This window comes from Crinia signifera, chromosome 8, assembly GCF_055691185.1.
Source record: "Crinia signifera chromosome 8, ASM5569118v1, whole genome shotgun sequence".
Classification (NCBI taxonomy): Eukaryota; Metazoa; Chordata; class Amphibia; order Anura; family Myobatrachidae; genus Crinia; species Crinia signifera.
In genome coordinates this window covers 107,757,291-107,901,469 of record NC_139224.1, presented here as the reverse complement: position 1 = coordinate 107,901,469, position 144,179 = coordinate 107,757,291, and the positions used below count along the sequence as shown (strand labels likewise).

General features: G+C 45.7%; 1 protein-coding gene and 1 long non-coding RNA gene across 2 annotated transcripts in view; both read left to right on the top strand.

Moving 5' to 3' along the window:
* Nucleotides 1-56,004: 56,004 nt before the first annotated feature.
* LOC146027267 (ferric reductase 1-like) lies at nucleotides 56,005-114,704 on the top strand. Its single transcript, XM_083158207.1, has 8 exons — nucleotides 56,005-56,200; nucleotides 62,634-62,770; nucleotides 82,083-82,174; nucleotides 98,622-98,685; nucleotides 98,811-98,996; nucleotides 102,511-102,609; nucleotides 112,541-112,685; nucleotides 114,673-114,704. The coding sequence occupies exons 1-8, from the start codon at nucleotides 56,005-56,007 to the stop codon at nucleotides 114,702-114,704; spliced, it is 951 nt and encodes a 316-aa protein (XP_083014333.1).
* Nucleotides 114,705-141,165: 26,461 nt separating this feature from the next.
* Nucleotides 141,166-144,179, top strand: part of LOC146027066 (uncharacterized) — a 3,174-nt gene continuing 160 nt past the window's right edge. The window contains exons 1-2 of the long non-coding RNA XR_014454649.1: nucleotides 141,166-141,283; nucleotides 142,432-142,454. This is a non-coding gene — a long non-coding RNA (uncharacterized LOC146027066). The remainder of the gene's footprint in view (nucleotides 141,284-142,431; nucleotides 142,455-144,179) is intronic.

The window sequence follows — 144,179 nt, the reverse complement described above, 5'->3', positions numbered from 1 at the left end:
TCGCATGCCATTATAATGGCATGCGATACGACCAACGCGACCGACCCGATTTTACATAGGAACCTATGTTAAATTGCCCCCCCATACCCAATTTTTGATTGTATACCCACCCTAATAGGTCAATTCCCCCCCCCCCCCCCATTGTTAATGCCATCCCACGATGAACGCCAACCCGAAGCGTGGCGAGCGCAGTGAGCCCGCGAGGGGCGGCGGTACGCATCCTCCGACCTTCTCATACCCCCACTATCCACGTCGGCGTGGAGTTGATTTTATATAGTGTGGCGAGTGCAGCAAGCCCCGTGAGGGGATGTGTAATACGTCTGAAGTAATGTGCGTCCCCTCGCGGGTCTCGCTGTGCTCGCCAAGCTTCGGGCTCGGTGGCTCGCTGCGCTCGCCACACTATATAATATCAACTCCGCGCCGACGTGGATAGTGGGGGTATGAAAAGGTCGGAGGACACATACCGCCTCCCCTTGCGGGGTCGCTGCGCTCGCCACGCTTCAGGTTCACGTTGATCATGGTGTGGCGTTAACAATGGGGGGGCATACAATGAAAAATGGGGTCAGGGGACCAATTAACATTGGGGGGGTAAAAAAATCGGGTCGGGTCAATCGCATTGCATGCAATTTGGTTGCATGAGATTCGATTGACCCGATTTTTGCAACCCGATTGCAAACAATTATAATCGGTGGCGCCCTGCTAGGAAACAAGTACCATTTATTTATTAACAGTTTCTTATATAGCGCAGCATATTCCGGTGTGCTTTACAAAACTATCTATCTATCTATCTATCTATCTATTATATAAAAGGGAAAATGTGTCTGCCCTTCTGCCTATCTATACAAATCCACAGAGTACAAGGGAAGATCATAACATTTTATATACGAGCGTATTAAAACACGTACGATGCAACTAAAAAAATTCCAAATCGGAATTGATTACAGCTCATTTTTTATTAATAAAAAACACAATTTCACATATCAATTACAATTACAATCTGTGAACAAACACTGTTGGGGTAACACACCCCTAGGGTGAGTGCCGGTCTACTCTGCATATCTATCTATCTATCTATCTATCTCTCTCTCTATCTATCTATCTATCTATCTATCTATCCTGTATATATAGGCATATATTTCATATATTTCTATATTTTTTGCAGACAATGAAACCATCAACCTTCCAGCACCTCCGCCATCATACATTGACATCCCAGCAGAAGGCAGCTCCGGTGTCAGGAATGCAAGAGACGTAATTGATCCACCACCGCCGTACGAGAGTCTCTTCTGCAGAAGGTAGGACAAATGTGGAATGTCCCCATCTTATCCGGCTATGGGGTGTATGTAATAGTCTGCGTGTTGCAGGAAACTGTGAGATTCTGTCGATTTTGCTGCTGGATTTTAATGTATCAATCTTTGAAGATGCAAATGGCTAGGGGGCAAATGGCTAGGGTTCTAATGGCTAAGGGGCAAATGGCTAGGGGTCTAATGGCTAAGGGGTTAATGGCTAGGGGGCTAATGGCTAAGAGGCAAATGGCTAAGGGGCAAATGACTAAGTGGCAAATGGCTAGGGGGCTAATGGCTAGGGGGACAATGGCTAAGGGGCTAATGGCTAAGGTGTAAATGGCTAGGGGCTAATGGCTATGGGGTAAATGGCTAGGGGCTAATGGCTAAGGGGCTAATGGCTAAGGGGCAAATGTATTATCACGGCGCCCACTATGGCATTTGCTTAGTGGGCTATTCAGGGTAGTGAAATCGCATCACATGCGATGCAATGCGATTTTCCTATGTAATGTATTCACTGCTCTCTCTCAGTGAATACATAAAAAAAAAAATCGGGTGTGATAAAAAATCGCATCCCATCGCATCGCATGCCATTATTTTATGGCATGCGATGTGATCAGATATCGGTTATGATTGCACATATAATAATGGCATTTAATGTGCTATTCAATAAAATGACATATAATGTCATTTATTTAGGCTCCCCCACCCCCACTATCCACGTCATCACGAAGCATGGCGAGCGGTGGCGGAACACGTTCGCCCAACCTTTTCATACTCCCACTATCCACGTTGGTGTGGAGTTGATTCTATATATTTCGGCGATTGCAGCGAGCCACCGAGCCCGAAGAGTGGCGAGCGGACGCGTAATACATGTAACATAATATGCGTCCCCTCGCGGGGCTCACTGCGCTCGCCGCTCTTCGGGCTCGGTGGCTCGCTACGCTCGCCACACTATATAGGATCAACTCCGCGCCGACGTGGATAGTGTAGGTATGAAAAGGTCGGCCGGACGCGCCCCGCCGCCCCTCGCGGGACATGCTGAACTCACCACGCTTCGGAATGACACCGTTACTGGGGGAGCGTAAATAAATGACATAATATGTCATTTAATGGTATAGTACATTAAATGCCATTATAATAGTTAAAATCGCATTGCATGCCATACAATAATGACATGCGATTCTATGCGATATCACTAGGTTTGCGTACGTAGTCAAATCGGGCACCATGATAATACACAAGTACCGAAGGATTACATATATAGTGCAATATGGGCAGAATCTTACCCCTCAGGATCGCATTGTAATTTGCTATCCTAACGTCCTAATGCATCTGCCTGCATATACCAGATACGGGGGTCTGTGCATGCGCGGCTAGCGCTGACCCGTGCTGACTGCATTGCCCCGGCAGCGATGCGGTCTGTTGCCCATAGGCTGTAATGGGCTACCACCATCTCAGAATAGAGGTGACCCTGGGACCCGATGCAATGCTGCCCGATAATGATACATTGATATGATACATCACATGACAGAGATCTACGTGTGTGTGATCACTTACACAGCGCTCGCTCTGTGACTGCAAGTAGTGACGGGGGCGGCAACAGACTGTTGCAGGGGGGAATTGTGGGAGTGCGGTCCAGACAATGCAGGTGTATTATTCAGACTGTTTGTGGGGCTGCGTGGCTGTGTGATGTCACAACCACTGTGACCTGAAAAATGGGTGGTCTGCGCCTGGCTTCGTAAAATTTTGGAGGCGAATCTCAGGGAGGGACCCAGCGTCCCCCTTTCCCTGTGTTGGGTACCACCCGCTTCCCTGCAGCCTAGCTCTGGGAGTTGCCATTTTGCTCAGTTACAACTCATGTTGAATCAGGCCTACAGTCAGGCACAGACATTTGCAGACTGCAGATACGGCATATGGGCACGGATGGAGGCGTTCTGCATTCCCAGATCTCTGTGACATGGGTGTTTCCGGGCAGTAACTGGGCAGGTGCCGTGCGGGTGCTAGAAACAGATCTGTGTGATGGGCATGCTGTGTGGTATAGCCTGACTTCCTTGTATACAGAAATTGGACACTTGTATCTAATGCACCCTTTACGCCCAGCATTGGGGGGGATACATATAGATGGTATGTCGGCGTTCAGAACACCAACGTGGCATTTGGACTGAGGTAATCCCCCTGGCAGACTAACCCTAACCCGCAGATAAATAGAGCGAGGTGCCGGCTTCCACGTGTAGCTGACAGATACATTAGCACAGAGCTGTGACCCTGCTGCATACATCCAATCAGGCGCCAGCTGGGAGAGGAACCAAATCTCACAACTGCAGGTTATCCATTATCCGGTGACCACTGTCCTCATGCTGCTGACACTGTGAGGACATAAGCACACTAGAGATATCAGTGTGACGTGTACATGTGATAACCTATGACGCCTGTATTTGTGTCTTTTCAGTTCTGTAGACACAACACCCAGATTCCCGCCCTGGGTAAGATCTGCGTGGAACCCTGACCCGCCACCATACGAGGAAGTCTGCCCTGTGTATGAAAGACCTCCTCCTGCAGGCATGGAACATCAGCCTCCATCACAGCACCCCGGCCCTCTACCTCAGTGATCAGGTAACATCTCCAGGTTATTCCTGGCTGCAGGCTGCCCATTGAGCGCTCCATCCGGCTCTAGGAGTATCCTTTATATGACCTAATAAGGTTTTGATTTTGACATCTTGATTTATTTGTTCGAAATATGTTGATTTACATTGAGATCAAAGGGAATAGAATTGTTAAATGGGAAACTTAGCAAATTACTACTTGGGGATTTAACTTGATTTGCTATCATTTAATCATTTTATTACTATATATAGTAACTTACAGTTTACTGCTTGCCGGTATTGATCGTTTAGTAGAGTGATATTATATTGCTAATTAATTGAGGAATGTACTTACAAGCAGCGGAGCGCACAAAGGTGTCACCATTTGCCAAATGGTGAATCTTGTGCTGCATTGATGCTGCCATTGTTTTATGCTGTCTCTCCCTGTTAGTCTGTTTTGTCTTCCCCTGTCTATCCTACTCGGGGCTTCGGCCACTCGCCACTTTCAACAGTGGGGGTCTTGAGGGATTTTCTATTTTTTGCCTGACTAGATGGACATAATTCGGACATAATTCGGACATAATTCGGACATAATTTGACACAATTCGGACATAATAAGTCCCTCAGCAGGTTTTATGGTTTTACCTCTTGCCGAGTAATCTTGTGTTTCCCTGGCTTTCCCTCCCTCCCCTTCCACCTCCTTTCCCTCAGTCATTCCTTATGTGTCATTTGTTTTGTCCGTGCTCTTGCCTACACTAAAACCAAACACTTTTTTGGCATTATTATTTGATCAATAAATTTCTGACTTTTTAATGCCAGCCGTTGTCTCCGTGTCATTATTGTAGTGTTACGTTATTAGAATTTTTACATGTTTATGGAGTTGAAACTAGAAACTGGAGAAATATGTAATAACTGCATTTTTCATACACAAAAGCTGCAATTCTTTTGTTTTCATTCTAGGCTATATTAAAATGAAACACTTTTTAGAATTACTAATGGAATTATTTAATCATTTACCACCCCTTAAGATGGTATGTTTTTATTCTGTCCCAATTATGGGTAATTTATATTTTTTGGGGGGAGGTGAAGGTGGCTTCTATAACTGGTAGGACGGTTATTTTCTGGAACCGGTAGGATTAGGTGGTTGGGCCATTGTTGTCCTCATAGAAGTTTGCGGAAGGACACTTAGCTGCTGTGGAACAAGCTCGCCTGTGCTACCACACAGGGACGCCGACACGTCAGCCTGGCACCAGTAAGCAGAAGGAGTGTGGCCTCCTGTGTGGGAATGCACACTACCAGCGGAGGGAGAGAGATGGCAGTCTGCCCCTGCAGCTGCCTGTCTCCCCAGCCCAGCACAAGGAACTGAGCAGCTTTTGCTGGGGAGAGAGGCTGTGCTGCCACAACAGCTTGTGCTGTCAGGCTCATTCTGCCGAGATACCCTGCTCAATGCTGTCGGGGAAGACAGCATTAAATAGGGTCCGGCGGGCATCTCCCTGACAGAGATGCTCACCAGTGATTGAATATCCCCCTTAGCCTCAATCGTTTTGGGATAATGATGTAGATTTTGCAGCTGTGGACATTGGTAGGCAGAAGAGTAACCTTGTGGTTGTAAATGTAATCTATCCAATGGGGGGGCTGTAGTTAAACACCCATTGTTATTTTCAGAGATCAGCATTTGTACTATTCTGATGGCAACATTTATCAGGGGATGGTCTACAGATGAGAGATTAAAGCGGGTCCTGGTGATTCCATTGCCAATTCCCAGGAACAGACAGAAGGGGGCGCGCGCATGAGACGCTTGCACGCCCGTTCTGTCGGAGCCCACCACCGCCCTCTGCTGCCTACCCGCCGCTCCCCCATCAGTGCCACATCCGCCCTCTCTCCCCCTAACCCTGCCCGTCTCTCTGAAGTGGAGACAGACAGGGATTCCGCTCCCCGCCGCTGAGAAACAGGGACACAGGTGCGTGTGAGATGCTTGCACATCCCCGTCAGATGGAGCGTCTCTCTGCCAGCTCGCGCCAGCGGAGGAGATTTGGCGAGAGCTGGTGCTGAACAAGAGGCACTCCATCTGTAGGTTTATTCTTTGGGAATAATTTTAGGTGTCTTACATGAGTGTATGAGTGTATGAGTGCATGGTGGCCGTGCAACAGTTCTGTAAGCAGAACCTTGCCTTGGGGAGACACAAGATCATCAGCCCGGCTCTGTTTGTTGGGTTCGTTATTCACCATAATTTAAAATCTAAAACATTCTCAGCAGCACCACCCTACCAGACTGACTATATATGTTATAAGGTATGTTGGACACCCTGGGTTGTGTGGAAGGCACCCATGGGCTAGTCTCCATCCACACTAAATGTATTGTGGTGTTGGTTAGTGTATTGATGGGCTGTGATAATTCCTGACCATCCTTTCTTTGCCGTTATACAGTTATTCCAACTAAAAGTTTGATTCATTGTTCCAAGGAATCACATACACTGGATAAGATGAAGTTTTGGTCTTCATGATGTAGCAGGTAGCATAAGCAAGGGTGGTTACAGCATTGCAGCATACAGGTGTCACACCATAGTACAAACTCTTCAGAAAGCTCCAGTGGTCCCTACCATAGCCCGCACCCTGGTGTATCACCTGGGCAGCTATTCCACCATCCGGAGTAATGACCCTCAGTCCTGGAAACTCTTATATCAGGAGAGCACAGGTCATGCTAATCAGCCGAACCCTGATCACATCAGTTTCCCTGCTGCTGCTCTAAACCTGGACCGGATATTCCACATTACTTTCATAAGTAAAGATGCTGTCTGTGCCACACAATAAATAACATATATTTAATGCCATCCTATGTCTCCGAGTCATCATTGTACTGCTAACTTACAATAGGGAATGCATCTTCATGGAGCTGGGATCCAACTGGAAATGGACTCTGCTCTCAGGGGGGCTAAGAACTTGATTCAGATAAAGTCTGACGATGAGCGGAAGGCCGTCTTCAGCACACGAGATGGGCATTATAAGTACGTAGTAATGACCTTTGGTCTGTGTAATGCCACACGAGTTATACAAAGCTTAAATGATGAAATATTAAGAGACCTTCAACTTGTGGTCATATATCATGCTGATAGTCTGATCCTGCCCCAGTCTGTCCCTCATTGTCAGCATGGCGGCGTTAACCTGCTTGTTAGGCTCTGAATAAACCAAGCCTAGCGAGAAAGTCTGAATTACCCCCAATGCGTCAACCAAAAAGCTTCTGTTGGTCTCCAATTAATTACATTCTGCTTATGCAACAGCTAATATGGCTTCAATGCACAGGTCTCTTTCAATGCAAATGGCCCTGTAATTACAGTATGTTGTTTAAAGGGTGTCACATAGTTGCTAGAACTTTAAATGCACAGCTACAATTCAATGATTCATTGTAGACAAAGGGGAATATGTGTTTGAGCTAACAATGTTATTACATAAAATAGCAAAAAATAACCCAAATAATAATAATAGTAATAATACTTTTGTTAACAGACGAATGAATCAGTATAAAGATATTGTATAGCATAACGGTAATAAAGAGTTGCAGTAATCAGGTCGGCATTCAAAAAGTTGAGACTGTGGCAATTTAGCCATAAGACTTACAGTAAAGATGTTGCCACTTTACATTTTGTAGCCAACTTAATGAAATTGCAACAGAAATTGCAGGCTGTTACATTTGACTCTGAGACAGTGACGCCCGTCCCTACCTCTTTGGGCACCAGGTGCAGCAGTGCCTGCAGCCCGTGTGGAAAAGCTGCTTGCTGGGAAAAGGGGTGTGGCCTCATGGGTGTTGGCTCACAGGTTGGGGTGTGACCAGTGTCGGACTGGGGCACGAAGGGCCCACCAGGGAAATGCACTCACAGGGGCCCACCAAGGGGCGTGGTCTTTTTGAAGGGGTGTGGCCATCTGACCAGAGAGGAGTGGCTATACACTATAGAATTTTGGGCCAATTTCATCTGATTTCTGCACTTTGGGCCGATTATCGGTCAAAATTGCCCCAAAATCACAGGTGTGTGACATTTGATCCATAAATCCCCCACGCTGATAATAAAGCACTTAGGTCCCATAGATAATACAACAAATACCACCCCCCCAGATATTACAACACATAGGTCCTCCACACACAGATAATAGTACAGCACGTATGTCCCCCCACATATAATACAGCACATAGGTCCTCCACACAAAGGTAATAGTACAGCATGTAGGTCCCCACACATAATACAGCACATAGGTCCCCCACTCAGATAATAGTACAACACATAGGGGTGCACCCCCCCCCCCCCCCCCCCCCCAATAGGTGAATGTAGAAATATGGTAATGGCTGTTCCCAAATCCAAACCCACATGCAAGGAGGACCTTTGCGCGGCGCACCCGCGTGGCGAAAATGGGGCGTGGCCTCATGGGACGGAGGCGTGGCATCACAAAATTGTGCATGGTATTACACTTTAGACCACAACGTAATGCCCATTGGGGGAGGGAATTGCTCGTTGCCAAGGTGGGGAGGAAATTGCTAATTGCCAGGGAGGATGTCATACTACTGGATGCACCTAAAGAAATGACAGCCGGGCAGAGAGCCGGCTGTTTAGTCTAAGGAATTGCTTGTTGCCAAGGGGGATGTCTCACGCCGCTGGACTCACCTAATTGAAATAAATGACAGCCGGGCAGAGAGCGCTGTGCGCTGCCCGGCTGTCGTCTAAGCAGTAACATCGATATTTTCAGTTCTCGCACTGAGGTCCGGCAGCCAATCAGGAGTAGCTACCAATACCACCAATGCCGCTCCTGATTGGCTGCCGGCGGTCCAAAGGGAAAACTGAAAATATCGATGCCACTGCTTAGACTACAGCCGGGCAGCGCACAGCGCTCTCTGCCGGCTTTCATTTATTTCAATTAGGTGCATTCAGCGGCGTGAGACATCCTCCTTGGCAACAAGCAATTCCTTATGGTGTGTACACACGGGGGCGATATGGATTCCGATGTTCCCGATTTAGTGAACATCGGAAGCCATATCGCATGTTGATTGGTGGCTTTTTAGGGCTAACGAGCCCGATGCGCTGCCGATGCATGCTCCCAAGTTAGCACAAATCTGCAGCGATATAGTGAGGGCAGGCAGATCTGCACTATATAGTCTAAATTGTGTCCCTGCCGCATGCCGTGCGATGCGAGTCCGGATACCAGCTGATCGTATCGGGACTCGCATAGCACGGCATATCTGCCGTCTGTACACACCTTAAGACTAGGTGGTCCGGTGCACCCCTTAGATTCGCCTTAGCCCTCCCATATAATACATTACATAGGTCCCCCACTCAGATAATAGTACAGCACATAGGCCCCCAATAAAAACACATTACATAGGTCCCACCAACTCAAATAATACAGCACATAGGCCCCCCCCATATAATACATTACATAGGCCCCCAATAACATACATTACATAGGTCTCCCCACTCAAATAGTACAGCACATAGGCCCCCAATAACATACATTACATAGGTCCCCCCACTCAAATAGTGCAGCACATAGGCCCCCAATAACATACATAGGTCCCCCCACTCAAATAGTGCAGCATATAGGCCCCGATAACATACATTACATAGGTCCCCCCACTCAAATAGTACAGCACATAGGCCCCCAATAACATACATTACATAGGTCCCCCCACTCAAATAGTGCAGCACATAGGCCCCCAATAACATACATTACATAGGTCCCCCCACTCAAATAGTGCAGCACATAGGCCCCCAATACAGATAATATGGCGCACACACACATACATACACATACACACACATATACATACATACACACACACATACACAATACAGCGCATACCCCTAAAAAACAACAACACAGAATATAAAAATGTTAATACTGCAAATGGTTAGGCTAGTTACCTACCAGTTTGCAGACGGGGAACAAAAGCAGTTTTCTCTCTACCCCCGCAGCTCTTATCGTGCTGGGGGGGGGGGGGGGGAATCTGTGCTGCTGTTTGGGGCCCCAGCGGTGGCTGCTCCCATCCTGTGCAGACCCGCCTGAATCAGGTGGCCTGATGTGCTGCGCCGGCGGGAGTTGGGACAACTGTCACTGTGGCGTCTGACGTCATGACGCAGCGCGACAGGGTTCCAGCTCCTCAGCCCTGCTTGCAGCCGCCGTGCCTTTGCTATTGTGGCGGCGGGGAGGGGGGATAAAGAGTGATAGCCCCGCCCCCCTAAACAAGTGGGCGGGGTCCAAAATCACTGGGGCCACCGGGGGATTCCCCGGTTCCCCCCCAGGCCAGTCCGAGCCTGCTGGGGCCTGCCTCTGCTGAGTCTGCTCCTGTATAGTCAGTCACAGTGTGATAGTCCACTGGTGCTGCTAGTGCCACTGCCTGCCCTGCACTGCCTAGTGTCTGCTGCAGTCTGCTCTCTGCTGTTGCCACTGGCTAGTGCCTACCAGTACCTATTGCAGTATATAATTCCAGTGTGCTGTTGCCCCTGGCTATCAGTACCTATCACAGTATATAATTCCAGTTTGCTGTTGCCACTGGCAGTGGCTACCAGTATTTTATTTATTGCAGTATATAATTCTAGTCTGCTGTTGCCACTGGCTACCATTATTTATCGCAGTATATAATTCTAGTCTGCTGTTGCCGCTGGCTACCAGTATTATTTATCACAGTATATAAAAATCCAGTCTGCTGTTTCCACTGGCTACCAGTATTTATCGCAGTATATAATTCCAGTCTGTTGCCACTGGCTACCAGTATTTTATTGCAGTATATAATTCCAATCTGCTGTTTCCACTGGCTACCAGTACTATCAGTCCATTGGTGCCCACATGTGTGCTATATCCATCCAGGGGTGCCCACATGTGTGCTGTATTTGTCCAGGGGTGCCCCCATGTGTCCTGTATCAGTCCTGGGGTGCCCGCATGTGTGCCGTATAATTCCAGGGGTGCCCCATGTGTCCCATATCAGACCAGGGGAGCTGCCCTTTTTTTTTAATGAAAATAAAATTAAGGTGTTTTTTTTTTTTTTACTGCAAGGGCTGGTAAATGCACTGTAGTCCAGGGGTGAGCCAAGAGTTCTGTATAATTCATGGGGTGTTGCTAAGTAAGGTGTCCTGCTCATTTTTATAATTAAAAGAATACACATTTTTATTTTTACTGCAGGAATTTGTCTGCCGTATAATTCCATGCCTGCCGCCATGTGTGCCGTAACAGTCCAGGGGTGCCGCCATCTGTGCCGTATAATTCCATGTGTGCTGTATCAGGTCAGGGGTGCCACCATCTGTGCCGTTTAATTCCTGGGGTAAGCCAAGTCTGCCGTATAATTCATGGGGTGCTGCCAAGTGTGCTGTATTAGTCCAGGGGTGATGCTAAGCGTGCCATATCAGTCCAGGGGTGATGCTAGGTGTGCCGTATCAGTCTAGGGGGGATGCTAAGTGTGCCATATCAGTCCAGGGGTGATGCTAAATGTGCCGTATCAGTCCAGGAGTGATGCTACCTGTGCCATATCAGTCCAGGGGTGATGCTAGGTGTGCCGTATCAGACTAGGGGGGATGCTAAGTGTGCCATATCAGTCCAGGGGTGATGCTAAATGTGCCGTATCAGTCCAGGGGTGATGCTACCTGTGCCATATCAGTCCAGGGGTAATTCTAGGTGTGCAGTATCAGCCTAGAGGGTATGCTAAGTGTGCCATATCAGTCTAGTGTTTGTGCCGCACACTTGTGTGGCTTATCATAGTTATCCAGCTACCTCGGTGCAACCTTTTGCCCTAAAAACAATATTGTAAGGTGTGAGCTGTTCAGAATAGACTGTAAATGAGTGGAAATGAATGTTATTGAGGTTAATATAGCGTAGGAGCAAAAAAAAAAAATATTCTGCGATTTTAGCAGTTTTTATGCTTTTTTAACAAAAAAATCAGAACCCAAAACCCAAGAAATCCAAACACAAAACACTTAGGAGGTGTTTTGGCAAAACCCATTAGAACCCAAAACCTCAAGGTAATCAGAACCCAAAACCCAAAACCCGAAAAGTGGCCGGTGCACATCTCTAATATATATATACACACACACAAACACAGGGAGCCCAGCACTCACTACAACAAACTAACTCACCTTAACATTCAAATAATCAATTAAATAAATAATGGGGTTTTAGTTCATTAATTGATCAATGCATTTAAGCTTGCAGGTTTTAATTAACCTCTGTTACTGTGATCATAGCTTTCTCATGCACCCTAGATAAGCTCATTTACCTGAAACCTGTGACAGCTGCCCCTTTACTACTAATTCAGGTGCTGTGTTTGGGATGGTCTCACCTTTAAAAGCCATAAGGACATGGCAGTTGAGCTTTAACCCAGGAAAATAACACATGTTCTTTTTAGCTATGATGTGTAAACAGTTGCCAGGTTCCCATGAAAATCAGTTGTTAGTGTAGGACTTGCAGTGAAATGGGGTCCCTTGGCGATGGGCTGCAAGCTTAAATGCATTGATCAATTCATGAAATAAAACCCCATTATTTATTTAATTGATTATTTGAATGTTAAGGTGAGTTAGTTTGTTGTAGTGAGTGCTGGGCCCCTTGTGTTTGTATTTACTAGAGTGTGTGGTCACAGGTCAATGCACCCCATCCTGGGAAGAGGGTGCTGTTTGCACCTCATTCTTAGGAATGGCGAGTGTGTTGGTACTTCTGTATCATATATATATATATATATATATATATATATATATATATATAGAGAGAGAGAGAGAGAGAGAGAGAGAGAGAGAGAGAGAGAGAGAGTGAGAGAAGACAATTAGAAAATCCGCACACCTCCCAATGGTTTCATCATCTGGGTGCCAATGCCACATATGGGTTGCAATAAACTGGTAATTAGAGGCAAGCACACTAATTTGCAAAAAAATATTATTTATGTGAAAAAAGTGGATTTATCCATAGGCAGTACATACAGTCCATGTAACAGAAGATTCAAGATGGGTGTGGTATAGGTATCCGGATCCCGACAGTCATTATCCCGACTGGCTGGACCCAGACAGCATGGTGAGCGCAACTAAGCCCCTACGCGAGCCACCAATTCTATTCTCACCCTATGGGGGTCCATCAAAAAAGCCATATATAAAGTTGATTCAGATACACCTCCAGTGGCCAAACACAATTAAAGATTTGTATTTTCAACCAATAGATCATATTCCACCTCTGCGTAGGGGTGAAGATCGTGATAAATTATTATTGCAAAAAGAATGTTTTTGGATTAACCAACTTACTTCTATGTCACCATTAGGTCTAAATGAGGAATTTTCTCTTAACTGTTTTTTATGTATATTCTTGTCTTTTTATGAATGATTATGTATCATATTTTGTTCACATATGACTCTGTCCAATGTAAACCAGGTATATGTGGATTAATGCAATTTCTAACAATAGATTGATACCTGTGATCGCATTATATACATAGCATTATAATTGATGCAGGTTCAGATCGGCGTACCTCGAAGTGGTGCGGGATCGGTGACCTGTATCTCATGTTTAAACTGGGTGCGCAATTGGTCCGGAATGGAGAAGTAGCTGGCACTTAGTGTGTTAGCTGCTGCTCTGCATTAAGGTCCGGCGGCCAGAGACGCGTCTTTATGGTGGTGGACGCATTGATGGGGTGATAACCTATCATGCGTCTCACTCCTACGGATGAGGTCGAAAGTAAGGGCTGTGTTCGGTCTCCATGGTGACTGCTGTCTGGCCGGCGGAAGCCGCGTCATGCATCGTGTCCCATGTGAGCAGTGCACGGCTCTACACCCTATCACAGTGATTTTCAACCTTTTTACCTTGCGGCACACTAAATACGATTTTAAAATTACCAAGGCACACCATGAGATCCCCACAGGGCAAAACACATTGCCCCCCACAGGAAAAAAACAAAGCTATTGGCCCCCATATAAAAAACAAACACACTGGTAACAAAATAAAATACATTGGCCCTTTACATGAAAAGACCAGTAAATAACAGTTGAACTGGTGATTGCTGTAAACTGGTTTGGGCATCTCTAGATCTGGGGGCACACTTGAGAACAACTGATGGCACACTAGTGTGCCACGGCACAGTGGTTGAAAAACACTGCCCTATCAGATTGTAGAGGAAGTGATGCACTAGTACTGGTGGAGGTCGGACTAGACGTACGCTTCCCACTTTACACATACCAGCGATCACAGGTGAGTACACTTATTGCATTTAGTTCTTTATTGCGGCTGCTATATATACCTGGTCTTATGGGTCAGTCAGGCATGCTCCTGATGACGGATACTCATTCCGAAACAGCTGTTGAGCAGACCTGACTATGTCCTAGTGAGCAGTACCTCCATGCTATTCACCATGTTACCATCCTGTAATCCAGTTTCTCTGCTGATAAGTATTTGGATGTCTTGAATTGTCTGTTACATGGACTGTACTGTATGTACTGCCTATGGATAAATCCACTTTTTTCACATAAATAATATTTGTTTGCAAATTGGTGTGCTTGCCTCTAATTATATATATATATATATATATATATATATATATATATACAGTGGTCGAAGTGGGGCGGTATACAGGGGTATGGCATACCCCCACTTTAATCTGAAGATGATAAAAAAAAAGTTTTTTTTCCCCCTCAGGATGCTCTCTGATCACTCAGCAGCACATATTGTGCATTTGTAATACCCCTGTACAACGGGGCAGTCTGGCAGGGGACGTTGATGGACAGGGGGGTGTCCGAAGGTGCGCACTATATTCACTCTTTACTTTTCCATACCCCCACTTCAAAATTTCCATACCCCCACTTCAAAATTTCCACTTCGACCACTGTATATATATATATTATAAATGTAATAAATGTGTTATATGCAAATTTGCACATCATGAATCTAAAAGTTTCAGCAACTCAAGCGGCTCTAAAGAGTACAAATGTAAACATTTAACTAACTGTAATACAAGTTGGGTCATCTATATGTTGGAATGTACTTGCAAGAAGAAGTACATAGGAAAAACCAAACGACAATTGAAAATACGCATACAGGAGCATATTAGAGGCATAAAGAACAAGGTTGAGACACATACGATCCCTAGACACTTTAGTAAATATCATAACAACAAGGTGGAAGATCTTAAATTCAAAGTCATTGAACAAGTGAATCTAGGGCCTAGAGGTGGTGACAGAGAGAATCTCCTGTCGAAAAGGGAAATGTACTGGATTTATGCACTGGACACTTTAAACCCCAAAGGTCTCAATGATAACTATGAAATTGCTCCTTTTTTATAAATGAACATTTTTTATAAATATTTATAATATTTTTAATATTTTTAACCTGTTTTTTAATACTTGTAATAGGGACTGTTTCTATAGTTTTCTGTATACTGTTTTTTGTTTTTAGATTTATGAATTTGTGTGTAATAGTACATTATGGGAACATACCATGAATAGGGCAAATAGCCAGTTAGAAACATGGCGTCCTAGAAACAAGTGTATTAATGGGGGAGGAGTTGTCTATGATACCAGGGGAGGGGAGCGTCAGCACTGTGACTGGACGCAATTCCCTTTCAGGGTTGAATAGAAATTCCGGACCCCTACAAAATTAATTAATCCATTCAATTTCGTAAAAAGATGATGGTGCGTGTCACCGAAAGGAGCGCAGCATGGACGCTGCGTTCCATATAACAATAACATGACGGTGCGTGTCACCAGAAAGAACACAGCGTGGACGCTGCGTTCCATAGTTATTCACGTAAGAAGACTCCTCTAGAAATGGCCGTGCGTGTCACGGTATAGGAAAGTTGCGTTCCAAATAGCCGGACCCGGAAGTGACATATGCGGAAGTCTAAACGCGGCACAGGGGTCCGCGATCACCGCAATCAGTAGTAGTATAAATATGGGAAGGAGGACATGTTACAGTTACGCTCCTGAGGAAGTCTAGGATACTACCAGTGGACGCAACGCGTTGAGCAGAGTGGGGGCTATACCGCGGATACCCCAGAACTTCAGTGCTTTGGAGAGAAAGCATTCAGATAAGCTCCATTTGTTTTTATTGATGTACGGGCAATTTACTGTCCTCATTTGAATAAATACTTGTGTTTTACAATATTACGCAAGGTTCTCTTTTTCTTTTCTCTATATCTTCTATGCATAACTCTGGTTGAGAATTTGAACTGGCCGTGCTGAAGTGCCTGTGAGATTGATCTCATGCGTTTGAACAAAGTGGTTGGATACCACTTCTAATGGTACACCTATATGATTTGGGGTGCTATTGTGTTTATGGTGATGGTGTTTGAACACCCATTAATGCTACACTAGGAGGCGCTTTTTTCACCCTATATTTTTCATATATATATATATATATAGCGTGGTGACGGCGGCACTCAAATAAATGACACGAACTGCCAGGGGTATCCCAACGTTTCAAGCCCTTGCGGGCCCTTTATCAAGGTGCAGAAGACACTGAAGTGGAACGCACGCCAAGGATATTGGTGGTTTAAACTGGCTTTAAAGCATTATAAGAATGGGGACTTATGCCTCCAACCAATACGCCCCTGTGTACTGTATTCTAGGTATGTAAACAGTTGTTTTAGAGGTATATTAAGCTAAGTTTGACTGGATTTCGGTTGTGATTGGGGGATTACATGTCACAGCTGGGTGCATTGGTATATAAAGGCTGTGTTCTGTTGTAATGTTTACCTGCTGCCTCCTGTTCCTCTGGTGGCTTGTCTTGAGGAAGGGCACTGCGTTGCCCAAAACGTCGACATACAGTTTTGATGACATGATGACGTAAGATAAAGATTACTGTTTTACCCTTTTAAGAAAAGTCTGGTGAGTTCTCCTTGATTTGCAAATTCTATTGGTGGCCCAGGACTGTATTGTATGGACTTGGAGCTTGGGATGATACCCCAGCATTAACTGGCAAGTGGATTGGGAGTGCCCTTCACCTACAAATATATATATATATATATATATATATATATATATATATATATATATATATAGTGGCATACGCTCGGCACTCCGGACAAACAGATGAATGTTACCGTGGTGCCTTCATTGGCATTGGTACACACTGGTATCCCTTTTGGCTTGTGGAGGAGCCTTGGAGACAAAGAGCGGCACTCACGGATTTGTAGAAATAGATTTTATATCATATTGGTGCAGTACATCATAGTCTCAATCTAGCGACGTTTCAAGGCAGGATGCCTTTTCATCAGGAGAGACCTAAAGTGCTGGTAGTGCTGGTGGGGGATGTAGGGAAGACAAGAAAGTGCTCTGTGCTTACCTTATGTAGCCCGTGTGCGTGGCTCATGTTCCTGCTGCGGCGTCTTCGGGTCCCACTTCCGGGTTCCGGGTGGCGAGTCCCACTGACGTCAGACCGTTGCCCGGCAACCACATAGAAGTTTTGCACTGTTTTCAATTTGTTTTATACACATAAATATCCAACAGCATTAAGTTGGTCTTCTTTCTTTTTTGTTTACACAGCTCAGTACTGGTGCGCGGCGTAACAGGGATGTTTAGCGTCCGTGGTTGCCGGGCAACGGTCTGACGTCAGTGGGACTCGCCACCCGGAACCCGGAAGTGGGACCCGAAGACGCCGCAGCAGGAACTTGAGCCACGCACACGGGCTACATAAGGTAAGCACAGAGCACTTTCTTGTCTTCCCTACATCCCCCACCAGCACTACCAGCACTTTAGGTCTCTCCTGATGAAAAGGCATCCTGCCTTGAAACGTCGCTAGATTGAGACTATGATGTACTGCACCAATATGATATAAAATCTATTTCTACAAATCCGTGAGTGTCGCTCTTTGTCTCCAAGGCTCCTCCACAAGCCAAAAGGGATACCAGTGTATATATATATATATATATATATATATATATATATATATATATATATATATATATATCAGGGCTGGGCAACACCGGCCCTCCAGATGTTGATGAACTACACATCCCAGGATGCTTTGCATTAGTTTTGCTATGTGGCCATGCTGAAACTGATGCAAGGCATGCTGGGATGTGTAGTTCATCAACATCTGGCGGGCCGGTGTTGCCCAGCCCTGATATATATAGTCCAAAGAGCAGTCGCACCCGCTGACTTGAATGAATGAACCGTGCCAGGTTACAATTGAATAAAGGAATAGTCCTGCTGAAATGCCCCAGAGCAAACAGAACAACCGGCACCAGTCACTTGATGAAATTCAATGTAAATTCATTTAATAAGAAATATCCAGGCTCAGTAAAACGAGATAATCATCATAGACACCCATCAAGCAGATACAACTAGGCAATACGTTACACGTCTCCTCGACGGCCGTTTCGGCGCAAACAGCGCCTTCATCAAGAGGGGTCATCAAGACACTGAGCCAGAGACCTAGAATATAAAGGGTGTGCAGAGCCATACTCACCTGCGCATCGTCAGCTCAATCACAGGAGTCCGACATCCACAATCAATCACCTCCTCGCGCGTCACTGCAGTCAGCACCCGCCGCACGTATGGACAGGAAGTCCACACGGCGGTGTGGAACTAAAATGCAGCGTCTGCCGCGGGGGGAAGGAAATGTGGTTCCCGGTCCCAGGAAGTGAGCCGGGTCACAGGGTGTTGCCATGGGGATCCGACGCCAATACAAATATCACGTATGCGCCGCAATGTGGCCATACAGATAGCAAGAAATACTAACACACAAATATGTATACAAGAGAAAAATGCATGCAAAAAGGTGGCATAACATTCATTTTGCCCACAAATAAATGGTACCAACATGAAGCGTAGGTATGTGTAACGCTAAGTGAATCACTAACTCATTGAGGATATCGGAGACGGTATACAAAAAAAGAAAAAACATCACTATAATTACTTAATAAAAGGGGAAAAGGAAAACTCTTCATTTAAGCCAACTGGTCTCATACAGTTGAGCTCATAGATCCAATAACATTCTTTTTTCATCAAAAGGCCATGTCTGTCTCCACCTCGCCTCAACGGAGGCACATGCTCTATGGGCATAAAGGTAAAGTCCTTAATAGAATGGCCCATTTTGACAAAGTGCCTGGCTACCGGAGGGGTGCTGGCATCCACTTTTTGATAGGCCTTCTTGATTGAGGACCTGTGTACTCCAATTCTCTCCTTTAGCATTCTCATCGTTTTGCCGACGTACAATTTGTTGCACGGGCACTGGATTAGGTACACAACGTACCTTGTTTCACAGTCCATAACATGCCTCAAGTTGTATCTTTTGCCTGATATAGGGTGTATTAATGCATTAGATTTGATTATGTGTCGGCAGTTAACACATCCGGTACACTTCTGTGAGCCAACAGGCCTGGATAGCCAATTTCTCTGATCGACTTTGGGACTAATGTCCGAGTAGGTCAACTGTTGTTTAAGATTTTGGCTTCTCTTGAAGCAGAACAGTGGAGGGCTTTGGCACACCTTCCCCATAACTGGGTCTGTGCGCAAAATGTGCCAATGTTGTAAGAAGGCTTCCTTAATGGCCTTAGACGCTATCGAATAGGTGGTCACAAAATGTAGCCTCTGTTCTTTTTCTTCCTTGACCTTAGGGATCAGCAAATCAGACCTTAGTAAACTCAGGCATTTGGATCTTGCTTCGTCCACTTCTTTGTGGTCGTATTGGCGATCAGTAAACTGCTTACACATATCATTCAGGACACCGTCTAGTGCTGTTCTGTCAGACGTGATGCGTACGGCTCTCAGCAATTGAGAATACGTAAACCGCGTTTCAGCGGTTGGGGATGAAAACTGGATGCAAGTAAAAGAGTGTTTTTATCAGTTGGCTTTTTGAAGAGTGACGTAACAAAAGACCAATTTTTGATGGAAATCAAAACATCAAGGAAATGTAAGGACACAGGGCTGTAACTAGAGGTAAATCTGATTTTCCCTGGAATGGAATTCAGAAAAAGTACAAAATCATTGAGAAGCTTCTCAGTGCCAGTCCAAACAAAAAACAAATCGTCAATATAACGAACGTAACAGCTAATGAATTTGGAAAAAATAGAATGGGAAAGCAGATACCGTTTTTCGTATTGAAACATAAATAAATTGGCATACGATGGGGCCATGTTAGACCCCATCGCCGTGCCACGGCGCTGCAAAAAAAACCCATTATCAAACAAATTTTTTTTGTTAAGAACCAATTCAAGCGACTGGTGACGGTTGTTCTGTTTGCTCTGGGGCATTTCAGCAGGACTATTCCTTTATTCAATTGTGACCTGGCACGCTTCATTCATTCAAGTCAGCGGGTGCGACTGCTCTTTGGACTATACATGGTTCACCTGAACATTTCAATTGCACCGCCATTATCATTCATGTGGTTGTACACCACCTTATATGGACATCTACCATTGTCCGTATATTTTGTGTTAAGTGTTGTATGTTTTGTGGTGACTGTGTCACACTCTGTTGTCATGGATTTTGATGCCAATGATTTGACTGGTACAAAGAGGTTCCTGGATAAGGATGTCAATAAAATCCTCTTTGCAGACACTAAAGAGCTGGACTTTGATGTGGATAGTCCCCTAGAGGTGCATACTGACCTACTGAGACTTCGAAAGAGGTTGGTGGAATTAGAACTCCACGGATTAACCCTGTCACAGTACCATAGGGAAGGTTTTATACCTAGGGGCTTCCGCATCAAAAAACAGCCAACCATTGGCCGCACCAATAAGGATTTTTGTAAAAACTGGTGCGCCATCCTCAATCAATGCAGTTTTGATTTAATTGTTTTGGTTGTACAGCAGGTTAACTATGACATAGAGATTGTTAAGCGAGAGATTGTGACTTGTGAAAAGGAGGGCACTGCCATTCTAAAATCTGACACCTCAACTGACTGGTTGACCAAACTGGAAGATTCAGTAGCTACATTTAAATCCGAACTGTTAGCCTTCAAAAAGGCAAATATAAAAAGTAAAGGATGATTACAGAGAGCTACGTGTGTACCCCTGGCTGACCGGGCAAAATTCCAGACGTCCCTGGCGTGAACAATACACAGCCAGTAGAAAGCGCAGAGAAGTTAATTTTACTGATCTTGAGTCGCAGACTTCTCACAGTGACTCTGATCATTCAAATAAGAATGTTTTTTTTAGGCAGCAGAGTGAGCAACCGCAACAAAGAAAAAAGAGGCATACGAGATGCAGGAGAGGGGGCGTCAGGCACAAATACTCAAAAGGGAAGAGGAAAGAGGGGGGATCAGAAATAATGGTTTTCAACCTCTCAGCCCATAATCTCTCAGAGATGGAAATGTCTGTACTTAACAAGGGTTTAACCTTTGTGCAAACCCACAAACAAAGACCGTTTGAATGTGAGACCGAACTTTTTCGGTTTCACAGACAATTACGCCCTAAAAGACTATTTTCTTAGGCAACCGTAGGCTCCTAATATTAATCCATCTCCCTTTCGAGTTAAAAGTGATTTTGACCCCCCCTCCCCAAATGCATCCATCGATACTTTCATGCGCCTTGTCAAACGTGATGCCTTACCGGTGGTTAAAAAGCCAGTCAGGTATTATTCCAATATTACCCAAGGCGAAAAATCCCTGCGTGACAACTCTAATATCATCATCCGCCCCGCCGACAAAGGCGGGGGCGTGGTAGTTCTCGACAGGGATTACTACATCAATGAAATCAAAGGCCAGTTGAGTGATGCCAGTTGTTATCTTAAACTCACGTATGATCCCACTCAAAAATACAAGAAGGAGTTTGACTCCTTAATCCAGATGGGATTAAGTAACAACTGGATCGATGAGCCCACTAGCGAGTTTCTTTGTCAAAAATTTCCAGTTATTCCCTTGCTCTACTGCCTTCCTAAGGTACATAAATCGTTGGTCTCCCCACGTGGGAGACCAATTATTTCCTCCATGGGATCGATTAGCCAGCCGGTGTCGCAGTATATAGATTTTTTTCTGCAGCCGGTAGTACAGGCTAGCCCATTTTTCCTGCGTGATACTACCGATTTTTTAAACAAACTAGGCCAATTTGGTCAACCAACAGAAGGGTGTTTGCTGGTGACCTTAGATGTCACTTGCCTTTACACCATGGGTCCTCAAACTGCGGCCCTCCAGATGTTGTGAAACTACAATTACCAGCATGCCTTGCCACAGTTTTAACACTCCCTTATAGGAAAACTGTGGCAAGGCATGCTGGGATTTGTAGTTTCACCACATCTGGAGGGCCGCAGTTTGAGGACCCATGCTTTACACTAACATTGAACATGATGAGGGCATTGGAGCGGTTCGAGAGTGTATCAGTGCCAGTCCACTTTATACAGGTCCACCGATTGATTTTCTGTTAACTTTGCTTGAATTGGTTCTTAACAAAAATTATTTTTTGTTTGATAATGGGGTTTTTTTGCAGCGCCGTAGCACGGCGATGGGGTCTAACATGGCCCCATCGTATGCCAATTTATTTATATTTCAATACGAAAAACGGTATTTGCTTTCCCATTCTATTTTTTCCAAATTCATTAGTTGTTACGTTCGTTATATTGACGATTTGTTTTTTGTTTGGACTGGCACTGAGAAGCTTCTCAATGATTTTGTACTTTTTTTGAATTCCATTCCAGGGAAAATCAGATTTACCTCTAGTTACAGCCCTGTGTCCTTACATTTCCTTGATGTTTTGATTTCCATCAAAAATGGGTCTTTTGTTACGTCACTCTTCAAAAAGCCAACTGATAAAAACACTCTTTTACTTGCATCCAGTTTTCATCCCCAACCGCTGAAACGCGGTTTACCGTATTCTCAATTGCTGAGAGCCGTACGCATCACGTCTGACAGAACAGCACTAGACGGTGTCCTGAATGATATGTGTAAGCAGTTTACTGATCGCCAATACGACCACAAAGAAGTGGACGAAGCAAGATCCAAATGCCTGAATTTACTAAGGTCTGATTTGCTGATCCCTAAGGTCAAGGAAGAAAAAGAACAGAGGCTACATTTTGTGACCACCTATTCGATAGCGTCTAAGGCCATTATAGAAGCCTTCTTACAACATTGGCACATTTTGCGCACAGACCCAGTTATGGGGAAGGTGTGCCAAAGCCCTCCACTGTTCTGCTTCAAGAGAAGCCAAAATCTTAAACAACAGTTGACCTACTCGGACATTAGTCCCAAAGTCGATCAGAGAAATTGGCTATTCAGGCCTGTTGGCTCACAGAAGTGTACCGGATGTGTTAACTGCCGATACATAATCAAATCTAATGCATTAATACACCCTATATCAGGCAAAAGATACAACTTGAGGCATGTTATGGACTGTGAAACAAGGTACGTTGTGTACCTAATCCAGTGCCCATGCAACAAATTGTACGTCGGCAAAACGATGAGAATGCTAAAGGAGAGAATTGGAGTACACAGGTCCTCAATCAAGAAGGCCTATCAAAAAGTGGATGCCAGCACCCCTCCGGTAGCCAGGCACTTTGTCGAAATGGGCCATTCTATTAAGGACTTTGCCTTTATGCCCATAGAGCATGTGCCTCCGTTGAGGCGAGGTGGAGACAGACATGGCCTTTTGATGAAAAAAGAATGTTATTGGATCTATGAGCTCAACTGTATGAGACCAGTTGGCTTAAATGAAGAGTTTTCCTTTTGCCCTTTATTAAGTAATTATAGTGTTGTTTTTTCTTTTTTTGTATACCGTCTCCGATGTCCTCAATGAGTTAGTGATTCACTTAGCGTTACACATACCTACGCTTCATGTTGGTATCATTTATTTGTGGGCAAAATTAATGTTATGCCACCTTTTTGCATGCATTTTTCTCTTGTATACATATTTGTGTGTTAGTATTTCTTGCTATCTGTATGGCCACATTGCGGCGCATACGTGATATCTGTATTGGCGTCGGATCCCCATGGCAACACCCTGTGACCCGGCTCACTTCCTGGGACCGGGAACCACATTTCCTTCCCCCCGCGGCAGACGCTGCATTTTAGTTCCACACCGCCGTGTGGACTTCCTGTCCATACGTGCGGCGGGTGCTGACTGCAGTGACGCGCGAGGAGGTGATTGATTGTGGATGCCGGACTCCTGTGATTGAGCTGACGATGCGCAGGTGAGTATGGCTCTGCACACCCTTTATATTCTAGGTCTCTGGCTCAGTGTCTTGATGACCCCTCTTGATGAAGGCGCTGTTTGCGCCGAAACGGCCGTCGAGGAGACGTGTAACGTATTGCCTAGTTGTATCTGCTTGATGGGTGTCTATGATGATTATCTCATTTTACTGAGCCTGGATATTTCTTATTAAATGAATTTACATTGAATTTCATCAAGTGACTGGTGCCGGTTGTTCTGTTTGCTCTGGGGCATTTCAGCAGGACTATTCCTTTATATATATATATATATATATATATATATATATATATATATATATATATAGGGTCAATGAATCAGGCGGCACTCACGGATTTGCAAAACGTGAACAAACTTATTTATTCATCCAACATGTTTCGGGCACTCGGCCCGTCCTCAGGGATAAACAACAGTGACTTTACAACACACTTATATTCTGTAACAAGTGAAAAACTCCCTCCCCCTGATCAATCAACGCCGCCCCTCTTACCTGTGTTCACCAGATTGTGTCCCCGCTTCCGCTCACCTCCAGCATGTGTCTACCTGTATTCTGCCATTGAGGAGGCTGTACTTCCGTGCAGCACTTCCTCTGATGTCATCAGGCTTCATCCATGCTGTGGTTCAGCTGGATAGCCAAGCCTCTCTCTGGATTCCACAGGGAGGTCAGTTGCTAGGTGACCATACAAACATTAGAAACGTGATCTACAAGAGAAATAATTCATGTGATGAATACAAATACATTAAAAACGTGCAATAACTAAAATCAGCAAACCTAGCCACTTTTTATCTCGCCCCAAGGGATGCTACAAATGTGTGGGGTGCACGACCTGTAGCTCCATGATTACAGGAGATACGGTGAGTCGCCCACACACAGGTAGAAAATTTAAAATCCAGCACTCTGTCACTTGTTCCAGCCGGTATGTTGTGTACATTCTGTCTTGTCCATGTGGACTTTACTACGTGGGCAAGACAGAGTGTCAATTTAAAGAAAGGATGGCGAACCACCGCCTTGCCATAAGGCAATCATTAACCTCCGGCCAGAGCGAACAACCAGTGGCACGACATTGTGCAGAAAGAAAGCACAACTTGTCCAGTATAAGATCTAAAATTATAGACCACATACCTGTCCCAGCAAGAGGTGGCAATAGAAAGAAACAGCTCCTGCAGGCGGAGGCGAGGTGGATACACCAGCTCGACACTCTCGCACCCAAGGGGCTGAACGAGCAACATGGATTGTACCATTTCCTATAGGCATTTTATGTCCTGTAGGGTAACAAGTTCTTTAATCTAGGCTATATCCATGATAAATCAGTATCTAATATGATAATAATTTTTTTAAAAATATATTGCTCAAATTTACAGCCTACCATCAGTGGATGCACACATCTATAAGTAAGATATACAATGCTGTATCAGGCTACCATAGTGATAATCTTTTGGATTAATAACAACATAAATCAAAATAAAATAAAAACATAAATAAAAAACTGTTTAGTCACATGGAACCCAATAGATGCAGCATCCCTCTGCAGATTTTTAAAAATTGTCTATTGTCTATTCATTATTTTATGTATTTTAATGTATGCATTTTTTATGTATTACATTTATTTTGTTTTACACCTAGCACTGGCATTATATTGCCTCTTAAATGGTTGTTATACAGCCTCTTATTGCACGTTTTTAATGTATTTGTATTCATCACATGAATTATTTCTCTTGTAGATCACGTTTCTAATGTTTGTATGGTCACCTAGCAACTGACCTCCCTGTGGAATCCAGAGAGAGGCTTGGCTATCGAGCTGAACCACAGCATGGATGAAGCCTGATGACATCAGAGGAAGTGCTGCACGGAAGTACAGCCTCCTCAATGGCAGAATACAGGTAGACACATGCTGGAGGTGAGCGGAAGCGGGGACACAATCTGGTGAACACAGGTAAGAGGGGCGGCGTTGATTGATCAGGGGGAGGGAGTTTTTCACTTGTTACAGAATAAAAGTGTGTTGTAAAGTCACTGTTGTTTATCCCTGAGGACGGGCCGAGTGCCCGAAACATGTTGGATGAATAAATAAGTTTGTTCACGTTTTGCAAATCCGTGAGTGCCGCCTGATTCATTGACCCTATACAAGGACCAGCCAGTCCATGCTGGAAGGCACCGGGTCAGTATCGACTGCATCATCCACCTGGGAGTGCCGGCTTACGCAGCATATATATATATATATATATATATATATATATACAGTCCCAGAAAAACGGCACTCACGGGGTAAACCAGTGTCCTTCTTAGTTACCTTGCTCAGGTGCCTTCTCTTATAGCAGTACTTGGTCGAGACCCAGCAGCAAATGCATACAGTGGTAGGGAGCGGCACTCGGAGACTTGCAATATCGTGGAAAACTGTGGTTTATTAAGCGACGTTTCGGGGCTTGCAACCCTTTCTCAAGCCACACACAAGTGATACAAATGAAAACAGTGCATACATATATACTCACAAGATGCGGCAAACAACCATCAACTCCTCCCTCCTGGCGTCTCCTGCGGCCTCCGTCTCCCTCCTCGTCATCCGGGGACGCTCCCTCCGTTACCAGGAAGTGCGGCAACCGGATGTGACGTATCGGGAGTCTGCGGCCGTGGTACGCTCAGCCAGGACAGCATCCTGTTGCCTTGGGGACGCGGCTGTGAAAAAAACATCAAGCCAACAAATACAACAAATACACTTATACATACGATAAAACATTACTTATTTACTTAAAATCTATATATCATTACTATAAATATGTGCAGACTATACAAACATATATCTAAGACCTCGTCTATAACGCGGAATTAAGAGGTGGCCAGCCATTATGCATGCCATTAATTATGGTGTATTTGTGACTAACAAGTGCACATGCCTCCTGTTCATTTCTCTTAAAAGACATTATGGGGGAAATTTACTAAAGGAAATTTGTAAAAAATAGGTGTAAAAATAGGTGTATTTGTATCCAGAAATACACTTATTTTTTACATTTACTATCCCGAAAATACGGCAATTTGTATTCGTATTGATGTGCTATCAATACGAATACGAATTGCAGTATTTTCGGGATAGTAAATGTCAAAAATAAGTGTATTTCTGGATACAAATACACCTATTTTTTACAAATTTCCTTTAGTAAATTTCCCCCTATGTGTCAAAAATCTAAGTGATGTGCTCCTATAAAACCACTCAGGGTGTCATTTATTATAGAGGAAATCCTCTTAAATGGACATACTTAATATTAGCAAAATGCATGGTGATGTCTTAAATGTTCTATTATCTATGTCTAATATACTATAACTCACTATGTAGATTGTGCTGACACCCTAATCATCACAAGACTCACACTAGTGGACAAACACAGCAGAGGCTGTAAATGAGATTGTAAATAAAATATAGATCATAAAAAGCAACTCAGCCATAGGCTGTCATTTAACCGCCTGGGCGTCACCGTGTCCAGCCTGTAGATCCATTTATTTTCAAGCTGAACCAATTTCTTTCCCCTATCCCCTCCTCGCGGAGATGGGGGCACTTGATCTATTATTTTATGACGTAATGTGGCAACAGTATGTCTATGTTGGGCAAAGTGGCGAGCCCCTGGCTGGTCACTGGTACCACTACCCAGTGCTGCCCTGATGGCCGCCCTGTGCTGCGCCATGTGTTCTTTGAATTGTCGCTCTGTTTTGCCCACATAATAGAGCCCGCATGGGCAAAACAGAACGTACACACCGAACCTTGAAATTTTTTGCTTGCGTGGGGATGATCTATGAATTTTCCTATGGACATGTGGCTGCATGTCGTGCAACCAGTGCACTTGAAGCACCCATTACCGTGCTTCAGGAACTCACTGTTGCTGCCTCTTGCCTCTGGTTTACCCAGAAGCGTGACATCGGTTTTAACAACCCAATCTCTCAAACTACGACTCCTGGTATAACTGGGCATCAATTTGTGGTCTCTAAACATCTTCAAGTCAGGGTCAGATGTGATCATAGGCCATAATGACTTTGCTTGCTTATTAAGGGCCCTGCTCTGTGTGTGGAATTGTTGGACCCAGGGTACCGCTAATGCTTTGCCCTTTTTGGTGCGTTCTTCTAGTAATTGACTGCGTGACACTTTACATGCCCTCTGTCTGGCTTGTGTAAGAACCTGTATGGGATATCCCCTCTCACTAAATTTATTAGTCATTTCATCCAGTTGTTGTTCTGCAATTACAGGGTCGCTGTTGCATCGTCGCACCCTTACATACTGGGAATAAGGTAATGAATTTACAGTTGACCGGGGATGAAATGTGTTTCTATCGGTTTGTTTCGTATGCATAGACGTAACAATATTTTTGTTCTCGATAGATATGTTAATATCAAGGAAGCTGATGTGCTGTTTACTGTGGGCTACTGTTAAATTAATGGGATGGTCTAAGCCATTCTGACTTTCAATTAACTGTTCAATGTTCCCTGTCCAAAAGAACAATACGTCATCTATATAGCGGTAATATAGATGAACAAACAGGGTAAATGATGGATCTTCGAAAAATAGTTGTTTTTCAACAGCCCACATGTATGCGTTCACCAGCGATGGTGCGGCTGGCGACCCCATCGCACATCCAACTCTTTGCTTATAATACTTCCCATCATAATAAAAATAGTTATGCTGCAGTGTGAACCTTAATAAAGCCAGAAAAAAAAGTAATATCAGGGCCCGGGTAAAGTGCATTGTGCGTAATTAACTGCTCCACCGCTGTGATACCTGCTCCATGTGGAATACAAGTATATAAACTTGCCACATCGGCTGTAATAAGGGTGGTGTTATCAGGTACTTCCCCCATGGAGTCAAGTTTTCGCAGCAAGGTGGAGGAGTCCTTAAGATGAGTAAAAGTGCCTTGTATGCAGGGTTGTAAATATGTGTCCACATATGTTGCAATTTTTTCGTTCAGTGATCCTATGGCTGCCACGATGGGCCGACCTGGGGGCTTTTTTACGTCCTTATGAATTTTTGGGATGACGTAAAAGAGTGGAACCACCGGGTGGTCCACCATCAGATGACTGTATGTGTCCTTGTTGATCAGAACATCTTTGACAGCTATGCTCAAAAGTCTATATATATATATATATATATATCCAAAACAAGCGGAGAGCACTCACCAGAGTTGTAAAATTCAAAGTTTACTTCAGTTCATCAGGGTAACAGCCGACATTTCGATCCACTAGGGGACCTTTGTCAAGACTCCAGGACAGAAAACATAGTGTGTGTCCCATAGTGCACTGGTTCCCAAACCTGGTCCTCAAGTACTCCCAACAGTGCACGTTTTCCAGGTCACCCAGCAGGTGCACTCATTATTCAGACACATTTTAAAAGATCCACAGGTGGAGGATTCTGTGTGGAGACCTGGAAAATGTGCACTGTTGGGGGTACTTGAGGACCAGGGTTTGAAACCACTGCCCTAGTGGACTGAAACGTCGGCTGTTACCCTGATTTTAAAGATGAACTGAATTAAACTTTGGTTTGGTGAGTGCTCTCTGCTTGCTTTGGATGTTTATGGATCTGACTATATGGATGGCCCCTGAGAGGAAAGTACAACAGCGGGTACCTGCAATATGCAGCAGCGTCACATAGAGAAGAGAAAAATGCAGCACTCCCACTTCTAATTCAATTTTAGTGAAATAAATGTGGCAGATACAGAAACGTTTCAACAGCAGGGTGTTGTCATCAAGCTTAATAAACAAATGCAAAAGACCAACCCTTAATAACCCCAGACGCCGCTCTAGCCGCGGGAATTAATCCAGACATGGGCAGCGGCACGATCAGTGACATCATCACTAGTGTGCTGGGAAGCATGTATGCTGGATGTCTTGGAGACCTTGATAGCGGCCATCATCACGCCAACAACATCTCCAAGGCAACCAGTGCAAGTAAATAAGAGGACATGTGCAAACAATATCACATAGAATCATAGGCATGCGCACATTGAGTGTTATGGGTGCACAGGCACCCCCTAATACTGTGCCCCCACCCCAGGGCCGGCGCCACCACTAGGCAGCTCTAGGCCTAGGACGCCGGCCACTGGAGGGCGGTAGTTGGGAGCCGGGACCCCGCTGGATGGAGGTGAGCAGCTGTCACTCCTCTCCCCCCCCTGCTACCAGCGACACAGCGCCGCTTCACCCCCGCCTGCCGTTCCAAACACCCCCCCCCCCCCGTGGTGCCTTACAGTGGCGCATCGCGCTAGACGGCAGTCCTTCCCAAGCCTCCTCTACCACCCCCTATGTAGTGACCGCGGCGGCCGCATTGCATCACCCCTGGTGCGTCGGGCGCGGCATGGAGCGGGTGAGTGGCCAGCGCCGGGCGGGTGAGCGCCAGGGTGCCCCCCCCCCGCCTGGGGCGCTCCCATGCATTGCACCGGCCCTGCCCCACCCCCACATTTATTGCTGCTAGTAATACCAGCAATACCTTTTACCAAAGACTTTTTAGACCTGTATTCCATTTAAATAAGCGACCATCAATCAATTATGTGTGTTATGCATTATTAATTGTATTACACCATTTTCATATCACTACATATCTGTGTCATCCAGATATGATTTTGACTTTATTTGCATGTACTGTTACACAGAGTAATTAGAAGATTAAAACTGAAATAGGCAGGATATAATGGTGTGGCTGAGAGACGTTTTATAAGTGCACGCCTGATTGGCGATGTTAAACAGACCCAATGGCGGTGTTAGACATGCCCAATAGGTGGTGCTAGGCACACTGCTTTGACAGTGCACCACCTAATAAAATGTGCTGCGCATGCCTATGCATAGAATATACAACCTAAAAAACAAATATAAATAGCATATCGTGGATAGACACAAATTACTAAAATACATACTAGTCATGAAAGACATACAGGTAAGTACTACTACTTACCTGTAGGTATTCCATGACTAATATGTATTTGAATATCCCGTGTCTATCCGCAATTTTTTAATTATATTTGTACTATCCGCCTCCCAGTACAATGATGACAGGCACAGGGACTGGCACTTGCGCAGTACATACCTCTGTACTGCCCATGTGGCAGATTCTATGGGCTGCTTCATAGAAGGGGAATCATGGTCCTGGCACCTGTATAATACAGATGACAGGCACTGGGACCTGCGCATGAGCAATCCCCAGGTTTTAGGGGCTTACGCTTGGCAGCCTGTAGAGAGGCATCCCAGAGTGGAGGGAACACCGACCAATGGGACTACCTTGGTCACTAGCAGGTTGGAATTCCAATAAGAAATCACTGCCAGTCACAGTGAAGCCTGGCTTCACTACATTTGCATATTTTACCTGGGGAGGCTGCAGCCCATAGGTACCCATGTGGCGATTGGAAGATTGAACGATTGAAGATTGAAGATAGGATCCGAATCAGGAGGTAGAACGGGAGGATACCATGATAGTCCAGTGGCTCCCCGGGAATGGAGGTGGATCAATGGACTGGATACCAGGAAGAGGCTGAGATGAGGTCAGAGGCCAGCAGGGACTACTGACTGACAGGACACAGTGAGCAGAGGCACTAGCAGGAGTCAGGATCTTTCCAGAGCTGTGTACTGCCCAACAGACTCTTTGCACTGACACAGGATAGCCTAGGCAGATCCCCTTTATGACAAGAAAATGTGCCAGCGCTGGCTGTTCCAAGGATATAGACAAGACGGTTCTCAATAAAAAACATTTATTAATAAATACATACTGATATACATCAATCACAATTATAAAACTTCAACAAAGAAATATAAAATAAAAGATAAAAAATAAAAATTGAGCAATAAGGGTGTGATACCACAGGGATATATATTAAGTGGTTGAGATCACCATATTAAATGGCTTTAGTTGAGGTGATGTTAATTGGTATATTACCATCCGTTGGGGTCTTCTGGTGGAGTTTGTATGTCCAGAAAGAGTGACTAACGATTGTCCTTGGTTGCCCTATGTTTTCAAGAGCTCAAGTCTCCCTATTTGGCGTATTTTTCCTCCTTTGTATAATACGCCAAATAGGGAGACTTGAGCTCTTGAAAACATAGGACAACCAAGGACAATTGTTAGTCACAGAGCAAAATACACAAATACTACACTATTTAGATTCTCTCATCCAGCCAGTAATACAGGCTCAACCAACTTACTTGAAAGACACTACAAGCCTGCTTATCGAATTGTCCAACTTGCCACAACCATTCAATAACTGTCACCTTTGCACATTGGACGTTGTTTCATTGTATACCAATATTCCGCATGACGCTGGACTGCAATCTGTACGCAACTTGCTGACTAACAGCCCCCTATATCAAGGGCCAGATCTTGATCCTTTTCATGTCATTGCTGGAACTAACATTAAAGAGGAATTACTTCCTTTTTTATAACAAATGGTACCTCCAACAGCAGGGGTGTGCTATGGGATCATGCGTGGCAACGGCATTCGCGAATGCCTACATGTTCGCAGTAGAGCATGAGGCTTTCCTTCAGGATCCTAACGTGGCTAAGAACATTATATTCTTTAAACGACCTGGTTCTGATTTGGACGGGAGAGGTGTCTATGTTCCATGACCTGATGCTGAAGGTGAACAGTCAATAATGCACCATTAAATTCACATATAACATTTTGAATACGAAAGTGAACTATTTGGATGTGGAAATCTCGTTAAATGAAAATGGAATCAGTACGGGTCTCTTCAAAAAACCCACAGACCGGAACGCTACCTTACATGCCAGTAGTCAACACGCAGTGTCGACCATTAAAGGCCTTCCCTTCTCTCAATTTTCGCGAGTGCATCACATCACTAATGATCCAGCCCGAGCCAATGTGGACATTGATATTATGATCACCAATTATACAGTATACAGTATTTATACGGGATACAGTATTTTATAGTGGACTGAATACCACAATAACTACACAGCGCAGCGTATAGAAGGGAAAGAGGAGGACACAGTTAACTCTGCACTTTTGGGATTTGGAGGTACTATAAAGTGATCTCAAGCTTTTTAAACCCCAGGGGCGAAATGTAATAGGGTGTGATTTTTTAGACTAAAAAAAATCGCACCAAATCGCACCTTTAAAAATCGCATTTTGCCGCGATTTCGGGCGATTTTTAGTCATGAAAATGTGCGCATTTTCAGTCATGAAAATGTGCGCATTTTCAGTCATGAAAATGTGCGCATTTTCATAAATGCGATTTTGTGCAAAAAAAAAAAAAAGTTTAAAAAAAAACGGCATGGGGTTCCCCCTCCTAAGCATAACCAGCCCCGGGCTCATTGAGCCGGACCTGGTTCCAAAAATACGGGGGACAAAAAGCATAGGGGTCCCCCGTATTTCTGAAACCAGCCCCGGACTCTTGGACCGGTCCTGGTTCCAAAAATACGGGGAACAAAAAATCTGGGGGTCCCCCGAATTTTGAAACCAGCACCGGGCTCCAACAGCCCGCGGTGTCATGCCACAGCCGGGGGACACTTTTTATACAAGGTCCCCCGGCCAAAACATGAGCACCGTGGCTGGTCAGCCTTGGACGGGGTACCTGGAGGAGTGGGGACCCCCCCCCCAATAAAGGGGTCGTCCCCCCCCAGGCTTCACCCGTCCAGGGCTGAAGCCCGGGGCTGTCACCGGCGTCCGTGGCCAGTGGACGCCGGCCTGATAGGGTTAAATCCATCATACGTTACATTGCTTTATACCGGAGAACTACAAGTGCCAGCAGACCTCCCCCGCATGCTGGGACTTGGAGAACCACAAGTCCCAGCATGCGGGGCATTAATGGGCCCGCTGGGACTTGTAGTCCACCTGTAAAAAGAATGTTTATAAAAAACACACACACAGAGAAGTAAAAGTTTATTACACACACACACTGAGGCTGAGAGCGCGATTGGCTGAGCTATCCGTCTCCATGGAGACGGATAGCTCAGCCAATCAGGACTGAGCTATGCGTCTCCATGGAGACGTATCGGCCAATCGCGCTCTCAGCCTCTGGATCCAGGAATGGTAAGTAACGCTGGTGTAAAAGTGAGGTGTGTGTGTGTAATAAACTTTTACTTCTCTGTGTGTGTGTTTTTTATAAACATTCTTTTTACAGGTGGACTACAAGTCCCAGCGGGCCCATTAATGCTCCGCATGCTGGGACTTGTGGTTCTCCAAGTCCCAGCATGCGGGGGAGGTCTGCTGGCACTTGTAGTTCTCCGGTATAAAGCAACGTAACGTATGATCGATTTAACCCTATCAGGCCGGCGTCCACTGGCCACGGACGCCGGTGACAGCCCCGGGCTTCAGCCCTGGACGGGTGAAGCCTGGGGGGGGGGGGACCCCTTTATTGGGGGGGTCCCCACTCCTCCAGGTACCCCGTCCAAGGCTGACCAGCCACGGTGCTCATGTTTCGGCCAGGGGACCTTATATAAAAAGTGTCCCCCGGCTGTGGCATGACACCGCGGGCTGTTGGAGCCCGGTGCTGGTTTCAAAATACGGGGGACCCCCAGATTTTTTGTCCCCCGTATTTTTGGAACCAGGACCGGTCCAAGAGTCCGGGGCTGGTTTCAGAAATACGGGGGACCCCTATGCTTTTTGTCCCCCGTTAATTTTTGGAACCAGGTCCGGCTCAATGAGCCCGGGGCTGGTTATGCTTAGGAGGGGGGACCCCACGCCGTTTTTTTTTTTTTATAAAAACACTTTTACACATTTTTATTAACAGGACCATGCACAGATCTCAATGATCTGTGCATGGTTCTGTCAAATTCGACTGTCAGAACCTGGTCTATTTTTTTTGCGATTTTTGGTAACGTTTACCAAAAATCGCACCCTCTTACATTTGCGAGTTGTATACTTTATAATGGGAAAACATCTGGATGCGATTTGAAATGTGACTAAAAATCGCCACTTCCAAAAGTGCGATTTCGCGGTAAAAAGTGCGTTTTTTACAGCGATTTTCAACCTATTAAATGTGCGATTTTCGGAAAATGTGCGATTTCAGCCGTTTTTGACCAAAAATCGCACATGTCTAAAAATCGCACCCTATTACATTTCGCCCCTGCTCTCTCTCTGCCTCTGTCTTCTCTCGCTTCCCCCTCCCCACTTTCACTACTGCTCACCTTTCGCTCTCCTCTCTTTTTCACTCTCTTTGTGCAATGGGGAGCAGCCTGTGGTGTTCTGTTATTGTGAAGGGGGAGCAGCCTGTGGTGTTCTGTTATTGTGCAGGGGAGCAGCCTGTGATTGTTTTATATTCAGTAATGGGCATTACGGTGTGTTCCATAATGTGTAACGCCTCCTTTTTCTGATGCCACCTCCCATTTCCACGAGAACACGCCCCCTTTTTTGACTCCTTAGGGTGGGCCTGTGTGCTCAGAATGCCAGGGCCGATTTCTGGTCCCAGTCCAGCCCTGAATCCAGTAGTACTTCCGCTAAGTCGTGTACTGCCGTTAGGTACTCCTGCTAAGTCCACTACTGCTGTTAAGTCCAGTGGTACTGCTGTTAATTCCAGTGGTACAGTCGACAAATGCATAAGTATAGTGACAGTCCAGTGGTACTGCTGTTAAGTCCAGTGATTTTGCTGTTAAGTCCAGTGATACTGCCGTTCTGTCCAGTGGTACTGTCATTAAGTCCAGTGGTACAGCCAACAGCCGTATAAGTCCAGTGGCAGTCCAGTGATACTGCTGTTAAGTCCAGTGGTTCTGCCATTAAGTCCAGTGGTACTGACATTAAGTCCAATGGTTCTGCCATTAAGTCCAGTGGTACTGCCATTAAGTCCAGTGGTACTGCCATTAAGTCCAGTGGTACTGCCATTAAGTTAAGTGGTACTGTCATACATCGAGTATGTATTAGTGATGAATGCGTCTGGATTTCTGCAATATGGACACTACAGAACATCCGGATCCAAGCTCCGATCCGAGCACTGTTCGGTGTTTCCCGCCAGGCTCGGATCACAGAACTAGGGAAAATGTCATCATCCCGGCTTTGTATTCTCACGAGATCCGAACACATATTATTCCCTGCAACGCGCCACCATCTTCACTCCGGCATTGGAAAGGGGTTGAGGGAGGTTGTGTCTCTGTGGGAAGCTGGCGTGGGGTGGTGACCTTGTAGCAGTGGTGGTGTCCTATGCAGTCCTGACCTGTGGTACTGTACTGTCTGCTGCTGGGGCTGGTGTCCTGTCTGCTGTCCAATGCAGTGGTGTTGTGCTGTCTAGTGTTGCTGTTAAGTCCAGTACTGCCATTAAGTCCAGTGGTACTGCTGACAGCCATATAGGTCCAGTGGTATTGCTGTTAAGTCCAGTGATTCTGTTAAGTCCAGTGGTACTGCCTTTAAATCCAGTAGTACTCCCACTAAGTCCAGTACTGCTGTTAAGTCCAGTGGTACTGCAGACAGCCATATAAGTCCAGTGACAGTCCAGTGGTACTGCTGTTAAGTCCAGTGGTACTGCTGCTAAGTTGATTGGTACTGCTGACAGCCGTATAAGTCCAGTGACAGTACAGTGGTACTGCTGTTAAGTCCAGTGGTACTGCCGCTAAGTCCAGTACTCCCAATAAGTTCAGTACTGCTGTTAAGTCCAGTGGTACTGCCATTAAGTCCAGTTGTACAGTCGAGAGCTATTTAAGATTAGTGTTACTGCCATTATGTCCAGTGCTACTGCCCTTAAGTCCAGTGTTACAGTGGACAGCCATATAAGTCCGGTGGTGCTGCCGTTAAGTCCAGTACCGCCATAAATTCCAGTCGTACTGCCACTTAGTCAAATACTGCTGTTAAGTCCAGTGGTACTGCTGTTAAGTCCAGTAGTACTGCCGTTAAGTCCAGTAGTACAGCCGACAGCCGTATAAGTTCAGTGACAGTACAGTGGTACTGCCATTAAGTCCAGCGGTACTGCCATTAAGTCCAGTGGTACAGCCGATAGCCATATAAGTCCAGTGGTACTACTATTAAGTGCAGTGGTACTGTTGTTAAGTCCCATTGTTACTGTCGTTAAGTCCAGTACTGCCGTTAAGTCCAGTGGTACTCCCGCTAAGTCCAGTACGGCATTAAGTCCAGTGGTAATGCTGTTATGTCCAGTACTGCCATTAAGTCCAGTGGTACTGCCGCTAAGTCCGGTACTGCCGTTAAGTCCAGTGGTACTGCTTTTAAGTCCAGTAGTTCTGCCAAGTCCAGTGATACAGCTGACAGCCATATAAGTCCAGTGGTACTGCTGTTGAGTCCAGTGGTTCTGCCGTTACATCCAGTAGTACTGCCCCTAAGTCGTGTACTGCCGTTAAGTCCAGTGGTACTCCTGCTAAGTCCAGTACTGCTGTTAAGTCCAGTGGTACAGCTGTTAATTCCAGTGGTACAGCCAACAGCTGCATAAGTCCAGTGACAGTCCAGAGTTATAGCTGTTAAGTCCAGTGGTTTTGCTGTGAAGTCCAGTGGTTTTGCTGTGAAGTCCAGTGGTACTGTCGTTGTGTCCAGTGGTACCGCCATTAAGTCCAGTGGTACAGCCAACAGCCGTATAAGTCCAGTGGCAGTCCAGTGGTTCTGCCATTAAGTCCAGAGGTACTGCTGTTAAGAAAAGTGGTACTGCCAACAGCAGTATAAGTCCAGTAACAGTCCAGTGGTACTGCTTTTAAGCCCAGTTGTTATTCTGTTAAGTCCAGTGGTACTGCCATTAAGTCCAGTGGTACAACCGACAGCTGTATAAGTCCAGTGGTACTCTCGTTAAGTACAGTGGTACTGCTGTTAAGTCCAGCACTGCCGTTATGTCCAGTGGAGCTGCCAACAGCCGTATAAGTCCAATGATACTTCCATTAAGTCCAGTACTGCCATAAAGTCCAGTGGTACTGCCGCTAAGTCTGCAAAGGCCAATTTCCAATGTCATTGTAGAGGGCATGTAAAATCCAAAATACCAAAGTTCAGTAGTTCTGCCATATAAGTCCAATGGTACTCCTGCTAAGTCCAGTACTGCTGTTAAGTCCAGTGGTACAGCTGTTAATTCCAGTGGTACAGCCAACAGCTGCATAAGTCCAGTGACAGTCCAGAGTTATAGCTGTTAAGTCCAGTGGTTTTGCTGTGAAGTCCAGTGGTTTTGCTGTGAAGTCCAGTGGTACTGTCGTTGTGTCCAGTGGTACCGCCATTAAGTCCAGTGGTACAGCCAACAGCCGTATAAGTCCAGTGGCAGTCCAGTGGTTCTGCCATTAAGTCCAGAGGTACTGCTGTTAAGAAAAGTGGTACTGCCAACAGCAGTATAAGTCCAGTAACAGTCCAGTGGTACTGCTTTTAAGCCCAGTTGTTATTCTGTTAAGTCCAGTGGTACTGCCATTAAGTCCAGTGGTACAACCGACAGCTGTATAAGTCCAGTGGTACTCTCGTTAAGTACAGTGGTACTGCTGTTAAGTCCAGCACTGCCGTTATGTCCAGTGGAACTGCCAACAGCCGTATAAGTCCAATGATACTTCCATTAAGTCCAGTACTGCCATAAAGTCCAGTGGTACTGCCGCTAAGTCTGCAAAGGCCAATTTCCAATGTCATTGTAGAGGGCATGTAAAATCCAAAATACCAAAGTTCAGTAGTTCTGCCATATAAGTCCAGTGGTAATGCCATTAAATCAAGTAGTACTTTCGCTAAGTCATTGTCATGAACCGGCATACAGCACTGTTACCTCTCTCACGCTGGAGCACTCCAGTTCACCTGCTTCCTAGTGTCCCTGTTGCTTAGGTGCTGAGCATGGCCACGCCCCCCTTGATACGCTCCACCAATGACTGCAAACCCTCTGGTACAAAGATCAGCTATTCCCAGCTAGCCTTGCCTTGGACTACAAGTCGCTACCAGCAACAAGTATCCTGGCTCTGTCTCAGTTCAGTTCCCTTGTTCTGACACAGTTACCTGTTCCTGCTCGTCTCCCTGTGTGATTCCTCCAGTCAATAATCTCCTGCTGGTTTTTCCAAGTTCCTGATTCTCTGCTCCAGTTACCCTCCGTGGAACTACTGCTCCCAGCAACCAGACTCCAGGTTCCAAGCTGCAGTACAAGCTGCCATTTCCAAATGCAGCAGAGACTTCCAGCAGGTGTAATCACCAGCAAGCACCTGAGCAACAACCTGAGCTATCCAGCCTGTTAACCCATCTGGTGCTGAAGATTATCAGTGTAAGTCTCCTGCCAAGCAAACCTGGTTTATACTGCTGCAGCATTACTGGCATTTCCTGTGTTGTTTACTGGACTTATACTGCTTGCCTTACTGTTTGGACTCTCAGCTTCCACGCTGATTATTTCCATTGCTCCTACCATTTGTTTCAATTGCCATATTGCCTGTCTGCATCTTCTATAATAAATACCAGCGCACATGCGCAGAAACTTCATCTCGCCTCCACGACTAATCCTTCCTTCCACCACTGACCCACAAGCACCAACACCGGGAACATCACTAACCCCAGATCTGACAGTTAGTCCAAGGCACATGGACCCGGACGGAGGTCAGAATGTGGGTACAGGGGCCTTCCAGAGCTTGTCTTCTCGGTTAGACAGTCAGGAGGCCGCCCAACGACAAGTTATCGAGTTTCTGCAAGGAATGTCGTCGCGTCTGGATCGTCTGCAACAATCATTTCCTACTGCTTCTGTGCCTCCAGTGTCTACTCCAGTGCCAGCTTTCAGTTCTTCCGAGTCCGTTCCTCCAGTAGTTCTGACTCCAGTCTCTCACCTGCATCTTCCTGCACCCGCCAAGTATGATGGCAATCCCAAGCTGTGTCGAGGGTTTATTAACCAGTGTGAAATACAATTTGAACTGCTACCCCACAACTTCCCAACGCAACGGACTAAGATCGCCTATATAATATCCCTGCTGACTGGTCCTGCCCTGGCTTGGGTTTCTCCTTTGTGGGAGCGTGCAGACACTTTGCTTAGTAATTACCCAGAGTTCCTCTCAACTTTCAAGCGCATCTTTGATGAACCTGGGCGCTCAACTTCGGCCTCTTCAGATTTGATTCAACTCAGACAAGGCAACCGGAGTATGTGTCAATACATTATCCAATTCCAGACGTTGGCATCAGAGGTTGAGTGGAATAACGAGGCATTGGTGACTGTCTTCCGGCATGGTCTTTCAGATCGCATTAAGGATGCACTTGCCACTCGAGATATTCCTCCGCAGCTGAACGATTTGATTTCCTTGTGTACTAAAATTGATTCCCGTATACGTGAACGGAACAGTGAGAAGAATCGCAGTGATCTCCGCACACCGTTGCGGCCTATGCCTCCGGCACAGTCCCAGTCTTTAACTTCGGATGAGCCTATGCAGATAAATAGGTCTCGACTCACTCCTGAGGAGCGATCAAGAAGACTACAGGGAAGACTGTGTCTATATTGTGCGGCTGCTGGTCATCAGTTGAATTCCTGCCCTGTACGTTCGGGAAACGACCGGGCCTAACTTGTAATGGGGGACTCAAGTTAGGTTCACTCCACCAATCTCCTCCTTCTTCAGATCTTGTTCTACCAGCTATTATTGAGACCAATTCTGGACTTTACTCTGTGTCGGCCTTAGTCGACTGTGGTGCTGCCGGCAACTTCATCACGCAGTCTACAGTAGACCGTCTCCGTCTTCCAGTTTCAAAACTGTCCCAACCAATTTACATAACTGCGGTAGATGGAAGTCGCATCCAAGAGGGCCCAATTACTCAGCAAACACAATCTGTCGTACTGGGTATAGGAATCCTTCACTCTGAGCTCATTGAGTTCCTCATCATCTCTAAAGCTTCACATGAGGTCATTCTGGGGATGCCGTGGCTCCAGCGACATAATCCACGATTTGATTGGTCAACTCTTCAGCTGGTATCCTGGTCTCCATCCTGTTACCATACCTGTCTAGCTCAAGTTATTCCAGTGAGATCTTCCGGTACGTCCTTGTCATCAGGTCTCCCAGAAGCCTACCAAGACTTCGCTGACGTCTTCAGTGAAAAGGCAGCTGATAACCTGCCTCCTCACCGGGAGTGGGATTGCCCTATAAATCTCATCCCTGGTAAAAATCCTCCTCGTGGACGAACTTATCCTTTGTCAGTACCAGAGACTGAGGCTATGAGTACCTATATTAAAGAGAATCTCCAGAAAGGGTTTATCCGTCCGTCTTCTTCTCCTGCCGGAGCGGGATTCTTCTTCGTTAAAAAGAAGGATGGAGGATTACGCCCTTGCATTGACTATCGGGGTCTAAATGATGTGACTATTAAGAACAGCTATCCACTGCCGCTCATTACCGAACTCTTTGACAGGGTAAAAGGGGCTCGTATATTCACCAAGTTAGATCTTCGGGGAGCCTATAATTTGATCCGTATCCGTAGTGGTGATGAATGGAAGACCGCGTTCAACACCCGTGACGGTCACTACGAGTACCTGGTCATGCCCTTCGGGTTGAGTAATGCACCCGCAGTGTTTCAACACTTCGTAAATGAAATATTTCGAGATGTGCTGTATAAGTATGTAGTCGTTTACCTTGATGACATCCTCATCTTCTCTCAAGATCTCCAGTCCCACCGACAGCATGTCCGAGAAGTTCTGCGACGTCTTCGCCAGAACCAATTGTATGGAAAACTTTCGAAATGTGTCTTTGAAGTTCCATCCATACCCTTCCTAGGGTACATAATTTCCGGTACAAATCTTCGTATGGATCCTGAGAAACTCAAAGCCATTGAGTCCTGGTCAGTTCCAAATACCCTGAAAGCCATCCAGCGATTCCTTGGATTCGCCAATTATTACCGAAAATTCATTAAAGGTTTTTCCACCTTGATCGCTCCCATCTCCAATCTCACTCGCAAGGGGGCAGACCCTACCAACTGGTCGGAGAAGGCCCTGACTGCTTTCCAAAAGATCAAATACGCCTTCATTACGGCTCCGGTCCTTGCTCAGCCTAACGTCAACCAGCCTTTCGAGCTAGAGGTGGATGCTTCCACAGTTGGAGTTGGTGCCGTTTTGTCACAAGTGGGTACCGATGGCAAGATACATCCATGTGGGTTCTATTCACGCAAGTTCCTTCCTGCAGAAAAGAACTACGCCATAGGAGACCAAGAACTCCTGGCTATCAAACTAGCTCTAGAGGAATGGAGGTATCTCTTGGAAGGAGCTAAATTCCCCGTGACCATTTACACCGATCACAAGAACCTACTTTATTTGAAAACCGCACAGTGTCTCAACCCTCGTCAGTCTCGTTGGTCATTATTCTTCTCTCGTTTCAATTTCAAGCTTCAGTTCCGACCAGGCTCACAAAACGTTAAAGCAGATGCTCTATCTCGTTCAATGGCTCCAGATGAAGAATCTTCCGATTCAGTCCTACACCCCATCCTGAATCCAATTGTCTTCGCCTCTACTCAAGTATCTCTAGTTCCAACTCCGGGGAAAACGTTTGTCTCTCCTGATCTCCGTTCCAGTCTCCTCTCTTGGGCGCATACATCCAAGTTCAATGGGCATCCCGGGGTCCAGAACACCTATAAGTTCCTGTCTCAAAACTACTGGTGGCCGAAAATGAAGGCAGATGTACAAGACTTTATTGCTGCCTGTCCTAAGTGTGCTCAGCATAAAACTTCACGTCAGGCTCCTGCTGGGCAATTAAGACCTTTGTCCATTCCAACTCGCCCGTGGTCTCATTTATCTATGGACTTTATCTCTGAGCTTCCACCATCCGATGGCTACAACACCATTTGGGTAGTCGTAGATAGATTCACGAAAATGGCCCACTTCGTCCCTCTCCGAGGTCTACCTTCAGCTCCTCAGTTGGCTCAAGTCTTCCTTAAAGAGATCTTCCGTCTCCACGGTCTACCCAGAGAAATCATATCTGACCGCGGAGTCCAATTTGTGGCAAGATTCTGGAGAGCTCTCTGTTCTGCGCTGCAAGTTAAGTTGAAATTCTTGTCTGCGTATCACCCTCAGACGAATGGGCAGACAGAGAGAGTGAATCAAGATCTTGAGACTTTTCTAAGACTATATCTCCTCTTCACAGGATGACTGGGTGAGCCTCCTTCCATGGGCTGAGTTCGCACATAATTTCCGCTATCATTCTGCTACTGAGACCACTCCCTTTTTTGCTGTTTATGGTCAACATCCCCGAGTTCCTGATTTTCAAGACCTTCCAGCCATCGATATTCCAGCTGCTTCTTCTGCTCTCCAGCACTTCTCTCAGATTTGGAAGAAGATTCATACTTCCCTCAAAAAGGCTTCCCAGCGTTACAAGTTATTCGCTGATCGCAAGAGACGTGCAGTCCCCAGTCTAAAAGTCGGTGATAGAGTCTGGTTGTCCACCCGTAACCTTCGTCTCCGAGTGCCTTCAATGAAGTACGCTCCTAGATACATTGGGCCTTTTTCAGTGGTTAGAGTAATCAGCCCGGTGGCATACAAGCTTCAGTTACCACAATACTTAAAGATACCCAATGCCTTCCACATTTCTCTCCTCAGACCTCTAGTACTCAACCGCTTCCAAAGAACTCTTCCTGTTGGTCCCAAAGTTCAAACTCAACGGGGCATCGAGTTCGAGATCGAGAAGGTGGTAGACTCTCGGATCCGGTATGGTCGCCTTCAGTATCTTATTGATTGGTCCGGGTATGGTCCTGAGGAGAGGAGTTGGGTTGATGCTACAGATGTCCACGCCCCCAGGTTGGTGAAAGAATTCCACAGGTCTAATCCTTCCAAGCCGCGTGGGTGTTCGGTGTCCACCCCTAAAGGGAGGGGTACTGTCATGAACCGGCATACAGCACTGTTACCTCTCTCACGCTGGAGCACTCCAGTTCACCTGCTTCCTAGTGTCCCTGTTGCTTAGGTGCTGAGCATGGCCACGCCCCCCTTGATACGCTCCACCAATGACTGCAAACCCTCTGGTACAAAGATCAGCTATTCCCAGCTAGCCTTGCCTTGGACTACAAGTCGCTACCGGCAACAAGTATCCTGGCTCTGTCTCAGTTCAGTTCCCTTGTTCTGACACAGTTACCTGTTCCTGCTCGTCTCCCTGTGTGATTCCTCCAGTCAATAATCTCCTGCTGGTTTTTCCAAGTTCCTGATTCTCTGCTCCAGTTACCCTCCGTGGAACTACTGCTCCCAGCAACCAGACTCCAGGTTCCAAGCTGCAGTACAAGCTGCCATTTCCAAATGCAGCAGAGACTTCCAGCAGGTGTAATCACCAGCAAGCACCTGAGCAACAACCTGAGCTATCCAGCCTGTTAACCCATCTGGTGCTGAAGATTATCAGTGTAAGTCTCCTGCCAAGCAAACCTGGTTTATACTGCTGCAGCATTACTGGCATTTCCTGTGTTGTTTACTGGACTTATACTGCTTGCCTTACTGTTTGGACTCTCAGCTTCCACGCTGATTATTTCCATTGCTCCTACCATTTGTTTCAATTGCCATATTGCCTGTCTGCATCTTCTATAATAAATACCAGCGCACATGCGCAGAAACTTCATCTCGCCTCCACGACTAATCCTTCCTTCCACCACTGACCCACAAGCACCAACACCGGGAACATCACTAACCCCAGATCTGACAGTCGTGTACTGCCGTTAGGTCCAGTGGTACTCCTGCTAAGTCCAGTACTGCCGTTATGTCCAGTGAAACTGCCAACAGCCGTGTAAGTCAAATGATACTTCCGCTAAGTCCAGTACTACCGTTAGGTCCAGTGGTACTGCTATTACTGTAAGTCCAGTGGAACTGCCGTTAAGTCCAGTGGTACTACCATTAAATCCAGTAGTACTGCCATTAGGTCCAATGGCACAGCTAACAGCCTTTTAAGTCCAATGGTACTTCCATTAAGTCCAGTGGTACAGCCGACAGCCATATAAGTCCAGTGATACTGCCGTTAAGTCCAGTACTGCCATTAAGTCCACATTTTTTAAAAGATCACAGGTGGAGCTAATTATTTCACATTTGAATGCGTGTGGAGACATGGAAAACATGCACTGTTGGGGGTCCTTTAGGACTGAGGTTGAGAACCACTGGTTTAGATGCACAAACTCTTGTGCTGCATATTATTAGAACTCCAGAAAGATAATGGAGAACAAAATATTGGAGGATAAAGTAGTAAAAAAAAACAAGAACCACTACCTCCTAGTCCTAAAGCTACTGCCACTAGTCATGACATAGAACATGAAATGCCATCAACATCATCTGCAAAGGCCAATTCCCAATGTCATTGTAGAGGGCATGTAAAATCCAAAATACCAAAGTTCAGTAACATAAATAAAAATAAATAAATGTAAATCATTTGAGGAGATACGTAAGCTTGCCAATATGACATTTACGACACGGAATGGCAAGGAAAGGCCATGGCCCTGGCCTATGTTCATGACTAGTAGTTCAACTACATACAATGATCGAAGCCCCCCCCCCTCCCCCACTAGAAATTTTAAGAGAGTTAATCTGTCATCAAAAACACAGCAAACAAGTGTGCCTTCTAAAAACATGGTATTTCAAATACCCAAGGAGAGTCAAAGGGTGTTGGTGGTTGCAATGCCTGACCTTCCCATCAGTATATGGGAAGAGGTGGCTCCTTTCACCATTTGCACACCCTCTCCAAGTGCTGGAAGTAGCACACATGGTCCACTTTCTGATGATATTGAAATTGAAGATGTGACTGTTGAAGTACACCATGATGAGGTGGATATGGGTGTAACTGGAGCTGAGGAAGTCTCCGGGGAGGAGACAGTTGTTGTCCATATGATGAAAAAGCTCATCATCATGCCTGGGCAGAAGACCAATAAATCCACCTCTTCGGTATGAAATAATTTTTATATAAGTCTGATCAGCAATTGTATTGCCATTTGTAGCTTAAGTAAAGCTGCAATAAGCAGGGGTACATCCTCCCTTATATGAAACCTGAAGACCATTAATAATTCACGGTTTAGTTCAGAAACTGTGGCTAGGACCATAAGCAGTCCAGTGACACCTAAATCCCTTGGTCCTGTTGTATCCAAGCACCTGAAAACCACACCAGCAACTCCCTCCTCGTCAATATCCTCCTCCATCTGAATTGGAAGTAGTCCTGCAGGTCATGTCACCGGCATGACTGACTCCTCCTCTCCTATCTGGGATTCCTCTGGAGGATCCTACAGTGCTATGCCTACTGCTGCTGCTGTTGCTGCTGGGAGTCATTCACAGGGCCGGCGACAGGGGGGGTCAAGGGGGACATGTGTGGCGGCCCCGGTGATCTAACGGGCCCCAGAGCCCAGTCGCGGCCCATCTGTAAGCTGTATAGATTCAGTGTGTGACATGTGTTACCCCCGCGGCCGTCTATTATGCGTGCCGTCCAGCCCCTGTCTGTGAGCTCCCTCTGCGTGCCTTTTAGTCTGCAGCGCGCCGCTGCCAGGTCTCTCCTACAGGCTGACTCTCTTGTAACTCCGCCCCCAGCAAGCACTTTCTCCAGGGCTGGCAGGCAGCTACTCGTTGCTGTGCAGGGAGGATGGGGGAACTTCCGGCACCGCAACCCGGGACCTGATAGCAAGTGGGCAGAGTTGGACTGCGCCTGAGGAGAAGGTGGACTGCAAGTGGGCGGAGTTGGACTGCACTTTATAAGCTAGTGATGGTACTGCTTGGAGGTGGTCTCGGCTCATCCCTAGCGCCGTAGCTGCAAAAGGCACACTGGTCAGTAGTGCACTGTGCATGGGGTGATGCTGCTGATGATAGAGCACCAGGGTGTGTCCCCTCATTCTTGGGAATGGGGGTTGATTGTTCTCAGTGATGGGACACCTGACAGATACCCCTACTCCCCAGAGCTCCCTTAGCCTTCCCTGTGCCACCATTAGCTCTTTTTGTGCCACCATTAACTTTTTCTGTGCCCCCTTCACCCCTACTTGTGCCCCCCACAACCTACCATTCCCTGTGCCCATTTTTTCTCTTTGTTTTCCCCTCTCAATTCACCATCAAATCATTACTGTTACTGACTGCTGCTGGGCCCCAAAACCTGTGCTGCAGAAGTCATTAAAAGTAATTTTTGTTTTTTTAGAGGGTATAGTCAGATTGCTTTTGGGACTCCCCCTAATACATCAGGCCCCATAGCAGCTGCACACTCATAGTTAGAGGGTCCAGGCATCCATCTAACTATGCCACCTTCTGTCCGTCTACACCCCCATATAATTTTTTTTAAGTCTTTTTATCTGTCAGCCTATGCCCCCTCCCTTCTGGCCATCAGTGCCCCCTCCCATTTGTCTGTCTGTCCATCTTTGCCCCATATGATGCTCCGCATGTCTGCTCATGCCCCACTGTGTGATCTGCTCCACGCTCTATGGCTGCCTTCTGCCCTGCCTTCTCATCGCAACAGGAGATGAAACGACAGTCATGACAGGGCAGTCACATTTGGCGAAGAGAAGTATGAAAGAGCCCCCTGGATCCTCGAATGTATACGTGAGGAGGATGGAGGTCAAGGGGAGGTGGCAAGGTGCTCATCTCTGTAGTGCAATGAGCCAGGCAGTGTGTCGTCATCATTATTGTCATTAATAATAATAAAAATGGATTTCTGCAAGCAACAACAGCAGTGTCACCAGTCACAGCATCTTGGAAGGGGTGCCGGACGGCTCCCCAACAGTCGGGATTCCGACAGTCATTACTCCGATGTCGGAATCCCGACAGCTCCCTCGTGGGGGTCCATGACCCCCATAGAGGGAGAATAAAATAGGTGCCCGCAGCATGATGAGTGCAGTGTGGCGAGCGCAGCATGTCGAGCGCAGCGAGACCGCAAGGGGCTTCATTGCGCTCCCGGGATTCCGACATCTGAGTAATGACTGTCGGAATTCTGACTGTCGGTGTATTATACCACACCCCTTGGAAGTGCCAGCTCATTCCAAGGCAGGCTATGCTGTGTATCACTGGTTTCAGTAAGAGCCACACCAGCAAGAACCTCTTAGAGAAACTGAATAAAATCATCACCTAATGGCTTACCCCACTTAGACTCTCCCAGGGATTTTTTATATCAGACAACACCATGAATATTGTGAAAGCATTATGTCTGGGTGAAATCCAGCATGTCCCAAATTTATATATATTTCCTTGTTTCTGTATGTCCCATATATTGTTCACACAATAAATTTGTGTGCACAATATCTTAGAAAAAACAACAGGGCCGTGCAGGAGATGCTTTCGGTGATCCGAAAAATTGTGGGGCACTTTTGCCATTCAGTGACTGCGTGTCGAAGACTGGAGCACCAGCAAAAACTCTTGAGCCTGCACCGTCATCAGCTGAAGCAAGAGGTTGTAATGCGGTGGAACTAAACCCTCTATCCTTCAGAGGAGGAAGGAGCAGCAAAAGTCCATTCAAGCTTATACATCCACCTATGACATACAGATGTAGCGCCTCTCTGTAGTGTGAGTCTTAGCGATTCTACCGCAAATCACCAGGACCCTCCATCAGAAGGAAGGGGCGCGCACATGAGATGCACATGTGCCCCATTTCATCTGAGTGCACCGCCACCTCCCACTGCCCCCTGATGCGGAGACGGGCAGGGATTCTGCTCCCCGCTGCTGAGTGATGGGGACATGCGTGCATGTGAGATGCTCGCACGTCCCCGTCATATGGAGCACCCCTCTGACATCTCTCACCAGCGGAGGGGATCTGGAGAGAGCTGGCGCTGAACTAGAGGCGCTCCATCTGTAGGCAAAGAAGGGAGTATGCAGCTGACTCAAGCGCAGTGGAGAATGATTTCAATGTTGTGCAAGGTTCTCCGGCCATTCAAACTTACCACACGTGAAGTCAGTTCAGACAATGACAGCTTGAGTCAGGTAATTCCTCTTATCAGGCTTTTGCAGAAGCAGCTGAAGAAAGTGAAGGAGGAGCTAAGAGGGAGAGAGTCCGCTAAGCATGTGGGAGTTGTGGATGAAGCCCTTCAGTCACTTTGCCAGAATTCAAGGGTGGTCAAAGTATTGATATCAGACGAATACATTTTGGCCACCGTGCTTGATCCTCGGTTTAAAGTCTACATATTGTCACTCTTTCCGGTGGACGCAAGCCTGCAGAAGTGCAAAGAACTGCTGGTGAAAAAGTTGTCATCGAAAGCAGAAATTGACTCGGCAGCAGCATCTCCTTCATTTCCTCCCGCAACTGGGGCTGCCAGGAAACAACTGAGATATCCTCAACAACATGCTGGCTGTGATCCAGGGCAGGCAGGACCAAGTTTGGACATTTGGTCCGGACCAGGGGCGTAACTACCATAGGTGCAGGGGGTGCAGCTGCTATGGGGCCCAGAGCTGAAGGGGGCCCATCTATGCTGTCAAACTAATATGTTTTGCATACATTTTCTCACCATCAGTTGCTATATAGGGGGCCCTTACAAACTATTGCTATGGGGCCTATGAATATCTAGTTACGCCTCTGGTCCGGACTGAAGAACCTGGCAACAATTTCTGACATGTCTACTGTCACTGCATATGATGCTGTCCCCATTGACAGAATGATGGAGACATATGTGTGACAGCATACAAGTAGGCATGTCAGACAGTCCGTACTTGTACTGGCAGGAAAAAGAGGCAATTTGGAAGCCCCTGTACAAACTGGCTCTACATTACCTCAGTTGCCTCCCTTTCAGTGTGTACTCTGAAAGAGTTTTTACTGCAGCCGGAAACCTTGTCAGCGAAAGACGTAGGAGGTTGCGTCCACAAAATGTGGAGAAGATGATGTTCATCAAAATGAATTATCAATTCTTACAGAATACCAGCGTCCACAAAGTACACAGAGACCTGTGGTGGTGCATTTCAACAGGGACAAATTAATACTGTGAGGAGGATGAGGATGTACATGACATTGAAGGGGTGAGGAATTGGTGGATGAGAAGGAGCACGACATCTTGCCTCAGTAGAGGTAGTTTGTGCAGATTAAATGCCAGCTTATTTTGTGGGGGCCCAAACGAACCAATGATTTCAGCCACAGTCATGTGGCAGTCCCTGGCACTGAATGATTGGTTTGTTAAACCGGATGTCCTGTTTATACGACATAAGGGTGGGTGGTAGGGTGCAAGGAAAAATTAATCTTGCACCTCTTTTTTTCTTTGCATTGTGTTCTTTGGGGCCTAGTTTTTCAATCTGCCATCCTGTCTGCCACTGCAGTGCATCTCCTAGATGGGCAACTTGTGTCGCATATCATAGTCCTCCAGCTACCTCGTGCAACCTTTTGGCCTAAAAACAATATTGTGAGGTACTAGGTGTTCAGAATAGACTGGAAATTAGTGGAAATTAATGGTTTTGAGGTTAATAATAGCATAGGAGCAAAAAATGTAAATAAAAATAAAATATTCTGTGATTTTAGCGTTTTTTATGCTTAAAAAAAAAAAATCCAGACCCAAAACCCAGAAGGGTGTTTTTGGCAAAACCCATTAGAACCCAAAACCCGAAGGAAATCCAGACCCAAAACCCAGGCTTTATTGTCCTTAACACATGGACCATGAGGGTGTCTTGAGGATTCATATGAGGATTATCTGGTCTAATAAGTCCTATTGAGGATTCACTATAATAGGCTTACATTCTACCTCTTTGATAGAAAGTACAGGAGCAGAGCATTTTCCACCTGGTGAAAGGGGTCATGTTGGAGGGTGCTGGAAAAATATACAACAATGGGATTTTACCAAGAATCGTGGAGAGCATTTTCCCTCTACATCATTATATAAATACACTGCACCCTAGTAGGTGGAGCTGCAGACTGTATAACAGGAACACATCACCCCTGCCTCTTACCTGTGCTTCTCTGTACTGGAGTGTGCAGGATTCAGCTGTGAAGGCTTATCTCGTGAGTAGCACAATGTAATGTGTTGTTTCGTGTGTGTGTGTGTGTGTGTGTGTGTGTGTGTGTGTTTGTGTTTGTGTTTTTATTAAAATTATTTGTAAATTAATATAAGAGAAATACCACATGTGACTTAAGCTACAGTAATTAAACATCTATACAATCCAAAATTGGCTGATCAGCCACGATTATTGTGTATTCAGAAGCTTTAGCAAATAATGCTATCATTACCCTCCTGCAAATGGTCAGGAAGTCACATCTTATGAACAACTTAAAACATAAGATGCCTGATGTTCCGTCTATTGAAGAACATGCTAGGCACACACTGATCTGCTAACCAGAAAATTGCTCAGAGCATCGGAACATTTATCTGATTTGTAGGGTGAGTGGCACAAATGAAATCACCCCACATCTAATGAAATTATTCAAGTTTAAGGATATGACATGATGTAATAAAGAAATAGCATATTAATATATATATTAATTAATAATAATAGCATATTAATGACTTCTGAAATATTCAGTGCACACAATATAGTGTAAAATATTAAATGTGAGTATTGCCAGTCCTTGATTGATTATGAAAAGACATGTTTGCACACATTCTTTAGTTAATTGTTAGTTATAGGGACCTAGCTTGTGAATACATTGCCCTACCTTTTCTTTCTGTTATCATTTGGCTAATGTTGCTAAATGGGGGTTGGGGGTGGAGTATGAAGTGCAGTAGGTTTTGGGTGGCGAGTTGAAAATTGTGTAGGGCCTTGCCTCCAGCTTTATCAATAAACGAGAAAGTAACAATTATCAACAAAGTATCAGCTCCTGTCATTTTTCTAGCACATGTAGTTTTCTAGCTACTGTATACCAATACTCTCCAAGTGATGTGACAAGGAGCACTATCACATAGCTGCCTACCCTCCTGCATTCTGCAGGAGACTCCCTGAAATAACAGTAATCTCCCTCTCTCCCTCATTAGTCTAGCAATCTCCCCCATTTCTCCTAGCCCACATTACACTGTTACATTTTTGGGTAAAAAAGGAATGAGAGACAGATACATTTACATTAAATCATCAGCGCCATTTCTCAGCACTATACCAAGTACAGTATCTCTTACTAACTGCTTTGGGGCTCATCTACATTTGGATATAAGTCATTTAAAAAAAGATTCATCTCAGATGTAGCAGTACACATCCATGCTTCTAGGTGTCATGTTCACAAGCTCTTTTCACAATTCTCCATATATGGAATTAGATACGCCCTTTGGGTGGAGCATGACATGTCCCCTCAATGGGGTGTTGTGCAAAATTTTGCTACCAACTATAATCTCCCTGAAACTAGTTTTCAAAAGTGGGAAAGTATGCACTATCATTAATGAAAACCCCATTTTCTTGTAAGCTTATTTTTTGTGTGTGTGATTTCTTTTGTTTCAGCTCTTTATCTTGACTAATTCATCTATTATTTAATGTTTTGTCATTGCTTGGACTAGAATAATCATATAAAAAAAAAGTACCTTTTTTATTTTGATGTTTTCTAAATTAAACCGTGCAATATAATGTATGTATTAACTATAAACTTTGCCTTCTCATTATGGGACTGATGCAAAATTAAATGCAAATCCATTTTACTGACGTATCTAGGGGCTAATTTAGTTATCCCTGCAAAAGTGCTGAAATCACTATTCAGCAATATTCACACTTTTGTGCATGCGCAACCCATTAACACACTGAGGCCCTTATTCTAGTTGACTTGGACAGATGCGTATTTCAGAGTGTTCTTAGCCCCGCCTACCGTACGGATCGCTCACACCATCCGAATGCGGTAAGACGCCGAACGAATGGACCGTGAGTGGATGTTTCATGTGAACACCTCCCTCATCTGTGGGAACCTCCCCCATCCTCCGATGGTCATCGACCATCGAATGATGGACCGAGCGGTCAGGCAGCCCCGAGTACTCCAGACCACTCAGACATTTTTTCTTGTAAAAGCAGGGATATGGGCGGGCAGCTGACATCCGGCTATGTCAGCTGTCCGCCCCCCACACGTGCGTCACGGCCGCATTACCATACGTACACCCAGCGTTTTAAAGGGAATGCCCATGAAACGCGGGGTGTACGCATATGGTAATGAGCCCAAACAGCCCTTCACGCCCTCTCCACCCCCTGCTCGGATGGATCTGTACGATACTTTTCTGCACGGAATTCACGCCGTGTTCGGACGGGCGAGGCATTCGCACATGCGCAGAAACGCCTCTGCACATGCGCAAACACAATACATTGGCCATCCAACCGAACACGCAGATATCCGACTCAATCAGAATAAGGGCCTGAGTGACAACATCTCTGTGAGAGATGTTCTAAATATCTGCTAAAAATGCCAGCATTGCTCACATTTGTTGTATAAATTCAAATAAAAAATGATGTGTAAACAAATGTATATTTACTATATAAGGTAACATTACAGGTCATTATGATGAATAAAAATGTTTGCTTGGCAATTTTCACACCTAGGGCCAAATGTAATAGGGTGCGAGAATCTAAAAAGTGAGAGATATTGGGAGAGTTTTCTCATCTTTTTAAATTGGCAATAATTGACACTTCAAAACCGGGTTGATTTTGCCATGTAATTGATTGCTGCTTTAAAAAAATGAGAAAACTCTCCCAAAATCTCTCACTTTCTGATACTCCCAGTCCCACCCTATTACATTTGGCGGTACTTGTGTATTATCACGGCGCCCATGTTTCTTATGTACGGCACTGTAGAAAAATCACATCGCATCGCATGGTCCATTGTAACGGCCGTGCGATGCGATGCAATGCGGTGCGATCCGATTTTCCTATGTAATGTACAATGCCATTAGGTATACAATATTGACATACAATGAGGTTGTAGGCACCCCCCCACTATCCAAACCTCCCCGAAGTGGCGGCGGCAGAACACGTCCTCCAACCTTTTCATACCCCTACTATCCACGTTGGCGTGGAGTTGATTTTATATAGTGTGGCGAGCCCAGTGAGCCACCGAGCCTGAAGCATGGCGAGCGCAGCGGATTACTTTTACATGTATTCCGAGTCATGGGGAGGGAACTGGCTTGCTGGGAAGCCTTGTCCTCTGCTGGGCGGCCCAGCACATGCTAGTGGAAAGAGTTGTGGTTTTGGACTCTACATGATCCAGAGCCAAATGGGGACAACTATGGACAATGCTGAATAGTGCACAACTCAGTTGCAGCCCCACTTGCATCTGCAGGATTTACCAGGATATTCGCATGCAGGCTAAATATAGCAAAGGCATATCAATGGAATGAGCTACTGTATGCAGAGCTGTGCATAGTGTAAATACACGTTTTCAGACTGATCTTTGCCTCCAAAGTTAGAGCTAGTGAGAGAGTGCACATAAAAGGAGCGGAGTATCCACATTTAAGGCCTAATTCAGACCTGACAAATTTGTTCTCAAAATGGGCAAAACCATGCTGCACTGTAGGTGGGGCAGATGTAATATGTGCAGAGAGAGTTAGATTTGTGTGAGTTAATTTGTTTCTGTGCAGGGTAAATACTGGCCGCTTATTTTTACAATGCAGTTTTGATTTCAGTTTCAACACACCTCCCTCAAATCTAATGGGGCCTACACACGGGGCAATCTGAGGGCATTTTCAAAGCGATCTCACTAGATTGCTTTGAGAATGCCCCTACATCGCTCCGTTTGTCGGCCCCATTAGTTTTGAGTGGGATGTGTTGAAACTGAAATCAAAACTGCATTGTAAAACTGTCATAATCGAAGTTCAAAGCAGGCAATGTGGGTGCAATTATGGGCAGCTTGTATGAACTCTGCATACAATGCTATACTATTTGATGAAAGCTGTACCCTTCAGTAATGAACTTCCCATTAGGCACATGCCAATGTGCGGGACATGGATGTATGCTACATTACAGTCAGCCCAAAATGATCAGTCATTTCATAATATTTACAACATAATGCACGCAATCTTGAGTGGAGTGTGACTAGGACATGGGTAGGTTGCCCTATATGCTGTCCTTATTTTTAATTCTGTATACTTATTTATTAAATGCAATGTCATATCTCATGACTCATTTTATTATAAGCTTACATTGTACTAAACTACTAATTGTCAATGGGGCAGATGTATTAAGCCTTAACAAGAGATAAATCCAAGGGTGATAAGGAGAGATAAACGTCCAGCCAATCACCTGCTAACTGCCATGTTACAGGCTGTGTTTGAAAAAAGTCAGTAAGGAGCTGATTGGCTGGACGTTTATCTCTCCTTATCACCCTTGCATTTATCTCTTATTAGGACTTAATACATCTTCCCCAATATGAGGTTTTCTAATCAAACAATGAGAATAATAAAACTGGACGGCAGGGGTAGCCATACTGTCGTTCCTAGAGGCAGGGTAGCATAAGGGGCCAAAATCATTCGATGGTTGCTGACAATCAAATGATTTTTAACCTGTTTGCGAATCTAAGTCAGTCTAGACTGAGCTAGACTTGCGGCATCCAGGTCCGAGAATGGGTCGGGTGGCTGACGTCCCATGACATCAGCCACCTGCCTGCATTCGCATGGAGATGCCCAGTGGTTTCCTGGGCGCACCCACCATTTTTGCAAATGTGAACAATCCCTGCCCGCCTCTTTCCTGCCCCCCCCCTGTGCAAATGCTACTATGCAAGTCGCCTAAGGTGCCCGTACAGAAGCCCTGCACATGCATATACGTGAACATGCGCATGCGCAGTGTGTTGGCATCAGTCCCCAAATTCATAGGGAAGCAATCAGAATGAGGGCCTTAAGGCCTTATTCTGGTCCATTCGCAGTTAGGAATGCCCAGCGTTTCATGGGCGTTCCCATGAGAGCACTGGGCATTCTCATGCTAATGTTGGCATGACGGACAGGCAGGGGCCGGGCAGCTGATATCACCTGCCCGCCCACTTCCCCCTGAACGTGCACGCATATAGGTATGTAAGGTTGCTCAGAGCAACCTTACATATGCATGCACCTCATTGAAAGATGTGGGAGGTTCCCCCTGGCCTGCAAATGGATGTTACTGTGTAACATCCATTCTCATGCCCTGCGTGCGAATCAGGCTTGAAAATGGGTGGCGCCTGCCAACCATTCACAAAGTGGGGTTTTGTGGACTCCCAAGGCGGCGAATTCGCAGCCTTACGAACCATCAATAATATCCCACTTAGTCACTAAATCCATTCCGGTTACCTTCTGCAATAAATGTTCAATGACCTACTGCAATAAGTATGTACAAGTACAAGTGTCATATTAACTGCCTTACACTTCTATATTTGCATCAAAATGCTTTCTACTCTATGTATATACAGCGACCTCATCACATTCTATTTGTGTTTCCTCAGGTGAAAATGGAAAATCATTTAATGCTGTTCTTTTGTGTTGCTGGATGTCTGGTGGCTGTCTCAGGCTACCCTAATGGACCAATAAGTGCTTCATGTGACACCATGCTTCCATCACACTCAGGCAATATCCCCCAGTTGTCTGCAGCCCCTTATATCATCAAAGTATCTAAAATGATGTTTAATGCTGGTGATGTTATAACAGGTAAGGACTGAAGTCATAAAGCTGTAAAATTAAAAAAAAAACAATGATATGTACTGTAGATCTCTGCTGAGTGTATGGTATCTGAAAACAGCAGTTCTAGGATATCTCATTTGTTTATCATAATCTGTCACACACACACACACACACACACTCATACACACAAACACTCCATTATAAAATGCTGCATGTCTGCACACAACCAATCAGAGATGATTAGATGTAATACAGGGTACACACGGTGAGATATGCACTAGTATTTTTCTATTCCATTTTGCTTATAGAAGCAAAATCGAATAGGCATTGAATGGTTTTTCTACATTTGATGCAGATTCAATCCCAATTCGCGCTCCTGTGTAGTGTAAATAGAATATAAAAATAGTCTTGTCAGGCAACACTATATTGTACAGATCTGTGCTATATAGTCAAATCAAATGCATTTTGTGTACCACTCGATTTAATCCTGAATTGATCCTAATTTAATCGGGATCGAACGATTAGTCATGAGATATCGTCCAACTCAGATATTGAGCTGTCATACACTGTGAAATATCTCACAGTGTGGCCACAATATTATACTATCAGATATCTGATGGTCTGACAAACATTTTATCTAACCCTGGGTTAGATGTCCTTGAAAAGAGTTAAAGTGGAGAGGGATAAATTCTCAACCAATTGGCCCCTAATTGTCAGTTTTCAAACACAGCCTGTAGCATGGCAGTTAGGGCTGATTGGCTGTTACTTTGGGGGTTATTTTGGTTCACTCTTTCTGACAAAATCCTTCTTAGATGGACAAAACCATGTGCACTGCAGGGGGGCAGATATAACATGTGCAGATAGCATTAGATTTGGGTGGGGTTTTACTTCAAAGTGAGATCTATATTGCAGTGTAAAAATAAAGCAGTCAGGGTACTCTTTACCTAGAAGGGTGCCCACGATTTTGATCGTGGGCATCGTTAGTAAAAAATCGCGGGCATCGCATGCACTAAAAAATCGCATGCAATGCGACCGACGCGATGCCCGCGATTTCCCATAGGGAACGATGTTAAATGTCCCACTTGACCCGATTTTCCTGTTCAATGTCTCAATTGACCCGATTTTTCCATAGGAAACAATGTTAAATGGGCCACAGAGGCCAAATAGGCACCCTGAACGATCAACGTGAACCCAAAGCGTGGCGAGCGCAGCGAGCCCGCGAGGGGCGGCGGTACGTGTCCTACGACCTTTTCATACCCCCACTATCCACGTCGGCGTGGAGTTGAGAATAGAAAGTGTGGCGAGCGCAGCGAGCCACCGAGCCCGAAGCGTGGCGAGCGCAGCGAGCCCCGCGAGGGGACGCGGACAGCTGTGAAGCCCGCGAGGGGACGCGTATACCTCGCGGGGCGCGCTGCGCTCGCCACGCTTTGGGCTCGGTGGCTCGCTACGCTAGCCACACTTTCTATTCTCAACTCCACGCCGACGGGGATAGTGGGGTTATGAAAAGGTCGTAGGACGCGTACCGCCGCCCCTCGCGGGCTCGCTGCGCTCGCCACGCTTCGGGTTGACGTTGATCATGGGGTGGCGTTAACAATTGTGGGGGCCATTTCACACTTCAGGGTGCCTATTTGGCCTCTGTGGCCCGTTTAACATTGTTTCCTATGGAAAAATCGGGTCAATTGAGACATTGAACAGGAAAATCCGGTCAATTGGGACATTTAACATTGTTACCTATGGGAAATCGCAGGCATCGCGTCGGTCGCATCGCACCCGATTTTTGAGTGCATGCGATGCCCGTGATGGCCGCGATGGGCACCCTTCTAGGTAAAGAGTACCGCAGTCAGTATTTACCCTGCACAGAAACAAAATAACTCACCCAAATCTAATTCTCTCTGCACATTTTACATCTGCCCCCCTTCAGTGCACATGGTTTTGCAGGAGGATTTTGTCAGAAAGAGTGAACCAAAATAACCCCCTTTATCACTTTCTATTTTATCACTTTTCATCAATTCTAATGTATGCAGGGCCGGCAACAGAAACCTTGGGGCCTGATATACTGTACATGTTTTTAAAGCTCCTCATCCCTCCTCAATAGTTACAGAACTATTGCCCATTGTCTCATCCCCCCATTTCTATAGCCTCATCCCTTCCTATGACTCTCCGTCCATATGCCCCATGTCCCTCCATCTCCAGCCATGAGTTTATCCCCCTTGTGTTACTCTGCCTCAATCCCGGCCATCCCCCTACCTCCCAACAGTCCCGATTACCGCGGGAATGTCCCGGTTTTCGGGGACATTCCCGCGCTCTCCCGCGGCCGGCAGTGTCCCGCAGCAAGGGGGGGCTGTTGGGAGTCCCCCTGTTGGCTGCTGAGCAGCAGGGAATAAACTCTGTGCGCATGCACACAGCGTCTATTCCCGCAGCTAGGGGGCTGGGGGCATGGCTAGAGGCTCACAGAGCCTCTGGGTCATGCCCCCATAGCGGCAAAATGGGGGCGTGGCCCTCATAAGCCTGGTGCTGGTATCAGAAATACAGGGAAACCCCAACTTTTTTTTCCCCTGTATCTGTGCAACCAGGACCAGGCTCAATGAGCCCTGGGCTGGTTATAGCCGGGCAGGGAGACCCCACGCCATTTTTAAAAATTATTTATTTATTCAACCTTTTTTTTTTTTACACAGGGCAGCATCGCACAGATCTGACTGATCCATGCTATGCTGCCGCACCATACCAATTGGCCCCCACAATTGTTAACGCCAACCCACGATCAACGTCAACCCGAAGCGTGGCGAGCGCAGCGAGCCCGCAAGGGGCGGCGGTACGCGTCCTACGACCTTTTCATACCCCCACTATCCACGTCGGCGTGGAGTTGAGAATAGAAAGTGTGGTGAGTGCAGCGAGCCACCAAGCCCGAAGCGTACCGAGCGCAGCGAGCCCCGCGAGGGGACGCGGATACCTTCACAGGTATCCGCGTCCCCTCGTGGGCTTCACAGCTGTCCGCGCGCGCTCGCCACGCTTCGGGCTCGGTGGTTTGCTGCGCTCGCCACACTTTCTATTCTCAACTCCACGCCGACGTGGATAGTGGGGGTATGAAAAGGTCGTAGGACGCGTACCGCCGCCCCTCGCGGGATCGCTGCGCTCGCCACGCTTCGGGTTCACGTTGATCGTGGGGTGGCGTTAACAATTGTGGGGGCCATTTCACACTTCAGGGTGCCTATTTGGCCTCTGTGGGCCATTTAACATTGTTTCCTATAGAAAAATCGGGTCAATTGAGGCATTGAACAGGGAAATCGGGTCAATTGAGACATTTAACATTGTTCCCTATGGGAAATCGCGGGCATCGCTTCGGTCGCATGTCACCCGATTTTTTAGTGCATTCAATGCCCGCGATGCCCGCGATTTTTTACTAACGATGCCCACGATCAAAATCGTGGGCGCCGTTCTAAGTAAAGAGTACCTAATATACATTTCAAGACTCTCTGATATGATGCATCCATCAGTGACTGATGTTCACATAGCCAATATCCCGGGACTTTGTCTAGGCATTTCAACCCTGCTACTGTAGCTAGCAGTTGGTCCTGCATGTTTTTGAAGGGCCATCTTAAGCATTAGGGGGCCCCAAGCAAAGCAGTGCAGTGGGCCCTACCCAATATATATACAGATGGAGCCAGCCTCCCTCTTGCTGGCGAATCGCGCACACGTGTCTCAGTTTCCGGGCAGCGGGGCGACGGGAACCCTGTCCGTCTCCACTTCAGGGAGACGGACAGGGTTAGGTGGGAGAGCGGGGAGGCGGTGGGGACCCCGGGTGACTGCCGGCAAGCCGGCGGGGACCCGGGGGAAGCGCCGTCGGAAGGGGACGTGCGCACGCGTCCCCTTTCGCAGATCAGATGGCGGCTGACGGGGGATGGAGGCTGGCGATTCTTCCGCCATCCCCTGCAAAGCTGGGACCAGCTCCATTTGTGTGATTATATATATATATATATATATATATATATATATATATATATTTATTTATTTATTTATAACCACTCACAAGAAATCACTGAGTTATTTAGATTATGAACTGCACCCCTTCATCCCCCCTCACCTTAAGGCTGCTTTAAGAAGCTGTGCACCATAGCAGCTCATCCTGGACATGATGCCTTCTCCATTATTGCTATCAGGAGCTGCTGGAACCTCTGAGGGGCGGGCAGTGTAGTAGCTGCAGCATTAATCGACGCTGGCGGGAATAGCTGGGAACAAGCCCACTTCCAGCGCTCCGAACAACAAGGCCCCTTTCAGGATGGCACTAGTGTAATGCAGAGGTTCAGGGGCGGGGACGTACTCCGGTGGAAACTGGCAAGCTGCATCATAGGAATAGTCAGCTGCACATAGCACAGGCGGGCGGGTGGCAACTTTAAGCAGAAGAGGACTCCCGGTGGCAATAGCAACAGCGGACAAGCTGGTCGGCGCCCCATGCAGTTGATGGCTCGTTCGCCTGAAACTGCGAACAGCGCTGCATATTAGAGGGGGGGGGGGGGGCTTTCCTAGTCCAGGGTTGGAAGGCTTGGGAATTGAGCCCCCAGGGTTATGGGGCCCTTGGACAACTGCACATCAAGCTCATGCACTAAGATAGCCCTGTGTTTGTGGTCACTGGTAAATACAGTAGATGGTATTCATGATTTAAAATGAAGTTATATACTTGTTCACACCTATCAAAAAAATAAATAAAAGATGAACAAAATGTGGTAGATAAGCTTTATAGTCATTTACTTTAGCTTCTTCCTCTTCTTGTATGAACAAATCTATGGTAATGTTGCTCACCATGTCTACAGAAATTTATCGAGATGGATTTATTGCGAGATATGTCCTGAACCAGCTGATGACTATGTTGTTCCTTGATTAATGTGCGTAGATTCTACTTTACCTCTTTCTTTCATTCATTGTGTGACTTGCTTCTTCAATAAAAAGATTTAACATAAAAAAAATACAGTAGATGGGCTTTCCCACTGACACAGAGTTGAAATATGTTTGCATTTGTCCTCGAAAATATGTTCTTTGTATTGTTTTACACTAAACAAAAAGTGGAAGATCCTCCAAAGAGCTGTATTGCCTTTAAACCTATTATATATGATAATCCAAATAGGGCCATATAAAGAAAGGAGGGGGCCCGTGTGCAGTTTCTGTCCATGTTCCATCCCTTCTATTGTAGCTGCTCTAGCATTAGTAGCCAGAGAATACCTACACATGTGCAGGTCTCTGGGAAAATGTCTCTATTTTGTTTTTATAAAGAGATCTGCAGCTATCTTACAGGCAGATGTGCAGCCCACGTTCATCTACCTGTTACTGCAGTGGGTTACTGTCTGGTGTTTCATTATAGCTGCAACTGAAGCATCATTCTCTCTAAGGCCCTTATTCTAATCAATTTGTTCCCCCCGCGCGTTTGTGATGTTTTGCGTCTGCGCAGGCACATTTCTGCACCTAGCAGTGCGGCCGTGGGGGGTGTAAGGCGGTGATGTGGGGGCACAGCCCATGGGAAAGCCCAGCGTTTCATGGTTATCGCCCAGTGACACGGGTGCAGGGGTCGGCCAGCTGACATCAGCGGATATCAGCTGCCCGTCTGCTTCCTGCACAGGGTGCTGGCAGATCAGAGACACCATAGAGGTGAGATGAGGTAGAAGCCACTGCTGGATATTACTTGTTTATACCTTAAGTACAGTTTTCTGCAAGAAAGCAGGGCCGGCGCCACCACTAGGCAGGTTTAGGCAGCTGCTTATGGGGGGTCGGAACTTGGAGGGCGGAGCTGAGTGGGCGGTACACAGGGTTGAGTTAGCGGTTCTGTAAACTGACCGTGGCAATGTAGGGGCCAGTGGCAGCACTCTCTGTCTGAGAGGGGGAGCACTCAGGTGCAGGACCAGCAGGGGTGCAGGTAGAGGAGAACATTTTTGTTGGTGCAGCGCTAACTCAAATTTATCAAGCGATCGCTGGGGAACTTAGAACATTTTGACACTTTTTCACCTGGGGGCATGGTTGTTTTTTTGGGGGGGTTATATTGAAGATTTGCCTAGGGCGCTGAGAAGCCTTGCACCGGCCCTGCAAGAAAGTCATGTATCAAATAAAAAAATTAAGGGGGGTGTTGTATAAGGATTGACTGTACTGTGCTTTCTCCATGAGGCTCCATTACTTGAAGGCTCCATCTTGCCACAGTGTTTGATCTCTACAGTATAACATTGGTGTGTAGTACTCTGCTCCATGGTGGACCCTAATATCGCCTGCTAAAATACATGACTGATGGATCTGCTGTATTCTTGGCTCCAACTCTGCTTCTTGTCTGTATAACTGAGTCCTGCTATATAGAACTTGTGCACTGCAATATGCAAAATCTATGTAAAAATCTATGTAAAAATCTATGTAAAAATCTATGTAAAAATCTAATAAATGTCATGTCTTAGTGTCCACTAATTTCTGTATTTATTTCTACTTTTAGTTACCATACAGTCCACACCTGGCAACCATTTTAAAGGATTCCTCCTGGAGGCTCGATCGTTGGGAGGGGACAGGATTACTGGAAGCTTTTCCACCACAGATGGCAATGCTCAAACACTGACATGCAGTGCGGGAGCCGTAAGTTAATATACACAGATGTAATGATTTGATTATTATTGCTATTAAGCAGGAGCATCTATTTTACATGAGAGTGGCAGCATATAATCATTTTTTTTTACATTCAGGCAAAATATTATCCACCCTTATACAGTGGCAATGAATGCATATAGTTGAGATGTAGCTAAAGGATGGTGGTAAAATAATTGTGCACCTAATCTTAAAAACACATTTGCAGGAACACATAAGCTCATCATCGTTATGAGCACAACCTTATTGCAAACACCATTTATCTTATGTTTCCAGGACAACCTAAGGGCTAATTCAGAGATGGACACAGTGTAGTCACAGCACCTACTGGCTACTGCTAAATTATACAAATTCGGCATCTTATATTAATATAAAATGTATTCAATTTTCCAACAGAACGTGGCTGCTTGTATTAGTGAAACTGCATCTTCCAATGCAGTCAGCAACATTGGCAACAAACCCCACCCCACAATCACCACCCATGCAGTTCCAATTTGTGCTGTTGGTGGTAACCATGGGGACGCATGCACAGTAATCACCCATACACATGCACTGAAGAAACACATTGGGCAATCTCTCCTCCATCTAGGTAAATCCAGCCCATAGAGAGGGAATATACACTTCAGTATAGTATTTTCCTTATGGAGATGATGGTGAAATTCAAAATATTGTATTAGTTTTCCAAAAACAAAGGAACAAGGACTACTAGCAGGATTTAGGAATTTATAATAGTTGCAGGGGTTTGCTTGGGACAGTTAGGAGAAGCAAATGTGTTTTAAAATACATATGGTTTGGAAGCTGAGAAGAGATGAAAGCTACAGTATAATTGTTTGGAAGAATGAGGTTATTTCAATACGAATTTTACACTCAATGTCCACGTTTACACAATTGAGTGATCATTTGTGATTGCTCATGTGAAAAATATTCTGGAAATCTCTACAGCGTATATGTTGCCCTGAGTTTAGGCACAAAGTTGTTATTGAATGTACTGTAGGATAGCTGGTATTAGAACTCAAGAGGCAAAGTCATGGGCATTCCTGGTTGGTGTGTGGAAGGTGGCCTGAATGGAGCTCAAAATTCTGTCTTGTGGGAGTACTATGGGAGTGTTGTGGGCATGTCAATGCAAGCGGGTTGAATTCAAAGACACATTGACGCATTCAAGAAAGACCTGTTCAGTGCAAGTGTCTTTGAAGCAACAATGTGCTAATGATGGACTTTCTAAAATCAATGTTGATGCTACTGAATGCGGGGACACAGAAAATGGCATTTCACAACTTTCTCCAGTGTCCGTCTCAGTTTATTGTAGTGTCTGAAACAAAATCCAGGCACAAGCTAAACTGTTGAGTAGAAGTGTCAGTCCACAATTAAGGACAGAAAGAATTTGGAGGCACAAGGGTATGGTGGATAATCAGTGGAAATGTTATAATCCCCCAAGATAATGGGCGTTATGTTATATGATATTTGGAGGTGGTTCTGGGAGACGACTATACCAATACAAAAAGAGAATTGATTGGAAGTCCAAGTAGTGGGGATAATTTCAGAGTTGGGAGCAATGCAAAAACAAAGCAGCCATTCTATAGTACAAACCATGTTGCAGTGCAAAGCATTCAAATGTTTTTTTTTCTTTTGTTTTTTTTTGCATGCAGGATAAATATTATTCTTTTGCATATAGCCCACAATATACTATAAGGTATTTCATCTGGTCACACACTATTTAAAAAGGGGAAAGCAATGACATAGGACTACATTTTGGCATGTTGCATTCACAGACAAAAGTTATGTGCTGCAGAAGTTTTTGTATTAGAGTTTTTTAATCTAACGTTGGCCATTGATTTTGCCATTGATGGTGGTCTACTATTTCTTCACCATCAGTGACAGATCTGATGGTGATGCATGAATGAAGTAGATAGAGAAGTTAAAATTCCCAAATATCAATGTGAAATCTATTAGGTTCCCAATACATTAAAAAGAAATAAAAAGAATGAATGTATACTCCCAAATATGAATACATATGTTTGTATAGCATGCAAGATCGCACAGTGGCCCTCATTCAGATTCCATTCGCTCTGCTTCCTGATGCGCAAAGTACTGATGTTTGATATTTTGTGCATGCACAAACAGGTCCGCTAATGTAGGGAGCACATCAGCATCAGTAATTGACAGTTTGATGCCATTTTGAGAGCAGGTGCAGGGCAGGGGGGTCCTCTATTTGTGAATAATACCCCTTTCACATTACACAAATAACCTGGGTCTGACCCAGATTGTTGTGCTGCGTGAAAGGGCCTTTTCAAAATTACCTGGGTCCAGCAACTCAGCACTCCAACCCGGGTAAAAAGAAGGATTAATCCCGGGTCGGACCCGGGTTGCTGTGCAGTGTAAAGAGGTTACCCAGGTCTTGTTCACACAATAGGTAAGAGGCAGTATCAGCCCAAAGCGCTGCCTCCTCCCCCACCCTGATGACGTGCCAAGTTCCACTCCGCCCTCTTTCTCACATCAGCATCCCAGCTTATTGCCGGTTCACTGTGAGGGACTAACATTGCAAATGTCTTGTTGCTCACCTATCCAAATCCTAAGTGCGACCCGTGATTTGGATTGTGACAGGGGTGGTGCTTGTATATTATCTGGGCGCCCGATTTTTTCATCGCATGCCACTACTTAAGGCAAGCGATGCGATTTTTCATTGTAAAGACCCGATTTTTAATTGTATAGTCACCCATGGGTGATTTCATACCCCCACTATCCAACTACGCATGGAGTTGATTATAATTAGTTTGGCAAGCGCAGCGAGCCACCGAGCCCGAAGCATGGCGAGGGGATGCGGATTACATTACATGTATTCTGTGTCCCCTCGCGGGGCTCGGTGGCTCGCTGCGCTCGCCAAACTATATAACATCAACTCCATGCGTAGTTGGATAGTGGGGGTATGAAATCACCCATGGGTGACGATACAATTAAAAATCGGATCTTTACAATGAAAAATCGCATCGCATGAATTGTATGCCACTATATTGCATGCGATGCGATGCAATACAATGACAAAATCGGGCGCCCAGATATTACACAAGTACCACAGTGGTATTAGGGGGCATGATGCCACTGTTTATGGGGAGGGAAGAGACCAGGAATCCAAAATCATTGGATGGAGAGTTCCTTGCCTCTACGATTAGTGGCTTGGGCAAGCCACGTGGTGGCGTCAGTGATCCAATGCTACGTTCTAGGATGCAGGTTGATCAATATTGAAGCAGAATGCACCTACTTGTAATAGACTCCTCCTGCTGCATTACCATACAGCACTATCACCTCCAAGGAAGCGACAGTGATAGCCACCACAACCATGTATTAATTAGCCCCGCATGCTAAAAGAAGAGAAATGTGGTTTGCTCTGCTATAATTTCTGCTCCCAACTCTAAATCAGGCTACTTTTGTTAGGGTATAGGTCGACTTGTCAGCAATAAAAAGGTATAAATCCATTAGGTCAACCACTAACAGTCGACAGGCCAAAGGTCGACACACCAAAAATCCACATGCATTAGGTTGACATAGACAAAAGGTCAGCACATGCAAAAAGGTTGACATGGAAAATTTTGACATGGAAAGGGTCGACATTAAAAGGCCAACATGAGTTTTTTTGAGTGTCTATGTTGGCAAATGTAGACATGGACACTGTTTATGTGTACCGCTTCACTCAGCATGCATCAGGCACAGAGCCTCGCTGCACTTGGCACTCTCAGCTGTATTGTGTACTAAGAATTGTGCTTTAATTGTGTTATGTCTAGTTCTGTGTACCCTAACTGTTCTAATGTGTTCTATATGTACAGAGCTGGCTGGTGCAATCACCATGTGGCGGCGCTGAATGGCTGCCTGGGTGCTGTACAGCTCAGTAATTATATGTTCCCCATTTCCGTGTCCCTCATTAGAGTACATCTAGTATATATGAAGAAAAGAGAAGAATGTCCTTTTATTAGGTGCACCTAGTAGAAAGAATTTAAAATATAACTTTTATTTATTACATTTATAAAAGGCTGCGATGCTTTAAAACCATATAACAGACAAGGGTGGGTAAACACACATAAAAATGGGGTGGCTGGCAGGTGTTTGCTGATAAGAGCTGAAATGTTCTGATTTAATTATATCTGCAAGGATGGCAGTGTATAGGGCCAATATTCGACCAGTTTTATATCTGGTACTCTGATATAGCTCGGCTGATAAGTCTGGCTGGTTGCCCTAATTTATCAACAATTGTGTGCTCAGTTATACTAACACAGTTGCCGTGTTTATGCTAATCACAGGCAATAATATAACACTGAACTGCAGCTATGGTGATTATAGCTCTTCCTGTATGTCTGCTCTTATATCAGACAGACCTTGGCACACATGGATCAGTGTGTGGTCGGAAGGTAGTGGGGGTATTGCTGTGTTAAATATCGCCCAATCAGCAATAATACCCCTATGTACTAGAGTCCCAATGAAGGGTACCACTAGTATGAGCACAAGTGGACTGTAAGCCCTGATAAGGGCTATCGAGTCTGTACACTGCTACACATCAATCAAAATGCATTGTAAAGAAAATAATAAATCTATCAGCAAGACACTGCTGCCTGCACACCGCTAACCGGCGCGCTTCGCAGTTAAGCTTCCTCAGGGCCCTGCGAAGCGCGCTGGCTGGTGCAATCACCATGTGGCGGCGCTGAATGGCTGCCTGGGTGCTGCACAGCTCAGTAATTATATGTTCCCCATGTCCGTGTCCCTCATTAGAGTACATCTAGTATATATACAGTATATCAGTACTGTTACTGGCTACTTGCTGGCTGTGTAATCACCATGTGGCGCTGCTGAATGGCTGCCTGGGTACTGCACAGCTCAGTAATTATATGTTACCCGTGTCTGTGTCCCTCATTAGAGTACATCTAGTATATATATATATATATGTATATATATATATATATATATATATATATGTCACGATCCGAGCTGTCAGACAGACTTTCTTACCGGCTAAGTGCCTCCGCAGGTTCAGCTTGCGGTCCAGACGTCATCTCTGCCAGCGTCCTGTCTCCCAGTGACAGTCCCCAGTGCACGGCAATCCACCTGTCCGCCGCCATTGCTCCCAGTATCCAGCATGGTGTGCACAAACACACTTTCCCGCCATAGCAGACATGGGGGCTGCCATGTTCTTCCCAGTCACATGTCTGTGCTGTCCAATCCTGTTGGTTCTGATCTCCCTGTCATACTTCCTCGGCCAATCCTGGCCACCCAGTGGGGATAAGTATGCTGGGAGCTCTCAGAACCATTGCTAGTGCTTCAGTTGTCTCCAGTGTATGGTAAGCTGTCCTTGTCTCTGTACAAGTGTATTCTCTGCTGGTGTTGTCTTCCATGCTGCAGTGTGTTCCAGGTTGTTCCATCTCCTGTGAAGTCCAGGTTATTCCACCGCCTGTGATCCTGCCTCTCAGCCCAGCGACCAAGCCTAGCTCCGGGACTCTGGTCCTTCCGATGCTCCAGCATCATCCACCATCGATGTTTCATCACTAGTCCGATATTCCGGATCTCCTGCTTCCGTCCGTCATTCCGGACCTACAGTCATCTCCCGTCCGTCATTCCGGACCCACAGTCTCCTTCCATATCCGATACCCGAATCCGATGTTCCCACATCATCATCGATAGTCCGATATTCCGGATCTCCAAGCCAAGCTTCCGTCCGTCATTCCGGACCCACAGTCAAGCTCAAGTCTTCCGTCCATCATTCCGGACCCACAGTCTTCACATCCGATGTTCCACCATCGATCCCACATCACATCACATCTGTAAAGTATTGCAATCTGCATGAACTCTGTTATTTCTCCTGCATACTTTACTGTCTGTTTATATTACAACCATCTGCAAATAAACTCCGGTTGTATTTTACCTCTGACTGCTTATTGGCTCTGGGTGCACTGTCGCGCACTCCATGCGCAAGGGTCCTCTCCAACCTCCCCGGTCCAGGTCCCCACCAGAGGTCTCAGTCTCGTCAACTAAGCCCCCTGGTGTGACAGTAAGCACTAGCCAAATGGATCCAGCCGCAAACCAAGCATCTCCACCCAGCCCTGTACAGCAACTGGCTGTTCGCTTGGATCAGCAAGAGGCTGCGCAGAGCCAAGTGATTCATTGTCTGCAAGATCTGTCTTCCCGGCTGGATAAGCTACAGACCACTCTCAGTGGCCCTGAGCCTGTCAGAGAACTTCCAAGTCCAGTTCATCCTCCTGTAATGGCTGCTGCACTTCGCCTTCATCTGTCTGTCCCCACCAAGTATGATGGGAACCCCAAGACCTGTCGAGGTTTTCTCAATCAGTGTGAGATTCACTTCGAGCTGCAACCCAGCAACTTCCCTACTGAAAGGGTCAAGATCGCCTACATCATCTCCCTCCTGTGTGGAGCAGCGTTAGAATGGGCGTCTCCCTTATGGGAAAGATCTGATGCCATCCTGTCCAATTACAAGGACTTCGTGTCAACATTCCGGCGTATCTTCGATGAGCCTGGGCGATCAGCATCTGCCTCCACTGAACTCCTCCGTCTCAGACAGGGATCCCGCTCCGTGGGGCAATATCTGGTCCAGTTCCAGATTCTGGCGTCTGAACTCTCCTGGTGTGATGGGTCCTTATACGCAGCTTTCTGGCATGGCCTATCCGATCGTATTAAGGATGAACTCGCTACCAGAGACTTACCCTCAGGTCTAAATGACCTTATATCATTGTGTATCAAAGTAGACCTACGCTTCCGAGAAAGGGCTGTAGAACGTCACAAGAGCGCTCCAGTTAAAGTGCCAACTCCTCCACCTTCTTTACCCACTGCTCCCGCAGTCCATTCCAAAGAAGAACCAATGGAGATAAACCGCTTCCGTTTGTCTCCCGGAGAACGTCGACGTCGTCGGTTGGCACAGCTCTGCCTGTATTGTGCCGATCCTGCACATCAAATTTCTGCATGCCCAAAGCGTCAGGAAAACTCCTCCTCCTAGCCCGTCAAGGAGAGGGTAGGCTAGGAGTAATTAAGTCCTCTCCATCAGCAACTGATTGTGTCCTTCCAGTTTCCCTACAAGTTGGTCAGCATTTCAAGACTGTCTCCGCACTTCTTGATTCCGGTGCCGCTGGCAACTTTGTTACTGCAGAACTGGTCCGCAAGTGGGGGTTGCCCACTGAAAGTCTTTCCAAGACTGTCTTCCTTACTGCTGTGGATGGCAGTAGGATTCCTGATGCGACAGTCTCCCGCAGAACTTTGCCACTTACAGTAAAAGTGGGAGTCCTGCACACTGAACTTTTGTCCTTCCTGGTTTTACCCCGAGCCACTCATGCTCTGGTTCTGGGTTTACCCTGGCTCCGTCTTCACAATCCTCGTCTTGATTGGAAGACATCGGAAATCCTTTCCTGGGATCCTTCCTGCTCCGGTACCTGTCTCCAAAAGGTACTCCCAGCTCGTCATTCTTCAGCCAATGCAGCAGACCTTCCGCCTCTTCCCTACCAAGAGTACTCAGATGTATTCAGCAAGTCTGGCGCTGATGTCCTACCTCCTCACAGACCGTGGGATTGCCCTATCGAACTTATCCCAGGCAAAGAACCACCCAGAGGTAGAACCTATCCTCTCTCTCTTCCAGAGACTCAAGCCATGACCAATTACATCAAGGAAAATCTGGCAAAGGGATTCATCCGTCCTTCGACTTCTCCTGCTGGCGCAGGATTCTTCTTCGTCAAGAAGAAGGATGGAGGCCTACGTCCCTGCATTGATTATCGCGGCCTCAATGACATTACAGTAAAGAACCGATATCCGTTGCCCCTCATCACCGAGCTGTTTGACCGTGTCAGCAGTGCAACCATCTTCACGAAACTCGACCTGAGGGGTGCATATAATCTCATCCGCATACGAGAGGGCGACGAGTGGAAGACGGCGTTTAATACCAGAGACGGCCACTATGAGTACCTCGTCATGCCCTTCGGGCTCAGCAATGCCCCAGCTGTGTTCCAGCACTATGTCAATGAGATTTTTCGGGACATTCTGTATCGTCATGTAGTTGTATATCTCGATGACATTTTAAGGTACTTCTTTACTTTCACGGCGCCAGCATGGCGCCGCGCGTACTTCCGGGTTACGCTCGCCACTAATTAAGTTAAATAAACGGAGTTAACGCCATGCCAACATGGATAGTTCATACCCCCACTATCCATGTTGGCATGGAGTTGATTTTAATTAGCGTGGCGAGCGTAGCGAGCCACCGAGCCCGCAGCGTGGGCGAGCGAAGCGAGCCCCGCAAGGGGACTCTGACGCGCGGCGCCATGCTGGCGCCGTGAAAGTAAAGAAGTACCCATTTTAATCTATGCCAATAACATCACAGAACATCGTTATTGGGTCAAAGAGGTTCTGTCCCGGCTGCGAGCTAATCATCTCTACTGTAAACTGGAGAAGTGTGTCTTCGAGGTGAAGTCTATACCCTTCCTAGGGTACATTGTCTCCGGTTCTGGTCTTCAAATGGATCCAGGAAAACTGCAGGCCATCCAAGATTGGCCAATTCCCTCTTCGCTGAAAGGTATTCAACGTTTCCTGGGTTTTGCCAATTATTACAGAAAATTCATTCGTAATTTCTCGTCTATTGTGGCTCCCATCACTGCCTTAACGAAAAAGGGGTCTAATCCAGCGAAGTGGCCGGCAGAAGCCATCGAAGCCTTCCATCTGTTGAAACAGAGGTTCACTTCCGCTCCTGTTTTAAGACAACCTGATACCACCTTGCCCTTTATTCTCGAGGTTGATGCCTCCTCCGTGGGTGTTGGGGCAGTCCTCTCGCAGAAAGCGCCCGATGGTCGTCTTCATCCCTGTGGGTTCTACTCCCGTACGTTCCTGCCTGCAGAGCGTAACTATGCCATCGGTGACCAAGAGCTTCTCGCCATCAAGTTGGCATTAGAAGAATGGAGATATCTTCTAGAGGGCGCTGTTCATGAGATCACAATTATCACAGACCACAAGAATCTTCTGTATCTCAAGTCTGCTCAATGTTTAAATCCCCGTCAAGCCAGATGGACACTTTTCTTTTCCAGGTTCCGTTTCAAGCTGTCGTTCTGTCCAGGGACACAAAACCGAAAAGCTGATGCCCTTTCCCGCTCATGGGAGCAAGAAAGTGAGTCCAAGTCCACACATCAACATTTCATTATTGATCCAGTGGCCTTCTCCGCAACGAGAGTTTCAATAAACTCCACACAGACATAGGCATTCATCCACACTCACCCCACTTATCTAAGAAATAAAGACGCGTACAACTGAATGGGCTTAAAGGGGACGGCTTATTTATTTTGAGCAGGGGCGGCCTATTTGAATCTAACTAAAATTTATGTCCCTGCTCTAACTAAGGTGGCGGGCAAAGAACGGCATGCAAAATAAATAACATTGCTGGAAAATAACAAAGTAATAAAAATAACAAACTCCGGATCTAAGGGCCAATTGCCCTTAATTGCCAAGGACCGGCCACCTGCCAGCGTCCAAGACAACGGCTCAATTATGAAGCGGACTTTTCAAAAGGGGCCAATTGCCCTTAAGGCCAGGGGGTTGACCTTCTGCTTCTGCCCCTGACCTCGCAAATAGCACTAAGGCAGAGCTCACCACTCTGCCCGAGTCATCAAAAAATTGGGCCACCTGCCCTAAACTACAAATGTCCGCCAGAATTTACGCTATCCGAAGTAGATGATCGTTAAGGTCCAGATGTGGGCCCACCTGGGTCGGTGATGCCCAGATCCCGACATCAACCAGCATCTAAGTGTAAATACAGCTCTAATTTAATTACCGTTCTTTCCGCCATATCAGTTCAGCTTGAACTGACCCGCCACCAACCTAACTTCGAATACTCCCTCAGCTAAACCTCTAAACTTCTCAATGCGTCTAATAAATTCTGGAAAAACAAATCCATCCCGACTAAAGAGAGATGCACCCCATCCGGCCTGTACAGGGTCTCGTTTCTAAAGGAAATGGCCTCGTGCCTGACGACCACTCCGCCCTCCGTTGCTATCGCCCTGCCGACTACGGAATTGATCCGCCTACGTACCAAATCAATGGCGCCCGGACTGAGTGCATCTCTCCAAACCCTCCTAGGTATAATCTCTGACCAGAAGAAACGGCAAAATCTCCATTCTCTGATCAGGTCCAGCAATAAATTCCGAATCTCAAATCGAATATTGAGACCGGAATTATGCGTGAGGTCGTTGCCCCCCAAGTGGATGATGACAAACATTGGGTAACCAAACGCCCTAACTGACTCATCCAAGAGACCCCTCAACGCGGACCACCTCATACCTCTACGTCCCAGCCAACGGATAAATCGCGTCTCAGGGAAACGTTCCGTATCCGTGGTGACCTGGGACAAGGACAACCAATAAATAAATGAATGTCCCACCATCCAAATCATATTGGTGTCCAAGCGTTGACCTGTAAGTTGAAATGATATATACCGTTAGAAAATTTGAAATAATGGCAAACATCTGGCAACATTTTAAAGGGGGGGCCCGGGAGATTCCCTTAAAGGTGATTTTGCAGTTCTATATTAAATTGTTGATAACTATTAGGAATGTGATTCAGGTGATCTATTTAAGACTAATTTGATTATTGACCCACTGGAATTATGTATAATCCCTACCTGTTGTACCTTAATCTACGGTGGGAGGGGGGGGGGGTGGGTCACCCGATTTGACTTGAGGCAAAAAACACAAATCTTTCACCAGTTGGCTAGAGCCCAATTTAAGACTGGTGATAACACAAAAAATTCCTCAAGGCCCCTCAAACACTAAAGCGTGTTTGGGCGAGCGGCTACTCCTCAAATGGGCTCACTGGATTATGTCGGCCTGATGTATCGCTTAAATGCACCAGACCGCCATCTTCCGAGTGCTCGTATGTCGACCTGAGACCAACCCGCCGCAGCGGCTGCCGAAGCGGCGCCGATACGAAAAGAGTGTGTCCCAAAATCGGCTGGAGAAAGACCCTGATGCAATATACAGCGCCTGAAAACCGACCTGAACTGGAAGTTAGTAAGTGGGGACCCGTCGATGTGCATCAGCCAGGCCCCGGGCAATTGAGGCCGCAACTCCACGTAAGCCAGAGCCGCCGCCACCGGACAAATCCGGCGATCGCCACTCCGACCCAAATGGACCCACTGCCCCCTGCCCGCTACGTCGGTCTTTGAGCGCTGAATCTTGCACCATAAACCGTCGTGGTGCACGTCGACGTGGCCGAACAGCATAGGCGAGGGAGATGCCCTGGTTGCGGACACCAACTCGCCTACTCTGAACGCCCCATGGAAAGCCATGGCAAAGGCCAACCTGAAAAGCCGAACCTCGTAATCATTTGAGCAAATCACTCTTAAGGACCTCGAGATTCGACGCAACAGGCTGGCATCAATCGGCCGTCGCCTGTCGGGCAAAACCGGCCTGGCTCTGGCCCATCCCTTTAGCATCCTGGAAAGCAAGAAAGACTTGGTGATGTCTCTCTTCCCACCAAGACGCAAAAAGAATGATATGCCTGCCAGAGAGCGTCCAACAAAACTTCTGGACTTACCCTCTGTGTACAGGCTCCATACATAGGCATTAATAAGACGCTTATAGCTCTTACCTGTGCCACCCTGTTCCAGCAAGAACTCGCTCCAGCGCTCCCATGAGGCCAGATAAGCTCTAAATGTTGCTGGCGCTAGCGACTGCAGGGCCAGCTCCTCTACCCCTCCAGAGGCACCTGCCATAAAAAAGATGGACATTGTTCACCATACTTCTGGGCTAGCGGCACAAGTTGCCTGAATCTTCCCCATTCGAAACGGGACAATGCATCTGCTACTTCATTAAGTACGCCAGGGACGTGCTTGGCTCGCAACGTAATATTGTTCGCCAAGCACATCAACACTATCCGTGCTAGAATGCGCAAAACTGGGAAAGAGGTTGACCTTAGTTGTGTAATGGATTGGACCACCCCTAAGTTATCACACCAAAAGACAACCTCCCTGTTTCCCAGTTCCGCGCCCCAGAGCTCTAAGGCGACCATTATTGGAAATATTTCCAATAATAGCATGTTTTTGGTCATGCCGTCTCGTGCCCAAGATTCGGGCCAAGCCTCTGCGCACCAACGTCCCGCATAAAATGCGCCGAATCCGAAAGATCCTGCTGCATCCGTATATAATTCCAACTCCGCATTTGCAACGGCTGGAGCTTGCCATATGCATATGCCGTTGAACTTATCCAGAAACATTTCCCACACTTTCAGATCCCTCTTCATTTCTGAAGATAGACGTAGAAAATGGTGGGGTTTGCGAATCCCGACGGTCGCTCGCTGCAGCTTTCTACAAAATATTTTGCCCATGGGTATTACTCTACATGCGAAATTAAACAGGCCCAATAAAGATTGAGCCTGTCTAAGTGTTAACTTAGCAGCCGCGATGGCATAAGTTATTTCGTCGTGTAACCGGTGTACTTTATCTATTGGAAGTTTACACAGACCTTGATCGGAATCAATTTCAATTCCGAGGTACACCAAATCAGTAGTAGGTCCCTCGGTTTTTTCCCCTGCCACGGGAACCCCGAAATCCCTAAATAACTCAAGTGCAGCTTCTAGTAAAGTAAGGCACAGGTCAGAATTCGGAGGACCCACTAAAAGAAAGTCGTCCAAATAATGAGTAATGCTGTCAACTCCCGACACTTCCTGCAGGCACCACTGCAAAAATGTGCTGAAGCGCTCAAAATAAGCGCATGAAATGGAGCAACCCATGGGCAAACATTTATCTATGTAAAAGCCCCCATTTAATTTAAATCCCATGTACCGAAATGCGTTCTTATGCAAAGGTAATAGTCTAAAAGCTGATTCAACGTCCAATTTGCACATGAGGGCACCAGGACCAATTTTTTTAATGATGCCTATAGCATCCTCAAATAAACAATAATTAACAGTGCATAATTCATCATCGATGGCGTCATTGACAGACGACCCTCTAGGACAAGAAAGATGCTGAATCAGCCTGAACTTTCCCTTAACTTTTTTGGGCACCACCCCAATAGGGGACAAAATTAGTCCCTCAACTGGTGGTGTTGCAAACGGGCCTGCCATGCGACCTAGTTTTACCTCGGCTTCAACTTTTTGTGATATTATGTCAGGGTGTTCCATGGCCGAGCGTAAGTTTCCCTTACTACCCGTACTAATTGGAGCGGAAACAGGTAATTGAAAACCCTCTGAAAATCCGGACTGCAAAAATATTGCTCCATCTCTGTCCGGATACCGTTCCAGCCATGGTAACATCCTGACCAATACAATTGGAGTTGGGGCTCTATCCAACGACAGGTGCCGCTGGACCGCGGCTTTGTTTTGTCGTGGATTGAGCCCCACCTCCCCCTCCAGTTGAAGGTTTTGTGCAATCCTTGATTGCGTGTTGACCTCCGCATCTGATACAAAGGTGCCGAAAACGACACCGGTTACCCAGGTTGCATTGCCCATTATTAAATGAGTAGCACCTACCATGGCCATGTTTCGTATTACTTCCCTTAGTAATATTATTGTAAGGCCTGCTCCCATACTGCCTTACCCACCCCTTATTCTCAGGAGCCCTAATAGGTGTAGCCGATTCGGCAACTTCGCCGTATAATTCCACGTCTTTCTTACCAAAATCGTACACCTCCCGGCCATGCTGTTTTCTCCTAAACTCTTCGTCATAGACCCGCCAACCGGGTCCGACGTAAGAGGTGTAGAGTTTATGAATAAGGAACTGGTATCTTACCAGGTTCACATACTCATCCGGATGCGTCTCTAAATAACAGGCCGCAAAAATAAGTATGCCTCTCACCCAATTATTATAGGTACGAAAGGCATCCTCGCTAGCTGGTCCTTTCTTCCTTGCGGCTAGAAGGGCCCGCCTATCTTTGCTTGTTAAAGCAAAGATATCTACATAGCGCCCTTTTCTGATCCTATCCCTAGCCCTAGGACGCAAACCCCGCTTAACAGCGGTGTTTGCGCATTGGACCGCATCGGACTCGACCGATACGTTAGAGGATCCTGAGCTATGGGATCTATATTCTCTACGCCTTTTCCGCCTTCGCCTCCTCGCGACGCCGTCCGAAGATGACTTATCTTCGGAAGACGTCGATGCCAATGAGGAATCAGAGGTTTCATTTCTGCGCCGTCTCTTACGAGACTTTGCAGATCTTTTCCGCTTAGCTTTCTTCTCTACCGATGAATCCTCTGACCCCCCACTGCTGGACCCTGCATTATCATCCCCAGTCCAGTCAGGATCATTCGTGGACTCACCAGTATCGGAAGATGCTGCCCTCCTTCTTCTACGTACACTTCCTCCTCGGTTTGACGATGTTCCTTCCATGGCTTGTTCCGTGGAATTTTGACCTGTCAATAGAGGTTCGTTAACAACCCCCATCACAGTTGGGACATTCGGCGATACCCTTACAGCAGAGGAAACGACATTTCCCCCACGCACCGCAGTAATAGACGGAGCTATCGCTTTGGCTATGAGGTCAGATACTGACTCCAAAGTTGCCGGAGGGTCAGTTTCCCCCTGCCCACCTGTCCCGGTGGTTAACAGAGGAGCCACTGCCGACACTACCGCTGCGCATATAGCTGTAAGCGCCGATGTGTCTAATGACACGGTGTTACCTTCTGTGTTTCTCCCTGCAACCGCGTCCGCATATGAGCGACCCGGTTGCGTCCTGGCCCCTTGTGGCGCCATATTGGTCTCCCTTGCTTTCTCCGCGACCAACCTTCTCCTCGCTGTCCGTCTAGATCTGGCGTTAGATTTTTTAACCCCCTCTACCGGATTCATTTCTGAACCACTTTGTTGGTCCCATTCACTAACCCCACCTTCTTCGCTAGAACCAGCGAAGGGGGCTTGCTCTTGCGCCCCGGATTCGCAGCTCTGCGAATCCACTTCATCTGATTCACCGCATGAGGATACGGATTCATCCGAATCCTCGCTATTGTTCTGCCACGTAGCTACGGCCGATTTAAACATTGCGAATTCGGCTTCGGTTAGCTTATGCCTCATATCTTCAATAAATTGTCCCCTGGGGTTGCTAACATCACTAATACCACCAGATGGCGCTGCTCTATCATTTATATTCTTTCTTTGTCCCTGAGACCTCCTGCCATTATTTCTCCTTACAGCAGAGGGCGCTAGGGGCATGGAAGAGCCTGCAACACAGTCTGCACTGTGGTACGTATCAGCCCTGTTCTCTCTTCCCCTGACCTGCCTCCCATTACCCTCAGTGCTTATATGCACAGGGTCACCCTTACTATAACTAGTGCGCGCTGCCCTTCCTTTTTTACCTTTTTGACCATGTTTAACTAAGGGTGCGGGACCGGAGTGACACTCGGCCCCCGCACCCCTTATTTCAACTGATGAGGCGGCAGCGTCAGGCCTAGTGCCTGCGCTCCGCCTGGTAACCCGGATGGCTGCTGAAGTAGCAGCGGGGGAAGCAGGCTCCGTTGCCTGCGTCCCCGCTGCCCTCCCCCTTGCGCGCGCCGGAGCTGTCCTAGCTCCCCGCCCGCCGTGGGAGCCTCGCGCGGCAGGAGGTGCATCCGCACTCCTGCGCTGCGCATACCCTGCTCTCCCCCTCTGCCGCCCGCCCGCTAGCAATACCCGGGCGGGCGAATCAGGTACTAGCGGCCTACCCCGCTTGCGTCCGCCCGCCCGAGCGCCGCGGCCGGACGGCTCCATCCCCCTGCTTCTTCCTCGCCGCCCACCCGCTTGAGTACTGCGGGCGGGCGGCGTAGCCACAGCCCGCGGCACCCCTGCAGGGGCGATTAACTGTGGATACTTCATGGGGGCTGCAGCAGCCGCCTCAGCCCCCGTTCTCCGCAACGGTGATGGGGATAAGCCCCTCTCCTCACCGCGCGCTGGAGGCCTGTTCCTGGGCCTGACTAAAACAGCCCCAGCATATCTAGTGGGAGCCCCCACTGATCTTTTAGGCCTCGCTGACATTTAATAAGTTAGGAATAGAAAGAAAGATAATAGGGAAAAGAAATGAAGGGAAAAGAAATTAAGCTTTATTAAGTTGATAGTGTAAGAGAAAAAAAAAAAAAGATTAGGAGAGAAAGAAAAAGGAGATATATAATCACAATAATAGTTGTAAATAAGAAATGTTGTACTCAACAGTCCTCTTCAACGTTTCCTGAAGCAAGAGGCAGAATCTTCTGGAACCAAGAACATCACCCCATCAATCTCCACCTCTGACCTCAACCAGCCTATCCTGAACCGTCATTCAAATCAGCCAACCCGTCAATCAAGACAAGCCGAACCCTCAAGCCCAGATCAAGTGTGTGAGCTAAGGATTCCTGCCAATAGCCAGGTGAGTTTATGCTGTTTTCAGCCAGACAAGCTGGCTTTTACAGTCTATCTCACGCCCCCTACAGGGAAAAGATATGTAAAGCCAGCTCTAAGAAAGAAGTTGCTCTGTTGGGCGCATTCTTCAAAATTCGCTGGCCATGCAGGCATTCAGAAAACTTACGAGTTTATCACCAGGTCCTACTGGTGGCCGTCCCTCAAACAGGATGTACAGGACTTTGTTTCCTCTTGTGCTAAATGTGCTCAGCACAAGACCAGTCGTCAGTCTCCTCCTGGGCAATTGATGCCACTGTCAGTGCCACATCGTCCTTGGACGCATATCTCTATGGACTTTGTAACTGATCTTCCAGAGTCTGACAAGTTCACCACCATCTGGGTGATTGTTGACCGGTTCACCAAGATGGCTCACTCCGTTCCCCTCACCGGTCTTCCGTCAGCTTCCAAGCAGTCCCAGCTCTTCATCAAAGAGATATTCAAGCTTCATGGGCTGCCTCTTGAAATCATCTCCGATAGAGGAGTCCAATTCGTAGCCAAGTTCTGGCGAAGCCTGTGCTCCTTGCTTCAAATCAAGTTAAAGTTTTCCACAGCCTACCACCCTCAAACCAATGGCCAAACGGAGAGGGTGAATCAGGACCTTGAAGCATTTCTCCGCACATATGTCTCTTCTTCCCAAGATGACTGGGCTCAACTCCTTCCATGGGCAGAGTTCTGCCATAATAACCAATAACATTCTTCATCAAATGTCACTCCATTCCTTGCCAATTATGGGTTTCATCCTCGAGTTCCTGACTTCACTCTGCAACCTGTGTCCTCTGTTCCAGCGGTCGACACGACCATCCGGCAATTCGTCAAATCCTGGAAGCTCATTCGTTCTTCACTTCTGAAGGCTTCAAGCAGGTACAAAAAATTTGCCGACAGGAAACGCAGAGCTGTGCCAGCCCTCCGTCCAGGAGATCGTGTCTGGTTGTCAACCAAGAATCTTCGATTGAGAGTGCCATCGATGAAGTTCGCTCCCCGATATATTGGTCCTTTCCCAGTTGAGCGAGTCGTCAATCCAGTAGCTTACAAGCTCAAGTTGCCGCCCTATTTGAAAGTGCCAGCTACATTCCACATTTCGCTGCTCAAGCCGCTGGTTCTGAATCGCTTTCATTCCAAGCTCCCCAAGGCTCCTAAGGTTTGCACCCAGCGTGGAACAGAATATGAGGTCAGTAAAATCTTGGACTCTCGCATCCGATATGGTCGTCTGCAATATCTGATCGATTGGAAGGGCTACGGCCCCGAAGAGCGATCATGGACCAATGCCATCGATGTCCATGCTCCCAGACTCATCCGGGCGTTCCACTCCAAGTTTCCCCGCAAGCCTAAAAGGTGTCCTGGGGCCACCCTTAAAGGGGGGGGTGCTGTCACGATCCGAGCTGTCAGACAGACTTTCTTACCGGCTAAGTGCATCCGCAGGTTCAGCTTGCGGTCCAGACGTCATCTCTGCCAGCGTCCTGTCTCCCAGTGACAGTCCCCAGTGCACGGCAATCCACCTGTCCGCCGCCATTGCTCCCAGTATCCAGCATGGTGTGCACAAACACACTTTCCCGCCATAGCAGACATGGGGGCTGCCATGTTCTTCCCAGTCACATGTCTGTGCTGTCCAATCCTGTTGGTTCTGATCTCCCTGTCATACTTCCTCGGCCAATCCTGGCCACCCAGTGGGGATAAGTATGCTGGGAGCTCTCAGAACCATTGCTAGTGCTTCAGTTGTCTCCAGTGTATGGTCAGCTGTCCTTGTCTCTGTACAAGTGTATTCTCTGCTGGTGTTGTCTTCCATGCTGCGGTGTGTTCCAGGTTGTTCCATCTCCTGTGAAGTCCAGGTTATTCCACCGCCTGTGATCCTGCCTCTCAGCCCAGCGACCAAGCCTAGCTCCGGGACTCTGGTCCTTCCGATGCTCCAGCATCATCCACCATCGATGTTTCTTTGCTAGTCCGATATTCCGGATCTCCTGCTTCCGTCCGTCATTCCGGACCCACAGTCATCTCCCGTCCGTCATTCCGGACCCACAGTCTCCTTCCATATCCGATACCCGAATCCGATGTTCCCACATCATCATCGATAGTCCGATATTCCGGATCTCCAAGCCAAGCTTCCGTCCGTCATTCCGGACCCACAGTCAAGCTCAAGTCTTCCGTCCGTCATTCCGGACCCACAGTCTTCACATCCGATGTTCCACCATCGATCCCACATCACATCACATCTGTAAAGTATTGCAATCTGCATGAACTCTGTTATTTCTCCTGCATACTTTACTGTCTGTTTATATTACAACCATCTGCAAATAAACTCCGGTTGTATTTTACCTCTGACTGCTTATTGGCTCTGGGTGCACCGTCGCGCACTCCATGCGCAAGGGTCCTCTCCAACCTCCCCGGTCCAGGTCCCCACCAGAGGTCTCAGTCTCGTCGACTAAGCCCCCTGGTGTGACAATATATATATATATATCCGTACTGTTACTGGCTACCTAGCTGGCTGTGCAATCACTATGTGGCGCCGTTGAATGGCTGCCTGGGTGCAGCACAGCTCGGTAAATATGTTCCCCATGTCCTTGTCCCTTATTAGAATGCATATCTGTACATGTGATGTATATGTGTGATGTATATCTGTACTGCCATTGTTACTTGTTCCTTGTACTGATAATGCTTTGCATTACAGTATGTGCATTGTTATTTTTAATGTCTGTAAATCGCCTTGAGTCCTGTTGTAGAAAGTGCTTACTTACTATTACATTGCCACTCCATGTCCACTGGGATGAACAAGTCCGACCTTTGTGGTGTGTCGATCTTTGGCCTGTTGACCAATAGTGGTCAACCTAATGACTGTAGACCTTTTTACTGTCAACCATACGACCGCATCCCCTTTTTATAAAATTAAGATATTTAGTGAAACTGAAGCTCACAATTTGTTGAAACTAGAACATCACGTTTTCTCCTATGCAGAACACAGCTGTCAGCCACACAAATCGTAATTTAAAATCGTCCATCACTGCTTCATGGACAGCGCCTGAAGGAGAAGGACCTGTACGCTTCAGGTATGTCAAGGGAAATTGGAACTTCATCTGAGCTATAGTTGCTATGGTTCATTGTGACTTTTTCAGAATACATCTATTGAACAAGTGTTGCCAAATATGAAAATTGTCTTTTTACTTTCCTCATCTTTTATATATTTTCTCACGTACTGTACTTTTTTGTTTCTTTCTTCAATGGAAAATAATGTTGCATCATGTTTGCAACATTGTTTTATGTAAAGGAAATATTGAAAACATTTTATAGCTACAGTATGTACAAACAGACGTAGTTCAGTCAGCAGTCAGATTATAGTAATTGCTGAAAGGGAACACAGGTCATGAGGCCCGTTGACTCACACAAGTGTTTTGATGAAAGAGTAACCTTAGGTACATAGAAACATAGAATTTGACGGCAGATAAGAACCACTTGGCCTATCTAGTCTGCCCCTTTTTTAAACATTACCTCAAACCATATTTGATCATTATTTTTTTGTAAGGATATCAATATGCCTATCCCAAGCATGTTTAAATTGTTAAGAACCTTATAACCTTATCAGAAACACAATATCCTTCACGTGACAGGGAACCTAATGTGGAAACCTACTGTAATCACTGATCTTTTGTGTGTGTGTAGAGGAGTGGAGCTCATTTGTTTTCTAAGTTATACACATGAAATATGAAAGGAGGAAAGTGAACATCTAAGGCTGCAGAGTATACAATGTACAATTTAAAGACTTGGAGGTCCTATTTATGGAAGCCTGACATGCCCTTCACTGCATAGTATACATGAAAGGGTTATAGCCAAAACACTTATTTCTTATTTAAGAATACTCACTTAATCACCTACAGTATGGAGAATGGTCAATTAGTAAAGCAGTAAAATATCCATTTACCACTTCAGTTCTGTGTCACCTCAGTGACTGAATATAGCTCAGTTGCCACAGCAATAGTTTTTTGAAGTGAAGCAGAATGCTCTTTACCGATGCTGTCTCTTCTGCAGTTTATGGACCATGTCACCTACAGCTGTCGACAAACTTTGGGGCAGATGTATTAAGCCTTAACAAGAGAAAAATACAAGTGTGATAGGGGGTGAGATGTACTAAGCCTTGAAAAGTGATAAAATGGAGAGTGAAAAACCACCAACCAATCAGCTCCTACCTATCATTTTTCAAACACAGCATGGAGTATGGCAGTTAAGAGATGATTGGCTGGTGGTTTATCACTTTTCATTTTATCACTTTTGAAGCTTAGTACATCTGGCCCAAGGAGAGATAAACATCCAGCCAATCAGCTCCTTACTGACTTTTTTCAAACATAGCCTGTAACACGTTTATCTCTCCTTATCACCCTTGCATTTATCTCTTGTTAAGGCTTAATACATCTGCCCCATTGTGCTGAATTTTGGCATGCTATCTTTATAGCCTTGGGCGCATATTGCCTTTCTCATTGGGGATACTTCTCATCCTCCATACATGGAGAACTGGTATCAGCACACATATGCCCCTTTCAGACCGCACTTTGTAAACAGTATATTGCCGTTTTTTTACCATTTTAAAACGGTAATCTGTGCGGTCTGAAAGGTGCAGGACGACTTAACCGGTTAGAAAATACCGTTTTTTTCTAACCGGTTAAAATGCAGGGTCCTACCCGTTTCAGAACCGGTATTTTATGCTCAAAATCGGTTCTGAAACGGTATTTAGGACCCAGCCAATGAGCTGGGTCCTAAATGCAGCGCAGCGAATATTTAATGAGCGCTCATTAAATATTCACACCACTGGAGCCGCCCCGCGCCCCCCGCGCGCGTGTCGACACCCCCCGTGCGTGTCGACGCCCCCCCGCGTCGACCTACCCCCCTGCAGCCGGTACCTCCGTTGTGGATCCCGGCACTGCAGTTCTGTATGGTCGGAAGCACTTACAGTATGAAAAAAAGTGTCTTTCAGAAAATGGCTGCCCCATAGGAAAACCTGTTTAAAAAAACTGTCTTTCGTATGGGGGCAGCCATTTTCCAAAAGTCACTTTTCTTATAAGAAAAGTGACTTTTGGAAAATGGCTGCCCCCATACGAAAGACAGTTTTTTTAAACAGGTTTTCCTATGGGGCAGCCATTTTCTGAAAGACACTTTTTTTCATAAGTGCTTCCGACCATACAGAACTGCAGTGCCGGGATCCACAACGGAGGTACCGGCTGCAGGGGGGTAGGTCGACAGGGGGGGGCGTCGACACGCGGGGGGTCGACACGCGCGAGGGGGCGTCGACACGCGCGGGGGGCGTCAACACGCGCGGGGGGGTGGATGTCGACACACGCGCGGGGGGGGGGGGGGGAGCTGCACGGAGGGGAGGGCTGAAGGCTGCACTGGCTTTGACCCTGTATTTGGAAAGTTTCCAAAAACGGGTCTGCCAGTGTCAAAAAATCGTCACTTAAACGGTAATATACCGTTTAAGAGCTGCGGTGTGAAAGGGGTTTTATCTGGCAGACCCGTTTTTGGAAACGTTTTGAAATACAGGGTCAAAGCCAGTTATGCGGTCTGAAAGCAGCAATAGTGGTGCTGATACTGCTTCTCCCCCAAATGATGCTTCAATCATATACCCCACTCTATGCTTACACTTGTCTGTGCGTCCTAGTGCCTCTAAGTGTGGAGGTGGTCTGAGCTGCAAGGCCACATCTACCCTTAGGAAGCTGCATAAGTGCACAGGCAAATGGAGGTCCCTGCTGAGTTTACCAATCAATTATTAGGTCGGTTCAGGGGCGGATTGGCTCACCGGGAAACTGAGCCATTTCCCGGTGGGCCGGCCCAAAACTCACTAAAACCGGGCCGGTCGCGCTACCCCCTGGGCTGGCTGGGCCGCGGACCACGCAACAGCGGGCAGCAGCCGTGGCATTTTGCCCAAATCCATAATGGCCGCGGGAGGGCTGCTGCGCATGCGCGACAGCACACAACACCTCCCATGGGCCTTTCCCTTTTCCTCCCTACTGTTGCTGCTGCTCCCTTGAAGCTCTCTTTCCCCCTCCACCCAACTGAAGAAGCTTCGCCCCCCTCCGCCCGGCATCTGGAGGCACAGAGCAGCAGAGAGCAGCAGGTATGTAATGAAGCACTCATTACATACAACATCACCGCTGCCACCATCCCACCCCCCGCATTACATACACCACCGCCGCTACCCCCCGCACACACACACCGCCGCTACCCCCCGCACACACACACACACCGCATTACATACACCACCGCCAGTTTTTCCCGGCCTGGATTCAAGTCCCAGGGCGAGATTCTCTATCACAGAAATGCGGTAAAAACCCTGTTATCTGGGTTTTTACCGCATTTCTGTATTCTCTAACCTCCCTCCGCAGTGTCACCGCTGCGGAGGGAATCACCAGAAAAAGCTGGCGGTTCCCTGCAGAAGCCTATGGGCTTCTTACCGCAGCGGTGTGTGAGGGATCCGTCACGGATCCCTCCTAGCATGTGCTGCGGCCGGCGCGTCAGTCTGCACATGCGCAGACGGACTCCCGGGTCATAGAGAATATGCAGTCATTAGAAATGCGATGCCGGGCGAAGAGGGTTGCGGATTTTAGAGAATCCCGCCCCCAATCCGCCCCAGGCTCGGTTGCATTTGCTGGATCTTTTCTAGTTCTAAAATGTCCTTTTTGTAGTGTTGAGCCCACAATTGCACTCAGAATTCTAGATGAGGCCTAACCATTGCCTTATAGAGTAGCATATTTACAGTTTGTTTAAGTGCCTCTTTAACATGGAGACATCCAGATCCGTCTTTCTTCCACACACACACACCGCAATACATACACCACCGCCAGTTTTTCCCGGCCTGGATTCAAGTCCCAATCCGCCCCAGGCTCGGTTGCATTTGCTGGATCTTTTCTAGTTCTAAAATGTCCTTTTTGTAGTGTGGAGCCCACAATTGCACTCAGAATTCTAGATGAGGCCTAACCATTGCCTTATAGAGTAGCATATTTATAGTTTAAGTGCCTCTGTAACATGGAGACATCCAGATCCGTCTTTCTTCCACTGTTCAATTTAGTATCGTACACGAAGATGGGCACCTCTATGTCATTTTATGTTCAATAGAAGAGGTCCTAGCACTGAACCCTAGAGTACACCACTTAGTACTGGTATCCAGTGCTATTTTTCAGCAGGAACCAGCAGGAACTCAGTTCATTAATCATCTGGGTTGCTGAACCTGTTCTGGGGAAAAATGTACTTTCCATAAGATAAGTTTTATTTTAAAGTCACCTGTAAGTGCCTTCATTTCTACTAACAATATATACAAATCTCTCTCTCTCTCTCTCTCTCTCTCTCTCTCTCTCTCCTCCCCCTCTCTCTCTCTCTCCTCCCCCTCTCTCTCTCTCCCACTCTCTTTCTCTCTCTCCCCCTATCTCTCTCTCTCTCTCTCTCTCTCTCTCTCTCTCTCTCTATCCCTCTCTCCCTATTTTTTATTTAATTGTTCCACCCCCAGATTTGGAGTTCCTGGAACTATTTTTAAAGAAAAAATGTACTGCTGGTATCCAATTTGAATGTGCAGTTTTATAACCTGTTTTTATAGTCCCAAATCTTTCAATTAATGGATCTGTGTCTGTGTTAGTAACTTTAGTAGCAGAGTGACCTCTCACTGCTGGGCAGGGCTGCCAACAGGGGGGTTTAGGGGTACTGGAGTCCCTGGCCCTTCTGGCACCATTGCAGTTAGTACTGTGCTGCCAGAGACGTAGACATGGACAGCAGTACTAGCAAATTATGAATGTAGAAGCAGCACTAGCTGCCAGCCAATAGAAGCTTACTGATTGGCAACCACTCAAGAGCCCGGGCTTTTGTAGGGCAGCCAATCAGGAGCCTTATTCATAATGCTGGTGCTGCTGGTGGCTCTGTCAGCGTCTCTGGCAGGAAGGCAGCGGCACATGGAGGAGCCGATAGTGACCACCGGCTCTGCCCAACAGGCAAGGATGGGGAGCTGCTAGGTAGCTGGCGGCATGAGCTGACGGAGCCTAGCAAGGAGGAGAGCCTGTGTATGCCACTTCTGCTGTAGCACCCAGCCCTATGGGGACCCTGTCCATTTGGTCCGTCCCAGGCCCCATGATTTGTGATGGTAGCCCTGCTGCTGGGGTTCTGTATGCAGCTGCTGTACATAAAGCTGGTTATGTGCTTGTCTTGATATGCTCTCTTTCTCTCTGCCGAAGCTTTAGGCCTTCTTAAACAGGGCTGCAGTTGTAAGAGAGGTGTCACAGCTTTCCTTTGTTGCCCCACACAAGCCTCTGCTTCTGTGTCTCCCTCTTTCTGTACCTGATGCTGTACCCCGGTCTCTGGGACTTCATTCACACCTCTTGCATCCTCTGTTGCAACTCTCCACAGCTCAGGGTGTGTGTTCCAAATACAGCTCTCAGCACAGCACTGCCGAGGACTCTCTCTTCCCAGATCCTTAGAGCAGCAGCATGGTTCCTCGTCACACATACTTCCTGTCTGAGCAGATCCTCTTTCTTATACCCCTTTTACACCAGGGTTATTGCCTCTCCAGTCCGGGCCAGGGCTTGGTGTAAAAGGGGGGAAAAAAATAACCCGGGTCCTGTTACCCAGTGTCCGACCCAGCAAATGTTCAGGGTCTGACCCGGAGTCAGGGGCTGTGTAAATGGGTAAACCGGGTCATCCAACCCATGGACCCATTTCCACCAATCAGGGAGCCTAAACCTGTGGACCGCAGCGCCCTGAGGTTGGGCAGGAGCTGCGTACAGCCACCACTGCTGTCTGCGGTACTATGCAGACAGCAGCGAAGGCTGGGAGGAGGTGAATGGATGTCTGTGTGCGGCATCCATTCACCTCATGGACAGAGGCTGGGGGCACACGGAGGCTGTGGGCAACCCAGCAGCTTACCTCTGTGCTGGGCTTGCCCCCAACGTGTCGGATGGTGTTGCGGGGTGTCAGTCGGCGGGTCAGGGCCCGAAATGAATGCCGGGGGACGCCGGTGTAAAAGGGAACAACTGCCGGGTCTCATCCGGGTCCAAAAACGACCCGGCAGTTTTGGTGTAAAAGTGGTATCAGAGACATCACTAGGGTTAGTGTCACCCGGTGCAGGGACTCATGGTGTCACCCCCCCTATTGGGCATCCTGTCACCAGGCACCGGAACAGAGGTCTGCTTTTATAGGGCTAGCTTCCCTTAAATGTACTGCCCTCCGTAGTGCCATATGCATAATGTCCCCCATAGTGCATATACCTAAAGCACCCAAATGCCATATACATAATAATACTCACCACCATTGATGCGGATCTCCTTCTGCACCAGTAGCTCTGCTCCCTATGCTGCAGGTAGGCCCATCCCCTTTTTAGCATACACTGTCGAAGTCATGGGGGTTGTAAGCAGCAGCAGGGAGAATGCTGACCCTGTTGATGGGGGTGCCAGACATAAGGGTGTACCTGGGCACACACCATGCACATGCTTATGCAGATAACTGTCCGTTTTTCTATTCAGCTTAATATTAATCTGTATATCAAAGATGGCCCCCTTCTGTATTGGAGATATATATTTCTTAAAAATGGCCACCATTTCCCATTGAACTCAATGAGAATTAGAGGAAAAACTGAACTAGGTTGTCTAAACCAGTGTTTGTCCTATGCTCCAAGCCTGCAATGTGGGTTGAATGGGGATGTGCAGTCATTTTAAAAGATTCCTCTCAGATGTAGCAGTACATACCCACGCTTCTAGTTGCCGCATTCACAATCTTTTTTCACAATCTCTCCATATATGGAACTAGACAAAAGTAGATGTGTACACTCACCAGTCTTTTGCTTGTAGAAAATGTTTTTATTTACATACCACAGCCGATTAATTCATTGTATAACAGTGGGTTAGCAGTTTGACCGCTAACCCAATTAATTAATCTGCTGTGGTATGCAAATAAAAACATTTTCTACAAGCAAAAGACCGGTGAGTGTACCCATCTACTTTTGTCTATTTGGAATTGGGTCTAACCCCATCAGATGGCCCGTTATGAGGAGAGTGCTATGCTCTACGTATGCATATATGGATTGGGTGTTCCACCGGTGTTCCACCATCGATACCTTGATGCCATTGGTGTTTTGCCATCGATTGCTTCACACCATCAATGTTCCATTGTCGATCCCAAGCTACATTGGTGTTCTGCCATTGATATCTCCACCCCGTAAGTGTTCCACCATTGATCCCAAGCTCCATCGGTGTTCCACTATTAATAGCTCCACAACATCGATGTTCCATCATCGATCCCAAGCTCCATTGGTGTTCCACCATCAATACTCAGCAGCATTGTTTCACCATCGATTCCACATTGAACCCTCATCAGTTCCAGCTGACCTCCCGAGTCTCCTACTAGCTTCCAAGCTAGTCTCCTGCTCCATCGATGGTCTACCATCGATCCCCACCTCCATCGATGTCCCATCATAGTTCCTGAACCAACTCCATCGGTATTCAGAGTAACATCTCCTCCAGTTGATTGTGCTCCACAGTTAATATCTGCAACATAACTGCATCAGTGTTTACACTGCACCCATTGCCTCTGACCATAGATGTATAGACATCTCATGCCATGCCAATGACAGTGTGATATTATTACGTTACTGCATTCATCCAAGTTACCAATTGCTAGTCTTTTCACAGCTGTTTACCATCCTGCGTGTTTTATAAAGACTTTGTTTTATACTGTACTTACCTGCTTCCACCATTCTGGTCACGCCCTTGGGCAATCCTACCAATTACCATATTCTGGTTAATGCTTCAAAGTTTCCAGAGTCCTCTATTGAGTCAACCCCTATCCCCTTGGCCCCGGTTCCAACCAAGCCTTGGGTGTGACAGCCTGTCTCACCCTTCCCTTACTACCCCTTCTAACTGTAACCAGGCGAGCTGGCTCCTCCGATTCATTTAGCTCAGACCCCCCTCGTCCCCCCTAATGCTTCCATTGTGTGCTGAAAGCTTTGCTCCAGTTTGGCAATGTCTCTTCATGTTATGATGGTTTGTTTGAGCCTTTACTATTACCAACTATTTCTGGCAACAAGGCCTCCATATAATACTTACTGTTCCTGAAACTCATATCTTTCAAGCTTGGCTTTGAATTTGAGCTTACATAAAGGCAGACTCCACCTCCTTTTCTTTTCTCTCTATCCTTTCTGAAAAAGGTATATCCCTCAATGTTTAAAGTCCAGTCATGTATCTCATCGCACTCTGTTATGCCTCCTATCATAATGGTTCCTTGTAGCCAGAAATTGTAATTCGGCCATTTTACCTGAGAGGCTTTTGTTTCCTGTCTGTGTTTTTCTTTCTACAGATCACTTTCATCTGAGCGGCTCTCAGCGCTCCATTCCATGCGCCCAGGCACACATGTGTGTAAGATGCTCGTGCATCCCATTTCCCCCAGTGAATGGCATGCTGAGACGGGTTGGCTTGCCTCGATGGTGCTACAGATGAGTGCAGCCCCTTCTGTAATCAAATTTTGTTTCTCAAACCCCTTCTCCACCATTCTGTCTTTTACTATTTGTTTTCTCTCAACACTTCAGTTACAACTAATAATTGCTTACTGTTTCCCTTCCCTTGATGTCTATTTTAAAGACTCCTCCAATCTTCTTACCATCCTATCCCCCATCAATATGGCCCCCTACTCGTTCAGGTGCAATCCGTCTAGTGCTCTAGGAACCCGACTCCTCCTTCCTACACCATACCCTTAGCCACGCATTTATCTCCCTAAGTTTCCTCTGTCTTCCTGCTCTAGCATGCTGCAATTACCGCAGGAGAATGATAAAGTGCATACATACTGACCGATATTGTTCACAATATCGGTCAGTGATGTCATCCATCACGCGCTCTGTACATGCAGCCTCTGACTATGTCAGATTGAGCTGCATGTAGAGACAACAGGTATTGCACATCATTAATAATATTGACTGTACACACTCTGCGATATTCATGCGATATCCATAATGGTATCGATATTGTCCTTATCGATAATAAATCACCCACTGTGTACCCAGCTTAAGGGGAATTGTAGTGGCAATGTGTGTGTGTGGGAGGGGGGCTTTTCAAGAATTTGCTAAGGGGCCTACAGCGTTCTAGTTACACCTACTGGTCAGCTCGAAGAGCCCAAGGCTGGTTATGCTTCATTACTTTTACACAGAAAAACTCCATGTTTAAAAATATGAACCTTAGTAAATTTCCAAGTAAAAAAAAAACACCCAGATCAAGCGGCGCTAAAAATACAAACCAACAATTGAAAATATAATATAAACTGTATTAAACAAAACACACATTCATAGAAACCTCCCGGGGTATCAAAGCAATGGATAATAAAAATGTTACATATAAGACAATTAAGACATTAACTTCATTGAGCAGATGGGTTTCTGTTGCACACCCCACATAATTATCTTTGTCAGCTTACAGTTTTTACGTGGAGAATAGATCAGTAAATTAAGGTACAGTATGTAATGAAAATAATTTAAAAAAAGAAATAAAATAAAATTTCAAACACAATAAATTGGTATCCTCCTAAGGTATTTCCATGGACTATCAGGATGGGTGGTGGTAACCCTAGTTAACAGTGAGTGAATGAGGACTTCCGGGTGCGGCATGGAGGAGTAGGCAGCGTCTCCCCACTGCTCCGTCTCCCGTCCTGCTTACATCAAAGCCAACCTGTCAGCAACGCACAGAACCCGCTCCCGTTCTCCTCGGAGGCATACAGAGAACATGGACCAGCACCCTGAGCCTCCGCAAGCCGGCAAACAAGCGACGCCATCGCAGCCGCAGAGACAGGAGAAGCGCCGGGTAGTACACAATATGGCGCCGACTACAGACAACTCCCCGGGAATACCTGCGGCGAAGAAGCCGATTACTGAAGCGTCACCAACAGAAACAGGTACCCCAATAATGCCCAACCTCTCCTACATCTCCCACGGAGATCTTATTGCTGTTATACAGGCTTCTATGGCCCCTCTGCTGAACAAAGCAGTTATTGACATCACTACCCAAATTGATCGCTTGAATGACAGAATGACAGATGCAGAGAACCAGATTAGCGCAAATATGGACGATATTCAGTCCTTACAACAAGCTGTGAGATCCCTAAAGGTTGATAATAAGCAGCTAAACGAAAGGCTGGAAAATGTTGAAAATAGGGCGAGAAGAAACAACATCAGAATTACTGGAATACCAGAATCTATTAAAGGCCCCCAGCTGGAAACGTTTGTCCGTAGCACGCTGTTGAAACTGCTGCATATTGAGTCAGCTTGTGCTGACATAGTGATAGAGAGGATCCACAGATTAGGAGCTGTGCCACCCCAAGACCACCTGAGGCCGAGAGTTGTAATTTTAAAGATCCTCAACTTTCTGCATAGACAGATAATTTGGAATGCTTCAAGAAAGATAAATCCTATAAAGTGGGAGAGTCATACAATTAGAATATTTCAGGATTTTTCTAATGAGGTGTCGACAGCAAGGCGAGCCTTCTCTTATGTATGCTCCGAGATGGTAAAGGCGGATTGCAGATTTTACATGCTATTTCCAGCCCGGCTGCGGATCACCTTGGACACAGGGACTCATGACTTCACTACCGCTAAAGACGCGGAAGACTTTCTCTTTAAAAAAAGGCTTAATTAAACGTCAAGACCTTAGCGCTGGAAACACCAGTAAGAAAGCAGGGTGAAGTATTTTATGTTTGCCTTACTGGACTCATACCTATATTTGAGTGTCTGCCGATCGTTGTTGGTGCCTCGGCAGGCCTGGAGGAGCTTGAAATACAGGCGAATGAGGCCTAATGGAGCTGTTATCGCTGTTGTTGAATATGTTGTTGCTGACTTTCAAATTAATCCACATTGGAAGTTTTTCTTTTTGAGCAGGCGGGGGACTTGGCATAGCCGCAAATGTTTATGTTGGTAATCTTTAGCTTAAGATGCATAGTTATATATGGCTATGTGCAACTACATCTGCACGTAGCCAAGTGTTGGCGGAAGTCCATAACTAAAGTAGTAATTGCTGCACTTGTATATATGTTTTCTTTCTCCCCTGTCCTAGTGGGCGAGGTAACTGGACGATTCTAAATCCTTCATACCATGTCTATAACTATTAGCACATTAAATATACGAGGTATACATACCCCCACTAAGCGTAGAAAATTATTAACAAACCTAAGTAAGCAAATTGTTGATTTGACATGTTTACAAGAAACACATTTGATGCCAGACGAAGTCAGAAAATTGCAAATGCTGGGCTGGGTTGTGCTAGGCTCGGCCTCACTCAATACTAAATCCTGCGGGGTGGTCACATTGGCTAAAAAATCTTTGGGAGTAAAGATAGTGTCCACAGTTTCAGACCCTAAGGGTAGGTACTTATTCCCAGATATTAAAATAGGGGAGCAGAGTCTAAACATTGGAAATATTTATGCCCCAACCCAATACAAAAAGTCATTCTTTTTTGAACTGTTAGCAAAACTTCATACATATGATCCAACCAACCTAATTTTATGTGGAAATTTTAACCTCATTTCATCAAATTACCTAGATATGACACCCCCAATCAAACATCAAAAACCATTACCAAAAATAGGAGTACCATACATATTAAAAACTCTTAACCTGGTGGATTCTTGGAGATCCCTAAATCCGGTAGAAAGGGAGTTTACATGTGTGTCTTTGACGCATAAAACCTGTTCGAGAATTGATTATATATTGTTGGCCGAACCCTTATTCCCAAAGGTTAGATCTACGAAAATCGATCCGCCAAACCTCTCTGATCACGGAATGGTCTCGGTAGTACTTGACCTAACTAGCTCAAAACACATGAAAGCAGCTTGGAAATTCCCCTCGCATCTAACTCAAAATAAAGGCCTACGTGACATGCTAATAAAATCATGGGAGACATACTCCACAAATAACGCCTTAGAAAGGGACTCTGACCCTGTATTGTTTTGGCAGGCTGCTAAGGCAGTTATAAGAGGAGAAACTATAGCATATACCGCAAGAACAAAAAAACATTTAAATAATAAATATTTAGACTTACAAGCACGGCTCTCGGAAGCCTACCAAAAATTTAAACAACAACCCTCTGAGGAAACTAAGCTGGCTTTTCAGTCTGCCAAGATACACGTGGAAGAATATCTGCAAATACAGGGGGACAAGTATCTTTTTCATATTAACTCAAAATTTTATAAATTCGGGAACAAAATAGGAGCCATGCTAACGAACCTCTTGCAGGGATCAAGACAAAAAACTACAGTACATCCACTGCTCAGAGAGGATGGCACTATTACGAACTCAGACGAGCAGATAGCGGAGGTTTTAAAAGCTTTCTATGAAAGACTGTATTCGCCGCCGGGGGCCGGGCTGACGGAGGCAATGAGTGCAACTTCTAGTCCTTCAAACACGGGAACCCAAATTCCTACATCGTTCTGGAATACCCTACCACAAGTCCCGGAACATACTATAGAAATTTTAACATCCCCTATCACGACTGAGGAAGTGGTTAAGGCTATCCGAAAATTAAAACTGGCTAAAGCACCAGGCCCGGACGGGTATTCGAATGAGTTTTTTTAAATTTATGGAGCAACACATTGCAGAATCACTGTCAGCTTGCTTTAATAGGATAATAGAACAGAAGAACCTTCCTGCCTATTTCTCAGATGCCATTATCAAGGTATTACCTAAAGAGGGCAGAAACCTAGGCCTAGCTGGGTCATATCGCCCAATCTCTCTGCTAAATACGGATTATAAATTACTCACAAAAATTTTAGCAGAGAGATTGAAGCAAATTTTACCCTGGATTATACATAAAAACCAAACTGGGTTTATCACAGGCAGGCATTCGGTAACGAATGTCCGCAGAGTGTTAGCGGCTATACAGCAGTCGAGTGCCTCCTCGGCTTCTCGGGATGATCAGTCAATGGTCCTCACGTTGGATGCCGAGAAGGCATTCGACCTTGTTCTGTGGCCACATATTTATAACACTTTAGATCAATTTGGATTCCCCTCTTCATTTACATCGATAATTCGTACAATATATACATCCCCAAAGTCTGTGATAGCGTGCAATGGTCTTACTTCAGCACCATTTCAACTGGGAAGGGGGACTCGACAAGGTTGCCCCCTCTCACCATTGCTTTTTGCAATAGCTATAGAACCCCTGGCGGTAGCAGTAAGAAGGTCCCCTCTAATCCATGGAATTAAGATCAATTCGGAGGAACTGAAGATAGCATAGTTTGCGGATGATGCTTTGATCTTTATATCCAAACCGTCAATGTCCATCCCATCACTGTTGCATCTCATTGGCTCCTTTGGCTCGGTCTCGGGTTATAAGGTGAATTTATCAAAATCGGAGATCTTGCTTTTGGGAAACACAAACCAAAATAGCTTACTACACCTTAACATCCCCTTTTCATTTACTAGCTCACATTTTAAGTATCTAGGTATTCAAATAAGTGCCAGTCTGGCTAGACTTTATTCGCTGAATTATTCCCAGGCTATAACAAAGATTGAAACTAAACTGACAGCATGAAAAGACTTACCTGTCTCACTTTTAGGCAGAATAGCCATTATTAATTCAATAATTTTTCCCAAAATTTTTTATTTCATGCAAATGCTCCCCATCAAGATACAAAAATCAGATGTAACTCGGCTAGAATCCCTATTCTCTAAGTTTATCTGGCAAGGTAAAAGACCCAGAGTAGCTAAAATCAAGCTTCAAACCCCAAAGAAAGATGGAGGTTTTGGACTGCCAGACCTGGAGAGTTACTCAGCAGCAATTTTTTTTAGATATATTAGTGATTGGGTTCTGAATAAATCCACTTACACTGACTGTGATCTAGATCGTGCCATTTTTCACCCTTATGCTCCTGGAGCACTAATACAAGCTAAACCCACGCAAATTCCGACAGAGTTAAAGTCACACGTGCTCTTCCAAGATACTTATAAGAGTTGGTTGGATATGAATAAAATATGTGATAGAAACCCCCACTTATCTCAATTCATCTCCTTATGGGGCAACCCATCATTTCCCCCTTCATTGACTAATGCTCTTTTCAATACATGGAGAAAGAAGGGTTTAGAAACTTCAAATAAGATCTTCGACCCGGGAGGCTCCATCTCTTCTTTCTCGGATCTCGCTCAGAGATTTGCCTTGCCTAGCACACACCAGTTCATGTATTTTCAGGCCAGGCATTTTCTGACTTCAATAAAGGCCCCTGCACCTGTCCTAAATCGACCGGTGTTGATACCACAGATTTTGTCTATTGATTTACTTCTTAATTATATACAAGAAAAACAATACAGAATAAAATATTTGTATAGGATTCTGGTGGGGAAGCGTTGCGCGGATCAAGCTCAATGGCACCTTTTGATGGCTAAATGGGCAAAAGATATACCCTGTATTGCCCAGATGGGTGACTTGACTGATCTGTGCGACGAATCCTTAAGAGCCTTACAATCTGTGTACCTACAGGAGGTTTATTTCCGCATATATTACGCCTCATAGACGGAAATACATGGTCCCGGAGGAGACTGGAGAATGCCCAAAGTGCAGAGTTGCCATAGCAGATTTTGCACACTGTATGTGGCAATGCCACAAAATTAACCGACTTTGGAATAAGGTTGTAAACTTTATTTCAGAAATTTTTCATGTACGGTTATCAGTAGACCCGCTAGCTCTTATGGGTTTATCTTTTCGTAAGTGGCAAATAGATGGTATTAAAAAGCAAAACCTTTCTCTACTAATCTTGATTTTAACCATTGCAAGAAAATGCATCCTCATCCATTGGACTGTGAAAACCGCGCCTCAACTGGGAATGGTAAAACAAAAATTAACTCAAATCCTGTACTTTGAAAGGAAGTATGCAAAGTTGGACCTGGTGAATGGACTCGCCAAATTCTCAGGAAAATGGACAATATATATTGACTCTCTGGACTCTAATACGAAGTTACATGTTCTTTCAATCTTTGACACGGCTTGAGATTTAACAGTTAATATGTCTGTATTCTTAGGTTACTTTTGCTTATCGAGAAGGGTTGTATTCTGCTTAAATTAAGTCTAGAGCACCTAGTATAGATACATAGTGGTGTGAACATCTATATAAATATGAAGGTTGTTCTTGATATTTTGATATAAACACGATATGGTTATCATATCCTAATTTTATTGAAGGAAAATAGAAGGCTGAAGGGCCTATACAGACCTCAATTCCCAAGGAATACTCACCCCCTCCCCACCTGCCCCATGCTCTATCCTGTATGTCTTGTCTTTCGTCTAGTAGTTTGTTTGGATGTCTTATATTGACCTGCTCTGTGACATAGGCCCTTATTCTGATCGATGCGGATATTCCCGCTTGCGTACGGGCCGCCGATGTTTATCTTCTGCGCATGTGCAGAGGTCACTCTGCGCATGTGCAGGCGATTTTGCCGCAAGGATTCTCTATACGCCGCACAGGGGGCGTAGAGGGGCGTGAGGGGCTACTTATCCTCATTACCCTATGCATACGCCCTGCGTTTCATGGGCGTTCCCATGCAAACGCGGGGCGTATGCATGGTAATGAGGCCGTGACGCGTGGGTACGGGGCGGGCATCTGACTTCGCCGGATGTCAGCTGCCCGCCCCCATACAAGATTTCACACGGACAAGTGTCCGTGTGGTCTTGTGTTGCGGGAGCTGGTGGAGCGTGCGGCCCTGCATTCGATGTTCGGCGACCATCGAATGCAGGGGCTGCTCCCACCATGGAGGAGGCGTATCCCCGTCCAATTTCATGCGGATCGCCACATATCCGCGTACGGACGGCAGGTGGCGATCCGTATGGAAGGCGGGGATTCGCCTGCACGGTAGTGGCCGCATATTCTGATCGGCCCGCACCGATCAGAATAAGGGCCATAGTTACATATAGTAAATAGGAATGAAGAAGCCCACTTAAGCCTGTTAAATAATATGTTGTTAGGGAGAGGGATCAAGTGGCATTATATGGGCACCCCCTTCTTTTTTTTCTTTCCTCCTTGTATAGAATAGTGAACGTCTTCTAGACCATAGGCTTCTCCTTCTTTAGGTTATAGTGGATTTTGAATAAGGTTAAAGCAATAAGGAGACGAAATAACTAGTTGGAACTACACAGGACTTATTGTTTATCATCTAAGGTCCATTTATGCAGATTGGTACTGTAACATGATACATTTAATTATACTGTGTAAGTGACATTATTATACTCATGATATTATAGTGTGAATGTTGTTACTGAAAACTTTTCAATAAAAAGTATTTTAAAAAAAACAGAAAAAAAGAAGAAAAAAAAAAACAGTGAGTGAATGTAAAGGTTTCCCGATTACAATATCAGGTGGAGCTGCACTTAAGTGGACAAGCTACACTACAGCATAACTTTGTCTGTCACAACTATTGTTTATCATTATACGCATTGTGCATATAGATTGTGGCATCTTATAAATAAGTCATTATACTGAAATCTATACACTGTAAACCACTTTCTTTATTTTCAGAGCAACCATTTTAAGTAGTTACTCCTCCTTCTGGACTGGTGTGCAGAGTGACATCATAGTTGCAGTAAGTCTAAATATTGCAGGGTCCAATTAGCTTTGCAGGTTGTGTGCAATATTAAACTGCATGCCTACAGTATAAATGTGATCTGTACTGTATATACAAGTATAATTACAATACTCTCCTTACAGCTGCAGATGTCCAATACCACATGTGGTTCTCAGAAGTATTGCCTTACCAGTCCTGAGAACTGCAGTCCCAGTGACAGGAATTGTCTGTTCATGTCTTCAGTTACCTCTACCGATGGTTACGTATTTGAAATGAGCGGCGCAACAACAGGTTATGTGGCCATTGGATTCTTGAATAACACAAAAATGGTAAGCATGAGGTATTTCGTTTCATTTTGTAAAGAAACTACTTCCCTTGTGCAAATTAAAATTTTAGTGTAGATGCATTTTTTTTTTAAATAATGCAATATTTATACTGTAAATGTGTATAAAATATTCTAACAAATCTATGCCTACATTGATTCACACGGTGGCCCTCAGTGAGGGAATGCCAGTACTGTTGTCAGGGGTCCTGGACATACAGAAGGGGGGTCCGCAACCTCAAGTGTAAAACTTGCGGCCAGGGGTGCTCTCACCAGGAGCAGCTGCTGGAGAGGTACCATTCCCAGCAACTGCTCTACACCAAGGCTCCCAGCAGCTCTTCCTTATCTTCCTTAAGTAAGATAAGGAAGTTCACCTCAGAGAAGAGGGCCTTTCTCGTGAGCACTTACATACTAAAGGGAAGGGGCAGACAGAGAGGGGTGTCACAGATGCAATAGACAGTGAACAGTGGGCTAGGATGAAAGTTGGCTGGGTTTGGCAGAGAGACAGTATGAAGAGAGGTGGAGAGTCCAATGGGGAGAGGTAGAGAATTCCAGAGATCAGCATGTGAAATATCTTGGAGATAGGAGTTGGAGGAAATAACCAATTGGCAGGAGAGGCTGCGTGCATTAGCAGAGAAAATACAAATGGCGGGGGTTAAAGGCAGATAAAGTCAGATATGTACATGGGAGAGTAGTGGGATAGGTAAATAAGTGTGAGATACTTTGAGAGTATGGGAAGGGGTGCCAGTGAATAGCTTCGAAGAGAGGAGGGTGGATGAAGAACGTTTGGTTAGAATGATAAGTCTGGCTGCAACACTGAAGATAGATTTGGAGTGAAGAAAGGTATTTGTTGGGGATAATACATAGGAGAAAACTGGGTACTTATGTAGTATCTGGGCGTCCGATTTAGAAATCGGATCGGATCGCATCGCATCGCATGCGACCAAATCGTATGCGATGCGATGGTCAAGATTTTTCCATAGGATTCAATGTTAAAATGGTCTGAGTCCATTTTAACATAGAATTCAATGGGAAAAAGGGGTCCTTTTCCTTTCCCCACTATCCAAGTGGGCATGGAGTTGGATATAAACCTGTGGCGAGTGTAGCGAGCCACCGAACCCGAAGCGTGGCAAGCGTAGCGAGCCCCGCGAGGAGACACAGAATACTTTTTAAGAAATTTGCGTCCGCTCGCCACGCTTCGGGCTCGGTGGCTCGCTGCGCTCGCCACGCTATATAAAATCAACTCTATGCCCACTTGGATAGTGGGGAAATGAACAGGACCTTCTTAACATTGAATCCTATGCAAAATCGCATCGAATCGCATCGCATCTGATTGTATGCCTTAAGGTAAGGCATACAATCACAAAATCGGCAGCCCAGATACTACATAAGTACCGAAAACTGCAGTAGTCCAGGCTGGGTGGATATGGATCTTAGTAGCATCCTGGGTGAGAGGGTCTGATCCTATTTTTTTATTTGAAAAGGGCAGGTTTGTGAGATGTGCTGAATGTGTGGTTTGAAGGAGAGGGAGAAGTCAAGGATTACTCCAAGACAGCGTACTTGTGAGCTAGAGGAGATAGTAGTGCCATTAAGAGATAATGAAGTTGGGGGAGGGGAGGTACTTAGGGAGCTTGGGGAGATGACTAGCTTTGCATTAGACATGATTTTGGGAAATTTACTAAGATGTGAATTCTACTTCACATGTGATGTTGCTATGGGCAACCAATCAGATCCCGCCTACTATCTTCTAGAGTGTGCTAAATGAATAAGAAGTAGATTCTGATTGGTTGCCCGTAGCAACTTCACATATGAAGTAAAATGCACATCTTAGTAAATTTCCCCAGTTGAGTTTAAGAAAGTGCTGGGACATCCAAGAAAATCTAGCAGAGAGACAGTTGGAGATACAAGTGAGGAGAGTGGGGGAGAGGTTAGGGGTGGAAAAGTGGATTAGAGTATTATCATCATAGAAATTTCAAAAGTCAAAAGAGCTAATGAAGAACAGAACCTTGGTGGACACATACTCTTGGTGGAAGTGGGGGAAGGTGGAGTCATGAGAGGAACAGAGCCAGCCCTAGGCATAGGAAAAGTAGGCAAATGCCTAGGGCCATGGAAGCCTGCCTAGGGCTGGCTCTGCTTTGACAGTGGCTACTGGCAGAGCTTAGGGGAAGCCCTCTACCCTTCCTGTGCTGGAAACATTGCTGTTTGCATACCCTTGTTGATCGGACTTCTGTTAGAAAATTAGTCACAGAGGACTTCTGATTTTACTGTTTCTTTTTCTTTTCACCTGCTGATCTATTTCCAATGTTATGTATACCTATTGAATGGCTCTGTACTATAACCCCTGATGAAGTCATGTTTGACTAAACTCATTGGGTTTCATCTCCTTGATTGATAAACACATGGTTGTTTATGCAAAGAAATGTTGACGTATCATTGTACATTTGAATTGTCTTATGCTGAATTTTATGAATACATTTTAAAATGTTGTGACTTATGTATTGACCAGTAATTGAAATTGACCTGATACTAGCGCCCTCAGGGACCTTTCTCTGTCTCTATCACTGGACCTTGTCTAACAGGATATCCTCCCATGAGGAGCTGCTTTGATGATGAGTCACTAGTGTGGTTTGGGGTCTATATATATATATATATATATATATATATATATATATGTCTACCCTTCTGAAATGGACGGGAGGCTCTTAAAAATTGGTTACGTATCTCGCTTGCTTCCCAGAGCCCCCGCAACTGCCTTCCCTGTGACCTCACATACCAAAATTTGCATGTCCACAGAGAGGGGGCAGGGCGTAACTTAATCCCCACCCCCTATTTCAGCCCCGTGAATCACTGCGTTTGTGCGGCAGGGGGGCAGAGCTTAACTTATATAAATAAATAGATAAAGAAAGAAAGCGGCAAGTCAACAGTCATTAGGGCTCCATGCTTCCGGCAATATTTTTTTATTCCCCCAGGTCATGAAATACCAACTTGGGCCAATTTCGACTGATTTCATCTGATTCCAACAAATCAGGCCATCAAATCGTCCCAAATCGGTTCAGTTTGATGTCCCCTCCGGTCCGATGCGCAATCCCATGCGCATCGGACCTGAGTCGGCCGTCCGACCACCCAACTTTGGACTTCCCTCCCTGCGGCAGGCCGGGCGGAAAGCAGGGTCGCATGTGATCCATCACAACAAATTGTGATGGAGCGCATGCATCCCTACAGCCGGGGAAGGTCCCGAGCGACTTGTGTGGTATCGTCTGGTCGCACACTGCTGTGAGACATCGCAGCAGTTTATGGCCACCTTAAGCACAATCACTCACCATAACATTTCTGTTATCATCACTTCATACGTTGACACTATAAGTATTTGAATCATGTCAACATTCTGGTGTTCAACATTTTGACTGTCAACATTGATGACTACATAACATATATTACCATTTGTCATGTTCGTATAACTAACACATTTGTGCTATACAATTATGTGAACGTATAATATCTAATCCTATTGTATCTTCCAGAGATATTATGATGTTTATATTTGTACCAATACTTCAGGAAATATTATGGTACAACGAGCATATACCACTGGAGAAGTCCCATCTATTGTAGCCAACACTGTGAGTAATAGAGTCTGTCAGCGCTACTTCTGTGCAAAACAGTATGTTAAATACCATTCAGAATTTCTTCTCATTCGCATAGCTTCCAGAATTAGGGGTTAGCCAAATGATCTGTTTAATATATCGTATTTAGCCATTTCTAATCTATTTGAAATAGTTGTACCATTCATTCTCTTATAGTTTTTATCTCCAGTATTAGTTAGTCCATAGTGTAACAGCAACTGGAAGAGGTGGGTAAAAATATCCAATCGTGCCCGAAGCCGCTAGGGGACTTGGTGCCCTTTTTTAATGTCCATGTCGACTCAGGATACAAAATGTGAAAAACCCCAAGTCGACCTTTTGACTGTTGACCTACCCCATGTCAACTAGGAAGGCCAATCCCGGGCCATATTTTTTCAATCCCAGGATTTGGGATTCAAAAACTGTAAATCCCGGGATTCCAGGAATCCCAGGATTGGCCTTTTAAGCAATCCTTTTGCGGCTTACCAGGTGCTGGGTGGGCGTATGCGGTGGACAGAGTGGGTGAGTGGTAGACAGGTGGAAGGAAAAGGGGACCTGTGGCTAGAGACCGTGCAGTCGAGGACCGACAGACGTGGTGATGGGGGCGGCCGCAGCGTGACCTCCAACATCACGCTGCACAGCCGCACTGCATGTCTTCTGGGCAGTGCCTGAGCCAAGTGCTGCTCGAGCTCAGTGCTGCCCGACAGTAAGGGATTGAAATACGCATGCATTAATATCCCGGACAAAAATGCCCTAAATCCCGGGATCCTGACTATCCTGGACCCGGGATTGGCATCCCTAATGTCGACCTAATGCTTGGGTCGACCTAACAACATGTCGACCTAAGCTCATGTCAACTTTCCCAGGTGTCGACCGTGACCCATGTCGACCTTCAGTGGTTGACTTAATGCATGTCGACCTTACTGCTGTCAACCCTATGACCCATACCCAGGTAGTGTGTGGCTGCACTGGATTGGATATGTGGCTGCACACTAGATAGAGCGGCTCAAATGTAAAGGGGACGTTTTTCAAAGTACAGGTAGCTTCATATAGGGCCTAATTCAAACTCAATCGCAAATTAGAGTAGTCACAAATCAAGCAATTATTGATTGACTGACAGAAAGCTGGTGTTTGGGGATGAAAACTTGCTGTTTTCTGGGTAGGACTGAAAAAACGCATGTGTTCCCAGGCGATTTTGAGGAGGGTCTGTGACGTCAGCACTGACTACTTCCACTGTGTCACAGTCGCAAATCAGAGCTACTTAAAAACTGCAAAAACTTTCAGATAGTTCTCCAATTGTGTATGGATTTGTGAATCGATGGAGGTTAGTGATGTATTTAATATTAATTTACAAATTTACATGGGGCAGGTTTACTTTTTGTCTGGGTGGTGACTTTCTCCTCGCAGTCCACTGCGATTACTCACATTACAGAACCATGCTGAATGAGTCCCATGGTTAAAAATCTCAGTTTTTATTCAACAGCTAATAGCCCAATAAATTGGGTGTTCATCTGGAATACAACAGGTTATGGGTTTGAATCCTGGGTAATGCATTATTTATTATTGATTTATTTTGTTTTAAGGGTATTGTAATTGAATATCAAAGTGCTCTAATGTTAGATGTGGCCCATAGTACTATACATCAATTGTGACCCTGTACTATAACTAATACATAATTATTCGACATACAATTTAAACTATATTATTGCCCCCCTTTGAGGAATAAAATGTGTGTATTATGCCCCTATCTGTTTATATAATTTCCCCTCAAATTGTCCACGTGGTCACCTTCACTCTTCCCCTTTGCCAGGGCCTTTGCTCAATCTTAAAGACACAGGGTGATATGGGCAACCAATCACATCCTGTCTACTATCTTCTGTAGGATGGTCAATAAATAAGAAGTAGATTCTGATTGGTTGCCCATAGCAACATGACCTGTGAAGTGTATTTCACATCTTAGTAAATTTTACCCACATTGTCATGGATACCTTAAAGTACTGAAATAAATATAGGAGAGCTAGTAGTTAGAACAGGAATAATGGGCACTCAGGGACTCCAACAGCAGGTGAAACAAGACTAAGCTTTTATTTCATCATTGGTCTATCCGGTCAACGTTTCGGGGGCCGGACCCCCGTCGTCAGGACAAGTAAACAAGTGGTATTTCACATCTTAGTAAATTTCACCCACATTGTCATGGATACCTTAAAGTACAGAAATAAATATACGAGAGCTATTAGCTAAAATAGTAGTAGTAATATACCCCATAGCTCCTAAATTAAACAGTTTAACCCAACAGCTTCATGTAAACCTTTTGGGAATACTGCATTGAGTCTCATAATCCACCTTGCTTCACATTGGAGCAGGCGGAGACCCCGATTACCTCCCCTGATATTCTCAGGTACAAAATCAGTCATTCTGTATTTCAAGGAGGTAAGGCTGTAGGAAAACTGCGTGCAGGGGCAAATAATTTGGTAAATCACATGACAGTGTATGTCTTATCTCCAATGGGTGACCACTCTGAGGATGATAAAACACTGACCCAGGGATCTGGAATTTACTGGTGACACAAGTACACCTTACACAACCTAGATGTTTCACTTGGGTGTTAGACTTTGGTTGGATGTTACTTTTAACAAGTATGTCACACAAATTGTGAACACGTTTAAAGCAAGGCTTTAAACATGTGTTTTTAAACTGCAACTTAAGATCTCATTGGACAATGGTCCACAGTTTTTTTGGACACTTTATTAATACTAGGACTTGCCATATTGAATAATAGAAAGGAATTTCTCAACAACAGACAAAGAATTGCGCAAATTTCAAAAAATTGACAGCGGCTAGCCAGAGGTGTGGCCCCTATATGCCGACTTTCCCTAGTCGGTAAATGTACAATGTTCAAGAGTCAATATCCAAGGATATCATCAGGGGTTACTCCTCAACAGACAGCGCTAAGAAATCTACCATACATCCCTTAGGGATCATGGGCGTCTCCTCTTCTCCGTAAATGACATGCAAATCGTAAGGGATCCCCAGGTACCAAGGAAGTTTTTTTCTTTCACCAATATACTGGGTCCAGTGTTTTCCTCCCACGAATGATACAAATACCCAAAATGAAGAGGAGAGATATATAGTGTGATACCACCTTTTTATTTTGTACAACAAATTAAAAGTAGACAGATACGTCCCCCGAATCAAGTAGTGGAGTGGATTTTACCATTAAAGTTGGAGAACCAGGTAATGGCTCTCATCAAAGCATGACAGTGGACCAAGAAGGTGACACAGCCCGGGCAGGTTCCACACACATCCCGATGAGAGTTCCACTAACACACACTTGTTCAGTCCCAACACAGCACCTCCATATAGCACAGTCAATCTGTATCCGGATACAGATTGACTTTGCTATATGAGGGCACACAGGAGGAACACAGCCATTCTCCTTGAAAAAGGACACATAGGTGTCCGAAACGCGTTTCCTCTTCATTTTGGGTATTTGTATCATTCGTGGGAGGAAAACACTGGACCCAGTATATTGGTGAATGAAAAAAACTTCCTTGGTACCTGGGGATCCCTTACGATTTGCATGTCATTTACGGAGAAGAGGAGACGCCCATGATCCCTAAGGGATGTATGGTAGATTTCTTAGCGCTGTCTGTTGAGGAGTAACCCCTGATAATATCCTTGGATATTGCCATATTGAATGTAGTAATCCATGGAATTATTGAGGAGCCAGATTTTACTTTACAGATTTGGGTGTTAATAACTCTAATGCCCAAACCCTCTGTTTAGATGGTTGCTTGGTCCAGATCAGAATCAATCCGTCTGACCCTTAGCAATTTGGAATAAAGCAGATTGCAGATGGAGGCTTTAGGGTGGCAGCTAGTATAGTGAAGCAAATTGTTTCTATCAGAGGGCTTTCAATACATGCTGGTAAAAAAATAACCGTTACAAACTGAGATTAACACGTCAAAAAAATGGTCTTCGGTAGTACTAACAGTAAAGGTATTTTAGAGAGATGTGCAAAATATCCACTAAAACTGTAAACTTCACTCACATTTGTTATAGTTCAAATAAAAAAAAAAATGTGTAAAAAAATAATAATTACCATATATTTCCTATATAAGGTAAACATTACGGGTGACATTCTATGCTATGCTAAAATCTGCATGTTTTTTATCGCACCAAATCGCACTTTTGAAAATCGCAAGATTGGCCCATTTTTCGCATATTTAATGAGATGCGAAAAACGGGCCAAATAGTGCGAATAGGTGCGATTTGGTGCGTATTCTTTAGTCCTGAAAATGTGCGATTTTCAGGTCTGAAAATCGCACGTTTGCAGGAAATCGCAATAAAAAAAAATAAAAACCAGCGTGGGGTCCCCCGCCAGAGCATAACCAGCCCTGGGCTCATTGAGCCGGTGCTGGTGACATAAAATCAGGGTCCCCGACAAATAGGGGTCCCCTTGATTTAATGAAACCAGCACCAGGCTCAAGGTCCGGCGCTGGTTCCCAAAATACGGGGGGACAAAATGACTAGGGGTCCCCCGTATTTTAAGAACCAGCACCAGACACAACCAGCCAGCAGGGTAATGCCACAGCCAGGGGATACTCCTGGACCGGGCCTTGGTCCTGGTTCCGGGGCTGGTCCGGGGTCCTGGGCTCCAGGGCTGATGTCTCCAGGGTCCAGGAGACGAAGTAGTCCAAAAGGGGTTCCTAAGGAAGGAAATCCTACTCACCTGGTCCCCGGCGACGACCTCGGCATCCTCTCCGGCAGACGCGCTGCTCCCGGCTGGTACCCGCTCACGGACTGGAGAGGCGCTTAGATGTTTCATCTTCCGCGCCTTTCCTCCAAATGATTCTATTGGCCGCCTAGCGGCCAATCAGGAGCCGAGAAAGAAACCAGCCCCGGAACCAGGACCAAGGCCCCGGATCCGGACTCTTCTGTCCAGGAGCCCCGGACCCAGGATCCAGGGACCGACCTACGGGCTCAAGGTAGGTAAGTATCAGTGTGTGTGTTATGTATGTATTAAACTTTTATTTTTCAGGGTGTCAGTGTGTTTTATTTAACTATTTTTTGTACTGTAGAACTACAAGTGCCAGCGGGCCCTTTAATGCCCCGCATGCTGGGACTTGTGGTTCTCCAAGTCCCAGCATGCGGGGTAGGCTTGCTGGGACTCATAGTTCTACAGTAGAAAACAATAGTTTTTAATCTTTTTTTTACACTTTGCATCAGCCCGATGCCCACCGCCCAGGGGCATCGGGGACAGCCCCGGACTTTCAGCATGGGCTGGTAAGTCCTGGAGGGGGGGACCCCTTCATTGGGGGGTCCCCACTTCCCCAGGACCCCTGCCCATGCTGACCAGCCAGGGGGATAATGCTTTGGCCGCGGGACCTTATATAATAAGTGTCCCCCGGCTGTGGCATTACCCTGCTGGCTGGTTGGATCTGGTGCTGGTTCTTAAAATACGGGGGACCCCTAGTCATTTTGTCCCCCCGTATTTCGGGAACCAGCGCCGGACCCCTATTTGTCGGGGACCCTGATTTTATGTCACCAGCACCGGCTCAATGAGCCCGGCGCTGGTTATGCTCTGGCGGGGGACCCCGCGCTGTTTTTTTTTTATTTTAACTGTTTAAACTTTTTTTTACACCAGAACCCTGCACAGATCGCAATGATCTGTGCAGGGTTCTGGCTAATTCGCCCATCAGAACCTGGTCTGATTTTGGGGCGAATTATAGACAGTTTATACAAATCGCATACCATTAAATATGCGATTTGTATACTTTTAAATGTGAAAACATCTGGATGCGATGTGCTGCGAAAAGCAGCCATTGCATTTCCAGTGTGTCCAACTTGTTGGCCAAAATCGCACTTTTTTCACATTTTCGCAGCTCATTAAATATGCGGAAATGGAAAAACATGCGATTTCGGCCGTTTTTGCGAAAAAAATCACACAAAAAAAAAAAACCGCAAATCATAGAATGTCACCCTACATGTTATTATGTTAAATACAAAATGTTTGCTTGCCAATTTTCACACCTCTTTTTGAAAATTCACTTGGCACTCAAAGGGTTAAATTACAGTGTAAAGTATGAGCGTAAAATCTCTACATCTAGTAATAACTACATCTAGTAATGGGTCAAATTTTCTAATAAAGTTTATACCTTTATATAGGTATGTAGCTATTGGTATGCTTATTTAGGGCTACATTATATGGACCATAAAATAGGACCTTCAAACAGAAAAGCCAGGTTACTACTGTGCGAGGGACATGGTACAATGGACATGTGCAATGCGATGCACGCTCCCGTGCACATGCCATCGCACAGCACATAAAGTATGTGCTGCCCGTACATTTTTAACTAGATTCCATCGCATCTAGTCCAAAACACATGGGGGGGAGATTCTCTAAACTAAAAGTGAAAACCCCGTTATCAGGGTTTTTACCGCATTTTGGGATGCTCAAATCATCCCCCGCCGGGTTACTGCGACGGGGGGGCATCACCAGAAAAATCTGGCAATGCCCCAAAGAAGCCTATGGGCTTCTACCCCAACCCACCGCCGTCCCGCACCGATCCCCCCTCACCTGTGTTCACTCAGCACAGAGCTGTGCTGACCTGACCTGTGACATCCTCCTCCCTGTACTATGATCCTCTTCCAGGTGCAGGGAGGAGGAGAGCCCGGCGCAGCAGCAGTGCCGGGTAAGGGAGGGAGGGGGGAGCCGCCGGGACCCGATGGGACCCGCTGACTCACCGCAAAGGCCAGCTCTTAATGCAAGAGCTGTCCATTGCCATAATTCTCGCATATGTTAGAACATATGCGATAATTATGTATGCGATGGGCGACGAAGGGGGGCAGAGCTGGGGTGCGGATGTTAGAACATCCCGCCCATGGTCCTTTTGCATACGTTTTGAACTAGATGCAATGCAATCTAGTTTAAACCGCAAAGTTTACAGCTCCATGTATGGGCAGCATTATTCTAATAGTATAAGGGAACCGTATTTGTAATATTTAATGTTTCTATGTGAGTGACTATAGAAACATTACATGGCACACTATGCTGCAGCACAGCTTTCAGTCATGCTAGAGAAAACATCTAAAAAAGTAGAGCAAAATCCCTACACCTTGTCATTCTTCCAAGCTGTTGGCATAACCCTTAACCCCTTCCCGACATTTGACGTACATGTACGTCATGGTCGGGAAGTACTTCCCGACATTTGACGTACATGTACGTCATGACTTCTAACTGTCACTGCGTCTAGAGACGCAGTGACAGTTAGGTGATGTCTGCTGTCCCTGACAGCAGACATCCCCCCTCGCCGCCCAGGGGGGGCAGGGGTGCCCCCCCCGGTCGGCGATCGCTGTGATTGGCTGTTCAAATCTGAACAGCCATTCACAGCGTTTCCTGTGTTACCGGCGGCTAAGCCGCTCGGTAACACAGGGATCGGTGGTGATCAGTGCTGTCAGGTACAGCACCGATCACCACCGATGTGCAGCCCACCCCTCGCACCCGCCGGGCACTCACCCGGCAGCAGCAGCGGCTCCAACGGCTCCCCCGGAGCGTCTGGAGCGCACGCAGCGCTGCCCTCCTCCCCCCTCCCCCCCGCAGCAGCAGCAGCAGCATCAAGCTGCTGAAAAAGGTGTACAATAAAATATATGCACTGAAAATATATGTATATATATATATATATATATATATATATATATATATATATACATACACACACACATATATATATATATATATATATATATGTGTGTGTGTATATATATGTATATATATAAATATATATATATATATATACATATATACACACATATATATATATATATATATATATATATATATATGTGTGTGTGTGTGTGTGTGTGTGTGTATATACCCCACCGATCGCCAGCCCCCCCCCCCCCTCCCACCCGGCAGCCCCCCTCCCTCCCACCCACCCGGCTGCCGCAGCGCCAGCACCCCTCCCACCCCCCCGCCAGCCGCAGCGCCAGCCACCCTCCCAAAGCTGGTGACTAAAATGGGGTCACTTGTGGGGGGGTTCCACTGTATTGGTGCTTCGGGGGTCTTGCTAATGCGACATAGCACCCACCATTCATTCCGCCACCAAAAATCACTCCTTCCCTTCTGAGTCCTGCCATGCACCCAACTGGTATTTTTTGGTCACACGTGAGGCATTGCCGTACTCGGGAGAAATTGGGGCACAGATTTTGGGGTGCTTTGTCTCCTTCATTCCTTGTGAAAATAAAAAATTTTGAGCCAGAACTGCATTTTTGTGTAAAAAATTACATTTTTTTACACAAAAATGCAGATCTGGCTCAAAATTTTTCATTTTCACAAGGAATGAAGGAGACAAAGCACCCCAAAATCTGTGCCCCAATTTCTCCCGAGTACGGCAATGCCTCATGTGTGACCAAAAAATACCAGTTGGGTGCATGGCAGGACTCAGAAGGGAAGGAGTGATTTTTGGATTTTGCAGCACAGATTCTAGTTGAATGACCCCCGAAACACCCATACAGTGGAACCCCCCCACAAGTGACCCCATTTTGCAAACTACACCCTTCAGGGAATTCATCAAGGGGTATAGTGTACATTTCAAACCCCCCGGGGTTTCACCAATTTTGATACAACTGAGCTGTGAAAATGAAAAATTAATTTTTTTTATTTTCACTGCCCAGTTGTACCACAATTGGTGAAACCCCTGGGGGTTTGAAATGTACACTATACCCCTAGATGAATTCCCTGAAGGGTGTAGTTTGCAAAATGGGGTCACTTGTGGGGGGGTTCCTAACTTTTAGCATCTTATGGTGCCTAGAAACCTACATGGTGCCTAAAAAAAAATCTCATAAAAAGGAGGCTCCAAAATCAAGTAGGTGCTCCTTCTATTATGAAGCCTGTGGTTTGGTCAACGTGCACACTAGGGCCACATATAGGATATTTTTGAAAACAAAAGAATTGGGGGAATCAATTTTTAGTCACATTTCTCTAGTAAAATCTACTGTATTCGTTAGAAAAATGTATTAAAATTGAAACTCTGCAAAAAAAAAGAAATTTTGAAATTTCACCTACACTGTTTTAATTCCTGTGAAACACCTAAAGGGTTAACAAACTTCCAAAATGCTGTTTTGAATACTGTGAGGGGTGCAGTTTTTGAAATGGCATCATTTATGGGGGTGTCTCACATACAAGTCCCTCAAAGTCACATCAGAACTGAACTGGTCCCTAAAAAAATCAGTGTTTGAAATTTTCTTGAAAATTTGAGAATTTGCTATTCATATTTTACGCCTCCTAGTGTCCAAAAAAATGAAAAGGAAGTTGAAATAATGATGGCAACATAAAGTAGACATATGGTCTATGTTAGTTATTAACTATTTTGAGTGGTATGATTATTTGTCTCACAAGCAGAAAATTTAACATTTTGCAAATCGCTAAATTTTCCATTTTTTCACGACATTTTGGTATTTTTCACAAAAAAACACAGACTGTATCGACCCAAATTTACCACTAATTTGAAGTACAATGTGTCACGAAAAAACAATCTCAAAATCACTGGGATAAGTAAAAGCAAAAAAAAGTTATCCCCACTTAAGTGAGACATGTCAGATTTGAAAAAAATGGCTCTGTCAGGAACGCAAAAACTAGCTCTGTCAGGAAGGGGTTAATAGTATTCCCATGTCTTTCGCTACTTTCCTTTGTGTGTCCCATGCTCATCTATCCATTCTTGTGTTATATACTCAGTTCCACTTTCCCCTTCATGGTGATTTGCAGAGAGTTGTGCAGCCTGTGTTGGCAATGAAGACATTCTAGATCTGAATTATTGTAGCAGTCCAGACCTAGAAATCCTCCTATATGTATTAAGTATATATTAATATTATCTGTGGAACTGCCCTCCAACAAACTTACAGTCTTTGTTATTTTTTTTTTTTTTTGTAGAGCACTGTGATCTCTTTAGTAACATCCTATGTAAATGGGGTGTTGCAATGTTCATTTATTGTACAGAACAATAGCATTTTACCTACCCAACAACAATCCAGTGCTGCTTCCATATTTATTTCCAGTGGCCCAGCTATGCCAAATGGTGAGTGATGACATAGAGGTGAGAAGTTATGGTGGTCCCACAATTTGAGATTTTGGTTGGTGAGCTTGGTTTGAATAAATGCTTTGACCACTATACTATGTTCAGTACCATTCAAGGGATCACCATAATTATTCAAAATGTGTTTCTTCACCTACCCTCTTCCTACCTCATTTGCTTAATTAAAAAATGTGTTAAATGATTGTTCATCAAAGTATTGTGATTTGACATCTGATTTGTCATCAATTTTGGTCTGTCATTTAGCCATGTTCGTTTGTACCAACAATATATTATTGCTCACTTAAATTGTGATTTACAACAACTAGCCAGATTCTAATGTAGCTGTCATTTTTGTGGCCTAGTGCAGGTTAGAAAATGACAGCACCCATCTGACTGGATCCAACAGGGCACCAACAGTTCTGCTGCGTCCTGGTAAAATGAAAGGGTGTGGCCATCAGGGGGTTGGAGGGGGTCATGTCCAATGGAGCAGGCATGACCAGACTTCTTTTTTAACAAAAATGTGCGGACATGCCATTCAGGGGGCGCCAGCGTCTAATATGACAGGTGAGGAAGAGAAAGGATAGGCTGCAGCTGCCTTTCTCCCCAGATCAGCACACAGCACTGAGCAGCATGTGCCGTGCTGGGTTAGATCTCTTTCTCTATCTCCCTGCCTGAATCTCTGCCCCTCCAACAGACCCAGGTCTGGGTAAAGGGTAGCCCCCTCCCTCTCAGTGCCTCTGCTGGTACCAGTTGTGCTGGATTCTTAGTTGTAACACCTGCTGCTCACCTGTAGATCCAGTGGCAGTGATGTTAAAGTAATTTGGTACTGTTGCATAAGTACAGTAATACTGCCAATAAAGTCCAGTGATACTGCTGCATAAATCCAGTCCAGTGATACTGCTACATAAGTCCAGTGGCACTGATGTTAAAGTAATTGATAGATGCATAAGTCCAGTTATACTGCCACTAAAGTCCAGTGATACTACTGCATAAGTCCAGTCCAGTGATACTGCTGCAAAAGTCCAGTCCAGTGGTACTGCTGGTAAGGGCCATTGGTACTGCTGCATGAGTCCTGTCCAGTGATACTGTGGCATAAGTCCAGTCCAATGGCACTGATGTTAAAGTCCATTGGTACTGCTGCATAAGTCGAGTCCAGACCCTATATGTTATACCTATTCACTCTGCATGCTCTCTGCCCCCTAGCAGGGTGTGTTGCGGCTTGGAGCTCAATAATGGGTTGTTAGGGGTCGAGGGGGCAGGTGTACAGCATACACCCTGGACTATATTGTTGACAATATCATTCAGAAATCCCTTTCTGAATGATATTGTGACCAATATTGTCTAATGGTATGGGCCTTTACTCCCAGTGGCGTAACTATAGCCACGCAGCCCCCATGGTGATGGGGAGGTGCTGAGAAGGTGTGGGCACCGGGTGGGCTGCAGGGCTATAGTTAGCCGCTGCCTTCTGCCCTTGCTGACGGCGATTCTGTCTTGCGGGTCCCGGCTCTCCCGGTTCCCGCCGCTTATAAAAAAAGTGACTTTCGGAAAATGGCTGCCCCCATAAGAAAGACAGTTTTTGGCGGCCTCCTCTAGCAACCTTAAAAGCAGTCTGCAGTATGGGGGAAGTCATTTTCCGAATGTCACTTTTTTATAAGCAGCAGGAGCCAGGAGAGCCAGGACCCGCAAGACAGATGCAGCAGGAGGAACCAGCCGCACGGGGTGGGATTAACCCAATGGGGGGGGTTGTTAACACTACTGGGGGGTTTGTTAACCCTATGGAAGGGGTTGTTAACCCTACTGGGGGGGCGATGGCAAATTTTTAGCAGGGGGGCGCATAATTATTAGTTACGCCACTGTTTACTCCCCTGCTTTCCATACCTGCATCTCTTCTCACTTGGTAACATGTGGACAACTCCTCTGCTTCCCCACATCTCAGCTGTAATGTGTACTAAGAATTGTGATGCTAATTGTTATTTGTGCTCTGTTTTAGTTTTTCAGTCACTGATATGTTTAGTTCTGTGAACCCTGTATTGTTGTAATGTGGGCTATATGTACGGCGTGACGTATCACTTGTGGCACCTTATTAATAAAATGTAATAATATAATATTCATAAAAGAGATTTAAAATGATGCACATTCCATGGAATAGATTTTGAAACCCATCACAAATAAAATTAGAGACCGATATTTATAGTTTAATTAAGTCCCTCGGGTGTGAGGCTATTTAATTATATATTCAGTAATTCTCCATAATGCACAACTTCCTAAAACGATTCCCACATTGGATCCTCACGGGGCCTTATTCTAGTTCACTCTTTCTGACAAAATCCGGTACTTATGTAGTATCTGGGCGCCCGATTTAGAAATCGGGTCGGATCGGGCACATCGCATCGCATGCGACCATCGGATGCGATGGACCCAATTTTTCCATAGGATTCAATGTTAAAATGGTCCATTTTAACATGGAATTCAATGGAAAAAGGGGTCCTTTTCATACCCCTACTATCCAAGTGGGCATGGAGTTGGATATAAACCTGTGGCGAGCGTAGCGAGCCACCGAGCCCGAAGCGTGGCGAGCGGACACAGAATACCGTTCGCTCGCCACGATTCGGGCTCAGTGGCTCGCTACGCTCGCCACAGGTTTATATCCTACTCCATGCCCACTTGGATAGTAGGGGTATGAAAAGGACCCCTTTTTCCCATTGAATTCCATGTTAAAATGGACTCAGTCCATTTTAACATTGATTCCTATGGAAAAATCGGGTCATCGCATCGCATGCGATATGGTCGTATGCGATGCAATGCGATATCGCATCACATCGCATCTGATTGTATGCCTTAACTTAAGGCATACAATCAAAAAAACGGGCGCCCAGATACTACATAAGTACCCAAAATCCTTCTTAGATGGACAAAATCATGTGCACTGCAGGTGGGGCAGATGTAACTTGTGCAGAGAGAATTAGATTTGGGTGGGGTTTTACTTCAAAGTAAGCTCAATATTGCAGTGTAAAAATAAAGCAGCCAGTATTTACCCTGCACAGAAACAAAATAACTCACCCAAATCTAACTCTCTCTGCACATTTTACATCTGCCCCCCTGCAGTGCACACGGTTTTGTTCATCTAAGAATGATTTTGTCAGAAAGAGTGAACTAGAATAAGGCCCATGGTGTGGATGCAGACATCAAATAAGTGACCATCTGCAGCCGCTTGGAGGGCAGGGAGAGGGTGGCGGTGGCGCTGGGCTCTTTTTCTCAAAATGGAGGCATGTCTCCTTTGCTTTGTATAAAGACATCGCTCCTGTGCTACAACATCTGTCCATGAATCAGGTCTTTAATTCAGACAGTTAGATTTTTGCTTTCATTTTCTAGACTCCATGGCAGAGCACTTTTCATGAATGTCACCGATCTACTGAATGCATAAGAACAATTGTAAAACCAATCTATTGTACACAGGACTAATCCAACAATACACAAAGATCGCTAGGTCCAGCAATGTTCTTCAACTTTTGGATGTTCGATCAAGCAGTGTATCAGTTGTATGGAATGGAACAAGTCCTGTAATACGTGCTCATGGTGAGTATGTGTAATGATTCATTTAGCTTTTAATACTATCTACCATAGGCGTGCGCAGCCCGTTTTATTAGGGGGTGCACCATTGGAGGGGGCGTGTCCATCACTATCGACTGGGCGTGTTCATCATCTCCTATTATTACTCATAATGAAACACACTAGACATAATGTCACGCACAATAATGCCCATCACACATGCCACACACCGTAATGCCCATTACAAATTATGTTAGGGCTTAAAAAAATATTATTAAAACAGGGACAATAGGGACTGTGCATGTCGAAGGCGCGCGCCAAAAATTAACACATACTTACATGCATATTACACATCACACAGCCATTACATAGTATACCACATTCCATAATGCCCATTACACGTTGTACATGTAATTCCCATTACATGTTACGCCTCACACCATGATGCCCATTACACGTTACGCCTCAGACTGTGATGGCCATTACAGATTATGTCATGGGGGGGGGATGTGAAATGTTCTTTGCCAGGAGTCACATGCTCCCTGGGAAGGGGGTGGTTAAATGCTCGTTGACAAGGGGAGTTCCATGCTCATTGCTGGGGGTGCGCATTGCACACCAGCGCTCCCGTGAATCCGCACTTCCGGGTAGCGCTGTGCACTCTTCTTATAAGATGCCCACCGGAGCCGCAGCCTCCTTCCCTTTTGAGCCGCTGGCCGGATGCTGCACGCCGCACACTGAAGCTACTTTACCTGTCAGCGGCAGGCAGCATCTGGTCAGCCGCTCAAAAGGGAAGGAGGCTGTGGCGGGCACGGGACACTTGTACCCCAAGTGCCCAGGGGCAAATGCCCACCCACACACATAGTATACACACACACACACACACACATACAAACAAAAAAAAAAAAAACGGTTTAACCTCAATATCCCTGGAATCAAATAATCCATATGGATCCGCCTGGTATCAGATCGAAGGCCCAGCAATTTGGGTTAGACTGAAATCAACCTCGAGCTTCAGTGATGCCGAAGGGGGAACTGGCAGCCATTGAACTGGGTGGGGGTCGGAATTAGCGGGTCCCATGTTATTCTATAGGGAAAACGTTCCAGCTTTGCCTGGCAGTATCTCCGGTTCCCAGGGGGCTAGAGACACGGGGCTGGGCTCGTTGGAAAGCCCCATCCCTCAGCTATGATTAGGAGGTGCCTGTGCACCCCCGGCACCCCCCTTGCGCACGCCTATGCTATCTACAAGTATAAAGGACTGAACTCTAAAGTTCTTAGTATTTTTTAGAGCTGTGCAGATCTGGATTTACCCCAGGGTTGCCATCGCTCCCGGAATGGCCGGGAGTCTAACAAAAATCGCGCCCCCCTCCCGGGTCCCCGGAGAGGGGGGCAACCCTCCCGGACTCCCACTGAGCCCCCAGATTGCGGCATCTTTCCCCGACCTCTGCATTTAAATGCCGCAATCCGTGGGTCTCAGAGGAGGGGAAGGAGCTAAAATGCCACAATTGCATCCTTTTAGCCCCACCACCTCCGTGTTTTGACTCCAAAATATGTGACAGCTGCATAGCCAGTAAGATCCCGTTTTGAGGTCCGGGTAAATCCGGATCTGCACATCTCTAGCTTTTTCTATATTTTTAAGGTATTAATGATAATTTAAATGACTAATAACTGGCTAATAACTAAAGTTGCAATTTATCTTCCATCTATGAGTTTCTGAATGTTATACAAAGTGCTACATTGCAGCGGACATGGCTTTTTTCCCTGACCAGTTTCATAGTTCTTCATACACAATCTCAGTCACACACAGATATATCAAATTGATCAGCACAGTACCCTGGTGCATCCTAGTCACATTGCATAGTGTTTTCCTCAAAAAATCTGCCCAACGATAGAGTTGTATAGAACATTTCGGCTCACTCATGACGGGTATCATGAACTGCATAGAGTATTGAGTCTAAATGTAGGAGGACATGTTTGCATTACTTGGATTTCACATGCATAGTGAAACACCAGTGGATTGGTATCACCCAGGGAACGCTGTTTGCAAGTGCACCCGAAAAAGAATAGCCTCATAGGGGAAGGGCCATGGCCACTTTCAGAGCATGTCCAGTACATCCAGAGAGACTTCCCATACAGTTCTCCACTCACTGCCATCTCCTTCTCAGTGACCAGGAGTCAAGTGCTGCATGATAATGTTGCAATGCAGCACTCCATTCATGGTCACTGGAAAGAGACAGCATCTGGTGCTACACCGTAAAATGTGACCCTTTCAAATTCACCCTCTGTTCCCCAGGTTGTCTGATGCTGATTGCGTGGATGACTTGTTCTACTATCGGGACTTTTATGGCTGGTTTCTTGAGGAATACGGCTGAAAAACAACTATTTGGGAAACCTGCATGGTTCCAGGTGAGGAGAGGTGAGATGGTGACATAAGTGTATGTGTGAGTGTGTGTGGTGAACACTGGTAAAAGGGGGGGCAACACAACATACCCCGCACCAATGGTTAATACTTACCTCTGCAGAGAGCCACATCAGCACTTTAGAAATCGCTCAGAAAATTTCACAGTGGACATTTTTCTTGTGATTCTTGCTTGCACACATAGAAGAATCAAGAATTATGGTAATGGGTGGTCCCAAATCCAAACTTATAAGTAGGGCGGAAAGGGGGTGTGGCCTCATGGGACGGAAGCCAACTCCGTAATACCCATTACACATAAATCAACATGTCGTAATGTCACTTACACATAAGGCCACACACCATAATGCCCATTACATACTATATAACCCATTACATATTTGACACATAAGTACCGCTTACCTATGTGCTCATTGCTAGGGGGTTCTTGCTCTGTGACAAGGGGGCTTCATGCTCAATCCCATGGGGGAATAAATGTTTGTTGCCAAGAGGGAGTGAAATTGCTCGTTGTCAAGGGGGGAGGGTTAGTTTGTTGCCAAGGTGGGGAGGGTTAGTTTGTTGCCAAGGGGGGGAGGGAATTGCTCGTTGCCAAGGTGGGGAGGGTTAGCTCATTGGCAAGGGGGGGAGGGTTAGCTTGATGCCAAGGGGGGAGGGAATTGCTAATTGCCAAGAGGGGAGGGAATTGCTCATTGCCAAGGGGGGTATCATACTACTGCACCTAATTTAAAGAAATGACAGCCGGGTAGAGAGAGCTGTGCGCTGCCCGGCTGTTTAGTCTAAGGAATTGCTTGTTGCCTAGGGGGGGATGTTACACACCTCTGGACTCACCTAATTGAAATAAATGACAGCCAGGCAGAGAGAGCAATGTGCGCTGCCCTGCTGTAGTCTCTGCAGGCGCATCAATATTCAGGAGCGGCTTTCAATACCACCAATGCCGCTCCTGATTGGCTGCCGGCGATCCAAAAATGAAAACTGAAAAATATCAATGCTGCTGCTTAGACTACAGCCGGGCAGCGCACATCGCACTCAGCCCGACTGTCATTTCTTTCAATTAGATGCGACCAGCAGCGTGAGACATCCCCCTTGGCAACGAGCAATTCCTTAGACTAAACAGCCAGGCAGCACACAGCTCTCTCGCCCGGCTGTCATTTCTTTAAATTTTAAGCGGCTGGTAGTCTAATGGGTGGTCCGGTGCACCCCTGGACCACCCCTTAGATTCGGATTCAGTATTGAATCCCGGCGGTCGGGATCCCGGCGTTCAGAATCCCGACGCCGGAATCCCGACAGCCGAAATGCCGACAAGGGGGGGGCGTGGATCGCCCCCCCCCCCCCCCCTTGCGGGCTCGCTGCGCTCGCCACGCAGCGGGCCCGGTACCTCGCTACGCTCGGCACACTAATTTATTCTCCCTCCAGGGGTGTCGTGGACACCCACGGAGGGAGAAAGTATCGGCATTTCGGCGGTCGGGATTCCGGCGTCGGGATTCTGAACGCCGGGATCCCGACTGCCGGGATTGTAACTGCATCCCTTAGATTCGCCTATGCTTGCACAGTACAAATTTGTCTTTGGGAACACTATAGATTATTCTCCAAAAACACAGCAGGTATCATAAGTGAGAGATTTGGGAAGAAATCTCCAGTTTTTTTAAAGCGGCAATCATTTACACTGCAAAATCAAACTGGTTTTGCAGTGTAAATGATTGCCGCTTTAAAAAAACTGGAGATTTCTTCCCAAATCTCTCACTTTCTGAATCTCTCATCCTATTAAATCTCACCCCATGTTTCCAGAAACCTGTGCATGTTTAGAGTCTACGGAACTGCAGAGAGGATGAAACATCACTGGATGGTGAATCTGACGCTCTGTTATAGGGCGGTATTCAATGTGAATACCCGCGAGGTGCAGCGAATCCTGTTTAGGATTCGCTGCACATTCGCCACGTTTCGGAGCCTCCCCGGCTCCGGTATTCAACGAGTCAGGGGCTCGCTGCCCCTGACCGGCGAATATGAGCTCCTGCGGCGAACGCCGCAGGGAGCCTGAGGACGGTGGCAGGCAGAGAGATGGAAGTCTCTCTGCCTGCCCCAGAACGTTTGTGGGGGGGAGGTGGGCTCCCCGGGTGCCAGGCAGCACAGGCTGGCCCCCGGGGGTGCCAGCAGGGGACCAGGCATATTCACTACACCCGATCATGAATATGTAATGATCGGGTGAAGTGAATATATGAACATCTAATGAGCGGCTCGGCTCCGGCACCCCCTGCTGGCTGGTCAGTGTAAAAAAAAATGGTACTCTTTACCTAGCACAGCGCCCACGATGTCCATCGCGGTCATCGGGTGTAAAAAATCGCGGGCATCGCGGGCATCGCATGCACTACAGTAACGGGTGCGACGCGACCGACGCGATGCCCGCGATTTCCCATAGGGATCAATGTTAAATTTTTCAATGGACGCAATGTTTCAGTTCATTGCCTCAATGCCCGCGATTTTGCCATAGGAAAGAATGTTAAATGGGCCACAGAGCCCAAATAGGCACCCTTAGCAATGAAATGTCCCCCACAATTGTTAACGACACCCCACGATCCACGCGAACCCGAAGCGTGGCGAGCGGCGGCGGTACGCGTCCTCTGACCTTTTCATACCCCCACTATCCACGTCGGCGTGGAGTTGAGAATAGAATAGTGTGGCGAGCGCAGCGAGCCACCGAGCCCGAAGCGTGGCGAGCGCAGCGAGCCCCGCTTAGGGTTCGCGTGGATCGTGGGGTGTCGTCAACAATTGTGGGGGACATTTCACTGCTAAGGGTGCCTATTTGGGCTCTGTGGCCCATTTAACATTGTTTCCTATGGCAAAATCGCGGCCATTGAGGCATTGAACTGAAAAATCGCGTCCATTGAAAAATTTAACATTGATCCCTATGGGAAATCGCGGGCATCGCGTCGGTCGCGTCGCACCCGTTACTTTAGTGCATGCGATGGCCACGATGCCCGCGATGGGCGCCGTCCTAGGTAAAGAGTACCAAAAAAATATATATATATATATTTTTTTTTTTTTTATTAAATATATATTCATGTGCTTACAGCACATGAATAAAAATAGCATGCCCCTCCTCAGAATAAAATTCCTGATTTTTTGACACCAAGTGTAAAAAACAAAACACTTTATTTTAAAAGTTCACATAAAAAGATAGCGATTGCTACTCGGTGAATCATGGCGAAAAAACCTTCAAATGTATTCGCCATCTGGTCATTGAATAGGGTGATTCACCGTTTTAGTCAAAAATTCGCCAAACAGCACAAATTCGCCATAAAAACATGGCGACTCAGGCTCTTTGAATACCGCCCATAGTCCTCTGCTCATGTATTCTACTCTACTTACAGTACTCAATATATCTTGCTGCTTTATAAGCTGTATTAGATATCAGTGTATAACTTCCCCCTGCCGTCTTGAAACCAAATACCTTCATTGGGGTATAATTTGTTCCAATGTTCTGGTTTTTGTAGACTGCTTTTATCTGTTTCTTGATCTGCTGTACACTTGTTGGTCTGTGTTGAACACTGATATAGCCCTATCTATCCATCTCCCCCTTTCAATACATTTCATTAAGAGTGATTTTGGGCTGTAGGCTGTTCTGCAATTTTTTTAAATTTTTTGGAGTGTGTGTTTGTATATATGTGCATATATACATTGAATACTGTGTATATATGTGCACAGTGTGTCTGTTTGTGTGTGTTGTACCGTTTTTGAGTGTGTGTTGTAGTGAATGTGGGTGTGTGTTATACTGTGAGTGGTGTGTTATGTGTGTGTTGTGTGTATCTGTCCAATGTGTAAGTGCATGAGGTGCGCTACGTATATACAGTATATATATATATATATATATATATATATATATATATATATATATATACAGGGCTATTTTACAGCAGGCTCCAGCAGGAACTGAGGCCCTTATTCTAGTTCACTGTTTCTGACAAAATATTTCTTAGACGGACAAAACCATGTGCACTGCAGGTGAGGCAGGTGTTACTTGTGCAGAGATAATTAGATTTGGGTGGGGTTTTACACCTGTCTCACCTGCAGTGCACATGGTTTTGTCCATCTAAGAAATATTTTGTCAGAAAGAGTGAACTAGAATAAGGGCCTCTGTTCCTGCTGGAGCCTGCTGAAAAATAGCCATGTGTGTATGTACAAATACAGGGACTCAACACTCTCCATAATGAACTAACTCACCTTAGTATACAATTAATCAAATCATGTGTGTATGTATATATATGTGTGTGTGTGTGTGTGTGTGTGTGTGTGTATCTGTGCAAAGTTTAAGTGTGTCTGTTCTGTGTGTTTGTGTGTGTTGTACTGTTTTCGGATGGGGTGTGTGTTGTCCTGTAGTGTGTTATGTATGTGTGTTGTGTGTATCTGTCCAATGTGTAAGTGTGTGAGGTGCGCTACATATATATGTGTGCATACCCTCCAACAGTACCGATTTTGCCGGTACAGTACGGAAGCTAGAGAGAGGAAGTGCCAGGGGAGGGGGACTCACGTGTGTGTGTCCCGGCGTAGAGGTGAAGAAGCGACACGGTGGCCGAGAGGGCGGATAGCGAGACCCCGCACAGAGAGAAGTCGGGCGGGACGCTGCACCACGGAAGAGAGGTCCGGGGGACAGCGTGTGTGGCAGAGCTGAGCGGCACTGAAGCGGGGAGAGCCAGCCGGGAGCCGACGACTGCAGCAAGTGAGTGACGTCACAGCCAGGGGACAGTGTGCGGCGCAGACAGAGAAGGGGAGAGCCGGTAAGCGTGAGAGAGGGACAGCAGCGGGAGCAACAGGGAGCTGCACACGGGTAGCCAGACACCCGCGCCCTTTTCCCCCACCATCGGGGACCAGTACAAGGCCACCCAGTAGCGCGATCTGCGCAGTATCCCACAACCCCAGACGCCCGCAGCAGCAAGGGGGACTCATCGCAGAAGAGAGGGAGGATAGCAGACCCTGGCTGTATTTAGAGTTGCCCCACAGATGGCCAGCGTGACCCTCTGTGCAACACCCCCCATCTCCAGGTGCCGGCAGCAGAAGGGTGAACTGCGGGGCCCAACACTCACTGCACCCCAGAGAGAGAGTACTCCACAGCAGCCGATGCGCAGTGTAGCGGAGTGTGGCAACGCTTGGCGCCCACACTAGCAATTCCCCTCGGGGTACACTGTGACCGGTGGAAGCCTGCTCGCATCCAGCAGGAGCTGGCATCTTGTCTCAGGTACTTGACCCCTGTCTCCCTGGTAATCACTTAAAGGCCGCAGATACTGTCTCAATAAGTAGTCCCATGGGAGCCCTTTCTCATGTGCTATTGACAGGACCCAGCACTTTGTCATTTCACTTTGATAGGCAAGAGGAAAAGGACTGCTGGAGCAACATTGCCACCCAGTGGCATAAGGATAAAGGTACAGAGACCCATAGACAGAATTAAGTCCTATGCATAGGCTCTCATTGAGGACTGACCGGTCTTAGTTAATGAAAGTACCCGGGTACATAGGTGTAAGTGGTGCGGGACTAATATCGCTTGATACGGGGTTGTGATAAGTAGAGTTTGAGAAGCTTAACTATTTTGTGTTGGTGATTATTGTGAATAATTACTATTACTGTCATAGAGTGAATGCCTTGTTTGTAATGCATATATTGTCCGTATGTTGACCTTGTTATCTCTTGTTATACGGTGCTTACCCCGTTAAAGTTTCTAAAGCAAAAGCTGGTATCCCTCGTTGCTGGCCTAGAATAAAGCATCGATAGAGAAAGTGTGTCCTCTGGTTTGTGTAGCCATCCTATAGTAAGAGAAGACTCCCGACCGTGGACAAGGGAAGACGAGTGGGACCGGCTGCAGGAGTGCCAAGTAATGAGGTAACCTCTTCGGTGCCTACATATACAGTAAAGCCTCCACCATAATGTTAGAATGTGTTTGTATTCATACTCAATGACAGCAATAAAATCAGGTCTGGTGTAATAAAATTTCCCAAAAACGGCTTGGAGGTGCACACCACTGGGTCCAGAGGTACCTTTCTGACAGATTTGGTGGCTCTGAGTGCCACGGTGTCTTCACAATGTGACAGACACGCATGCCACACACTCTTCAACTTATTGTATAGATGTCTAAAAAATGACATGGCCAATAGGCTCTCGCTGCATCATAACCATGCCCCCTGGCTTATGTTTAAATAATCAGCACAAGGCTTGAGCAGCAAGTTAGGCAGGAGATATGGAGCTGGCAAGTGCTTTAGAAGACATACGTCCTGAGTGGGTGGCAGACCAATGCAAAAGAGCTTAGCTGGCTGCCACCACCAGGGTGAAGATACCTGGATGAAAATTATGTCCTGGTAGAGGGCAGCAGCTATGCAAAAGTGCTGAAAGGCTGCTGCTCCCCTAGGTGAAGAATGCTGTTTAATAATTACATTTTTTTTTTTAAATCATGTCTTGTGTTTTAATATTTTCATTACAGGGGGCTTACAGGTTCTCCAACTGCCACCATGCTGGGAATAAACTGATGGAACCTGTAGTCCTCCTGTAATAAACAATATTATTTCAGCTATCAACCCCGCACCCACCGCCCAGGGGTGTGGAGGTAGCCTCGGGCTTCAGTCCAGGCCTGGGGTGCACTGGAGAGAGGGGACCAGGCAGGAGATATGGAGCTGGCAAGTGCTTTAGAAGACCTACGTCCTGAGTGGGTGGCAGACCAATGCAAAAGAGCTTAGCTGGCTGCCACCACCTGGGTGAAGATACCTGGATGAAAATGACGTCCTGGTAGAGGGCAGCAGCTATGCAAAAGTGTTGAAAGGCTGCTGCTCCCCTAGGTGAAGAATGCTGTTTAATAATTAATTTTTTTTTTTTTAATCATGTATTGTGTTTTAATATTTTCATTACAGGGGGCTTACAGGTTCTCCAACTGCCACCATGCTGGGAATAAACTGATGGAACCTGTAGTCCTCCTGTAATAAACAATATTATTTCAGCTATCAACCCCGCACCCACCGCCCAGGGGTGTGGAGGTAGCCTCGGGCTTCAGTCCAGGCCTGGGGTGCCCTGGAGAGAGGGGACCCCTCTATTTGAGGGGGGCCCCACCTTTCCAGGAATCCTTGGCCTGGGCTGACTAGATAGGGTGGTTGAATGCTTTGGTCATGGGACCCATGAGGTGTGTCTACTAACTGTGGCGTTACCTTCCTTTCCTAGTGGAGCCCGATGCTGGTTCCCAAAATATGGTGGACCCACAGTCATTTTGTCCCACGTATTTTGGAAACCAGCTCTGGCTCCATTAGTAAGCAGAAAAAGTGTCAGTTTTTTCCTCTGACTGACTAGTGGATAAATTCCTGTAATCAGCTGCCCCAATTATACTGCTTTCAGGGCCTGGTTCTATTTGTACGTGTAAATGCAAATTCTCTCTCAAATGGACAAAATCATGCTGCACTGCAGGTGGGGCTGATGTAAAATGTGCAGAGAAAGTTAGATTTGGGTGTTATTATGTTTCTGTGCAAGGTAAATATTGACTGCTTTATTTTTACACTGCAATATAGATATCAGTTTTAAGTACAAACCTCACTTTGCTAAACCATGTGCACTGCAGGTGGCGTTGATGTAACATGTGCACAGAGAGTTAGATTTGGGTGGGGAAATTGCATACCCTCCAACATGACCCATTCCATTAGGTATAAAATGCTTTGCTTCAGGACTTCTTCCTTAATTTAGTATTGCCTTAACCTTTGCTGGAACACCATTATTATCACTGAACTAGTTGAACACAGGTGACTGCAATTATAAATTAAGAGGTAAGTCTAGGAACAGTGAATTTTGTACCTAATGGAATGGGTCATGTTGGAGGGTATGATATTGCAATGTAAAAATAAAGCAGCCAGTATTTACCCTGCACATAAACAAAATTATACCCCTTTCAGACATATTAGCCGGGATTTCACTCCCGGGTTAGATCCCAGGATCTTACTGACCCCAGTCGATTGCAGGTGCTTAGGATCCGGGAGTGAAGACCCTTTCACATACACTAGTCCCAGGTTGATTCATGTGAAAAAAACTGGGATTTCGCATACAGTGGGTGAAATTTAATAGGATGAGAGATTCAGAAAGTGAAAGATTTGGTAAGAAATCTCCATTTATTTATTTTTAAAGCGGCAATCATTTACACTTCAAAACCAGTTTTATTTGAGAGAGAGAATTTGCTTTTGCAAGTGACCCAGAATCAAGCCTTCAGTTCAATCAAATAGAACAGGTCGTGTTACTAAAAAGGGCACATTTGGATATTTTATAACTTTATAACCATTTCACCCTCAGCTGATCCAGTTGCGATCTTCTTGTCCCACTGCATTTGATAGGATGGTAGCGATTTTAAGGTTTAATTGCTAATTTACAAAAAAAAATGCATTTCATTTGCAAACTCTCCCAACTTTCTACAAGGCCATCAGTTTGTGGGTGGTACACTGAGGTGGTAATCCGGTCTACTTTTTACTGGCATACATTTTTCATATGCTTGGAAACTAATGGGGTACCTTGGTCCGGTAGGATCTCCTTCAGTATCCCCAGTCGGGTATACAGGGTTAGTAGCACTCTGGCAATAATGCCAAATTTAATATTATGCAGGGGTATAGCTTCCGGGTATGTGGTGGCATAATCCACTATCACTAGTATGTATTGGTGCCCTTGAGATTTTCCCACTGGTCCTATAAGATCCATAGCAATTAGCTCAAAAGGCACAGAAATTATTATGGAGGGGCACCAGTGGAGCCCTATACTCTTGCCGAGAGTTTGTCTTCTGGCACATTAGGCATTCCTGACAATACCTCTTGACTGAGGCATAGATGCCTGGCCAAAAGAACCTAAATTGAATGCATTGGACGGTTTTCTTCTCTCCTAAATGGCCACCCCACAACTGCATATGTGCAGCTTCTAATACCAACAGCTGAAGTTTTTGGAGCACTAATAAGTCATTGACTCTTTTTGCTGTAAGGTAGCAGCACAATATAGCAAATCATTTTTCAATACAAAATATGGCACACCCTCTGATGGTAAAGCAACAATCACCCTACCATTAATCACTTTTACAGTCTCAAAGGCATGTACCAGATTGCTGTCATATCGTTGACCTAGCCAAAGTCCTGCAATGATATCTTCTCATCAACACGGTTCCATTGTGCCTCATACTCGGTCTACCGTGTTGGTTCAGCGGCTGTAGTAGCTCTTCTGGTTGCCAAACTTTGGTGGTCTCTGGTTTCTTGCCCCTGTGATGCCTCAGTGGCTGACTGTTATGGCGTCTACACACATAGCGATGTGTGTATATGAGTGTTCTGAGCTATGCTAGATCGCTTAGCACACAGCGCAACATGCGATATGCTGCTGGGCAATCTGATGTACTATGCAACAATTAGATGAGGTGTATCCAGCACAACCTGGACCCGATGGGGTAGCTGGCATCAGGCAGTGCAATTACACCTGCTGGCAGCGATGAGTGGGGGTTGGGAATTGAGCCATGGCATCGCTACTGACATCCTCTAATCGAGCTGTATGTACAGAAGATGGAGTATGCACGTCCAGTAGGGCACGAAGGGGGGGGTTTTGAGTACCCAGAAACCCCCCCAGGAGTCTAAGTGTCCTAGACTGAAAGCTAAGGGTCCCCTCTTTCCCTGGGTACAAGAATTTAAAAAATCGGCCCTTGGGAACCGGAGATATCTGACTTCAAAGCAGTGGTCCCCATCTAAGCCTGTTAATTGCTATTCCCAGTCAGATATTTAAGGTTCTGTCTGACTTAAGGTGCGTACACACGTATAGATTTTCTGTCTGATCTATCTGGTGGTAACAAAACCCTGGAAATGTATGGGAGCATATGACAATCAAAAATGTCTACCCAAATGCAGGAAAACAGAAAAATATATAAAAAAAAACACTTGAAAACAGACAGTGATCAGTCAGCCAAATTGTTTAATCGTTCTGTAATCGTTCTATATCAAATCTATCAAAGCATATATTCTTTTTCTGTTTTCCTGCATTTTAGTAGACATTTTGATTGTCATATGCTCCCATACAGTTCCAGGGTTTTGTTCCCACCAGATAGATCAGACAGAAAATCTGTACGTGTGTACGCACCTTTAGAGTTTTTCTGAGGGTATATTACAGAAGCTGGCACTCTCTTCCTTTGAAAGACACTAGTAGCTTGTCTCTACTCTTCCCAGAACCAGAGATATCAGCCTTCCAGCAGCTGGTTACTGCTCCAGCTCCACACACCTGGTATGTAGTTTTATATACTCGTTGGCAGATTGGTAGGTGAGATTCTCTAGTTTTTAATTCCATTAAAATCTAAGAAATCTATTTCCGGGAACTGGAGATACAGTATCTGCAGTCAAGCAAGCTGTCCTCCCACCAGAAAATTATGAATAATAAGCCCACTCCACTATACACCCCTCCTCTGCGTATTAAACATCCTCTACCACCCTGGAAGTTATGTATCAGGGCCCCTTCATTCAGCCCAATGCCCCCTTCTCCCACCATCTGTGCAGTAAAGGGGTAATTATTGGAAATTACTGATCCAGGCCCTACATGCTGTGCGGCTGATATAATACCCCCTACCACCCGCGGGACATCAAAGCTTCCCCCACCCCTACCGCTGGAGGATCGGTAGGGGCCCCAATACATTGCTATAACCAGGGCCGGCGCCACCACTAGGCAAATCTAGGCATTTGCCTAGGGCGCCGGCCACTGGAGGGCGGCATTTCGCCCCCCCCGCCGTGCCGCGGGGGTACCTGTCCTGCGGCTGTGTATATAAAGCTTGCGGCGGCAGCAGCGGGGGGTCCCTGCAGTCAAGAAATAACGAGCGCTATCCGCCTGGCTACGCGGAAGCGCTTCTGTTGTGGAAACACTGGCCGCACGCTGATTGGCTGAGATTCAGCCAATCAGCGTGCGCCGTGCGGCCAGTGTTTTCACAACAGAAGCGCTTCCGCGTAGCCAGGCGGATAGCGCTCGTTATTTCTTTACTGCAGGGACCCCCCGCTGCCGCCGCAAGCTTTATATACACAGCCGCAGGACAGGTACACCCCCCCCCCCCCCCCGGCACCGGGGCGCCCCCACCCCGACTCGCCTGGGGCGCTCCGGTGCCTTGCACCGGCCCTGGCTATAACCAGGGGTCTACACTGCTGTTGACGCCCCTGTATATATATATATATATATATATATATATATATATATGTGTGGTCTATGGTGCACAGTTAGCGCTTACACTCCCTTAGTGTTATACCAGTGTGTAGTGATAAATTTGACAATAGTGCAGTATATAAATTCGTGACGTTTGACAATAATTCGATAATGTTATAGTAAAAACACTCCAGAATTTGTGCTGTGTCGCCAGAGGTCATCAAAGTTGTCCTAATTTCCGTAGGACAGAAAAGTACATGTGCAAAGTGGTATGTCCTCTGCGCCTTCAGTGTTTTTTTCTTTCAAATGTGAACAGTTGATGCTACAACAATCCTTAAAATAATTTTATATTCTGCGTACCAGCAAGTAGCAAGAAATTTGCATGTAGCAGTATCTCTCTCTTGAAGGGGTCTCCCTCGTTCCTCTCTGTCCGTCTCAGTAATGTATTTCAAACATGAGGGAAGTGATACGGAGATTATATTACCATTTGCCCCGAGAGAGATAAATGAAGTGACTTTGTGGACCAATTATAAATATTATAAGTGCTTGTGCATAAGAGATTAGTTGGTGAACAACGCCACCTTGTGGTCAAATTAAAATGCACACAGTGGTCACCTTGGCCCTTATTCTGATCGGTGCGGCCAGAGCCGATTATGCGGCCAGGACCGTGCGTGCGAAACCCCGCCTTCCATACGGATCGCCAACTCCGTCCGTATGCGGTAAGAAGCTGGCCGAACGGACCGCACGTGTATTTTTCACGGAATACGCCTCCTCCATCTAAGGGAACCTCCCCCATCATTCGATGGTCGCAGACATTGAAAATATTGTTCAATAGCTTATCTGGTTGTGATGCCGGCGGGGATGGAGAGGTGTTGGCCCAACCGGTTTCGTCCCTTTAATCCATAGAATGTGACTTCATCAGGGGTTAAAGCATTACTTGCTGGTACGCAGAATATAAAATTATTTTAAGGATTTTTGTAGCATCAACTGTTCACATTTGAAAGAAAAAAACACTAAAGGCGCAGAGGACATACCACTTTGCACATATATGTGTGTGTGTGTGTGTGTGTGTGTGTGTGTGTGTGTGTGTGTGTGTGTGTGTGTGTGATTGTGTGTGTGTGTGTGTATGTATTTTTTTTGTGTATTTTTTTAAAATTATTATTATTATTATTATTTAGCCCTCTCTGTCATGCGCAGTCCAGAAATTAAATAGAACACATGCCCAAAATGAGTCTTTTACTCACATTACCACATTGTGTGTGACTCAATCAGGTCCTTGCTATTCTGTAACAATAACTTCTCTTATTTTATATTTTGTTGTTGTTCTGACAAAGCTCCATAATTTGACACCTATTGTATCTCTCTTGGTTTATACAGGCTCACATATTTTTCATGGTACTGACTATAATTCTGACAATAATTTCCTTTATCATGGTGTTTGTAGAAGTTGCTGGTTGGAGTAGTGTAAGTATTATTTGCCTTTTTCATTCATGCTATGTAAGTCATGCTTCAATTTTTTTTTTTTTTTTTATAACTTTTTTATTATTTTTCACAATAAAGTAAGAGGGAAACAACAATACAGGAAGGGATACAGGAATACATAGTCAACAAATGATTATATTAATATATTATTAACACGTGAAGACACAGTCCGTACATTGAAACATAGTCAAATTAATCATTATTGAAGCTTCTTATACACAATGGGCCTCATTCTGATTGAATTTGCAGCTTTGCGGGTCATCTAAACACCGGCTGCCGCCTGCACAAATGTCCACCCCCCCTCGTATGCCGGGTTCACAAACAAACACAGCCCTGACAGTCCCTTAGCGTTGATATAAGTCTGACAATGATGTCTTGATTTACAAATTCTCATTTTTGAAAAACCGCTTAAGATGAGACCCAATTAGCGAAAGCTGAGACTACAGAACTGGTTAGAACTGGTTAGGTGATCTAACCGCACTGTATTTTGTTTTTCCACAGGGCGCAACGTCCCATTCAGTCATTGGAGTTGTAGTCATGATAATGACAGTGATTCAACCCATCATAGCTCTGTTTCATCCAGCCCCAGACAGCAGCAGGTAAAGCTTTCTAGGGAAACATTGTCATTCACCTACAACTCAGTTATGTGGCTGTCTCTTAATTGTGTGACTGTGATTCCTCACAGTTCCTCTGTAAGCTACTATTATAAAGTTATCTATCTGACCATCTGAACATGTATTTTAATTACAGGCGGGTCAAGTTTAATCGCCTTCATAAAATATTTGGAATTGTGATAAAGATTCTAGCAGGTAACACTAGAATATTTGTGTATATCTTTCTAATGTATGTCTGCAGTTACGTGTTCTGTTTTAACTAGGGATGTGCACCGGCCACTATTCACATTTTGAGTTCTGGGTGCTGATTACCTTCAGGTTTTGGGTTCTAATGGGTTTTGCCAAAACACCCCCTAAATGTTTTGGGTTTTGGGATCTGATTTTTTCAAAAAAGCATAAAAACTGCTAAAATCACAGAATTTTGGGTATTTTTTGCTCCTACACTATTATTAACCTCAATAACATAAATTTCCACTCATTTCCAGTCTATTCTGAACACCTCACAATATTGTTTTTAGGGCAAAAGGTTGCACCGAGATAGCTGAATAACTATGCTAAGCCACACAAGTGTGCGACACAAACATGTGGCTCATCTAGGAGTGACACTGCAGCAGCAGACAGGATAGCAGTTGAAAAACTAGGCCCCAAAAAGACCCCTTACTGGCTTGATCGTGTTTACGATGTGCAGCCGAGGAACAGTGGGCGTTTCGTGCAGCACTGAGTTGTTCTGCGAGTGTGTATCTGTTTTTGTCAGTATAATACCCAATAAGACCCCTATCTGGCTTGATCGTGTTTACCACCAGCCGAGGAGCAGTGGGCGACTTGTGCAGCACTGAGTTGTCCTGCGAGTGTGTATCTGTTTTTGTCAGTTTAATATCCAATAAGACCACTATCTGGCTTGATCGTGTTTACCACCAGACGAGGAGCAGTGGGTGATTCGTGCAGCAATGCAATAGCTGTAAAGGAGTGGAACCTTCTGACCAGATATACCAGGTGATGCCAAGCCAAGGAGCAGTGGGCGATTCGTGCAGCAATGCAATAGCTGCACTGCGGTGCTGCAAAGGAGTGGAATCTTCTAAACAGATATAACCAGGCGACGACCAGCCGAGGAGCAGTGGGCGATTCATGCAGCTTACATATCAATAACTCTCTGCAGTGGAATTGCTCAGCTCTGTGATTATTACCACTTGAGCGCAACAAGTTGTATGTGATTAAAGAAGAGTCCACTTATCTCACATATCAATGACTCTCAGCAGTGGGATTATTGAATGGTGATGCAAGATAGATGTCCTTGTTGCGGAAATAGGACATGCACAACAAACCGAATATTTCAGCGACAGGGTCTACAAAACTGTGGCTGAAATGATTAGTTTGTTTGTGCCCACACACAAAAAAAAACAATTAATATCTCCCTGTATAAACTGGCTCTACAGCGACAAGATGTCATCATCACTCGTCATCATCCTCCTCTGATTCCTTGCCCCCTTCAGTGTGTACTTCCTCATCCTCACATATTATCAATTCATCCCCACTGGACTCCACATTCACAGGTCCCTTATAATCTCTGTAGGAAATTCCTGGTCTTCATTGAATAATTGATAATTCATTTTTATGAACATCATCTTCTCCACATTTTGCGGAAGCAACCTCCTTCGACGCTCACTGACCAGGTTCCCCGCTTCACTAAAATCTCTTTCGGGGTACACACTGGAGGGTGGATAACTCAGGTAAAATAGAGCCAGTTTGTACAGGGGCTTCCAAATTGCCTTTTTTTCCTGCCAGTACACGTAAGGACTGTCTGACATATCTACTTGGATGATGTCACCAAAGTAATCCTCCATCATTTTTTCAATGGTGACAGCATCCAATGCAGCGGCAGTAGACATGTCAGCAATCGTTGAGAAAGGGATTGGGAGACCCGCACCAACAGTTTAGTGGTAATAGTTTGTATTGTTTTGTGGGTGGAAGAACGGTCAGCCTGCCAGGAGTTTTATCCAAATACAATTCCTGACCTGCTAGGGTGCAGCCCCCTGATTTAATATTGACACATTTGAAACAAAGAGAAAGAAAATAAATCAGTTTGGACGGGACGCACTCCTCACCCACAATGTCTATTTTAGACTCTTTATAAAAACATACCTACAATTAGGTGTATACTTTATTGGTGTATATTTACACATTGACCTAACCGGTCATCATTTATTTTGGAGGTTCTCAATTTTATTAATTGTATGCAACCTTTTTTATATATGTTCCCTTTGCAAGGGATAATAAGTAGCGAAATTATTAAAAACAAAGTGAAGATATAGAAGAAGAAAGGGTTTAATAAAGATTTAAAAGTATCTCTGTGATCTGTTTGTTGCTGTATTTAGTTTGCTTAATTTGTTGCAAATGTATCCAAATCTGTATTTACTTTATAATAAAGTGAATTTCCAAGTCTGCTATGTTTCTTGTCTAGATTTGATTTTTACATTCCTCCTTTGATTCTTTGGGGGAAATTTACCAATATGAAAAACCTAGTTTTTCGTATTCGTATTTTCCCTACGGTTGCATACGACTGTTTAATTCGTATGCAAACTCGTGTTCCGGAGGATCAGTTACAAAGCAGTCAGATACGACTGCTTTGTAACCCTCCGATGGTGTAATGATTCGTATTAGCGGCCGTATATACGGCCGCTAATATGAATTATTTCTAGCAGTCTGCACGGATCAGTCAGATCCGTGCAGGCTGCAAGGTGTAAAAAAAAATAGAAAAAATAAATAAATAAATAAAAAAACGGCGTGGGGTCCCCCCCACAGCCGAAACCAGCACCAGGCTGAAGGAGCCGGGGCCGGTAATTAAAAATCAGGGAACCCGACAAATAGGGGTTCCCCGATTTTTAACAACCAGCCCCAGGCTCCAGGTCCGGGGCTGGTTCCCAAAATACGGGGGACAAAATGAGTAGGGGTCCCCCGTATTTTAAGAACCAGCCCCAGGCAAAACCAGCCAGCAGGGTAATGTCACAGCCGGGGGACACTTATAATATAAGGTCCCGCGGCCAAAACATTAACCCTACCGACCAGTCAGCCTGGCCAGGGGCCCTGGGGGAGTGGGGACCCCCCCAATGAAGGGGTCCCCCCCCTCCAGGACTTACCTGACCAGGCTGAAGCCTGGTGCTGTCCTCGATGCCCCTGGGCGGTGGGCATCGAGCTGATAGATGGTGTAAAAAAATAGATAAACTATTGTTTTTTACTGTGGCACTACAAGTGCCAGCAAGCCTTCCCAGCAAGCTGGGACTTGGAGAACCACAAGTCCCAGCCTGCTGGGCATTAAAGGGCCCGCTGGCACTTGTAGTTCTACAGTTAAAAAAATAGTGCACAAAACACACTGATACACTTTTAAAATAAAACTTTATTACATACAAAGCCCACACATACTAATACTTACCTATCTTCTTTCCGTAGGTAGCCCTGATGTCCTGTGTCGGCGTCTTCTGGTCCTGTGTCGTCTTCTGCCTCCATGTCGACCGTCGCTGTCGCCGTCCGGATCCGACGAAATCCATTTGGGAAGCTGTGGAAGGAAACCATACTCACCTGTCCCAGCGCGACGTAGTCCAGGTAAGTGTCTTGGCAAAAAAACAAAACGAACACCCGAATCCAGCCGGACAAGCAGGGAGCCGCACAGTGTTTACATCGTGCGGCTCCGCCTCCCGAATGCCGCTATTGGCCGCCTTGCGGCCTAGCGGCTCCTGATTGGCCGCTAGGCCGCAAGGCGGCCAATAGCGGCGTTCGGGAGGCGGAGCCGCACGATGTAAACACCGTGCGGCTCCCTGCTTGTCCGGCTGGATTCGGGTGTTCGTTTTGTTTTTTTGCCAAGACACTTACCTGGACTACGTCGCGCTGGGACAGGTGAGTATGGTTTCCTTCCACAGCTTCCCAAATGGATTTCGTCGGATCCGGACGGCGACAGCGACGGTCGACATGGAGGCAGAAGACGACACAGGACCAGAAGACGCCGACACAGGACATCAGGGCTACCTACGGAAAGAAGATAGGTAAGTATTAGTATGTGTGGGCTTTGTATGTAATAAAGTTTTATTTTAAAAGTGTATCAGTGTGTTTTGTGCACTATTTTTTTAACTGTAGAACTACAAGTGCCAGCGGGCCCTTTAATGCCCAGCAGGCTGGGACTTGTGGTTCTCCAAGTCCCAGCTTGCTGGGAAGGCTTGCTGGCACTTGTAGTGCCACAGTAAAAAACAATAGTTTATCTATTTTTTTACACCATCTATCAGCTCGATGCCCACCGCCCAGGGGCATCGAGGACAGCACCAGGCTTCAGCCTGGTCAGGTAAGTCCTGGAGGGGGGGGACCCCTTCATTGGGGGGGTCCCCACTCCCCCAGGGCCCCTGGCCAGGCTGACTGGTCGGTAGGGTTAATGTTTTGGCCGCGGGACCTTATATTATAAGTGTCCCCCGGCTGTGACATTACCCTGCTGGCTGGTTTTGCCTGGGGCTGGTTCTTAAAATACGGGGGACCCCTACTCATTTTGTCCCCCGTATTTTGGGAACCAGCCCCGGACCTGGAGCCTGGGGCTGATTGTTAAAAATCGGGGAACCCCTATTTGTCGGGTTCCCTGATTTTTAATTACCGGCCCCGGCTCCTTCAGCCTGGTGCTGGTTTCGGCTGTGGGGGGGACCCCACGCCGTTTTTTTATTTATTTATTTATTTTTTCTATTTTTTTTTACACCTTGCAGCCTGCACGGATCTGACTGATCCGTGCAGACTGCTAGAAATAATTCATATTAGCGGCCGTATATACGGCCGCTAATACGAATCATTACACCATCGGAGGGTTACAAAGCAGTCGTATCTGACTGCTTTGTAACTGATCCTCCGGAACACGAGTTTGCATACGAATTAAACAGTCGTATGCAACCGTAGGGAAAATACGAATACGAAAAACTAGGTTTTTCATATTGGTAAATTTCCCCCAAAGAATCAAAGGAGGAATGTAAAAATCAAATCTAGACAAGAAACATAGCAGACTTGGAAATTCACTTTATTATAAAGTAAATACAGATTTGGATACATTTGCAACAAATTAAGCAAACTAAATACAGCAACAAACAGATCACAGAGATACTTTTAAATCTTTATTAAACCCTTTCTTCTTCTATATCTTCACTTTGTTTTTAATAATTTCGCTACTTATTATCCCTTGCAAAGGGAACATATATAAAAAAGGTTGCATACAATTAATAAAATTGAGAACCTCCAAAATAAATGATGACCGGTTAGGTCAATGTGTAAATATACACCAATAAAGTATACACCTAATTGTAGGTATGTTTTTATAAAGAGTCTAAAATAGACATTGTGGGTGAGGAGTGCGTCCCGTCCAAACTGATTTATTTTCTTTCTCTTTGTTTCAAATATGTCAGCAATCGTTGCCAGGTCCTTTAGTCCGGACCAGATGTCCAAAGTCCCTCCTGCCTGCCCTGTATCCCCGCCAGAGGGTTGTGTGGGATATCACAGCTGTTTCCTCGCAGCCACAGGTGTGGGAGAAAATGAAGGAGGAGCTGTGGCCGTGTCATGGTCCCCTTCAGGTGACAATCTCCTGACCAGCAGGTCTTTGTTTCTGGCGGACACAAGTCTACAAAGGTGCAGAGACACAACATACACTTTAAACCAAGGATTTTAACCTGACTGACCACCCTCGTATCCTGGCAAAAGCATATTAAGGACTTCATCCACAAGAGCTACATGCTTTGCGGAATCGCAACGCTTTAGCTCCTCCTTCACTTTCTCCAGCTGCTTCTGCAACAGCCTGATCAGGGGAATCACCTGACTCAAGCTTGCAGTGTCGGAACTAACTTCACGTGTGTCAAGTTCAAACGGCTGGAGAACCTTGCACAACATGGAAATCATCCTCCACTGCGCTTGAGTCAGGTGCAGCCCCGCTCCTCTGCCTATGTCGTAGGTGGCCCTGTAGGCTTGAATGGCCTTTTGCTGCTCCTCCATCCTCTGCAGCATATAGAGGGTGGAGTTCCAGCGCCTCACCACCCTCAAATTTTGCCTCAAATTTTGCGGGTCACCGCAAGCATCTCCTGCAGGTTACTGTCACTTCTGATTAAATTAATGCACCACCAAATTTATTGTGTGGGCAAAACATGGCACATGCTGGAAATTGCCAAGGGGTAATACCCGCACAATGTTACTGGCATTGTCCGGCGCCACAAATCTCCAGGAGAGTCTAAGTGGGGTAAGCCACTGGGAGATGATTTCCCTCAGTTTCTCTAAGAGGATGTCGGCATTGTGTCTCTTCCTGAAACCGGTGATACACAGCGTAGCCTGCCTTCGAAGGAGCTGGCATGCAGGAGATGCTGCTGCTGCTGCTGCTGCAGAAGGCGATGCATCTACACAGTGGGCTGTCACAGTGATATAGTCCTTAGTTTGCCCTGATCCACATGTCCATAGTTAAGTGGACAGTGCATACAGCTGCAGGGCACTGAGGAAACTTTTTCTGACCTCTCTGTACATCCTGGGCATCGCCTGCCTAGTGCAGTGGAATCTAGATGGTATTTGGTACCGGGAACACAATACCTTAATCAACCGTCTAAATCCCTCTCCACTGATGGCGGACACCAGATGCACGTCTAACACCAACATAGCTGTGAAGGCTGCAGTTATCCGCTTTTCCATAGGATGACTGCGTTCGTATTTCGTCCTCATGGCAAATGACTGTTGGACGGCCAATTGCTTAGTGAAAGACGTAGCAAGCAGTCTTACGACTTCCCCTCTGGGATGACGACCGACTCCCAGCAGCAGCGGCGATAGTAGGCGTAGTGCTGCAGGATCCTCCATAGGAATCCTGGATAGAAGAGTCCGATAGAAAATATATACATACGGCAGTAAATGCACCAGTAGACTGGTATTATTTATACAGCAGTAGATGCACCAGTAGAGTCGAGTGGTATTATTTATATGGCAGTAGATGCACCAGCAGAGAGATATTATATATACGGCTTACATTGACCAGAAGAGAGGTAATATATATATATGTATATATACGGCAGTAGATGCACCAGTAGACTGGTATTATTTATACGGCAGTAGATGCACCAGCAGAGAGGTAATGTGTGTATATATATATATATATATATATATATATATATTGATCCAATACTGCCGGCACTCCAAATTTACAAATCAGCTGGCTCCAGTGCCAGAAATAAATCTTGCATACCATCCAAATCCCCAGGGAAAGGGATAATAAAACGGCACTCTGAGACTTATAAAGAATACAAACAGGCTTTAGTGGTGGGTTTTATATATATATATATATATATATATATATATACATGGCAGTAGATGCACCAGTAGACTGGTATTATTTATGCGGCAGTAGATGCACCAGTAGAGAGGTATTATATACGGCAGTAGATGCACCAGTAGAGAGATGTTATATATACAGCAGAAGATGGAGCAGCAGAGAGGTATTATATAAAAGGTATTATATATATATATATATATATATATATATATATATATATGTATATATATATATATATATATATATATATATGTATATATATGGCAGTAGATGCACCAGTAGACTGGTATTATTTATAGAGCAGTAGATGCACCAGTAGAGTCAACTGGTATTATTTATTCAGCAGTAGATGCACCAGCAGAGAAATATTATATATACGGCAGTAGATGCACCAGTAGACTGGAATTATGTATACGGCAGTAGATGCACCAGTAGAGAGGTATTATGTATACGGCAGTAGATGCACCAGCAGAGAGATATTATATATACGGCAGTAGATGCACCAGTAGACTGGTATTATTTATACAGCAGTAGATGCACCAGTAGAGAGGTATTATATATACGGCAGTAGATGCACCAGCAGATAGATATTATATATGGCAGTAGATGCACCAGCAGAGTCGACTGGTATTATTTATACAGAAGTAGATGCACCAGCAGAGAGATATTATATATATGGCAGTAGATGCACCAGTAGACTGGTATTATTTATACATCAGTAGATGCACCAGTAGAGAGGTATTCTATATACGGTAGTAGATGCACCAGTAGACTGGTATTATTTATCCGGCAGTAGATGCACCAGCAGAAAGGTATTATATATACGGCAGTAGATGCACCAGTAGACTGGTATTATTTATTAGATTAGATTAGATTAGATTAGATACCTCTTTATTGTCATCACCCCAAATAGGGTGACAAAATTCAATTTAGCATCCATCCAATACAAACCATCAACAAATAAAATACAAGATAGTCCATAGGCAGTAGATGCACCAGCAGAGAGGTATTATATATATATATATATATATATATATATATATATATAGGTATATATATATATATACGGCAGTAAATGCACCAGTAGAGAGTATGTATAGTTTACCTTAGTTATATACAGCAGTAAATGCACCAGCAGGGAGGTATTATATATACAGTATATATATATATATATACGGGACGCTCCAGGAGACTGGTATATACAGCAATACAGTAGATGCACAAGCAGAGAGGTATTATTATTAATATATATATATATATATATATATATATATATATATATATATATATATATATATATATATATATATATATATATATACGGCAGTAGAGGCACCAGTACAATGGTATTAATAGTTATTTATATGTCAGTACAGTATATGCACCAGCAGAGAATATATAGTTTACTACTAGTTATATAAGGCTGTAAATGCACCAACAGGAAGGTATTATACAGCAGATGCACAAGCAGACTGGTATACAAGTGGTTAACACATAACAACAGTGCACATATACTGAAGTGGCCAGGTAGTACTTCAGTGGCAGTGCAGAGCACACACCAGAGAGCAGAGCAGACAGTGGCACTAGTAGGCATTGGCAGTCGCCCCAGCAGCAAAAGAAAGACAGCTCCCTAACCTAACAAAGCTCTGCACAGTCACAGACTCCTATCCCTAACAACTCACAATTGACAAATGGCCCTAGATTCTCGCGGTTTATATAGAGGTCCGGATCTCGTGAGAATCCTGCACTGGGCAATGATGTTTTGCCCACGCACCTAGATCCGAATCAGGAGGGAAGCTCTGAGCGCCGATCGGATCCGGGCTCGGATTACTGACGTTCGTGTGGGCTCGGATCTGGTAAATCCAAGCCCGCACATCTCTAGTTTTAACTGTAAATAAATCTGTATTTGCTGCCAGTACTAAACATAACACATTCCACCCACCATCAGGAACTGCTCTTTTCCTTGGCCTGGAGAAGGTGGACAAGAGCTCAACTCAATGGATGCGCAAGGTGATGGGTGGATACACGGGATGGGAAATTCTGTTCAATGTGGTAATTGTGGTCAGCATGGTGCTTCAATGGAAAGGTGAGAACCCCTGTGTGATTTTACTACTGTACCCATTTATTGTAGTATAAGCAGAACATAACACTACTGTAGCTACTTTTATAACCATTATAATATGTGTTCATCTATATGTCATGCTCTACTACTATTGCAATTCTTTTTTGGGATGTTTCCTGTACTAAAATGCCTCGTTCTTCTGCCTATGTGCAGTGGATGATATGTGACACACTCTGGACCATGGTGCAGATTCCGACCAGTTTAAAGGCCGAATTTTGCCCCTCACCTTATGGTCAGGGATTGCGCATGCACGAATATGCATGTGAGCAAACCCCAGGAGGGTATGGCTTCAGCGAGTTTCACACTGGCCGGGCCGTTCGCTCTAGGAGGGGCGGGCCTGGGATGGTCCAGTGGAACTCCCAGCCTTTATGGGTGTGCCCATTGAAACAAAGGGCGTAACCCTGCAGTTTCAGGCGTGTTGATGCCCGACCGCTTGCGGTGGGCGGCTGATGTCAGCGCCGGCCCACCACAAATTCAGGATAAAGCTGAGTAGACTCTCTAGTCACAGTCAGAATATGTATACCTCTGCCTACAGTCTGTATAGGGAAAGATTTGGGTTCCCTTGTTATGCAAGGACCCAAATCTGTTGTGGTAAGTGTATTTGTATTTTTAGCATACAGTACATGCCTGCTGTGTCGAAATGTCTGGGTGATTCCCATATTTGTTAGGCATTGTCCCAGACTCTCAGAGAAAATACCATCCTGGATCCTGTAGTCATCCCCTGAAATAAGTAGAGTTGTGATGAGACCATCCACTGCAAATATCATTATCTTGGCTCAGTCCCATGTGGTGCAATGCCGTCAATCACAGCATTTTGAAGCATGGTCAGAATGGGAATCCGGTCACCCCACACATGCCCCTTTTACCTCCCACATGGAGGGAGTACTAAAAAGCATGTCTTTGCCTAAAAAAAGACAAAGCTGTGCTCAGCACGATCACTCAGCATAAAGCATTGCGTGTGCTGAGCGTTTGTGCTGATGCACAGCACTTAGCTAAATAGCTAAGTCTTCACGTGTGTGCGGGGCTTAAGATTGCCAGTGTAGAGCTGTTAATGCGTGACCTTTTGCATTAGAATTTATCCTACAATTTTCATATGTTCTTTTTATTCTCAGGTCGCATTCAAAATACTCAAAAGGTAAATAATTAAACAATTTTGTTGCTGCTAATTACTGCATTGCTCCCTACTACACAACCTCTGTCTTTGCTCCATCAGCAACAGCAGTTATTTATTATTTATTTAGTTATTAACAGTTTCTTATATAGTGCAGCATATTCCATTGCGCTTTACAAAAGTAGACAGTGAAACAACAAACAGGGTGTTTACAGACAGTCAAAATGTAGGAGGGCCCTGCTCGTAAGCTTACAATCTATAGGGTAATAGGCATTGATACATAAGAATAGATACTGTATTATTTATTGCATCTATTCCACCAGAAGGCAAGGTTCTATGACTGGTTCTGGAATTTGATAAGCTTGTCTGAAGAGATGAGTTTTCAGGGACCGCTTATAGATTTGGAGACTGGGGGAGAGTCTTATTGTGCTTGGGAGGGCATTCCACAGAATGGGTGCAGCCCGGAGAAAGTCCTGCATTCAGAGTTAAATTGGGTATATTATATACAGTACACCAATATACCTCTGATGTATCAAACTACTCATTTATTGTTCACTTTAAAAACCACTGCAGCTAATGATCTAATTGCACCAATTCTATGATATTAGGCCTAATTCAGACCTGATTGCTCATGTACATCTTTACATACAGTATGACTGTCACCTCCCTCCCCTACCCGTGTGAACACCTCAGCAATGTCTGCACCTGCACAAATACACTCATACGCAGACCCCCTGACATCAGAACGTGTCGGAATTCACCTCATTCTGATCCAACTAGAATCAGGCCCAATATTTTATGTTAATCATTAAATAAATAAATACAATTAAGTAAATGTTAGTATTTTTTTATTTTTTTAAACTGACCTGGTGAACTGTGTTGTCCTCTTGACCTTCCAGGCAGGGCAGGCAACAGGGGGGTCAAAGGGGACACCTGTACCGGGCCCCAAGCTTGTGAGGGGCCCCAAAATTTTGAGCTGCTCAGGGACTGTAAGCATTGCTGCAGCAGTGCAGTGCCTAGCAATGGTTTATAAAGGCACCCGCCTGGATTCCTGTAAGGGTACTTACCCGGACCTCCGCCAGTGATTATGAATTATGTTTCTTTTGTAGCAATAAAAAAACACTTAATATGCAGTATACTAAAAATGTTCTGCTCAAACGGATGTGGTTAGGGGGGGCCCCAGAGATATCAGTGTATGCAGCCACAAGATTTCTGTTGCCGGTCCTGCTTCCAGGTCCTCTTGGGGCATTAATGATACAATTTTACTTTGCCTATAGTATTTGTAAAATGCAACAGAATTTGCTGGTGCTATATATGTAGCTATTAATATTAGTAACAGACAGTGTTCCCTCTAAGCTGTGCGCGAGCGCACACAACTCGCCGAGCGTGCGCACAGACATTACAACAGAGCGCACATAGCAGCAGTGGTCCCTTTTTGCAGTTGTGGACTCAATTAATGTGTGTTTCACCCATTAACTACATTGTGTGCTGTGTTTTCAATGTTTAAATGTTTAATATCATTTTGAAGTAAAGTTGACACAAATGCGGAATGTCATTATCCAGTTATATATAAGTGATGCACAAAATTTTTAATTTCCTTCCAAAGTTGCACAGCCAAAATCTTTTGCTGCACACAGCCTTCGTAAAATTAGAGGGAACATTGGTAACAGACCATAAAAGTATTCTATTTATGGGGTGGAAAGCAGACAAGTTATCTTGTGTCAAAATGTTGAAATAAAATTGAAAATC

What these genes read in the sequence shown, in the direction of transcription:
- LOC146027267 (XM_083158207.1), top strand. Translation starts at nt 56,005, where the DNA reads ATGGAAAATCATTTAATGCTGTTCTTTTGTGTTGCTGGATGTCTGGTG. An exon ending in TGCTGGTGATGTTATAACAG is followed by an intron (nt 56,201 to 62,633) that starts GTAAGGACTGAA and finishes TTCTACTTTTAG; the next exon opens with TTACCATACAGTCCACACCT. An exon ending in TGACATGCAGTGCGGGAGCC is followed by an intron (nt 62,771 to 82,082) that starts GTAAGTTAATAT and finishes TCTCCTATGCAG; the next exon opens with AACACAGCTGTCAGCCACAC.